This window comes from Ranitomeya imitator, chromosome 2 (genome assembly GCF_032444005.1).
Source record: "Ranitomeya imitator isolate aRanImi1 chromosome 2, aRanImi1.pri, whole genome shotgun sequence".
Classification (NCBI taxonomy): Eukaryota; Metazoa; Chordata; class Amphibia; order Anura; family Dendrobatidae; genus Ranitomeya; species Ranitomeya imitator.
In genome coordinates this window covers 104,791,633-104,935,811 of record NC_091283.1, presented here as the reverse complement: position 1 = coordinate 104,935,811, position 144,179 = coordinate 104,791,633, and the positions used below count along the sequence as shown (strand labels likewise).

At 43.6% G+C, this 144,179-nt stretch overlaps 1 protein-coding gene across 1 annotated transcript; it reads right to left on the bottom strand.

Moving 5' to 3' along the window:
• Positions 1–31,134: 31,134 nt before the first annotated feature.
• Positions 31,135–100,066, bottom strand: AMOT (angiomotin). The gene is made up of 13 exons (XM_069747113.1): positions 99,956–100,066; positions 76,656–76,763; positions 75,585–76,443; positions 69,384–69,828; positions 68,229–68,373; positions 66,005–66,097; positions 58,853–58,998; positions 54,944–55,093; positions 46,727–46,917; positions 40,753–40,875; positions 39,455–39,687; positions 38,865–39,089; positions 31,135–37,380 (listed from the first exon to the last, which is right to left on the bottom strand). The coding sequence occupies exons 3-13, from the start codon at positions 76,403–76,405 to the stop codon at positions 37,283–37,285; spliced, it is 2,670 nt and encodes an 889-aa protein (XP_069603214.1). The 5' UTR covers positions 76,406–76,443; positions 76,656–76,763; positions 99,956–100,066; the 3' UTR covers positions 31,135–37,282.
• Between the last annotated feature and the right edge of the window lie 44,113 nt (positions 100,067–144,179).

The following is a 144,179-nucleotide window of genomic DNA, read 5'->3' as shown; positions in this document are numbered from 1 at the left end:
TTGTTCTATTGTTTTTGGGTTATTGCCATATCACTGTATGTGCGCTGATTACTGCACACTGTGTTGCCTGATAGCACAGCATAACAAACGGTATCTCAAAACGCTAAAGTTTTCAATCTTGCTTCCATTCTACCCTTTAGCGAATGTGCACACATTAAGTATTTTCACCAGAAATTTCTCCACCAAAAATGAGTCTCTTGGCTGGAGAAATGCTGCATAAAGTACTCTCATTTTTGACACATTTTATCCCATTCATTTGAATTGATGAAAAACTGTAAAAATGCTGAAAGAGTTGACACGCTGCAGAATTAAACTTCATATCTGCAGTGAAAGTTTTCAGAAATCTCATTCACTTTGCTGGGACAATAAAATGCTGCATTTTTTGCAGCTAAAACATGCAAGATAAGCGCAGTGTGTGAACAAGCCCTACACTCCTGTTTTCCTCACAAGTTACTGTCAATGAAAGGACTGCTACGATGCACTTAGTTTTCAGTAGACCTGCACTAAACTTCCATGGACTAGTTCTCTTCTGCAGTTCAGTATCTAGAGAACATAATATTCATCACAGACGTCTCACCGTATGCTACAGCTATGTAAACCCCACTTTTTAGCTATGAGGAGGACACAGTTTTAATAATAAAAATGTTGAAGTGATATATATGACGGTGTCTTTTTAAGGGAATGACATTTATGAGCAGCTTATCTAAAGAACAAATCCTATTTGTTCAGGCGACATATTACACAGAACAGCTTTGGTGGAAAAAAAGCAAACAGAATTCTAAAATAAATGATGTTCGGGAGGTATTTTTATTTCGGTAGACAGCAGAGCATATGGCATGATTTATTATGCATAAAGATGTCGAATTATCTGCAGATCTGTAGCCGGATTTGAACATGAAATTCTGCATTTTCACTTAGAACAGCTGAATGGCCATGACTGTTAAGATCACAAAAATGACAACTTTTATATCTCTTGAGTTATGAAGAATTTATCACTTGTATAGTCGGATGGTTATTGGCTCCTAGGTTGGCACAGGTATTTTTACTGATTAATTAAAGCCAACTGTTGGAGGCAAAGACTATACACTTGCACCTCACTAGACTAGGCTTCAGTCACTAGAAAACAAACCATATTTACCATATTTTTCGGACTATAAGATGCACCTGACCATAAGACGCACCCCAAATTTGGGGTGAAAATTGCAGAAAAAATGATTTTTTACAAGATGGGGGTCCGTCTTATTGTCCGAATTTACAGTATCTTACCTGAGTGCTGGCGGTGGCAGAGCAGGGTCACAGGAGGCATGGTGTCGGCAGAGGTGGGGTGATGCGGTACGGCGTGCATCTGAGCAGGGTCCCTTCCTGCTTAGGTGGGCGACGCCATGGCCTGGTGTCCATGGGGGAGTTGCAGCAGTGGTGTGGCGACGACAGAGGTGCGGGGATAATGAGCAGTATGGCCTGAGCAGGGTCCCTTCCTCAGGTGAGGTGACGCAGCAGCCTGGTATCCATTCCAATGTGAGCAGCAGAGCCGGGTTAATTACCGGTTTATCGGTGGCGGCGGCAATCTTCCTGAGGCCGCGCGTGCGCAGATGGAGTGCTCTGCTTCCCAGGGCTTCCGGAAAATGGCTGCGGGAGGCCACGAATGCGTAGATGGAGATCGCAGCGGCCATTTTCCTGAAGCCGAGATCTAAATCTGCGAACTCGGCTTCAGGAAAATGGCCACCGCGATCTCCATCTGCGCATGCACGGCCTCCCACTGCCATTTTCCTGAAGCCCTGGGAAGCAGAGCACTCCATCTGCACATGCGCGGCCTCGGGAAGATGGCCGCCACCACCGATAACGCCATGATTCACCTGGCTCTGCTGCTTACCGGGCTGCTGCATCACCTCACCTGTGGAAGGGACCCCGCTCACACCATACCGCCTCCTCATCCCCGCATCTCTGCCGCCGCCTCACCGCTGCCGGTAAGCCTGTATTCCAACTATAAGACGTACCCACCATTTTCCCCCCTTTTTTGGGGGGAAAAAGTGCGTCTTATAGTCAGGAAAATACGGTATATCTTAGGCTACGGGTACATGCAGACATCCGTGGAAATAGGTTCCAGCATGTACTGCTAATGCAGAGACTGGCCGCAGCTCTCCCGACCCAGGTATGACAGCCTAATAGAAATACAAGAAGCCTTCACACTTCGGTCAGATCTGCGGACAGTCAGTGCATTGCAGTCCGAGATTGTACCGGGATCCACAGATGTCTGCTTGAGCCCTAACTACTATCTATTCCAACGCTGTTATACGCAAGAGCTCTTGGCTTGGCTGAACATACATGTGTGTTCAATGGGGAGAAAGGGGTAAGCTACTATCAGACAGGACTAGTAGTGGCTTGTAGCTGAGGATATAAAGATCGGACGCGTTAATTTCAATTGTACAATCCCAGTTTCCACTCCATCCTAAGTCAGGGAAGAGTTGGGAAGCCTCCATAAATATCAGATGGATGGCCAACCCTGTTAAAATTGGCAAATTCAGCAGACTAAATTAATGTGTATGGGGACCCAAAAAGATGTCAGTGGACATAGAATCATAGAATGTTAGAGTTGGAAGGGACCTCCAGGGTCATCATCATTCACCAAATCATCTCGGACAGATATGTGTCCAGTCTCTGTTTGAAGATTTCCATTGAAGGAGAACTCACCACTAGTGATGAGCGAACATGCTTGTATAAGGTGTTTTCCGAGCATGCCCATGTGCTAACCGAATGTCTTCAGGGTGCTTGTAAAATATGTTTCAGTCTCCTCATGTTTTGTGGCTGTTCAACAGCCGCCATACATGCAGGGATTGCCTAAGAAACAGGCATGCCTTATCTGAGCATGTTTGCTCATCACTACTCACCACATGTTCCACTCATTATTGATCACCCTCACAGTCAAAAAGTTTTTTCTAACATCTAATCTATGTCTCCTCTCCTCCCTTTCAGTTTCATTCCATTGAATGAGAATAAGGATGATCCCTCTACACTGACATCCCTTCAGATATTTGTAGACAGCTACGAGGTCTCCTCTTAGCCTTCTTTTGTCCATGCACTATATCTTCCATAATGTGGCCGTTCAGGCTGAAGTGCTGAGCTTTCCCAGATTCTTATATGTAACTCACTAAAAATTAAAATGATTGTTTCTTGTCTTCGATACCACAGGAAGGAGTTAATGAGGAGCAGTTTGTCTTGTTTTCTAGCCCTGGGTTTATTTAAAGCAAATGTGAAGGAGTTTAGCGGAGATCACGTGCCCCAAACTAAACTACACTTTCTTGAAGCATAACAGCTGGAAATATCTATACTCAGAAACAATTTTTAACTCTTTATCTTACAATCAAACAAGAAAATGGCAGACTGTCCAATTGATTTGGAAGGAACAGCTTTAGAAATGGCATTTAAATAAGTGTGAAATATCATACTTGTCCTATTGTTATTACAACATTTTTCTCGCAAAGCTGCAAACTGTAATATTAGAAGTATGCATAGGGCAAGTATACAACTAAACATACAGCCAGTATACAGCTACACATGCATAAAGAGGGTATACAGATACATTGGCATGTAAAGGTTTGGACAGCCCTGGTCAAAATTACTGTTATTGTGAACCGTTAAGCAAGTTGAAGATGAAATGATCTCTAAAATGGCTAAAGTTAAAGGTGACACATTGGCTTTGCATTTTAGGAAAAAAATATATTTTCATCTTTTAGATTTTAAAAATTATAAAAAGGAAAATGGACTGACTTCAAAAGTTTGGGCTCCCCACAAGGTTAGTAAATAGTAGCACTCCCTTTTCAAAGTATCACAGCTTGTAAACGCTTTTGTAGCCAGCCAAGAGTCTTTCAATTCTTGTTTGAGGAATTTTCAGCCATTCTTCCTTGGAAAATTCTTCCAGTTCTGTGAGATTCCTGGGTCATCTTGCATACACTGCTATTTTGAAATCTAGACACAGATTTTCAAATCAAGGGACTGTGAGGACCATTGTAAAACCTTATCTTGCACCAATAGGTAGTCTATTGTGGATTTTGAAGGGTGTTCAGGATCATTATCAAATTGTAGAAGCCATCCTCTTTTCAACTTCAGCCTTTTTACAGATGGTGTTATGTTTGCATAAAAAATTTGTTTAAATTTCATTGAAATCATTCCTCCCTCTACCTCTGAAATGTTACCCATGCTATTGGCTGCAACATAAACCCAAACCGTGATTAATCCACCGCCATTCTTAACAGTTGATGAGATGTTCTTTTCCTGAAATACTGTGCCCTTTTGTTCTCCACAGATAACTTTGAAGATTGTGGCCAAAGAGTTATATTTTATCCTCATTGGTCCACAGGACTTGATTCCAAAATGCATCAGGCTTGTTTAGATGGTCTTTTGCATACTTCTGACGCTGAATTTATGGTGAAGACGCAGGAGAGTGTTTCTTCTGATGACTCTTCCACAAAGGTTATATTTGAGCAGGTGTCTCTGAACAGTAGAACAATATACCACAAATCCATGGTAAATCTTTCTGAAGGTCTTTTGCCATCAAGCGGGGGTTGTAATTTTCCTGTCTAACCATCCTACAAGCAGTGAACTGAGGAAAAGACAACTTGACAATGCTTGGCTATCTTCTTATAACCTTCTCCTGCTTTGTGAGCCTCCACCACTCCTATTTTCAGAATGCTTGGCAGCTGCTTAGAAGAACCCATGGCTGCTGTTTTTTGGGACAAGTTCAGAGTAGGCTGGTTTTTATAAAGATGGTAAATTTGCATCACTGTCTTTCCAAACGATGATGGTGAACAAGCCTTAACTCTAACAGGCTAATTAAGGTCTGAAATCTTGGACAAAGGTATCTCAGCACACACATCTCCAAGGGTGCCCAAACTTTTGCATTGGCTAATTTTCCTTTTTGCAATTTTTAAAATGTAAAAGACAAAAATATTTTTTTCCTTTCCTAAAATACATAGGAAATGTGTCATGTTTAACTTTAGGCCTTTTAGAGATCATTTCATCTTCAATTTGCTAACCTGTTCACAAGGACAGTAACTTTGCCCTGCTGACCCGTGATCCCAATATTTAACCCCAGGGCTACGCAAGCTCTGGAGGTGTTCACCTTCCTCCCTCAAGATGAAGACAGAGATTAAGGCCTTAAACCAGGCCCAGATAAGAAAATACCAGCTGATTCCTGAGGTGTACCGGAAAAAGTTCCGGGCTCCCCAACGTGGACCTCATGACAGCTACAGTGATGTGGTGGATGGGCTCAGAACCAAAGTCGACCAATGTGTTCATTGACTATTAGTCACCACCTTCTAGAAACTGAAGAACCTGATGTTGAAGGACCAGTTTCTTCATCTTTGCCCTAAAGAGTTGCAACATTTGTTGATGAATCAATGAGTCAATGGAGGCTGCCATGACTGCACAGATTGCCGATACCTATGAGGCCAACCATATACCTGAGGAGCAGAAATGATCTTTCGCCAGCTAGAAAAAGGATAAAGCTGGCATCCACTGCCCCTGCCAGCCAGTTCTCAGGGGGTCTCACACTATTTTCCAGCACCTCCCACCAGTGCTATGCCTGCAACCAAACTGGCCACATCAGCTCCCCTTGCGTGGAGAGGCAGAAGAGGAACCCTACACCCTAGGTCCAGGGGCCAGCTGTTCTTTTTGTGGGTGGGGAGGAAGGGAGGGCACCTGAAAACTTTTAACCGGTTACTGTGGGAAGCACAGTCACTGTGGGGCTCAAGGACAATGGTGGACAACAAACTCTCATCTGCCCTGAGTTTGTGTTCCCTGAAGAATTCATCCCTGGGAAGACCCCTACTGTCTTACTGGGTTTGTCCGCTGACCCTTACCGATGTGGCCAGGGATTTCCTGGATTCAGGTGCTGGGAGTGGGTTAAGGGAAGTGTGGATGCCAGAAAACCTCCTCACAAATGTTTTATTGGGAACTGATCTGGGAAGGTTGGTCACTCAATACATCCCTGACAACCCTCCCAGATCTGGTATGTCATATGATTCAGCTGTCAATAACGTGGATATCAATGTCATGCATAATGATAATGTAATTTGTGGTACAGGAGAACTCAGCCATGTCACACTGCGGGGTAATGTTGCTGAGGATCCCCTAAAAGAAGCAAGCATCAATGCTAAGGGCGATGGGAACAGGCACGGGGAACATGAAGCAGGTCATCACATGCAGCTATTTAGTGTCTAAGCACCTGAACAACAAGGATCCCTAAAAAATAACTTTTATTAAACAATAATTAAAAAATCTCTAATCATGCCGTAGATAATAATGATAAATACAGTAAACAAAATTGTGTACCTATTAGGTCCTAGGGCGTCCCTACACTGGATCCTACCTGTCAGTGGAGGTTGGCACCCTAATTTTCTGTGGTAGGCGCCCCCACTCCGCGTCGACTCGACCCTCACAGCTCCCTAGAATACCCTAAATAAGGAACCCTAGAAAGAACTAACAATATCCCTATGGGAAAAAGACCTGCCTAACAGTGGGGGTAGGCACCCTAATGTGAAACGGTAGGCGCCCCCACTCCTCGTCGACTGACCCTAGAAACCCTACAAAATCCCTAAATAAGGATAGTAATAAAGTAGTGAACCAAAATACTCCCAAACAACCCAAAAGAAATAGAAAAAACACAAAAAACAAAGTCTCAAAAAATATATAACACTAAAAACAGAAGAGATACACCCAAATAATCAAAATATGGGGCGTCCCTATAGTGAAGCATAGATATGTCCTCACTAAAAATATATATACAAGTGTAGATGCAATAATCTCAGTATGGGTGGATGAGATATAGCAATGTCATTACATCTTGTCCATATCACAAAGTACAAAGAAAAGCGCTCCTGTAATATGATGAAGCGGTGCTCAGAGCATGTATATTAAATGAAAAGCATGCTCCTTACTGCATCATGTTGTGCACTAAAGAAAAACCTCCGAACATAGCAATCATAGATAAATACAGCGTCGTCTCAATGGACTAATAAGCAGAAAACTGGAGAAAAAATGACATTTCGAAGTTTATAGCAATCACCATATATTATGCTTAAGCTGTTTAAAGTGCTAAGTGCTATACCAGGTTATCTAAAGTGCATGCAGCAGTAAAATCACAGGCTGAACCCACGAGCCTGGGGCCCTCAGAGAGGTAATGTGCTTTTTGTATAAAAGGACACAATCATCCCTAAACTCAAAAAAAGAAATGTCATAACATCAATACTCATCTGCAGGCTTGTGGGAACCTTTAAGCACCGCTCGGACGCCAATCACATCAAGCGCTAGATAGCCGTCTCCCCAAAACAATGCCCGACGCGTTTCCCCCCCATTTGTATACAGTGGGGGTTCTTCAGGGGTATACAAAAACTGCTAGATGGCTGTACACAAAATAGGAGCTATTTAGTGTCATTACAGACTGTGACATAGCCGGTGGTAGCTGCCCCATGTTTAGCACTGCTCCTGAGTAGTGATGAGCGAGTGTGCTCGTTACTCGAGTTTTCTGAGCATGCGAGTGTGCTCTGAGTATCTTGGGCATGCTTGTAGATTATGTTTGTGTCCCCGCAGCTGCATGATTTGCTGCTGTTAGACAGCCTGAACACACGCAGGGATTGCCTGTTTGTTAGGGAATCCTCACATGTATTCAGGCTATCTAGCAGCCGCAAAACATGCCGCTGCGGGGACTCAAACATAATCTATGAACACACCCATGATACTCGGACACCCGAGCATGCTCGGAAAACTCGAGTAACAAGCACACTAGCTCATCACTACTCCTGAGGTATTAGGTGAAAATGGGGGCAGGCATGGTGATCTGTTATGAAAGGTAATTCAGTACCACAATGGACATAGAGGTCAGCGCACATACAGTGACCTGGCAATAACCAAAAAAAACAAGAACGAGCTCTGAGATGTGCGAACTCTGTTGACCGCAATCCCTAATCCTCTCCAACAACACTAAAGGCAGCCGTGGATTGCGCCTAACGCTCCCTATGCAACTCGGCACGGCCTGAGAAACTAGCTAGCCTGAAGATAGAAAATAAGCCTACCTTGCCTCAGAGAAATACCCCAAAGGAAAAGGCAGCCCCCACATATAATGACTGTGAGTTAAGATGAAAAGACAAACGTAGAGATGAAATAGATTTAGCAAAGTGAGGCCCAACTTTCTGAACAGAGTGAGGATAGGAAAGGTAACTTTGCGGTCAACACAAAACCCTACAAAAACCACGCAAAGGGGGCAAAAAGACCCTCCGTACCGAACTAACGGCACGGAGGTACACCCTCTGCGTCCCAGAGCTTCCAGCAAGCAGGAAAAAACAAATAGACAAGCTGGACAGAAAAAAACAGCAAACAAAATAGCAAAAGTGGAACTTAGCTATGCAGAGCAGCAGGCCATAGGAACGATCCAGGAGGAAACAGGTCCAATACTAGAACATTGACTGGAGGCCAGGATCAAAGCACTAGGTGGAGTTAAATAGAGCAGCACCTAACGACTTCCCCACATCACCTGAGGAAGGAAACTCAGAAGCCGCAGTACCACTTTCCTCCACCAACGGAAGCTCACAGAGAGAATCAGCCGAAGTACCACTTGTGACCACAGGAGGGAGCTCTGCCACAGAATTCACAACAGTACCCCCCCCCTTGAGGAGGAGTCACCGAACCCTCACCAGAGCTCCCAGGACGACCAGGATGAGCCATATGAAAGGCACGAACAAGATCGGGAGCATGGACATCAGAGGCAAAGACCCAGGAATTATGTTCGTGAGCATAACCCTTCCACTTAACCAGATACTGGAGTTTCCGCCTTGAAACACGAGAATCCAAAATCTTCTCCACAATATACTCCAACTCCCCCTCCACCAAAACCGAGACAGGAGGATTAACAGATTGAACCATAGGTGCCACGTATCTCCGCAACAATGACCTATGGAATATGTATGGAAAAAGAATCTGGAAGGGTCAGACGAAAAGACACAGGATTAAGAACCTCAGAAATCCTATACGGACCAATAAAACGAGGTTTAAACTTAGGAGAGGAAACCTTCATAGGAATATGACGAGAAGATAACCGAACCAAGTCCCCAACCCGAAGTCGGGGACCCACACAGCGTCTGCGATTAGCGAAACGTTGAGCCTTCTCCTGGGACAAAGTCAAATTGTCCACTACATGAGTCCAAATCTGCTGCAACCTGTCCACCACAGTATCCACACCAGGACAGTCCGAAGACTCAAGCTGCCCTGAAGAGAAACGAGGATGGAACCCAGAGTTGCAGAAAAACGGTGAAACCAAGGTAGCCGAGCTGGCCCGATTATTAAGGGCGAACTCAGCCAAAGGCAAAAAGGACACCCAGTCATCCTGATCAGCAGAAACAAAGCATCTCAGATATGTTTCCAAGGTCTGATTGGTTCGTTCGGTCTGGCCATTAGTCTGAGGATGGAAAGCCGAGGAAAAAGACAAGTCAATGCCCATCCTACCACAAAAGGCTCGCCAAAACCTCGAAACAAACTGGGAACCTCTGTCAGAAACGATATTTTCTGGAATGCCATGTAAACGAACCACATGCTGGAAAAACAATGGCACCAAATCAGAGGAGGAAGGCAATTTAGACAAGGGTACCAAATGGACCATCTTAGAGAAGCGATTACAGACCACCCAAATGACTGACATCTTTTGAGAGACGGGAAGATCTGATATAAAATCCATAGAGATATGTGTCCAAGGCCTCTTCGGGATCGGCAAGGGCAAAAGCAACCCACTGGCACGAGAACAGCAGGGCTTAGCCCGAGCACAAATCCCACAGGACTGCACAAAAGTACGCACATCCCGCGACAGAGATGGCCACCAAAAGGATCTAGCCACTAACTCTCTGGTACCAAAGATTCCAGGATGACCAGCCAACACCGAACAATGAACCTCAGAGATGACTTTATTCGTCCACCTATCAGGGACAAATAGCTTCTCCGCTGGGCAACGATCAGGTTTATTAGCCTGAAATTTCTGCAGCACCCGCCGCAAATCAGGGGAGATGGCAGACACAATTACTCCCTCTTTGAGGATACCCGCCGGCTCAGATACACCCGGAGAGTCGGGCACAAAACTCCTAGACAGAGCATCCGCCTTCACATTTTTAGAGCCCGGAAGGTATGAAATCACAAAGTCAAAACGGGCAAAAAACAACGACCAACGAGCTTGTCTAGGATTCAACCGCTTGGCGGACTCGAGATAAGTCAAGTTCTTATGATCAGTCAAGACCACCACGCGATGCCTAGCTCCTTCAAGCCAATGATGCCACTCCTCGAATGCCCACTTCATGGCCAGCAACTCTTGATTGCCCACATCATAATTTCGCTCAGCAGGCGAAAACTTCCTGGAAAAGAAGGCGCATGGTTTCATCACCGAGCAATCAGAACTTCTCTGCGACAAAACAGCCCCTGCTCCAATCTCAGAAGCATCAACCTCGACCTGGAACGGAAGAGAAACATCTGGTTGACACAACACAGGGGCAGAAGAAAAACAACGCTTCAACTCTTGAAAAGCTTCCACAGCAGCAGAAGACCAATTGACCACATCAGCACCTTTCTTGGTCAAATCGGTCAATGGTTTAGCAATACTAGAAAAATTGCAGATGAAGCGACGATAAAAATTAGCAAAGCCCAGGAACTTTTGCAGACTTTTCAGAGATGTCGGCTGAGTCCAATTATGGATGGCTTGGACCTTAACAGGGTCCATCTCGATAGTAGAAGGGGAAAAGATGAACCCCAAAAATGAAACCTTCTGAACACCAAAGAGACACTTTGATCCCTTCACAAACAAAGAATTAGCACGCAGGACCTGAAACACCGTTCTGACCTGCTTCACATGAGACTCCCAATCATCCGAGAAGATCAAAATGTCATCTAAGTACACAATCAGGAATTTATCCAGGTACTCTCGGAAGATGTCATGCATAAAGGACTGAAACACTGATGGAGCATTGGCAAGTCCAAATGGCATTACTAGATACGCAAAATGGCCCTCGGGCGTATTAAATGCAGTTTTCCACTCATCGCCTCGCTTAATACGCACAAGATTATACGCACCACGAAGATCTATCTTGGTGAACCAACTAGCCCCCTTAATCCGAGCAAACAAATCAGATAACAATGGCAAGGGGTACTGAAATTTAACCGTGATCTTATTTAGAAGGCGGTAATCTATACAAGGTCTCAGTGAACCATTCTTCTTGGCTACAAAAAAGAACCCTGCTCCCAATGGCGACGATGACGGGCGAATATGCCCTTTCTCCAAAGACTCCTTCACATAACTCCGCATAGCGGCGTGCTCAGGCACAGATAAACTAAACAGTCGACCTTTTGGGAATTTACTACCAGGAATCAAATCGATAGCACAATCACAATCCCTATGCGGAGGTAGGGTATCGGACTTGGGCTCATCAAATAAATCCCGGTAATCAGACAAGAACTCAGGATCCTCAGAAGGGGTGGATGACGAAATAGTCAGAAATGGGACATCACCATGTACCCTGTTGTGAGTTCTGTTTTTGGGCTCCCTCTGGTGGTTACTGATGGTACTGGGTGATTTGTGTTCTGCTGTCTCTGGTGTCCACCTGTTCTATTAGGATTTGGGAGTTTCCTATTTAACCGGGCTTTCTTGTCATTTCCCCGCCGGCTATCAAGGTTATCAGAGTGTTTTGTTACCTCAGCTTCTGGCTTCAGTAATCTTCAGGACAAGCTAAGTTTTTGATTTTCTTGTTCCACGTTTTGATTTATTTTTGTCTGGTCCAGCTTGCATATAATTGTTTCTTTGCTGCTGGTTGCTCTAGCGGGCTGTAATTGCTCCTCATGTTCCATGAGTTGGAACATGAGTTCAAGTAATTACAGGATGGTTTTTTTGAAGGGTTTTTTGCTGACCGCGCAGTTTACTTTTGTATCCTCTGCTATCTAGTTTTAGCGGGCCTCATTTTGCTGAATCTGATTTCATACTGTGTATGTGCCTTCCTCTCATTTCACCGTCATTATATGTGGGGGGCTGCTATTTCTGTGGGGTATTTCTCTGGAGGCAAGAGAGGTCTGTGTTTCTTCTAATAGGCGAAGTTAGATCTTCGGCTGGTGCGAGACGTCTAAGATCAACGTAGGCACGTTCCCCGGCTATTGTTATTTGTGTGTTCAGGTTTAGGGTCGCGGTCAGCTCAGGTTCCATCACCCTAGAGCTCGTTGGTGCTTGTCCTTTTGTGATTCCCTGCCATTGGAATCATGACAGTATAGCCGGCCCAAAATGTTTGGGCTGAAGTAGGAGGAAAAGTAGTTTGAGGAAGTTTTTTTTTTTTTTTTCCCTCCTCTTAATCCTTGAATGGCTCTGACCTTAGCTGTTTATCATGGACGTCCAGAGTTTAGCTTCCAGCTTGAATAATCTTGCTGCTAAGGTTCAAAATATACAAGATTTTGTTGTACATGCTCCTATGTCTGAACCTAGAATTCCTATTCCAGAGTTCTTTGCTGGAGATAGATCTAGTTTTCTGAATTTTAGGAACAATTGCAAGCTGTTCCTTTCTTTGAAATCTCGCTCTTCTGGAGACCCTGCTCAGCAGGTTAAGATTATTATATCTTTCCTGCGGGGTGACCCTCAAAATTGGGCATTTGCATTGGCACCAGGGGATCCTGCGTTGCTTAATGTGGATGCGTTTTTTCTGGCATTGGGTTTGCTCTATGAGGAACCTAACCAAGAGATTCAGGCTGAAAAAGCTTTATTGGCTCTCTCTCAGGGGCAAGATGAAGCAGAAATATATTGTCAAAAATTTCGGAAATGGTCAGTGCTTACTCAGTGGAATGAGTGCGCCCTGGCTGCAAAGTTCAGAGATGGCCTTTCTGAGGCCATTAAAGATGTTATGGTGGGGTTCCCTGCGCCTACGGGTCTGAATGAGTCTATGACTATGGCTATTCAGATTGATCGGCGTTTACGGGAGCGCAAACCTGTGCACCATTTGGCGGTGTCTTCTGAACAGGCACTTGAGACAATGCAATGTGATAGAGTTCAGTCTAGAAGTGAACGGCAAAACTATAGGCGGAAAAATGGGTTATGCTTTTATTGTGGTGATTCAGCTCATGTTATATCAGCATGCTCTAAACGCACAAAAAAGGTTGATAAGTCTGTTGCCATTAGTACGTTACAGTCTAAGTTCATTCTGTCTGTGACTCTGATTTGCTCATTATCATCCATTTCCGTCGATGCCTATGTAGATTCAGGCGCTGCCCTGAGTCTTATGGATTGGTCATTTGCCAAGCGATGTGGGTTTAGTCTTGAGCCTCTGGAAGTCCCTATTCCTTTGAAGGGAATTGACTCTACACCTTTAGCTATGAATAAACCTCAGTACTGGACACAAGTGACCATGCGTATGACTCCCGTTCATCAGGAGGTGATTCGCTTCCTGGTGTTGTATAATTTACATGATGTTCTAGTACTTGGTCTGCCATGGTTACAAACTCATAATCCAGTCCTTGACTGGAAAACGATGTCTGTGTTAAGCTGGGGATGTCAGGGGGTTCATGATGATGCATCTCCGATTTCTATCGCTTCATCTACTCCTTCTGAGGTTCCAGTATTTTTGTCGGATTATCGGGATGTTTTTGAGGAGCCTAAGCTCAGTTCGCTTCCTCCTCACAGGGATTGCGATTGTGCTATAGATTTAATTCCTGGTAGTAAATTTCCTGAAAGGTCGTTTGTTCAATCTGTCAGTGCCAGAGCATACTGCTATGCGGGATTAAGTTAAGGAGTCCTTGGAAAAGGGACATATCCGTCCATCTTCGTCCCCTTTGGGAGCAGGTTTTTTTTTCGTGGCCAAGAAAGATGGGTCCTTGAGACCTTGTATAGATTATCGTCTTTTGAATAAGATTACCGTAAAATATCAGTATCCTTTGCCTTTGTTGACTGATTTGTTTGCTCGCATTAAGGGGGCTAAATGGTTCACTAAGATTGATCTCCGGGGTGCGTATAATCTTATACGAATAAAGCAAGTTGATGAGTGGAAAACCGCATTTAATACGCCTGAGGGCCATTTTGAGTATTTGGTAATGCCTTTCGGACTTTCTAATGCTCCTTCAGTCTTCCAGTCCTTTATGCACGATATTTTCCGTGAATATCTGGATAAATTTATGATTGTGTATTTGGATGATATTTTGGTTTTTTCTGATGACTGGGAGTCTCATGTTCAGCAGGTCAGGAAGGTGTTTCAGGTCCTGCGGGCTAATTCCTTGTTTGTAAAGGGCTCAAAGTGTCTCTTTGGAGTCCAGAAGATTTCTTTCTTGGGGTATATTTTTTCCCCTTCTACTATTGAGATGGATCCCGTCAAGGTTCGGGCTATTTGTGACTGGACGCAGCCTGCATCTCTTAAGAGTTTGCAGAAGTTCTTGGGCTTTGCTAATTTCTATCGTCGTTTTATAACTAATTTTTCTAGTGTTGTTAAGCCTTTGACGGATTTGACTAAGAAGGGTGCTGATGTTGCTGATTGGTCTCCTGCGGCTGTGGAGGCCTTTCAGGAACTTAAACGCCGGTTTTCTTCTGCTCCTGTGTTGCGTCAGCCTGATGTTTCGCTTCCTTTCCAAGTTGAGGTTGATGCTTCCGAGATTGGAGCAGGGGCGGTTTTGTCACAGAGAAGCTCCGATTGCTCGGTGATGAAGCCATGTGCGTTCTTTTCTAGAAAATTTTCGCCCACTGAGCGGAATTATGATGTGGGTAATCGGGAACTTTTGGCCATGAAGTGGGCATTTGAGGAGTGGCGTCATTGGCTGGAGGGTGCTAGACATCGTGTGGTGGTCTTGACTGATCACAAAAATCTGATTTACCTTGAGTCTGCCAGGCGTCTGAATCCTAGACAGGCTCGTTGGTCACTGTTTTTCTCTCGTTTCAATTTTGTGGTTTCATACCTGCCAGGTTCAAAGAATGTGAAGGCGGATGCTCTTTCTAGGAGTTTTGTGCCTGACTCCCCTGGAAATTCTGAGCCCACTGGTATCCTTAGGGATGGGGTGATTTTGTCGGCCGTCTTCCCAGACTTGCGACGTGCTTTGCAGGAGTTTCAGGCGGGTAAACCTGATCGTTGTCCGCCTGAGAGACTGTTTGTTCCGGATAGCTGGACCAGTAGAGTCATCTCTGAGGTCCATTCTTCTGCGTTGGCAGGTCATCCTGGAATATTTGGTACTAGAGACTTGGTGGCCAGGTCTTTTTGGTGGCCTTCCTTGTCTAGGGATGTGCGTTCTTTTGTGCAGTCTTGTGAGGTTTGTGCTCGGGCTAAGCCTTGCTGTTCTCGAGCCAGTGGATTGTTGTCACCTTTGCCTATCCCGAAGAGGCCTTGGACGCACATTTCCATGGACTTTATTTCAGATCTCCCTGTCTCTCAAAAAATGTCCGTCATCTGGGTTGTGTGTGACCGCTTTTCTAAAATGGTTCATCTTGTACCCTTGCCTAAGTTGCCTTCCTCCTCTGAGTTGGTCCCTCTGTTTTTCCAGAACGTGGTTCGTTTGCATGGGATTCCGGAGAACATCGTTTCTGACAGGGGATCCCAGTTTGTGTCTAGATTTTGGCGGACGTTCTGTGCTAAGATGGGCATTGATTTGTCCTTTTCGTCTGCATTCCACCCTCAGACGAATGGCCAGACGGAGCGAACTAATCAGACCTTGGAAACTTATTTGAGGTGTTTTGTTTCTGCTGATCAGGATGACTGGGTTACCTTTTTGCCGCTGGCCGAGTTTGCCCTTAATAATCGGGCTAGTTCTGCTACCTTGGTTTCTCCTTTCTTTTGTAATTCGGGGTTTCATCCTCGTTTTTCCTCTGGTCAGGTGGAGCCTTCTGATTGTCCTGGAGTGGACATGGTGGTGGATAGATTGCATCAGATTTGGAGTCATGTGGTGGACAATTTGAAGTTGTCCCAGGAGAAGGCTCAGCAGTTTGCTAATCGCCGTCGCCGCGTGGGTCCTCGACTTCGTGTTGGGGACTTGGTGTGGTTGTCTTCTCGTTTTGTTCCTATGAAAGTCTCTTCTCCTAAGTTCAAGCCTCGGTTCATCGGTCCTTATAGGATCTTGGACATTCTTAACCCTGTGTCGTTTCGTTTGGATCTCCCGGCATCGTTTGCTATTCATAATGTGTTCCATCGGTCGTTGCGGAGGTATGAGGTACCTGTTGTTCCTTCGCCTGAGCCTCCTGGTCCGATGCTGGTGGAGGGAGAATTGGAGTATGTTGTGGAGAAGATCTTGGATTCTCGTGTTTCCAGACGGAAACTCCAATATTTGGTCAAGTGGAAGGGTTATGGTCAGGAGGATAATTCTTGGGTGGTTGCCTCTGATGTTCATGCTGATGATTTGGTCCGCTCTTTTCATAGGGCTCATCCTGGTCGCCCTGGTGGTTCTCGTGAGGGTTCGGTGACCCCTCCTCAAGGGGGGGGTACTGTTGTGAGTTCTGTTTTTGGGCTCCCTCTGGTGGTTACTGATGGTACTGGGTGATTTGTGTTCTGCTGTCTCTGGTGTCCACCTGTTCTATTAGGATTTGGGAGTTTCCTATTTAACCGGGCTTTCTTGTCATTTCCCCGCCGGCTATCAAGGTTATCAGAGTGTTTTGTTACCTCAGCTTCTGGCTTCAGTAATCTTCAGGACAAGCTAAGTTTTTGATTTTCTTGTTCCACGTTTTGATTTATTTTTGTCTGGTCCAGCTTGCATATAATTGTTTCTTTGCTGCTGGTTGCTCTAGCGGGCTGTAATTGCTCCTCATGTTCCATGAGTTGGAACATGAGTTCAAGTAATTACAGGATGGTTTTTTTGAAGGGTTTTTTGCTGACCGCGCAGTTTACTTTTGTATCCTCTGCTATCTAGTTTTAGCGGGCCTCATTTTGCTGAATCTGATTTCATACTGTGTATGTGCCTTCCTCTCATTTCACCGTCATTATATGTGGGGGGCTGCTATTTCTGTGGGGTATTTCTCTGGAGGCAAGAGAGGTCTGTGTTTCTTCTAATAGGGGAAGTTAGATCTTCGGCTGGTGCGAGACGTCTAGGATCAACGTAGGCACGTTCCCCGGCTATTGTTATTTGTGTGTTCAGGTTTAGGGTCGCGGTCAGCTCAGGTTCCATCACCCTAGAGCTCGTTGGTGCTTGTCCTTTTGTGATTCCCTGCCATTGGAATCATGACAGTACCCCCTGACAACCCCAGCTGGACACAGACATGGATTTCCAATCTAATACTGGATTATGGACTTGTAGCCATGGCAACCCCAACACGACCACATCATGCAGATTATGCAACACCAGAAAGCGAATATCCTCCTGATGTGCAGGAGCCATGCACATGGTCAGCTGGGTCCAATACTGAGGCTTATTCTTGGCCAAAGGCGTAGCATCAATTCCTCTCAATGGAATAGGACACTGCAAGGGCTCCAAGAAAAACCCACGACACCTAGCATACTCCAAGTCCATCAAATTCAGAGCAGCGCCTGAGTCCACAAATGCCATGACAGAATACGATGACAAAGAGCAGATCAAGGTAACGGACAGAAGAAATTTTGACTGTACCGTACCAATGGTGGCAGACCTAGCGAACCGCTTAGTGCACTTAGGACAATCAGAGATAGCATGAGTGGAATCACCACAGTAGAAACACAGCCCATTCAGACGTCTGTGTTCTTGCCGTTCAACTCTGGTCAAAGTCCTATCGCACTGCATAGGCTCAGGTTTAAGCTCAGGTAATACCGCCAAATGGTGCACAGATTTACGCTCGCGCAAGCGTCGACCGATCTGAATGGCCAAAGACATAGACTCATTCAGACCAGCAGGCATAGGAAATCCCACCATGACATCCTTAAGGGCTTCAGAGAGACCTTTTCTGAAAATAGCTGCGAGCGCACCTTCATTCCACTGAGTGAGTACGGACCACTTTCTAAATTTCTGACAATACACCTCTATTTCATCCTGACCCTGACACAGAGCCAGCAAATTCTTCTCCGCCTGATCCACAGAATTAGGCTCATCATACAGCAATCCGAGCGCCAGGAAAAACGCATCAATATTACTTAATGCAGGATCTCCTGACGCAAGAGAAAATGCCCAGTCCTGAGGGTCGCCACGCAAAAAAGAAATAACGATCCTAACTTGTTGAACTGGGTCACCAGAGGAACGAGGTTTCAAAGCCAGAAATAGTTTACAATTATTTTTGAAACTCAGAAATTTAGTTCTATCTCCAAAAAACAAATCAGGAATAGGAATTCTCGGTTCTAACATAGAATTCTGAACCACAAAGTCTTGAATACTTTGTACTCTTGCCGTGAGCTGATCCACACATGAAGACAGACCTTTAATGTCCATTGCTACACCTGTGTCCTGAACCACCCAAATGTCTAGGGGAAAAAAAAGGCAAAACACAGTGCAGAGAAAAAAAAATGGTCTCAGAACTTCTTTTTTCCCTCTATTGAGAATCATTAGTACTTTTGGCCTCCAGTACTGTTATGAAAGGTAATTCAGTACCACAATGGACATAGAGGTCAGCGCACATACAGTGACCTGGCAATAACCCAAAAAAACAAGAACGAGCTCGGAGATGTGGGAACTCTGTAGACCGCAATCCCTAATCCTCTCCAACAACACTAAAGGCAGCCGTGGATTGCGCCTAACGCTCCCTATGCAACTCGGCACGGCCTGAGAAACTAGCTAGCCTGAAGATAGAAAATAAGCCTACCTTGCCTCAGAGAAATACCCCAAAGGAAAAGGCAGCCCCCACATATAATGACTCTGAGTTAAGATGAAAAGACAAACGTAGAGATGAAATAGATTTAGCAAAGTGAGGCCCAACTTTCTGAACAGAGCGAGGATAGGAAAGGTAACTTTGCGGTCAACACAAAACCCTACAAAAACCACGCAAAGGGGGCAAAAAGACCCTCCGTACCGAACTAACGGCACGGAGGTACACCCTCTGCGTCCCAGAGCTTCCAGCAAGCAGGAAAAAAACAAATAGACAAGCTGGACAGAAAAAAACAGCAAACAAAATAGCAAAAGTGGAACTTAGCTATGCAGAGCAGCAGGCCACAGGAACGATCCAGGAGGAAACAGGTCCAATACTAGAACATTGACTGGAGGCCAGGATCAAAGCACTAGGTGGAGTTAAATAGAGCAGCACCTAACGACTTCCCCACATCACCTGAGGAAGGAAACTCAGAAGCCGCAGTACCACTTTCCTCCACCAACGGAAGCTCACAGAGAGAATCAGCCGAAGTACCACTTGTGACCACAGGAGGGAGCTCTGCCACAGAATTCACAACAGTGATCATAAAGAAGGTGGTCACATGCAGCTGACCAGTGTCACGACAGACTGTAACATGGCAGGTGGTAGCTGCACCATGATAAGTAGTGATCCTAAGGTATCAAGAGATATGGAGAGGTTTTATCCACAGCCTGTAAGGATGGTGGAAATGTGTGTCCTATCGCTGGTCAGGGAGATTTAAAAGGGTTACCCACAGCCTGTCAGGATGGTGGGAAAGTGTGTCAGCCAGCCTGGCAAGAGAGTGGAAAGTAGTTGGAGTCTCTGAAGCCTCCCTGCTTGGATGAGCTCAGCTGTGCAGTATTGGCCACTCAACAAAGACGAGTGCTTACACCCTTACCTAAACTTTTCTGAACTCAATGGGATCACGGTCCGGAATCCATATCCTCTCCCTCTCATCCTGAACCTCTTTAATCAGATTGTGGGAGCCAAATGAATTTCTGAGGTGCTTTAAGAATCTCAGGGGGGCTTATAAGACATCCTTCTATACACCTAAGGGACACTAGGAAAACCCTGTTATGCAATTTGGGTTGACTAATGCTCCCGCTAACTTTCAACACTTTGTTAATGCCATTTTTAGTCAATGTTCTACCTTTATGACTTATAAATTTATTCACCTGACCTTGAGTCAGATCAGGTACGTGTCAGGCAGGTCCTTCAGATACTCAGAGACCATAAATTATTTGTCAAAATAGAGAAATGTATGTTCTTGGTTTAGGAGATCCCTTTTCTGGGTTATTTTTTATCATCCACCAGTTTTCGCAAGGATCCAGCAAAAGTCCAGGCAGTACTGGCATGGGATCATCCTGAGGACCTAAAAACCTTACAAAGTATTTGAGGTTTCATGAATTACTACCAAAAATTCATCAAAAATTTTTTTGTAGAGGCCAAACCTGTCAGCTATGACCAGGAAAGGGACGAACTTATCTAAATGGTCCAGTCTGGAAGGCTTTTGATACTTTGAAAAGATGGTTTTCAACTGCGCCAATTCTTATACAGCCTGACATCCCACTGCCACTTATTGTAGAAGTGGATGCGTCCGAAGTAGAGGTCGGGGCTGTATTATCGCAGGGAAAATCTCCTAGAAAATGGCATTCATGTGCATACTTTACTAAGAAACTATCATCTGCTGAGAAAAACTGACATCAGTAACAGGGAACTCTTGGCAATTAAGTGGGCTTTTGAAGAGTAACATCATTTTACGGAAGGGGCAGTTCAACCGGTCATGGTAATCCCTAATCATAAAAATCTGTTATATTTAGAATCCGATAAATGTCTAACACCTAGACAGGCAAGGTGATCTTTATTCTTCACCAGATTCAACTTTTTTGTTATGTAAGAATAAGAATATTAAGGCGGATGCCTTATCACTTTGATTTCCTGGGGGTGGAGAAAATTGTTAACCGGTTCCTATACTACAGAAAGGAGTCGTTTAGTGCCATAAGATCCGACCTTGAGAAAGCAGTTGTAGAGACTCAGTCAGACGCCCTTGATGCTTGTCCTTTAGGTAAACTGTACTTATGAATCTCCATCTTCAAATTATAAGTGAACTTCATGATTTGGTCTTGGCTAGACACCCTGGTAGTAAAGCCACCAATCTCCTTACATGGTGTTTTTGGTGGTACGGGGTGCAGTAGGATGTTTGGGAGTATGTAGCGGCCTGTGTTGTGTGTGCGCATTCTAAGACCCCTCATACTGTCTGGGTCTTTCCCACCATTCTAAAACGTAACATTTAATATGTATACCTCTAAAATTATGTGTACTTTAAAAACAATTTGGTGCTCATGTTTAACCGTGCACTAGACAAGAAAAATGGCATGATCTCACCCAGTTGCTGTCTCTCTTCTTGTTATAGATTCTTGTGCTTATTGAGAGCACGGCGTGGGACAGAGACCAATAAACCTTTTCCAATGGGGGGGAGAAAACAGATATAGGTAGGTGGGGGAAGGGTTTGAAGCTATCTTCCCTGTCGTGCCCCATGTATAAGACTCCCGCCCTAACAAGGGCAGTCCCCAAGTTTGAGCCTACTTAGTGAAGCCCTTTAGTTAGTATAACCACCCTGGATAATGTGTCCTCTTTCTCTTCCCAACGCGTTTCCCTCCCCGTTACGGGGGTTCATCAAGGGAATAAAATGTCCAGGTTAAATGTCCAGGTTAGTGGAGGTATTCTGCAGTGGCAGACATAACCTCATTCAGCGGCGTCCTCCATGTGAGGATAAGGCAGTCCTTAGGGGGACTCCCCCCCATTGGAAAAGGTTTATTGGTCTCTGTCCCACGCCGTGCTCTCAATAAGCACAAGAATCTATAACAAGAAAAGAGACAGCAACTGGGTGAGATCATGCCATTTTTCTTGTCTAGTGCACGGTTAAACATGAGCACCAAATTGTTTTTAAAGTACACATAATTTTAGAGGTATACATATTAAATGTTAAGTTTTAGAGTCTAGTGGCTGGCTATGCTGGGTTGTTAGTTAAAAGTGGTCAGACGTGATTAGGAACGATACGTTCTGGTTTCTTTCTTTTTTCCTGCTGAATTCACATCTTTCCCACCATTGGAGATTCCAAGACTTTGGATTCATTTATTAGTAGATTTCATTACTGATTTACACATAACTGCAGGTAATAGTTATCTTGGTGTTAGTCGACACCAAGGCGCCTCATTTCATTGCGCTAGTCATCTTACCCACTGCCAAGACCTTGGTGCAAATTTTCATCAAAGAAATCGTGAGATTACATGGGATTCCTACCGATATTGTTTCTAACCAGAGGGAGCAACTTATTTCCAAATTTTTTAAAGCGTTTTGGTCTCGGTTGGGGATCATCTGTTTTCCTCAGCACTGAAAGTGTTAACCAGAATCTTCAGACTTATCTTGGTGTTTTGTGTCTGAGAATAAGGAGTTGGGTTACTTACCACTAGACTCATGAAAACGGTTATTCACCGTGAATTTAGCTACAGGTAAGATCTCTTTCTTTGGGGCCTACGGGTTTCAGCCTCAGCTCAGTACTATTAATAGAAATCATTCCTCAGAAATACCTGAAGAGGAATGGTTTTCATCATCTGTTACGTCTGTGTGGCAAGAGCTTCTTAATAATTTGAAGAAGATGGGGCCCAAATATATGAGCATAGCTGATCTTAGATGTTTGGTGGGTCCGGAACTTTCTTTTGGTGATTTGGTGTGGTTGTCCTTGAGGAACACATGTTAGAATCTGTTTAGTCTGTGACTATTCGCCATTTTCTTGTGGAGTTCTGGCTGCTGGTCTTTTTCCTCTAGTGCTGGGTTTGTGTTGGGTCAGGTGTTTGTTTCACTTTTTATTAACCAGCACCTGCCTCCCAGTCCTTGCTGGACAACAGTGTTCATCTGCTTGAGCTCTAGCTTGGTGCTTTGCTTTGTCTTCTGTGTGTGTTATTTGTGCAGTGCTGGTACATCTGGTTCTGCTAGCATTAGTTTCTGTTTTCTATTGGTTTCTGCAGCCTTCTCTTTGTTTTCTATTAGGAGGTGACCCACTTTTGTACCCATTCCTTAGTTCTTTTAGGGACCCCCTTCCCCTTATCAATAGGTCTTCGCTTGAGATTGACCTAGGATCATCGGTGGGTCTATTCACAAGGAATGGGTCGCCCACTCCATTGTAGGATTTCAGCCTAGTCATAGTGCAGGGTCAGATTTCCCCCTTCTACCTTAGTCCTGTGTTACAGATCCGTAACAACACAAAGTTAAAGGTCTAGTCTTGGAAACTGTGTCTTAAGTTCATCGGTCCTTAACCCCTTTCTGACATTAGACATACTATCCCGTCGAGGTGGGGTGGTCCCGTATGCCCGATGGGATAGAACGTCATATGAGAACGGCCGCGCTCACGGGGGAAGCGCCGCCGATCGCGGCCGGGTGTCAGCTGACTATCGCAGCTGACATCCGGCACTATGGGCCAGGAGCGGTCATGGACCGCCCCCGGCACATTAACCCCTGGCACACTGCGATCAAACATGATCGCAGTGTTTCAGCAGTATAGGGAAGCATTGTGCAGGGAGGGGGCTCCCTGCGTGCTTCCCTGAGACCCCCGGAGCAACGCGATGTGATTGCTTTGCTGCGAGGGTCTTACCTCCTCCCTGCAGCAGGCCCGGATCCAAAATGGCCGCGGGGCTGCATCCGGGTCCCGCAGGGAGGTGGCTTACCAGCGCCTGCTCAAAGCAAGCGCTGGTAAGCCTACCTGAGTGCAGGTCAGATCGCTGATCTGACACAGTGCAAAGAAAAGTGTCAGATCAGCGATCTTACACTATAACATGATGCCCCCCGGGGCAATGTTATATTGTAAAAAAAAAAATATTCACATGTGTAAAAAAAAATTCGTAAAAAATAAATATATATAGATATATATATATTGTTCCTATAAATACATTTCTTTATCTAAATAAAAAAAACAATAAAAGTACACATATTTAGTATTGCCGTGTCCGTAACGACCTGACCTATAAAACTGTCCCACTAGTTAACCCCCTCAGTGAACACCGTAAAAAAAAAAGAGGCTAAAAACAACGCTTTATCATACCACCAAACAAAAAGAGGAATAACACGCGATCAAAAAGATGGATATAAATAACCATGGTAACGGTGAAAACGTCATCTTGTCCTGTAAAAAACGAGCCACCATACAGCGTCATCAAAGAAAAAAGAAAAAAGTTATAGTTCTCAGAATAAAGCGATGCAAAAATACTTATTTTTTGTATAAAAGTTTTTATCGTATAAAAGCCCCAAAACATAAAAAAATTATATAAATGAGGTATCGATGTAATCATACTGACCCGAAGAATAAAACTGCTTTATCCATTTTACCAAATGCGGAACGGTATAAACGCCTCCCCCAAAAGAAATTCATGAATAACTAGTTTTTGGTCATTCTGCCTCACAAAAATCGGAATAAAAAGCGATAAAAAAAGTCACATGCCCGAAAATGTTACCAATAAAAACATCAACTCGTCCCGCAAAAAACAAGACCTCACATGACTCTGTGGACCCAAATATGGAAAAATTATAGCTCTCACAATGTAACACAAAAAATATTTTTTGCAATAAAAAGCTTCTTTTAGTGTGTGACAGCTGCCAATCATAAAAATCCGCTAAAAAACCCGCTATAAAAGTAAATCAAACCCCCCTTCATCACCCCCTTAGCTAGGGAAAAATTTTTAAAAAATTAAAAAATGTATTTATTTCCATTTTCCCATTGGGGTTAGGGCTAGGGTTAAAGCTACAGTTAGGGTTGGGGCTAAAGTTAGGGTTTGGATTACATTTACGGTTGGGAATAGGGTTGGGATTAGGGCTAGGGGTGTGTCAGGGTTGGGGGTGTGGTTAGGGTTACCTTTGGGATTAGGGTTAGGGGTGTGTTTGGATTAGGGTTTGTTATAATTGGGGGGTTTACACTGTTTAGGCACATCAGGGGCTCTCCAAACGCGACATGGCGTCCGATTTCAATTCCAGCCAATTCTGCGTTGAAAAAGTAAAACAGTGCTCCTTCCCTTCCGAGCTCTCCCGTGCGCCCAAACAGGGGTTTACCCCAACATATGGGGTATCAGCGTACTCAGGACACATTGGACAAAAACTTTTGTGGTCCAATTTCAACTGTTGCCCTTGGAAAAATACAAAACTGGGGGCTAAAAAATAATTTTTGTGGAAAAAAGATTTTTTTATTTTCACGGCTCTGCGTTATAAACTGTAGTGTAACACTTGGGGGTTCAAAGTTCTCACAACACATCTAGATAAGTTCCTTGGGGGGACTAGTTTCCATTATGGAATCACTTGTGGGGGATTTCTACTGTTTAGGTACATTAAGGGCTCTGCAAACGCAATGTGACGCCTGCAGACCAATCCATCTAAGTCTGCATTCCAAATGACGCTCCTTCCCTTCCGAGCTCTGCCATGCGCTCAAACGGTGGTTCCCTCCCACATATTGGGTATCAGCGTACTGTGGACAAATTGGACAACAACTTTTGGGGTCCAATTTCTCCTGTTACCCTTGGGAAAATACAAAACGTTGGGCTAAAAAATAATTTTTGTGGGAATTTTTTTATTTTATTTTCACGGCTCTGCGTTATAAACTGTAGTGAAACACTTGGGGGTTCAAAGCTCTCACAACACATCTAGATGAGTTCTTTAGGGGGTCTACTTTCCAAAATGGTGTCACTTGTGGGGGGTTCAATGTTTAGGCACATCAGTGGCTCTCCAAACGCAACATGGCGTCCCATCTCAATTCCTGTCAATTTTGCATTGAAAAGTCAAACGGCGCTCCTTCCCTTCCGAGCTCTGTCATGTGCCCAAACAGTGGTTTACCCCCACATATCGGGTATCGGCGTACTCAGGACAAATTGTACAACAACTTTTGCAGTCCATTTTCTCCTGTTGCCCTTGGTAAAATAAAACAAATTTGGAGCTGAAGTAAATTTTTTGTGAAAAAAGTTACATGTTCATTTTTATTTAAACATTCGAAAAATTCCTGTGAAACACCTGAAGGGTTAATAAACTTCTTGAATGTGGTTTTGAGCACCTTGAGGGGTGCAGTTTTTAGAATGGTGTCACACTTGGTTATTTTCTATCATATAGACCCCTCAAAATGACTTCAAATGAGATGTGGTCCCTAAAAAAAAATGGTGTTGTAAAAACGAGAAATTGCTGGTCAACTTTTAACCCTTATAACTCCCTAACATAAAAAAAAATTTGGTTCCAAAATTGTGCTGATGTAAAGTAGTAATGTGGGAAACGTTACTTATTAAGTATTAAGTATCTTTTAACGTCTAGTGTATGTAGAAGTTCTTCCTTTCTATTTCTGGGTTTTGGACAGAAAGAGGGCAGAGAGATTTCCTGAGATCTATGGAAACGTGACACCACTTTGGGAAGATAGGATGGGTCAGTCTAAAGGATTACTCTGTCATCTAGTATCTGGGTTAGAGGTGGGTATGCTGATAGGGCCTGCATATCACCGATTCTGCGTGCTGACGTTAGTGCCACAAGAAGGGAGGTTTTGAGGGATATTACTTGTAAAGAGGCTTGTGACAGAGGCTCGAAGGGTGCTTTAGTCAGTGCAGAGAACTAAATTTAGATCCCAGGCAGGTGTAGTATGGTGGACAACTGGTCTAGATCTACTCGAGGCCTTAATAAATCTCTTTATCCAGCGATCTCCCGCCAAGTCGCAGTTGTAAAGGGCCCCTAGCGCTGCTACTTGGACCTTAAGAGTGCTTGTTACTAAGCCTTTCTCTAGTCCTTTCTGAAGGAACTCTAGTACCTTTTGAATTGGGATTTCCTCAGTTAATCTGGCACCCGAAACAGATAAAAATCTCCTCCAAACCTTTCCATACACTCTAGTAATCACTGGTTTCCTACTTAACAGGAGTGGAAACTAGGTTTAAAGAGAATCCTGTCTTGGTTAGAAGCTCCCTTTCAAATTCCAGGCGGTCATATGCAAGTTCTTTACTTGCGGATGATTTACCGGACCCTGATACAGCAGGTTCAGAATCCCAAGGGTCTGTTATGGACATTATCTGTAGCCACGGAATCCATGCTCTTTTTGGCCAAAAGGGAGCTATCATGACTCTCGCTCCGTCCTCCCGAATCTTCCTCAACACGAAGGGAATTAGTGCTATTGGGGAAAAGCATAGGCCAGATGAAAATATCAGGGAATTGAGAAAGCGTCTAGGGTCACTGGGCTCCCCCACGGGCTGATCGAACAGAAGGCATGAGTCTTCCGGTTTTGGCTGTTTGCAAATAAATCTATTCCTGGGGAGACCCCACAGCTCTACTATGTGGTTGAATACCGCCTGGTTCAATTCCCACTCTCCCTGTTTCAGCTGTGTTTGGCTTAAAAAAAATCTGCAGTTTGATTTTCCGTCCCTTTGATGTGAAGGGCTGACAGTGACACCAGATTGGTCTCTGCTAACAATAAGATGGATTTTGTCACCTCCATCAATGCCCGAGATCTCGTACCCCTCTGGTGATTCAAGTATGCTACCACTACCCTGTTGTCCAAGAGCACCCTCACGTGGTGGGAATGGAGGGAGTGTAGGAAGTGGTTGAGCGCACATTTCACTGCCAATTCTTTCATGTTTGAGGAACCAAGTTTTTCTTCCTCCGACCACGGACCTTGCGCAATCTGATTGTCTAAATGAGCCCCCCAACCCCAAGGACTCACGTCGATAGTCAGTTATAGATGTTGGCCATACCCATGGAACACCCCTGGTCAGGTTGTCTGGATCCACCCACTAAGCTAGGTAACGTATTGTTCTAAATCCCCCTTTAAAGGGACACTGTCACCTGAATTTGGAGGGAACAATCTTCAGCCATGGAGGCGGGGTTTGAGGTTTTTTGATTCACCCTTTCCTTACCCGCTGGCTGCATGCTGGCTGCAATATTGGATTGAAGTTCATTCTCTGTCCTCCGTAGTACATGCCTGCGCAAGGCAATCTTACCTTGCGCAGGCGTGTACTATGGAGGACAGAGAATGAACTTCAATCCAATATTGCAGCCAGCATGCAGCCAGCGGGTAAGGAAAGGGTGAATCAAACACCCAAAAACCCCACCTCCATGGCTGAAGATTGTTCCCTCCAAATTCAGGTGACAGTGTCCCTTTAAGCGAGATTCTGTTTCTAGTATCTCCCACTGGAGTTCTCTGATGTGACTCTGCGCCCATTGGACCGCTGGAAGACAGGCTGTCATTGATCACAGTATGGACATTGTTTTGCGCAGAGTGACAACTGGGGATTGCCTCAATTGTTCTACCAGTTGACTCATGTTTGAAATTTTTTTCCCCTGGAGGCGGCATTCTAAGGCTAGGTTCCCATTGCGTTAGGGCGATCCGTTAAGCGCATAGCGCTAGCGGATTGCGCTAACGCAATGTTTATTTAGGGGTCGCGTTTGCCGTCCCTGCTAGCGCAGATCCCCGATCTGCGATAGCGAGGAACGGACCTCGGACGCTGCAAGCAGCGTCCGAGGCGTGGCACAAAGGAACGGCACATCGCTAGCACGTGCCGAAAATGGCACGCGCTAGCGATGCGTTACAAAAACAAACATTGCTGTCAATAGGCGCGCTAACGGACCCGTTGCACGGCGTTAATTTCGCTGTGCAACGCTGTCCGTTAGCGCTGTCCCATTAACGCAATGGGAACCTAGCCTTACCTGCTTGAGTCTATTATCCCTAAATACTGTTATACTCGGGATGGGATGATTCTGGACTTTGCTAGGTTCAACATCCAACCTAGATTTGTGAGAGATGTCATCACTTTGTCCAACTGCTGACTGCAATGGAGAGGAGATTCGCCAATTACCAGGAGGTCGTCCAGATATGGGACTATTAATGTTTTGCTCTCTTATGTGAGCCATGACTTCTGCCATCAATTTTGTAAATACCCTCGGGGCAATGGCTAGGCCGAAGGGAAGGGCCCTGTATTGGTAACGCTTCAACTCTCCTTGCATTAATACTGCCACTCAGAAATTTTTGGTTATCTGAGTGGATGGGCACATGGTAATATGCGTCTTAAATCGATGACAGTCATAAAACAAGACGGATAAAGCGTTCTCACACATGTTTTTATTGTTTCCATTTTGAAACTTTGAGTCACAAGGCACTTGTTTAGTTTTTTCAAATTTATTATTGTCCTGTAAGTTCCATCCGGTTTCGTTCGGAGAAACAGAGGGGAGTAGAATCCCATGCCCTTCTCTTGGTCCGGGACTTCCTGTAGGACATTCTTTGTTAGGAGACTTTGTATCTCTTTTTGAAGGTCCAGTTGTTCGGCCTTTACTTTCCTTTGTGGTGTCACAACAAAGTGATGAGATGACATTGTATGGAGCTTCAGCTTCAGCCCTGTTTTTATTATGTGCAATATCCATACACTCCCAGATATTTTTTCCCAGGCTGGAAGAAAGTGTGTCAATCTCCCTCCCACCTGCGGCCCACCATCATTGGGGTTGTTTTTGTTATTTGGTTTGTTAAACATGTAACCTTTTCCCTTAAATCTTTTATCCTCCCATCCTTCTTTTTGATTTTTAGGGGGCCTTCTACGCATAAATTTTCTGTTCCGAAAGGGCCGTCTATATGATTGGTTAGGAAACCCCGGAAAGGCTTTTTTCTTGTCACCCGCTTTCTCAAGAATGCCATCTAGGGTAGGCCCAAATAAGAACTCTCCTTCGCAGGGAATGGAGCATAATTTGACTTTCGTTTGTAGGTCCCCTGGCCAACACTTAAGCCATAAAGCTCTCCTTGCTGCGTTTGAAAAGGAAGCAGATCTTGCCGCCAGTCTTAAGGAGTCTATAGAGGAGTCTGCTAGAAACGCAGCTGCTCCTTTCAGTTCCAGAGTAAGCTGTGCTATGCATGAGCAGGTTCAAACTGTTTTTTTCTAGATGGCTTGCCGCCTTTTTTCCCTTGATTCTGATTGGCAGAGATGAAAAAATGTGGGAAAGAATTTGTATATAAAATAACAGCTGTTTCTAAGGGTCAGACTCATTCCATTTCTTCATATCAATATATATTCTTTTAATAGATTATAATGTATTATTTAATTTATTATTACTACCCTCAGTTGTGTATGATAGATCCCATTAATTATACATAGATTAAAAAAAGGGATATTTTGTCTCCTGGGGCAAATAGTAATATGGAAAATGGAGATATATCGACTGAAGCCTATGGTCAGTAATAGGAGGATAGATGAAATTTCACGTGGTAGTCTACGCAGTCCCTTACTAAAAAAGGACTCAAACAAAAATTGGAATTGGTAACAGTTTTCTTACAAATAAAAAAGTCATCAGCTATATAATCTAAGCATGGCTATAGGAAGCAGGCAAACGACAACTGTTCATTTATCCCTTTTGGCTCAAGGGTCTCCATTCTGAATTTCCACTTTCCCTACTCAATATAGCCCTGTCTATATCACCTCCCCTCGGGTTGATATTCACTACCTCAATCACCGTAAATTTAATTTCAGCCACATTTCCTCTATGGAAGGTCTGCATATGTTTACCAATTCCAATATTTGTTTGAGTTTTTTTTTTTTTTTTTAATCTATGTATAATTAATGGGATCTATCATACACAACTGAGGGTAGTAATAATAAATTAAATAATACATTATAATCAGACATTCCAGTCAGGAAGAAAGAAGATCCCACCCTCCCTATTTTCTTTTTTCTTATGCCGCGTAGTTTAATTTGTGGGAAGAAAATCACCCGGTTTTCCAGGTGGATTGGATGTCTTGGTCATATTTCAATTCAGTTGATGGTTTTATTATTTATTATTATATGAATTGATTAATTTATTAAAGGTAACCCAAAATAAAATGCCACGGCATATTCCATAATTAAAGTTGTTGTGTGTTTATTTTGTTTAAGTGGGTCTTGTGTTACCATGAGACAGTCCAGAACTATGTTCTCTGGATCAATGTGGACACCAGCATTGGGACTGCCAAGGATAAGCGAGTTAAAAGTTACCACCTATCATGTGGATAAGCGATAAGTTGCAATTATATTAACCTTTTGAACCACAAAAATGTCCAATTTACACACATTTAGATCCAAATTAACTATTGAGGGCTGCTGTGAAATATAAAGCTTACAGTTTTGTTGTGTTTTACATCTCTAGGTCAACCACGTATCATAATCTAAATGTCAAATACTGATGTGGGGGTCATGTCTGTATTGTGGGTACAGAATGTGTGAATTTAAGAGGCACATAAACTGAATAACTGAGGGAGCGCAGCTCTGACTGACAAACATCAAACATTTCCAGATAACAGTGTTCTAAATGGCTCCCAGCTACAATGAAATAAACAGGTCGCAAACCATACAAATAAAAATATTTAGGCATCTGATGGATTTTGTTTATTTTCCAGTTTAAGAGCATAGCAACAGAGTAGTGCAAAAATAATTCTTTTGTTACAAAACATTGTAAAAACTGTACAAAGAAAAGAAAAAAAAAAAAAACTTTTGCCCAGCAAATCCCTCAACAATGGTCATTCACAAATGACAAGAGTACATTGCTTGCACTACCCTCGCTTCCTCACGCACATTATTACAGATTTGTTTTATTCCCGGTTGATCGTCAGATTGGTAATCAAGTACAGAATCACAGACACAATTGTTTGACATCCGTGTAAAATCTCTCGGCATTAAGATAATAATACATTTTTTAATTTTTAAAGAAAATGTAAAACATTAGAGCCTTATTTAGGAGGTGAAGACGTGCATCCAACAAGAACATGACCAAGAATACGCCACAACTAAGTACTGTGATTCCAAGGAAAATGCACTAAATCCAAGTGACTAATGCAAGTGCTTTATGGAGATATATTTTCTATCTCATATTTTGAACCCCTATTCAAAAGAAAGAAGGATTTTGGTGTTTTCTCTCGTAGGACCGCTAGCCCAGCTTAGAATCTGCTCTGGAATCATTCTTCATGGACAACCAACTACTAATATTTACTGATGAAACATCATTTTATGTGCATTTTGCACCTACTTTGGCCACTTTTTCACAACCACACAGAACCATGGCAGCTACAGGTATTGTCACCATAACGTGAATACTAAAACGTGCCCATATTATGGCCAGGTGAAAGCCGCCATACTATTTCCAACTTGTTGAATACTTCCTAATTTTTCATATACCTGCTTTGCTATATACGGTAGTTTTAATTTCAAACGTGGCTATTTTGTATAAAGTCCTGAAAGTGTGATCTATACTGCATTATTTCCAGTGCAATCATGCACAAAAGTTGTATCTCCTCTCCAACCGGCTGTTCTAGTGCCATTACTACGAACATTCGCCATTTGAGTAATATGCCTGTAAGGGTTAATTCACACGTCCCAAGGGAAAAGGTTTACCCGCAGAAATTTCTACAACAAATATGCAGTGTGTGAATAAACCCAAGAGAAAATCCATCCTGGATAGCCCAATTCTAAATGATGGTTGAAGTATTCCCAAGTCCTCACGGAGATTTCCCATCCTAAGATCGGGCCATATCTTTATGGATTCTCTATGGAGACTTATTTGGTTTTCTTTGGAGCTGATCATAGTAATGACTAAGTAAATCTGCAAAGGGTGACCACAGCCAATTTTGTCTTGGCACTAATGTAACAGAAGTGGGGAAAAAAAAAGTGCTTGGCAGCAGTAAAGGCACGCGTTTCCACATTACAATCTGCAATATTAAGCAGATATGCTTTAAATAAATTTAGGTGGAGAACAGTTGTGAACACATAAGAAATTCCATAGTAAAGACAAAAGCCATTTCCTATGCCCATGTTTGCTAATAGCGCTTCACTTGGAAAAGGAAGTCCTGCACAGGTCCTCACTCAAAAGGCCCCATAGAATCAATATGAGCTGCCGCTATGGTATGTACATCCTACCTGGAGAACCACATAATCTGGGATTAAACAATTGATCTATGAGATCAATGGGGGTCTGACATCCAGCACCCACCTCGATCAGCTGAAATCTGTTTTAGCAGTGATCTGATGTAAGCAATATGCAGGGGGGAACACAACAGCCCAGTACATTGTTTAGTGAAGGGTGCAGTTGGGTACTGCAGTTTATCTCCCACTTGAACGCCCGCCACCGCCGAAGACTCTGGTCTCCCATTCACCTACAGATAAGTCATCAATAGTGATGCACGAACGTGCTCAGATATGGTGTCGGGTGCTAACCTAGTGTCTTCGGTGTGCTCGAAAAATATGTTCGAGTCCCAGCGCCTGCATGTCTCGTGGCCGGTCGACAGCTTGCCTGTTTGTTAGACAATCCCTGCATGTGTTGCGACTAGCGAACAGCCGCGAGACACGCTGCTGCAGGGACTCAAACATATTATTCAAGCACGCTGAAGTCAGTTTGAACGCGAGCATTCTTGGATAACACCTTATCGTAGCACGTTCGCTCATCACTAGTCATCAATAGTTTAGTCCTGTGTAACCCCTTTATAATGAGCAAAGAGACTTCAGGTCTAAACATAGGATCAAACTCAGCCGAAACCACTTATTTTAGCAGGTCTATCTTAGGTGTATATTGATGGCCTCCCAATTCTACCCTGATAGATGAATGTGGCGGTGGGAGGGGGTGTTGAATCGAACATATTGAATTTCTACGCCCAATCCTCACAGGAGGTTGCTGCCAACAGAACTGGCTGCTAGAGACTTCTCTCTACATGCATGGTCTGCTGTATATAGGAGAAGCAAGGAGGGGAAACAGCTGAGAGCCAAACTCAAACACATATGAAGTGTTTACCACCAGAAACAATGGCCTCTTCACATGCGATGTGGACATACCACTGGTGCAACCTGTGCAGCCGCACAGGGGCTCCAGATATAAGGGGGTTACATACACCTCTGAAGCGGGTGGGATTCTGCATCAGGATAAACTATTGGACCCATATATTGTTCTGGCACAGAGACCGTTTTTTGTGACCGCCCCTGATGCAAATCATTCATAAAATATCAAATGGGTTATTTAACCAATGTTAATTCTGAGCCACGAGAATACTTCATGTTTAAACATACTGGGTGCAAATGAAATCTTGCAGGGAGGAACTGAGGAATATTTGTATATTTCAGACCAAATGTATGGGCCCGTAATCCTGCCACAGACGACGCATACAATTAGGTCTTATGGTATTAGTATCCAGGAAGCCGGCAGTTCCTGCTTCCAACCCCTTTCTGTTCTCATCTTAACACACGGTGCTGGCAGCGAGGACAGGAGGGGGACTAGCAGCCAGAACAACAGGATAAAAATGTATTGGCACCGCTACTACATTTTCCTGCTTAAGTCAGTCTTGGCAAGAGCAGCAGCTATACTTCTCTCGTTTTCACATTACTCTGCCTCACAATAACAGCGGAAGACGCAAACAATAAGATGTTGAAAAGACAGGAAAGATGCTCGGGTCTTTAAAAAAAAAAAAAAAAAAGGGAATTAAAAAAAAAAAACCTCTCAAACTGAAATATGTCCTACTGAGGAGTGCTAAAAACAAGTAGGAGATCGTATTGACGGGCATTAGGTATAGCATACCCATGGACTGTAGAGGCGTTCAAATAAAGAAGCATAAAATTCAGACTGAATAAAAGTAACTAAACATATATTAAAAAACAATAATAAAACGGAGTAAATGTTTCTTAAATATTAATACCCAAGTTCTACTTGGCAAAGAAAAAAAAAGAAAATTATGCATTTAATATACAAGTCATTAAATAACCTTTCAGCTACCACAGTGCCCAGCAACATATTGCTCTGCAATACTCACTGGATACCTCCAACAGTCAAAGGAAGGAAATACAAAAGTTGAATTTAATGAAACTATACCTAGAAAAAAAAAAGAAAATTAAGAAATAAAATGACAAAAAAATAAAAATCAGATTAAATGCTCCTATCTGGCAGTGCAAAGTCATCAACGGAACAACGTGCTCAGGAAAAAAAAAAAAAGTCTTGATACTACGCATAATAACCCACAAAACATTCAGCAGGTCAAAAAGTATTTACATCTTCAGCATATGTACATTGTTTTCCATCCCGTAACCGTATCTGCTAAGCAACGATGCTTCAGGCTTCTACTTCTGAATACTGTCTGAATTTAATTAATTTTATAATAATCTCCTTCATTTATGAGAAGAAATCTCAGTCTACATATTTAAAATATATATAGAAAGCATGTCGCCGATCAGCTGAAATTCCAACTACATGGGAAAAAAAATATTTAAAAAAAGTGATTTGTGAATCTGACTGAATGAGATATGGTTAATAAAAAAAAATATTGGTAATTTAAGAAAAAAAAGTTTGCATTTCCACAATGAATGGTAAAAAAAAAAGTCTTGACAGTTATTTGTAACCTAAACAAACGTAACAGTATATTTTGTAGCCTAGACCAGGGTCAATAAATGACAACGCAAAGAAGGTTGTCACAAAGGAAAAGTGCCACAGAGAAGAGATGCCGCAAAGAGGAGGTGCCACAAAGAAAAAGTGCCACAAAAAAAAGTGCCACAAAGAGGAGGTGGATACAGAAGAGGGCAACCATGGAGAACATTATAAGCTTTCATAAAACAAGTATTTGCACCTTTTGAGAACTGTGGTTATTCATTTGTGTCAAACCATACAGGGAAGCAAAAAGTAGCACCCATTATTAGTGTAGCTCTAGAGTATGCAAAATTTTGCCATACACCCTTCACTAACCTATCATTTAGGCCCTATAAAAAAATCATCTGTGGTCTAGCAGTTTGTGGATACTCCTTTGTAATTCAGTACGTACACCTATTTTTCACAGTGATGCCATAATTCAATTTCTTTGTTAATTTCTGGTGACGTAAAGGCGACCAACATGGATTGCTGCATGTGGCGACAACGCTAGGATCATAATGAATCCATGGATCAGTAAACGGATAGCTACAAGAGGTTATTGAAAATTGTCCCCGTCATGACTGAATTTTGTAATGTCCCCCTTCTGGATTTTGTAAGCACTGTAACTGTGCAGGACTTGGTCCAAGAAATGTTCAGACACATAGACTAAATCCTAAATGCCATATCTAGGTTGAGGTCTAGGAGCTGGGATGTCCAACACTTGACAAATGGGTGCTGGCACGTGGGGCTAGGTTATATAAACCAATGAGATCATTTTAAAGTTTGCCAATGAGAAATGCTGGGATTCATTTGTGCAAACAATGGGGTAATCCCAACTTCTAGACTCAAATCAACGTGACCTTCCTATATGTCAGCAAATAGCATTCCAATATAAAGCAATGTGCCATGCAATCACCTTCACAGGGTCAGAGGGCAAAACAACAATGATCCAGTCTATGGCAAACCAGGGCAAGTAAAAGCTTGCAAGTGAAGCCATTGCTATTGGAAACAAAGTTCATTCCCTCGTGTCCCTACTACTTGAGTCCTATTTGCTTTTAAGAACATGCAATATCTTTCTACATGCATCCTTAGCATACATATTCTTCAGTAAACTGCTCTGAATTTATTTGACTCATTTTCTGTGCATATATGTTCAGGCATTGTAGATTACAAAAACACTGCAAATAATTATGCATGAATTACACAATGTAATTAGAACAATGGAATGTTAGATGCAGTTCACAATTCAGGGTGAAAAATGGTCATGCTCCCATGGAGGGTTCGCCATCATGCTCCCATGTGGGTGCTCACCATCGTGCTCACGGGGAGGGTTCGCCATCATGATCACAGGGGGGTAGGGTGCTCGCCATCATGCTCACATAGGGGTGCTCATCATCATGCTCACATAGGGGGTGCTCGTCAACATGCTCACATAGGGGGTGCTCGTCATCATGCTCACATAGAGGTGCTCATCATCATGCTCACATAGGGGGTGCTCATCATCATGCTCACATAGGGGGTGCTCGTCAACATGCTCACATGGGGGGTGCTCGCCATCATGCTCACATGGGGGGTGCTCGTCATCATGCTCAGCTGGAGTCGTCACTTTCTCACCATCATGCTCATTAGTATAAAAGCAATTCTTCTATATTTTAACAAACTAGACCTCTGAGATATATATATATATATCTCATGGGTTGGTCTTTTGTTTTCTTTTACCATCAGTTACATAATGTAAAAACTAGTATGTTTCCATGCTCTGAAAAGTGGGTCGGCAACATAAAGGTATACAGCTGCCAGAAGAACGCTCAATTCTTTCCCCATTCAAATGATCGTCTAAGTATCCCCCAATGCCATCCAAAAAGACCAGGTGCCAAGTCTTCTGCCAGCAGATAGGCCATTTGCTTTAAGCTACAAAGAGAAATTGGTCATAGGCTTTCCATGCCAAGAATTATAGATTACTTTCAACACTTCGGACTCTTTAGTTCTGTACAAAAGGCATTAATGTAATTTACAAATATAAAAAGTCAGCTTGACTGGAAAAAAGAAAAAAAAAATTGGGTATAAATATCTTTGAAGTAGATCTTCCTATAAATACCATAATAGTTCAAGTAAAAAAACAAAAAAGAAGATAGAAATTTCTCATTAGATCAGATATTCCACCAGTTCCCCATCTGTAAGATCTTGGCTCAGGGACGGAATCGGATTTTTTCGATCCAAGGTGTTGGACTGAAAAACTGAATCTGTAGGGAAGAAAAAAACACAATTAATGTTGATAGTAAAATTAACCCCTTAACCACAGGAGCTTTTTTCAGTTTTGCGTTTTGGTTTTTCGCTCCCCTCTTTCCCAGAGCCATAACTTTTTTATTTTTCCGTCAATTTGGCCATGTGAGGGCTTATTTTTTGCAGGACGAGTTGTACTTTTGAACGACCCCATTTGTTTTACCATGTCGTGTACTAGAAAACGGGAAAAAAATTCCATGTGCGGCGAAATTGCAAAAAAAATTGCAATCCCACACTTGTTTTTAGTTTGGCTTTTTTGCTAGGTCCACTAAATGCTAAAACTGAGCTGCCTTTATGACTCTCCAGGTCATTACGAGTTCATAAACACCAAACAAGTCTAAGTTATTTTTTATGTAAATGGTGAAAAAAAATTCCAAACTTTGCTAAAAAAAAAATTTTTTAAATTGTGCAATATTCCAAGACTCGTAGCGTCTCCATTTTATCGGTTCTCGGGTCGGGTGAGGGCTTATTTTTTGTGCGCTGAGCTGACATTTTTAATAATACCATTTTGGTGCTGATATGTTCTTTTGATCGCCCGTTACTGCATTTTAATGCAATGTCGCGGCGACCAAAAAAAAACAATTCTGGCGTTTGGAATTTTTTTTCTCGCTATGGCGTTTAGCGATCAGGTTAATTCTTTTTTTATTATTGATAGATCGGATGATTCTGAACGCGCCGATAACAAATATGTGTAGGTTTGCTTTTTTATTGTTTTATTTTGAATGGGGCGAAAGGGGGGTGATTTGAACTTTCATATATTTTTTTTTTCATATTTTTTTTAAACTTTTGCCATGCTTCAATGGCCTCCATGGGAGACTAGAAGCTGGCACAACTCGATTGGCTCTGCTACATAGGAGTAATGCTCAGATCGCTCCTATGTAGCTGAATTACAGCATTCCTATGAGCGCCGACCACAGGGAGAACAGCAATCTGGCATCAACAACCATAGAGGTCTGCAGGAGACCTCTGGTTGTTATGCCAACGCATCGATGACCCCCGATCACGTGACGGAGGCCACCGCTGCGTGCATTTCCGGCCGAAAGCGCTTATTAAATGCCGCTGTCAGCGTTTGACAGTGGCATTTATTTAGTTAATAGCGGCGGGTGGATCACAATTCCACCCGCCGCTATTGCGGGCACATGTCAGCTGTACAAAACAGCCGACATATCCCGACTTTGATGCGGGCTCATCGTCGGAGCCCGCATCAAAGCAGGGGATCTGACATTGGACGTACTATCCCGTCCGATGGCAGAAAGGGGTTAAAACGTTCTAAGTTATGAAGGCCAAATAATTCAAAACTGGTCTGCTATTATCATGGTACTGAAACCATCTGAGGTATGGAGGAATTCAGATTACTGGATGCAAGAAGCAGAAGACGTGACAATTTAAAAAAGACAAATCGCATAGTCTGTAGACATCGGTCATTGCTGGATTGACAACCAACCTGTTTTCTCAGAGTTGTACATTGGGCTAGGAGTGGCCAGCCTCCCCGGGCCTGGAGATGCACTCGCTGAAGGGGCTTTGCTTTGCTCATTATTTCGATCTGTCTGCGTGCAGCAATCTCTGCTACCAGTCTTTGAATGTCCAGAAAGTTGTGGTGTGGATGGAAGTACAGGAGAAGGAGTGGATGAGATGGACTCCGCTCGATATTCTGTCCCTAGCAGAACACCTAAAAAAGAATAAACACCATATATTTAAGAAATAACTCAACATTATATATATTATACACCCTTTGCTTTTTCTATTATGAATTATAGTTTTGCCTATGTCTATAAAAAAAAAATTCTAGACCTAAAAAAATGAAGTCAATATTTATTTTTATAGAGACGAACCACTAAATATCTTTCTTTAAAAAAAATACTCAAAAATCACCGGAATAAATGTGTGGGCAGGATTACTAACGATGCCATTCATAGAGGAGAGTGAGATGGAAAACAGTATGAAATACACAAAGCATTGGCACAACGTGGAGAAAGCTACGGCTGTACATATGGATTCACATTTATTGATAATGTATATAGTATTGGATCATACCCAAACTGCCTTTCCAGCTTTTGTCCTCTCGCTTTTCCTCCATGATGGGCGTGCTGCTGAGTGTAGAAGAGTGAGAGAGTAGTCCAGAGCTTGCATTGGAGATAGACATTAAGGACTTTGATGGGCGCATGGAAGATGGTTGATCTGTCTTGTTGGGATCTTTTCGAGAACGTTGTTGAAGCACCTTAATCATGGCGTCCTTCTCAATTATCTGAGCATGCAGAGTCTTTATCCTGGCACAGATAAAAGAGAGACATGTTTACATTTAAACTTGGATCAATTAAATCTCGTTAAATCTCAACAGAACTGTGAAGATCTTAATTCTGACACCTGCTGCTTAGAAATGTTGCATGGTGGATTCACCGCAACATCATAACTTCTGCTGTCTTGTCAGTCCACTGTCCGCCAAACAAAGATAAAATTGTGAATTCTCTAGGGAAACTGACAATGAGATGTTCCACCGGTGTACCTGCTTCTGTTTGCCGGTTACTAAAGGTACCTTCACACATAACGATATTGTTAACGATATCGTTGCTATTTGTGACGTAGCAACGATATCGTTAATGAAATCGTTATGTGTGACAGCGACCAACGATCAGGCCCCTGCTGGGAGATCGTTGGTCGCTGAATAAAGTCCAGAACTTTATTTCGTCGCTGGACTCCTGCTGACATCGCTGGATCGGCGTGTGTGACACCGATCCAGCGATGTCTTCACTGGTAACCAGGGTAAACATCGGGTAACTAAGCGCAGGGCCGCGCTTAGTAACCCGATGTTTACCCTGGTTACCATGCTAAAAGTAAAAAAAAAACAAACACTAGATACTTACCTACCGCTGTCTGTCCCCCGGCGCTGTGCTCTGTTCTCCTCCTGTACTGGCTGTGAGCCGGAAAGCAGAGCGGTGACGTCACCGCTCTGCTTTCCGGCTCCCAGCCAGTACAGGAGGAGAGCAGAGAAGCAGAGCGCAGCGCTGGAGGACAGACGGCTGTAGGTAAGTATCTAGTGTTTGTTTTTTTTTTACTTTTAGCATGGTAACCAGACTCATGGCAAAACTCGTCTTATTTTAGAAATCTCCCAATAAATCAGAAGAAAGAAGGTGTTATGCACTAATCTACATTTACAGTATGTGACCCATTTGCTCGGAATAGGCAGGTTCATCATAGATTTATATTTGGAAGCAAATTGGAATGTTAAGAAAACATCAGCTACATCAGTCATCTAGTGGTCTCAGATAATCCAATGTTTCATGAGCATTATGAAACCAAAAAGGTATTCAGAATCATGACACCTTAGATCTCACCTTCCTTCCATATCTACACATCTTCTATTGGCTAAAAGTATCTCTTCTTCTTCCTTCTGGATACGGGCCTCCAGGGTGATATCAAAGCTGGCACTGGGAGAATGGCTTATTGAACTGGTGTCCCTGGAATAAGATATGTAAATGGCATAGAAGTTAGGACACAAGACACAAGCAAAATAAGTCATGGTCAATACGGTGGTATTTCCTGATGAAGGGGGCATGTGACCCCTGAAACGCGTTGAATAAAACCACTGTGAATCAACTACAGGTCCTTCTCAAAAAATTAGCATATAGTGTTAAATTTCATTATTTACCATAATGTAATGATTACAATTAAACTTTCATATATTATAGATTCATTATCCACCAACTGAAATTTGTCAGGTCTTTTATTGTTTTAATACTGATGATTTTGGCATACAACTCCCAAAAAACCTGTCTCAATAAATTAGCATATCAAGAAAAGGTTCTCTAAACGACCTATTACCCTAATCTTCTGAATCAACTAATTAACTCTAAACACATGCAAAAGATACCTGAGGCTTTTATAAACTCCCTGCCTGGTTCATTACTCAAAACCCCCATCATGGATAAGACTAGCGACCTGACAGATGTCAAGAAGGCCATCATTGACACCCTCAAGCAAGAGGGTAAGACCCAGAAAGAAATTTCTCAACAAATAGGCTGTTCCCAGAGTGCTGTATCAAGGCACCTCAATGGTAAGTCTGTTGGAAGGAAACAATGTGGCAGAAAACGCTGTACAACGAGAAGAGGAGACCGGACCCTGAGGAAGATTGTGGAGAAGGACCGATTCCAGACCTTGGGGAACCTGAGGAAGCAGTGGACTGAGTCTGGTGTGGAAACATCCAGAGCCACCGTGCACAGGCGTGTTCAGGAAATGGGCTACAGGTGCCGCATTCCCCAGGTAAAGCCACTTTTGAACCATAAACAGCGGCAGAGGCGCCTGACCTGGGCTACAGAGAAGCAGCACTGGACTGTTGCTAAGTGGTCCCAAGTACTTTTTTCTGATGAAAGCAAATTTTGCATGTCATTCGGAAATCAAGGTGCCAGAGTCTGGAGGAAGACTGGGGAGAAGGAAATGCCAAAATGCCTGAAGTCCAGTGTCAAGTACCCACAGTCAGTGATGGTGTGGGGTGCCATGTCAGCTGCTGGTGTTGGTCCACTGTGTTTCATCAAGGGCAGGGTCAATGCAGCTAGCTATCAGGAGATTTTGGAGCACTTCATGCTTCCATCGGCTGAAATGCTTTATGGAGATGAAGATTTCATTTTTCAGCACGACCTGGCACCTGCTCACAGTGCCAAAACCACTGGTAAATGGTTTACTGACCATGGTATTACTGTGCTCAATTGGCCTGCCAACTCTCCTGACCTGAACCCCATAGAGAATCTGTGGGATATTGTGAAGAGAAAGTTGAGAGACGCAAGACCCAACACTCTGGATGAGCTTAAGGCCGCTATTGAAGCATCCTGGGCCTCCATAACATCTCAGCAGTGTCACAGGCTGATTGCCTCCATGCCACGCCGCATTGAAGCAGTCATTTCTGCCAAAGGATTCCCGACCAAGTATTGAGTGCATAACTGAACATTATTATTTGATGTTTTTTTTGTTTGTTATTAAAAAACACTTTTATTTGATTGGATGGGTGAAATATGCTAATTTATTGAGACAGGTTTTTTGGGTTATCAGGAGTTGTATGCCAAAATTATCAGTATTAAAACAATAAAAGACCTGACAAATTTCAGTTGGTGGATAATAAATCTATAATATATGAAAGTTTAATTGTAATCATTACATTATGGTAAATAATGAAATTTAACACTATATGCTAATTTTTTGAGAAGGACCTGTATACTCTCCTGAAATTCATCTTAGCGGCAGCGCAGAATGTTAACTACAAATCTCCCTTTGAAGACATGGTCAATACAAAGGCATTTCGTAGCACTTATAACACTTAATGTGTAACTGCACTTCCACAAAACATTTGACATATCAGAGACATGTCAGAAGCTGTGATCGGTGGAGGTTTAGCTGCCGAGCTGCAAACGGAGGATCGCTAAAAAAAATTGCGGGAAAAGTCGAGCAATGTTCTCCGCAGACACTGAAGAAAGGCTCAAGAAAATGTACGAGCCAGTCCTTAGTCAGAACAGTGCTCGGTGGATTGATGCTGCTCCCTAGTTTTAGCAGTGGAGAGCTCAGCAACCAAAACTTCTGAAATGTGAAAATGCAGTTATACTTTAAAGGGCTCTCACACGAGTGAATAACTCGAATGAGTGCTATCTAATGTTTTGTTGAATCGCACTCGGACCAATGTTATGCTATGGGGCAGTGAAAATCTCCAATTTTTTCCAATTCAGCATGAGAAAAAACAATGGCAGCATGATGTGAGTGGCTCCACACGTACCCATACAAGACTCTGGGTGCATGTAAAACACTGGACTGCATGCAGATGTCATGGAATGGAAAAAAATGGAGAAATTAAGTTCCCCATGTTCTCTGCACCTGTTATACGATTTTCTCATGCGAGAGAATCTTATCAAGCTCTGATCAGAGTATCATGATCATAATCGATCCTATTCTCGCGGCATGAGCAAGCCCTAAGTGTAAGTGTAGAAATGCCCTTTCCAAAATCGTACATGGATAAAATAATCCATCAGGCTATGGGGGGGTGAAAGGAACCAAAAAGCACTCTAATGAAAGACTATTTTTTTAAGAAGTCATACTCCTATACTTAAAAAGATAAGTTTTTTAAGATCACATGGTTATCACATATTTAACAAAAAGAAATCGGAATAATTATAATGTCGTTTGCTTCCAAGACACAATAAATCAGCATGAACATTCAATTCCATTATGTGAGCGAAAAATTGTAGAGCACGAGAAGGGAAAAGCTATGCAGAACACAACTTAAAAAAGTGTGGTAATGTGGACCAAGGTTGAGCAGGATTTCTAGCCATCACCCAGAAAATACAGCGCTGCATTATACTATCCAAATTACTAAGTTAGTTTTCCAATTTTCTGATTTTAACATTGCTCTCATTCAGTGACAGTGTTGGGAATGTTGTGTCTGTCAGATTTTTTTTCTTAACTTCTAAACCACCATTTTGTGATCACAAACCCACATTCTGAGGCCATATTTATCAGTTATGACATGGAATTTACAGTTACTCTGACTTTCCATGGAAGCTAGGCAAGGGTTAAAGGACTAGTCCTGCCTGCTCACTTCTGCATTGAGAAGTACAAGGGCAGATGATATCAAGGCTCTTGGGTTTCGGGAGGTATCAATAGGTGTGACGTCACCTGCAACACTCACTTGTCAATGAGGAAGAGATGAGAGCAGGTCTAGCCCTTAAAGTTGTAGGTTTTACAGCAGAACGGTAATGAGATTTTCACACAAAATAAATATCAATAAAAAAATCGGACTTGTATTTGCTCAAAATATCCGGTCATACCTGTCTTTTTTTCCCTACGGATTTGCAGTTTAAACTACGACTGGTCTACACAGGGATTAGCCCCACTATCCAGGACAGTTTGGGAAGAATTCACCCCATTAAGAGACATGTCAGTTACTGAGGGGTTTCGGGAAAAAAATAAATTGAGAATTGTGAAAACCGCGACTGTATGTAAAGCAATGTAGCACATCGATTTAAAACAACAGGGCATAATTTGAGCCACCTCCAATTTTCCACTACAAAATCTTTGCGCAAAAACTGTATGAACAGGATACAATATAGCTTGCAAAAAAACACAGAATGTTTCTTATGTAACCTAGTGATTCCCTTCCTGTCTTCATACAGCTTATGCCGTGAAAGTAAAATTCTGGTGATCCTCACTGCTGCTCGATGACACTTACGGAAGATGGATATTTATTGCAGAGAGTGAACTCAATGAGGCAGTTTTGTAAGGTGTGAAAAAGTTTCAAAGTTTTCCCCCTACAAAAAGGTTGGGATGGGCGACAACTAGTGACAGTCACTATATAGAATTGACTAGTATTCGTGAATATTGTGCAAATATCTTGCAGAAAGTTCGGCAAGAGCGCATACAGTTAAGTCATTTGCTTACACCAGCTGGCTCAGAACCCAGATATGCAGTTTTACAACTTTCAGCTCTTCAAACAGCCATGTCCCTGAAATAACTAGTGAATTCCAACACTGAGTCCTGAGAAGAGCACACCAGCAGATAAGATAAGGGCAGAATGCACAGCACACCAAAGAGCCATCTATAGGGTCTAAGCAATTTTTCACTACATCAGCGCATACTTGGATTTGCAGGCTGACCATTAAGTAACCTACACCATGACAATAACAAGCTTCTTTATAGTGAAAAGTGCAGGGTAAAATGTTACCCAAAGAAGGAAAATGCAGCATTGCGCAACGTGTTCAGTTGTGCCCATCTCTAGTTAATACTCAATTTATAATGAAGATATAACCAATCTAACCTTTCCAATGCAACTACCGTATATTAAAAGTTTTCAGCTTCCACATTGAGTTCTTCATTACATCTGAATGTACACCAGCAGAAAAAAGTATGGCTAAGGTTACACAAAAAGGTTAAGGAATAGTGATGAGCGAGCATGCTCAGATAACGGGTTATCGGAGCATGCTCATGTGTTATCCGAGTATCTTTGGGCATGCTCAGATAATGTATTAGTGTCCCTGCGGCTGCATGTTTTGCGGCGATAGAAAGCTGTCAACAGGAGGGGATTGTCTGTTTGTTTGGCAATCCCGCATGTGGTGCAACTGTCTACCGCCGCAAAACATGCATCCACAAGGACCCGAATATATTATCCCAGCACTCCCAAAATACTCAGATGTGATCAGAGTATATTCACTTATCACTATTAAGGAAGTAAGATGATTAACTTAAAGGGGTTGCCCAAGTCTATTTTATTTTTCTTTTTTTTTTTTTACAATGGGTCTAAAAAACTGACAGATAATTGCTATCAGAAGCATCTACCTGTCTGTTCTACCCAGCCCTGGCTCAGAGTAGTCACCATCCGCTCCTGACAGCGATTCAGCTGCTCCATGTCAACACAGTAGCTCTTCCTTTTCCAAGCTGCTATGTCGACAGGGCATGACTGTAGACGTCATGCTGATTGACAGTCCACTTCCCGCAGTTAGGCAGCAGAGCGCTAGCTGTCAATCAAGCATTATCTCAGTAGTCACATCCCATCAACAGAGCAGAACCGAAGATAAGCCGCTACTCCTGAGATGTGACATCAGTGAAAGCTGCTTAATCGCTGGTATGAGCAGTATGGGACTGCTCCATGCTAGCAGAGTTCGGCACCAGGCATGAAGGGCAGGTAGTAAGCAACCACCTGCTTCTAAGCTCTTAGGTCTGTACTAAAAAAAAAAAATAGTCCTGAATAAAAACTTTAATAGGGAACCAGTCATGTTGAAAACTATATTTACATTTACATTTTATAGGGGCAATCTGCAGGTAAATAGTGTTAAATCATGCCTGTGTCTTACTGGAGCAGTGACTTCAAGAAAATGAACTTCTATCCTCCCTGCAGCCACCCGCATCTAGTCCTAGGTGGGTGCAGGGGGCTGTTACAGTGACCATGTACTTTTTGGTGAGCAGCAGCTGTAATCACTCAACCGGCACTTTAATTGACAGCCTACTCTGCACATACTCGCTGTGGAGTGGGCTGTCAATCAATATGCCGAGGAGTGATTACAACCGTCGCTTACCGTGTAGTGAATGGTAACTGTAATAGTCCCCTGCTCTCCCCCTATGACTGATTGCGAGAAGTCGCAGGGAAGATATAGGTTCATTTTTTTCTCTGTAGCTGAACTCCCAGTAAGGCAGGCAGGCAAGATTTGAACGCTATTTGCCTGCAGATTACCCCTATACTTGCAAGTAAATAGAATTTACTGACATGTCAGGTTCCATTTAAAAAAAAAAAAAGGGGGGGGATAATAATTAACAATATGTCCACAAAATATCAGTCACCTCTGAGCAGCCACAGTAGCAGCAGCATCCAGTGCGAATTGTCTCATTACGCTCTCCTCCAAATACTTCTGCTCCCACTTGGTCATGTCTGCTTCCAGAGCCAGTACCCTCTCTTCTTTCTCTCGGAGAAGCTCCATTAGGGCGGCAGCATTATACTCAGAAACACTGGTAGACTGAGTATTTCCTTGGCGCTGTAACAAATATTAACTTGTGTAAGTTTGACTTAATATGGACAACAGGACACTATAGCTTCCATAGTTGTGCAGCATCTTCAGCCATAGAGGCATCAATATTACATAAAGTTACAAAAATTATGCTTCAACCAAAGCCAAATATCTCATATTAAAATGTTTACTGTGTGGTTTCCTCCAACACTCCAAAGACATATTGATAGGGAATGTAGATTGTGAACCCCAATGGTGACAGCGATGATAATGTCTGTAGAGCGCTGCGGAAGTAATGGCGCTATACAAGTGAGTAAAAGTAAATAAAATTCAGCACCGAAGAAGAGGTTCAATTAATCCACAACTTTATTCAGTTAGGTTAAAAATATGTCATAAATGCACTATTCAACAGCAGCCTGACACACTTTGAGAGAGGACACCCCTGGGGACTAGCACACACCTAGACATAATACCCTTAGAATTTTTGACCTGACTGAACAAATTAAACTTCTTGTCCGATTCCAGATTTTACCCTTTGTATTCGAAAAATAATGGAATACCTTAAAGGGGGCTGAAAACCTTCATGTCAGACCCAATTTCTTCTCATTTCTTAGAGTTGCAGCCTTTCTTGTAGCCCCCGTTTTACCCATAACGCCGATGTGTAACAGTAGATACTCATGACTTCCACGATTCACCCACGTGAACCACTACCCCAGCTGCATCCTTTTTTATGTCTGCTCTGAAAGCGTTCGGCGCACAAACAGATAAAGCACCATTATGCTGCCTTTATCTGCACACGAGCTGAACATTTAGTTCCAGCACAGAAAAAGATGAAAAGATTGAATAAATCACATGGAGCCATGAGTGTCTTTTCCTTACACGCTGATGCAATGGAATGCATTGGGGTAAGAAATCGGGGAGTAGGTAAGGGTCTACCATGCCAGTACACACAAGTTTAGGACAACTTTGCAAAATGGTCAACTCCTCTAAATGACCACAAGGTGGGCTCCCAGTTTGGCCAAAGTAACACTTTGACATTACATAGGATGGACACACTAAAATATAAAGCAGCATTGAGTAGACATAATAGTATAATGTTTGGGAAACCAGAACAATGAAGCATTGATAGAGAGAAGAGACTCTCCACATGTTAGCATACAAGACACTGGGAACTCCGCGGACAAGTCCAGTCCTTGAAAGAGCAGCAGGAGAGGAGCAGGATTAGGTTTTCCTTCTGGACACAATACACAAGACGATTGTTGTGCTGGCTCTCTCAGTCTGCAGGAGCTGCTGACCATAGTTCACCCTTGCTAGTTTTTGCAGGACTCTTGGAAGGCTGGGGGTTTGCAATGACCTGACTGTGCAAATAATTTAGTAGTAATGTGCACACACAGCACTTTGCTCCAGCCAAAGAAAGAACTAAATTTATACCGGCTATTTCTGGGGCGTCTGTCGGTCTGCTATATGAAGGCCAATGTATATTTAATGTGCGCGTGGATTATGATAATAACATAAATACAAAGGGGAACATTCAGAAAAGCTGAAAAAACACAAACAATTTAAAAGCTAACCAGTAGCATTCTGAAAACTGGTAACACCGCTCTTATCACAGTTTTACTAAACTTGTACCAAACATAATCCAGACACCCTGCACCACTGAGTTACTGCAAGCCCATCAAAAAATAAGGATATTTACAGTTCTTTTCACTGCACCATACTTGTACAGTACTTGGGAAGTGTGGTTGGGTAACGGATACAGATCATCAGCTAGACCGTTATCTCATTATCATCAGCCTTTTACATGTGCCTTTAAAGCAGAGCAGTTATCCACTACTCCGACACCCTTTCTTATAGGCAATTCTCCCCAATGTAAAATTTAAAAAAATAACGCCAGTGAGATACTCCCCTGATGCATCGGTGCCACTCCAGTAAAGTCATTGCCGGGTTTCCAGTTACTCACTTGACATTGTTATGTGAAGGCTGCAGACAATCAGAGGCCGCTAATGTGCTGCAGTTCTCACACTTCCATTGGACATCAGAGTTTGATCTTGAGGGATGTCTGAGTGATGCAGCCCATTAGAGACCACCGATTGTCTGCAGGCCTCACAGGATCGTGACTCCACTGGTGGCTATTGCGGGCACATGTCAGCTATTCAAAACAGCTAACATGTCCCCGGAAAGATGTAGGCTCACCACCTGAGCCCACATCAAAGGGAGTCCGACATGGGCATAAATGTACGCCCGATATAGGAAATGAGTTAAAATCCGAAATGTTGGCCTACTGAAATGTATGTTCAATAAATGCACTCCATACTTGGTCGGGGCACCTTTTGCATCAATTATTGCATCAATACGATGTGGCATGGAGGCGATCAGCCTGTAGAACTGCTGAGGTGTTATGGAAGCCCAGGTTGCTTTGATAGCAGCCTTCAGCTCGTCTGCATTGTTGAGTCTGTTGACTCATCTTCCTCTTGACAATACCCCATAGATTCTCTATGGGGTTAAGATCAGGCGAGTATGCTGGCCAATCAAGCATAGTGATACTGTTGTTTTTAAACCAGGTATTGGTACTTTTGGCAGTGTGGACAAGTGCCAATTTCTGCTGGAGAATGAAATTTCCATCTCCAATAAGCTTGTTGACAGAGGGAAGCATAAAATGCTCTAAAATTTCCTGCAGACGGCTGTGCTGACTTTGGTCTTGATAAACCACAGAGGACTTACACCAGCAGATGACATGGCTCCCCAAACCATCACGGATTGCGGAAACTTCACAATAGTCCTCAAGCAGCTTGGATTATGTGCCTCTGCACTCTTCCTCCAGACTCTAGGACCTTAATTTCCAAATGAAATGCAAAATTTACTTTCATCTGAAAACAGATCATCACAGTGGGTGCAAGACACAGTGGCTTGTACGCCTCCAGGTCTCTGTGTAACCATTAGATGACCAGATGTTGATCTGGGGGTGCTTCAGCAAGGCTGGAATTGGGCAGCTTAATCTTTGCGAAGGACCTATGATTCAAGGTGCATACAAGGTTAACCTGGAAAAACAGTTGATTCCTTCTGCTCAGAAAAAGTTCCCCAACTCTGAGGACTGTTTTTTCCCAGCAGGACAATGTGCCATGCCACACAGCTAGATCAATCAAGGTGTGGATGAAGGACCACCACATCAAATTCTGACATGGCCAGCCCAATCTCCACACCTGAACCCCATTGAAAACCTCTGGAATGTAATCAAGAAAAAGATGGATAGTCACAAGCCATCAAACAAAGAAGAATTGCTTAAATTTTTGTACCAGGAGTGGCATAAGGTCACCCAAAAGCAGTGTGAAAGACTGGTGGAAAGCATGCCAAGACGCATGAAAGCTATGATTAAAAATCATGGTTCCACAAAATATTGATGTCTGAACTCTTCCCGAGTTAAAATAATAGTATTGTTGTTTCTAAATGATAATAAATTTTTTTTTCAGCATTATTTGAGGTCTGCAATTAATGCATTTTTTGTTATTTTGACCATTTCTCATTTTCAGAAAATAAATACAAAATTTATTGCTTGGAACTTAGGAGACATGTTGTCAGTAGTTTATAGAATAAAAGAACAATTTACATTTTACTGAAAAATATACAGTACAGACCAAAAGTTTGGACACACCTTCTCATTTAAAGATTTTTCTGTATTTTCATGACTATGAAAATTGTACATTAACACTTAAGGCATCAAAACTTTGAATTAACACATGAGGAATTATATACTTTAACACTTTTTTTTAAACTTTTTTAACAACTGAAATTGTGTCTTATATTCTAGGTTCTTCAAAGTAGCTACCTTTTGCTTTGATGACTGCTTTGCACACTCTTGGCATTCTCTTGATGAGCTTCAAGAGGTAGTCACCGGGAATGGTTTTCACTTCACAGGTGTGCCCTGACAGGTTTAATAAGTGGGATTTCTTCCCTTATAAATGGGATTGGGACCATCAGTTGTGTTGTGCAGAAGTCTGCTGGATACACAGCTGATAGTCCTACTGAATAGACTGTTAGAATTTGTATTATGGCAGGAAAAAAGCAGCTAGGTAAAGAAAAACGAGTGGCCATTATTACTTTAAGAAATGAGGGTCAGTCAATCCGAAAAATTGGGAAAACTTTGAAAGTGTCCCCAAGTGCAGTGGCAAAAACCATCAATCGCTACAAAGACACTGGCTCACATGAGGACCGCCCCAGGAAAGGAAGACCAAGAGTCACCTCTGCTTCTGAGGATAAGTTTATCCGAGTCACCAGCCTCAGAAATCGCAGGTTAACAGCAGCTCAGATTAGAGACCAGGTCAATGCCACCCAGAGTTCTAGCAGCAGACACATCTCTACTACAACTGTTCAGAGGAGACTTTGTGCAGCAGGCCTTCATGGTAAAATAGCTGCTAGGAAACCACTGTAAGGACAGGCAACAAGCAGAAGAGACTTGTTTGGGCTAAAGAACACAAGGAATTGACATTAGACCAGTGGAAATTTGTGCTTTGGTCTGAGGAGTCCAAATTTGAGATCTTTGGTTCCAATCACCGTGTATTTGTGCAATGCAGAAAAGGTGAACGGATGGACTCTAAATGCCTGGTTCCCACCGTGAAGCATGGAGGAGGAGGTGTGATGGTGTGGGGGTTCTTTGCTGGTGACACTGTTGGGGATTTATTCAAAACTGAAGGCATCCCGGACCAGCATGGCTACCACAGCATCTTACAGCGGCATGCTATTCCATCCGGTTTGCGTTTAGTTGGACCATCTTTTATTTTTCAACAGGACAATGATCCCAAACACACCTCCAGGATGTGTAAGGGCTATTTGACTAAGAATGAGAGTGATGGGGTGCTACGCCAGATGACCAAGCCTCCACAGTCACCAGACCTGAACCCAATCGAGATGGTTTGGGGTGAGCTGGACCGCAGAGTGAAGGCAAAAGGGCCAACAAGTGCTAAGCATCTTTGGGAACTCCTTCAAGATTGTTGGAAGACCAATCCCGGTGACTACGGTACCTCTTGAAGCTCATCAAGAGAATGCCAAGAGTATGCAAAGCAGTCATCAAAGCAAAAGGTGGCTACTTTGAAGAACCTGGAATATAAGACATAATTTCAGTTGTTTGACATTTTTTTGTTAAGTATATCATTCCACATGTGTTAATTCATAGTTTTGATGCCTTCAGTGTGAATGTACAATTTTCATAGTCATGAAAATACAGAAAAATCTTTAAATGAGAACGTGTCCAAACTTTTGGTCTGTACTGTACCTATAAAGAGGAAAAAATCAGACAAACTGAACATTTTGCAGTGGTCTCTTAATTTTTGCCAGTGCTATATATTATATATATAATATACTCACACACACACACACATTGCCCAGACATAGTAACTAACTGCCATCCCCGCTCCCCACTCACCATCCCGCTCTCTCCCTCCGAAACCCGGCTCTCCACCCGCTGTCCCACATTCTCCCTCAGCAGCCCCGCTCTCCATCCACTGTCCCACTCTCTCCCTCAGCAGCCCCACTTTCGCTCCGCAGCCCCGCTCTCTCCCTTCACAGCCCCGCTCTACTGTTCCCAATGTGTCTCTCTCTGCAGTGGTGGTGAGGTTCCAGGACTCCTTCTGACTGCGGGACCATTTCCCATCAAGCCTTTCGTGCCTCTCATTTTCCCTCTCACGCCTCTCGTTTCCCCCCTCACGCCTCTCATTTCCCCCCTCACGCCTCTCATTTCCCCCCTCACGCCTCTCATTTTCCCCCCTCACACTGCACAACTGTCTGTTCCCGTTGGGTCTCACTCTCCAGCGGCAGAAAGGCTCCAGGACTCCTTCTGACTGCCGGGATCCGGAATCGAGTATAACGGATATCAATGCTGAGCCTGCGCCTGCCGCCAGGGAGGAAAAAGAATGCCGGGGACCACACCGTGGATATCTGCTGAGGAGGTGCGCGGTCAGATGGCCCTGCTATACTGAGACTGGGGAAGCCCACTGGGGTTTCCCCAAACCAAAGAGAACTGGGAGGGAGGAGGAGCTTTATTGAGATGAAACCCCCACCGGGGGAACAATGAGAGAAGATGCAGGGAGAAAGGAGTATGTGAATGCCGCAATATAACTTAAATGACACTGGTGATTATTGTGACCCCAGTGTCTGGGAAGCCTCAAAGGCCTTTGCCAGTTCACCGGGGTCCGGGAGGAGATACCTGCCATATCGCTACTGTTTCCTCACCAGCAGAGGAGGGGACTTTGAGTGTGGCTATGTGGAGTGGGCGTGGCTTGATACATATACACACATACATACACTCAGCTTTATGTATATAGAGTTATATAATTTATTTAATTTTTGAGGTGCATTTAGAAAAAAAAAAAGACATGTGAATAGGTTAAAAGTTAACTATAACCTGTAAATAAGTGGTGTTCACAATAGAAATATAGAAATAATAAGAAGCAGCATAATGAAATGATGAAGAGCAGTAATCAAATGCAAAATTGTTCCTGTTGAACCAGGGAAAAGCGGGACACGAAATACCACAACCTCACTGGTAAATGTCTGCAATGACAACAGTTTGTATTAACTGAACCATTTCCATTTTAATTTATGTATTTAACCCCTATCTGACCTCGGACGGGATAGTACGTCCGAGGTCAGATCCCCTGCTTTGATGCAGGGCTCCGCGGTGAGCCCGCACCAAAGCCGGGACATGTCAGCTGTTTTGAACAGCTGACATGTGCCCGTAATAGGCGCGGGCAGAATCGCGATCTGCCCGCACCTATTAACTAGTTAAATGCCGCTGTCAAACGCAGACAGCGGCATTTAACTACCGCTTCCGGCCGGAAATGACGTCATCGCCGACCCCGTCACATGATCGGGGGTCGGCGATGCGTCTCCATTGTAACCATAGAGGTCCTTGAGACCTAAAGGGTTACTGATCGCCGGTGGCTGTGAGCGCCACCCTGTGGTCGGCGCTCACAGCACACCTCCATTTCTGCTACATAGCAGCGATCAGCAGATCGCTGCTATGTAGCAGAGGCGATCGCGTTGTGCCTGCTTCTAGCCTCCCATGGAGGCTATTGAAGCATGGCAAAAGTTAAAAAAAAAAAAGTTGAAAAAAATGTTAAAAAAATAAAAATAAATATAAAAGTTTAAATCACCCCCCTTTCGCCCCAATCAAAATAAATCAATAAAAAAAATATCAAATCTACACATATTTGGTATCGCCGCGCTCAGAATCGCCCGATCTATCAATTAAAAAAAAGCATTAACCTGATCGGTATACAGCGTAGCGGGAAAAAAATTCGAAACACCAGAATTACGTTTTTTTTTTTGGTCGCCGCGACATTGCTTTAAAATGCAATAACGGGCGATCAAAAGAACATATCTGCACCGAAATGCTATCATTAAAAACGTCATCTCGGCACGCAAAAAATAAGCCCTCAACCGACCCCAGATCACGAAAAATGGAGACGCTACGAGTATCGGAAAATGGCGCAATTTTTTTTTTTTTTTTTTTTTTAGCAAAGTTTGGAATTTTTTTTCACCACTTAGATAAAAAATAATCTAGTCATGTTAGGTGTCTACGAACTCGTACTGACCTGGAGAATCATAATGTCAGGTCAGTTTTAGCATTTAGTGAACCTAGCAAAAAAGCCAAACAAAAAACAAGTGTGGGACTGCACTTTTTTTGCAATTTCACCGCACTTGGAATTTTTTTCCCGTTTTCTAGTACACGACATGCTAAAACCAATGATGTCGTTCAAAAGTACAACTCGTCCCGCAAAAAATAAGCCCTCACATGGCCAAATTGACGGAAAAATAAAAAAGTTATGGCTCTGGGAAGGAGGGGAGTGAAAAACGAACACGGAAAAATGAAAAATCCCATGGTCATGAAGGGGTTAAAAAAAAAAAAGACCTGGATAAGAAAACTTAAGAAAAATAACATAGTAACATAGTTAGCAAGGCCGAAAAAAAGACATTTGTCCATCCAGTTCAGCCTATAATCCGTCAGAATAAATACCCAGATCTACGTCCTTCTAAAGAATGACAACCCCAATAGTGGTACCTGCTGCATTCGTAGAGACTCCAGTTCTCTTTCCAGCCTGGTGCGCAGTCGATGTTCCAGTTGTTCTCGCTTCTCACAGGCAGCCTGGAGCTGAGCCAAGGCCTGCTGCATCTTTTCTACTTTGTCAACATAAACCTGCTTCTTCTTCAACTAGAAATGAGATGAGAAGTGTGGCATTAACAAAAGTCCCTTTGTGAAGTTCAGGTGTCTACATCAATGGCCGTCAGCCAGTGATTTCTTCACCATTAACTACCTGAAGGTACAATTTCTATATACCCCGTTATTTTACAGTTAACACTTACATAAAAAAAAGTCTTTGCCCTTTTATATCAATTCATAAATTAAAAAAGTTACTTTTTCCAAAGGAAATAAACAGATTATTCTCTAGTGTTGGGTAAGTTCTAACCCAGTGATATTTGTTGGAGCACCCATAATGAAGGACAGGATTGGAACAAAAAACAGGAGACTCAAAATCTAGACAAAGTTACTTGTCTCCAGATCTGGACATAACGCTATGAGTAAAGGTGTCCTAAGCGGTCAGGCAAACATTTGTTGGGTCAAAAGCTCTCACGTCTGTCTTCCTATTACACAAACGCTGACTGGACAAGTTTTTGTGGGTTTTCAATGAGAAGAGAGGCAAAAGTTCTTGTTTTAATTTAAACATTATTGTAATTTCAATATCATCTGATAGGAAAGAGTAAAGGCCACAAGCACATTAAACCATCATCGTCCGAACCTGCCTACATTGCTCCTGTGTATGTAGGAGTCAGGAATGATACTTGTTGGTTAGGTACGGGGGCTCAGTGACAACATTTGCTCTCCGGTCTCCTCCCACACTCCAAAGACATAATGATAGGGAGTTTAGATTGTGAGGCCCAATTAGGACAGTGATGATAATGTCTGTAAAGCGCTGTGGGGTATGACAGCACTATGTAAGCAATAATAAATAAAACAAAGCAATCGGCTTAACCAATATTCAGCTTTCTCTTGTGTATCCGGGGCTTTAGGAAGCCCTGAAACACATACACAGTCAGCTGATCCCAATGATATCAGCAAGTTCATCCAATCTTAATTTAATGTATAAATTGAAGACAGTAAACTGTATCCAGCCGCAATCTGCATATATCTGTCTTCTAAAGGAAGTGAAGTCTAAACCCGCTTGTTGGAAAGGTCTTTGGATGACTTGATATTCCACATCCCATAACTGGCAAAACAGGCGAGTGAGAATACCACTTAGGAGACCTGTCCTTACCTGCTCGTATGGGAGGCTGAGCAGCACTATACCAGTTTGGTCACATTTCAAAGAGATGAGAATTTTCCTTAACCACTTTATGCCCATGACGTAACAAAAATCCAAACAGACACTTTTCAGAGTTTAATCACTCTTACAAACAGAGAAGCATATAATTTGAAGGATAAAGAACTATTCCCAGTTCATTTCCATGAATCCGACCTTACATACTGGGCTTAAACTCCTTCACAAGACCCCTCCTAATTTTACTAGGTTGGGCCACAGAATCAGCATTTACACAGCAAAGAGCATGTAAGTGATATTCTGCTTTGCTCTGTGATAATCAGTGTTAGCCTTTGCCATGGAATACAGTATACATATAAGTCCGGACTCCTGAGCCAAGGAAAGAGGAGAATGCACAGAGTCATGCAGGACATAGGCAGCGATGTGCCCACATTATGTTCTCCTGCCTTTTATGGTCCAGTTCTAGTATGTAAAGCATCCAGTATATCCCAAACCCTTGCCAAGCAAAGTCTCTTTTAGTATGCACTTGACAGAACTATGAGAGGAATCCCCTCTGTTTATACTTGTGGCTTAGGATACCTCTTATGGTATAAGGTTGGCCGGAGATGCCGGTCCATCACACAGTCATAATTGTCATCACACTTGAGAAAAACACAGGAGATGGCCAAGAACATGCCACTGAACTACGACTTTTCGCCCTAACACTTAATGATATATTGATGTGCATGATCTGTATCGTGACTCCTTTGTAGGATCTGTGTGATACTAAATCCCACTCACCTTCTGCATACTTCCACTAGCGGGGGTGCCATATACACACTAGAACTGCCAGGCTCTGCACTAAAGCTATTCAGGGTTGCTGACATTGCTTTGTATCATCAACAAAAACGCTGGCCTAATTTGTCCAATTGATTATTAATTTACAGCTACGATATTTATTACTGTGTGCAATATCCTAAATAGCTCAAAATTACGACATGATGCGAAACTGTTCCTTACTTATTATGTAGTCCATATGGGTTACCAATATGGACTAAAGTATTACTGTCACATAGTCTGAATGTATACTTTTTATTCGATTTTTCAATTTTAATTCTACTGAAAAATTATTAGGCATTTGCTTCATGTAGATGCTGACGGCAGGCAGAAGTGTGGGTTGTCCCACCGGTCTTGCAGCCTAATCAACAACGTTCCTCTCCTTTTGGAATGTTACAAAGAGTCTGATGAGTTCCAGACCGTCAAACAAGAAATTTTTCTGAAAAAAATACATCTTCATTTACTAAAAATTCCTTTCTCAAGACACTGCCCAGACTCCCAGCAGAGTAGAAGGCATTTCTAGTCTAGCTTTTTAATGAAGTGGGTAAATGCAGCAGTAAAAGTCAAAGCTGGCAATCTGTGCATCATTATGAGCCGGGAGCTGACAGTCTGGGGGATATTGAGCCACTTACGGAAGCACGAGTGGTAAAACTCTGGTGGAATGTGTGGAGTGAAGAGAAGCAGGGTTTTTATTAATCAGTAACCAACATTTAAAATCTTTATGAAGGTGATTAAAAGGTGGCCAAAACCACATTTCTCAGCTTTGACAACTTTTCTCATCGTTTGAGAAAATAGTGTGATCTCACCTCACAAATTAAGTATATTATCAATTGCTTATGTAAAGGTCATATCATATTTTTGCTCAAAAAAAACACTAACAAGTTTCCCTTAACACGGACTTGTTTGGAAAACTAGACTGAAATGGTTGCACCTCAGACTAAGATTTAACCGATCGTGTGTGTTATAAATTAAAGATGCCTGCTGATCAGCTTCATATGATCGATTGGCCGAATAAAACTCACTTCACTATATCCCCTGCAAACCACGGTCTGGGACTCGTCTATATCCAACAGTCTCCGCTTCTTGATTCCATTCTCAACACACAGGAAATGGTCAGAAATGCCAGATCAGCAAATCAATGGTCGAAATGGGAACTACCTAAAATACTGGTTAGCTAAGCAGGAATTTGCAGTAGTTTCCTGTATGCTGCAGATGGGACCAGGAAGCAGAGACCTGAAATGGATCATGGAGGGTGAAATTATTTTTTTTAAGGTTGGCACACACTTTGTAACCCTTCACACCCAAGATATTTTTTTTCTTTCCATTTTATTTCTTTCTACCCTTCTTCCAAAAACTATATTTTTAAGTCAAGATAGTCATACCAGGGCCTGTTTTTTTGCAGGAAGAGTTGTTGTTTTGAACAACATTATTCAATTCACTATCCATTGTACTGATAAATAGAATTTTTTTATTCAGCAATTCCATCATCGTTGTTTGGGTTTTCTTTTTAAAGTATTAATTGTGCAATGAATTTTAATCAATGTACTTGTGTGTAGGCCGCTATGGCTGCATTGTGTGGGGGTGGGCAAGAGTGAGCTATGGGCATCTAAATGGTTAAAACTGCAGCAAATACTGAGCTTTGATCGCTGCAGTTATACGCAGGTGCAAGCTGTATAACACAGCTAGCACTTGCCAGGTGTGGAGCAGGCTCGGCTCCTGAGCCCGCACCAAACACCTGCACCTGATGTATGAGGCACTGCACTGGAAAGACATTAAGTTATCATAAGAATATAATCTTGGATATTTTTGATTAAACACTATAGCACTTTAAAACTTACTTCTTCCTCCAGCTTCACCACCTTGGCTTGGGCATTGTTTAGGGCTTGGTCTCGGATCTCAATATGCCTCCTTTGGTCCTCAGTCATGGACCGCAAGGAGGATAACTCCATTTCCAGCTTCTCTTTTTCTCTTTGCAGGTCTTTATCTGCAATAAAAAAAGAAAATGTTAAGAGTCTTCTCCAAATTGTACAATAGATACAAAAGTAAATGATATCTGCAGATTGAGGAACGCATGTTTCAGTTTTAAGCATTGCGATAAAAGTAACATTTGTCATATATTTATGAAAATTTGCTAAAACACTATAAACAAAAATTGTTAAATTTCGGAAAGTGATTTTGTCTTGCATTGACGTGACACTTTATGGAGTAACCAGGTAGACGAATCAGAGTTGCGAAATTTATCATATTTTTGCTCATTACTGAATAATATAGTATATCAGACGACAGCCCCTTCTCATGTTATCTGAACATAATGCTGCTCTTTCCCGTCAGAAAGAAGAAGTTGTTCAATCTCCCCAGTGACAGATCTCCGACCTCGAATACATAATACTCATTTTATTCTGCGGAGAGCACGGCAATCTTTAAATGGCCGTCATTGTTCCCGCAGTCGCTCCCTCATTGCTGGTGCCAATCCTTTGACTCATTCAGTTAAAACGTAATTATAAACAACATCACCCACATCCCTCTATTCCCAGCCACGCACAACAAACATCTGGGCGTTGCTGGAGTGATGGGTGTATTTCGGTACAACTCTCTAGGGCATAAATCAATGACAGAAACAAAAGTTGTTAACAGGGTAAAAAGTGGGTGTAGTTTCACCAAGAAAATGCCATCATGATGCACGAATCATCCGAGGAAAAGTTTGGGTGATACTGAGAGAGGACTCTACTACTAGCAAGAATATGATCCGAACAGAAATGAAAAATGATTTTACATTTTTTTTGACAAATCATTTATTGAGCTTGTGAAGCAAACATGATTATATTGCCTTTTTTTTTTTGTTTACACCATCGTTAGATAAAAGTATAAAAGCTAAAATTTAGAAGAAAGAAAAATGTCTCGTTCTATGCCCTAAAATGATGCATAAGTATGCACAAGTATCCACAGGGATGCGGATAGGTCACTTTATTTTATCTTTAATATATTGTTACTACACGTTTCATTTTTTATTGTACCTGATGTACCCTATTCTGGAGAATTTTTATTTTTAAGTGGTGGTCTCATCATTATAAAATGGTTAAAATTACAAAGTGCTTATAAAAATAAGCAACTTTGCAAATTACCGTACTTCTTGCTAGAAATCCTCTCCGTTCACAAAAACAGAGGGATATGTGATGCTTTAGTGCACTGCCTGCTGACCAGGTTACCAGCCAAATCTGCAATCCGCAGTGGCCGGACTCCTAGGCAATGAATGCTGCACAAACTAACTATTCCAAATAGAGCTTGTAAGTGCTGCTCTGAAGCCGGTCAGATTGGCCTCTGAGCTCCTAAATAGCACACACAGTTAAAGCGACTTGTCCAAACGGTCAATCAAAAGTGTCTGCCCCTTTCCTTTGTAAGCAGAAAGCCGTGAGGCGGGATCGGTGGTACAACCCCTTTAAGTGAAGCGTTCATTGGCCAAGTCATAAACGTGCTACAAGCAGAAGAAGCTTCATCTTCCAATTAGATTTTGAAAAGTGTCATGAAGCAAGAAAGTTGCAAAATGCACAAGTATGATATGTCCCCCCAGTTACCATCAGCAATTGTGTGATATTGAAATCTAGAATTATCTGATTATTAGCTATGAGCATTTTGGGCAAGTTTTATTTTGATATAAAAGTAAAATTTGAGGGTCTTTTTTTGCTGGCCAGCGACAAATGTCAGTGCTTTCCCTGCTGAGTCAAGTTTCCGTCCTAAAAGGAGCCAACATGAAATAATTACATCAAATCTATATGAAATCTTACATACGGTAGATGGAATAACTTCATACTTATCAATGTACAATCAAATGACGAAAATTATTTTTGTCACATTTCTTTTAGAACTTTTGGTAGTTATTTCACCGTAGATGCCAAATTTAGAGAATGATTTATGCTTTACAAAAGGACAAATGATGAAGTCATAAAAAAAGGAAGTCATGTAAGTGATCTAGAGGAATTTACAAGGGAAAGTAATAATTTGGAAAGTCCCAGTTTAATGGAAAAGGAACAAATATCAATTCCAACAAATGAGTACAAGAATGTAGCTGATCAGACGAGAGAAAGTCATAGAGGAAGGAATTAAATGGTGGTACTTTTTCCACTATGACAGAACAGGAATGGTGAAATTATAGACATTGCTACACTGCATGAGACTAGTAACAGTAACTAATGACAGTCCCTGCAGCCATTACCACCCAGTCACTGGCCGACCTGTAAAGCTGCATTCCTAAACCAAGGCCGTGGGAGGAAGGTGAATCAGGGCAAAGGTTTGCACGTGAACAAGACTAAAGCAAAGCCTGCCACTTGTAATGAGCTCTTGAAGACGCTTTCATCTTTCTGCATCTACTGAAAGTGTAACACTGACACAACTAATTGCTGTCTTTACCGGCTTACGAGAACAGGCCTAAGAAACCTAGGATAGACTTTTCTCCGCCAGCCAATATAAATGTAAAGGACGGCGCTAAATTAAAAATTACATTTATGCAATAATTTAATAAAGGATAGCAGGCTGATCGTCACGAGTCCAGCTTCTCTAACTATTCCTCTGCATACCACATTGAAAGGAAAATGTAGCACTACAAGGCGGTTTGTTCCAACGAATGCCTGTATATACACCGTATAATGTATGGATAGGCCAGGTCCCCAAAAAATGGGGATCCCTCTCTGATGTTCATGGGATCTAATTCGGGATATAATAAAGGGGATCGTCTTCATGAGACAACCAACCCCCCAAAAATGTTAAAACTATTTTTTGCAGCCATGTGCATATGAAAACAATAGATAGCTAATCTCTTAATGGTGCCCTCCCGACTGATTATGTGGGTAGACATAAGAATTGGGCAGCTGGAATTCAATCGCCAAATCATTTTATTTGATGGAAGACGCTGCCAGATTTTTCTGGTTAGTGGCTCTCTTATAGAAAACGCAGGAAGACTCCGCCAAATTGATAGTTCGGCCAATAGCCATCTAATGTCTAGGTCCAGATTTTGTTCTTGCAACATGTCTCTGTATGATGTTCTTCTATTTCTGCAATTGGCCAACTACTGCTGATCTAGTGAAGAGCGGATGGGTTAGAAAGAAGAGTAACAAGACTCTGTTCAGGCAGGTCGAATTAAAATGTTGTTGCCTGGATGATAAGTCATCATTTTCCACATGTACTGTGACTCGGGGCTATGTATCGTCCATCCCTGACTGTGAGCCATTTCATACAAGCAGACTACGGCCCAGGTACTTTATTTTTACATCATTTACACCAAACCGTCATGGAAGGCCAAGAAATGTGTAAACTTAACATGTGTTCTTGTCTAATTTGATTAGGTGATTTTTAGCTCAAAGAACACAATGGTAATATACTTTAATATACTGTACATTAATGTTGTACTGTTGAAAATATATTCAAAGGGGTTGTTGGGCCACTGAAACTAAATGTCTTAGTATGCTACAAAATAAGTAACAACTTAAGGATCTCCAATTGCTCCCATTCCGACACTTCTTGGGTCTACCAATCGGTTTCTGATCAGTTTGAACACGTGACTACTGTAGCCAATCACTGCCTACAGTTGTGATCAATCATCAGTGTTACAGCCAGTAATTGGCTGCAGCAAGCACATGTCTGTCTGGATGGAAAATGAAGTACATAGACCAGTAGTGAACTTGAAAAGTGCCAAAAAAGAAAGGCAGAAGATCAGAACTTTTGAGTTTCACTTATTGAGTTAATTTAAAGCATTCTGAAAGTTTTCTTCTAAATGGTCAGTGGCCGGATGTCCTTTTTTTTCATACCCTGTTCAGGTCTTTGAAGCGCGAGTTGATAGGCTATCTGTCCAGCAATGCTAGAAAACTAATCTACAATAAACATCTCTCCATTTCCCAGTACTCAAAAGGCGAACAAATATACTAGGTATTAAAAATTTCATTGTAAAAGAAAAATGAGACAACTCCCACAGAAAGTATGGTCTGGCTGGTTAACTCCCACAGAAAATATGTAAACACCTTTAATTTGCACAAACAATTAGTAGTGCTTCTGAACAAGATTGTCTGCTTTACTGTAGCTCAAAATTCTTTTAATTTTTCTAAAGCTTGGCTACATACAAGGAACCACATAATATCACCCCTCCTTCAAAAGGGTGGGAAAATGGAGATGAAAGCCTCAAAGATCAAACACCGGAGGATCCAGATGAAGCAAAGTAGAAAAATACAAAATCAAACCGCAGATTCAGACATCAATACAAGGAGTTTTAAAAGCCTTTGTTTCCACAAATTATTGAAGACAATGACATATAACCCAAATCTTCACTCATTTCATTTACTGGGATGGAGTTGCCTCCCCACGCCCAGCTACTAATCATTAGCTACACTTTTCATTTCATTTGTATTGTTTAAAAAGGAAGGAATCAATTTTCAGCATCAATTGCTCAACACTATAGCAGCTTTCGTTTTACTTCCTTCTTCACATCACTTGGGGACACAAGATCACCAACCACACACACACACGTGCTTTTATGGAGGATCTGCCATAGGGTTTTTCCAAAAATGTCTTTTCTATGACATAAAATGTAAGGAGCTCTTTAAAATCAATCATACTGACTGGCCTTGATCAATGATGTCCCAGAGTGAAAAGCATACACAAGCAGACATTTTCCCCATATATATTAAATTCCTAAAACACATTCAAAAACTGTAGATTTTTTTTTTTTGCTCATCTGGACACCAACAACTACTGCATTTTCACATCCTGAGCCTAAAACAGGCCATAGATACCCACATGACCCTATATAAATTCCCTTTGCCTGAGTTAAATTAGAGGAAGTCCGAGTGTTGTAGCTATAATATGCCCACTATAATGCGGTCTTTATTTGACTGTGGCCTTAATACTTACTCGCCAACTTCAAGTATATAGGCAATGAGAGATAGACAGAACTGGGAGTTACACTTCACTACTGGTTGCATGTTCTTACTCCCTATTAAGAGTATTCAGATGTCATGAAAATAGATATCCCTTTATAAAACAGAGCAATGCGTTATTTAGGAAAGCAGCAGGAAAGGTCCTGGATGGAAGGTATGAGTCAGCGAGACGCATAGCCTTGGTAATGTAAATCCCAGAAAACAAGGCTCCAGCAGCGATATTTTGCTGCAAAGTTGTTGTTTTTTTTAAGAAAAAACGAAAAGGGGACCAGATTTTTGGTTCTGGGTTTTAAGAGCGACCAGAAGAGCTGGGTGGGACTGGCTGCTTCCATAATTCCACTCCCCACTCCTGGTTTTGGTGGGACTATTTAAGAACTCTGTGTTGTCTGTGTGTGGAGGTGGAAAGTCCTTTTTGTATGCTGGTCATTCTCTGCCAGGGGCTGACTAACACTGGAGTGCTTGTTTAATTTTTGGCTTACCTTATTGTTGGAGAAAAGGCTGTTTGTTTTCCTTTTGTGTTGGAGATTTATAGACTATAATAAACCTACCTGTTTGTACCAAGCAACTTGGTGCCTGTGTGGATCTGAGGACTACCAAAGAGCACGTATCCCCAGAGTCATTAACTAGTGGTGAATCTCTCTCTGGCTGAATAGGATCATTCATGCACTACATACACAGCCCTGCAGGCCAAGGGCTCCAATGTATGCAACATTGCACTGAAAAAGTAGCCATTCACCCTTTGATCATGTCTCTAATTAACCCTGCTGTTCTGTTCGGTCTGGGGAGACCTATTTTGAACTTTGGTATTTTTTGGGGTGTTCAAGATGCGGTTCTGAAACTTGTGTTTGATTGACTTAAATGAGGATGGGTCGGTCGGCCACGGGTTTCAGAGCCGCATCTTGAATATTTTAAAGAATATTGAAGTTCAAAGTCGGTCATTTTTGACCAACAGAACAGCAGGGTTAAAGGGAACCTGTCGCCCCCAAAATCGAAGGTGAGCTAAGCCCACCATCATCAGGGGCTTATTTACAGCATTCTGTAATGCTGTAGATAAGCCCCCGATGTATCCTAAAAGATGAGAAAAAGAGGCTGGATTATACTCACCCAGGGGCAGTCCCGGTACGATGGGCGTCGCGGTCCGGTCCGGGGCCTCCCATCTTCTTACGATGACGTCCTCTTCTTGTCTTCACGCTGCGGCTCCGGCGCAGGCGTACTTTGTCTGCCCTGTTGAGGGCAGAGCAAAGAACTGCAGTGCGCAGGCGCCGGGAAAGGTCAGAGAGGCCCAGCACCTGTGCACTGCAGTACTTTGATCTGCCCTCAACAGGGCAGACAAAGTAGGCCTGCGCCGGAACCGCAGTGTGAAGACAAGAAGAGGAAGTCATCTGATGAAGATAGGAGGTGCCGGACCGGACAGCGATACCCATCGGACCGGACCGGGACCGCCCCTGGGTGAGTATAATCTAATCTCTTTTTCTCATCTTTTAGGATACATCGGGGGCTTATCTACAGCATTACAGAATGCTGTAGATAAGCCCCTGATGCTAGTGAGCTTAGCTCACCTTCGATTTTGGGGGCGACAGGTTCCCTTTAAAGAGAGATTCTTCTAAAATGTTTTTTTTCCCAAGATCAATCTTAAACAACTCCTCCCAGCTTCCTGCTTGCCAGGTGCGATGTGCTCCTGAATTCATTGAACTAAGGGGTCTTCGATGCTGCAAGCAGAGGCAGCTTTTTCTCTGCAGCATCCGAGAAATGAGGGGGCAGCTACAGCTGATCCCGGACATCCTCTTCATGTTCAGTGTGTAGAAGGCGGAGACAGTGACGCCAGCACCGATTGGACACTGGCGTCACGTGTCACAACACCGCATCACAGCGCCGGGAGAGCGAGTGCCACCATTACGGGAACGGTGCAGGCACGGGAGGTGAGTATAGGCTTTAATATTTTATCGGGGCCCAAAATTTAGTTTAAGAAGGGGTTGTCCTAGTAGTGGACAACCACCTTAATTCAGTTTGTTTTACTTACACAAATTAATTTAAAGTATTGAGACCAAGTGATCACAGCAGAGAACTCACTCTGTCCTAGTAGTTGCGCTATGGTCTTCCTGTTGTCCTCCGATCCTTCAATCTCCTTTGCTGCCAGTTGCTTATTTGCAGTTTCCATTCGTTCTTAAAAAGAGAAAAGAGTAAAAAAAAAATCATAAATCATGAACTCACCCGACAGGGCATATACACATGAATACGTAGACAATGTGCCATACACGGGTAAGACTTTATTGGGGCATCCAGCACCACGCACCTTTATGAATAGTGGCTCGTCTCGTAAATGATTTGTAGAGAATGGACCTTTCACATCCATTATCTGCAGCTTATTATGCTGCATGCTTTGGATGGCCATTGTGCTTTATAAGACTCGATGAATAGGATGTGCAGATTAAAAGAAAATGACTCCTTATTTTTGCAGGAGTCACAGTGCAATGACGAGTGTCAGGGCCTTTAATACAAGAAACACCCAAACAATTTGAAGAGAGAGAATGCCTAAACTAAATAGTCATGTGAACAAATCCTCCTAATAACCTCACTTCCGAAAAGCAAATCATTCAGTTATCAGCATTCCCACGGCACAGGTAGGGGTACAGATGACTACGAGAAAAGGAAATTTCAGCTCTGGTCTTCAAAGATAAAGCAATCGGAATTATTTACTTCATAAGATTAAAATCCAATATGATGATGAAAAAAACAACAACATGTAAGGTTAAAATAACTATGATACTACACATTTTGAGCCATTTGATATGGCTTGAAATGCGTAGGATCAAAAGGCTATTTTTGCCTACATGGGTACACATGATCTCTAGATCATACTACGTAAGAGGTAAAACAGTAGTGCAAGCTTTCTATAAATCATATATCAGACTTCTTATGGAATACGGTGTTTGCTTGGTTATATATGTGATTGTGTCAATTTATATAATGAACGATAATACACAAAATGGGTCAATTTTAGACCGAGTCATTTTTTATTTTTTAGGTTATAAGGGCTCTCTTTATCTACCATGGTGGGTGGCAAGATCTTAAATGGGAATTGCTAAATTTTGTTCGGTATCCTCCGAAAATAATTCTAGTTGCCTTAAATTGGAATTCTTGATAGAAACAAAACCTGACACATACATGCAGCCTGATCTGTAGACAGCAGGGCATAGAGGAGAAGCTGAGCAGAATGATACAGAAGTGTGTTGGTTAGGATTCAGTATAACTTGACTTTCATTCATTGTAATCCCTGGTGTTTGTTTGGATGACTCCAGTGGGTGGTCCTAAGAGTGATTGATAGCTATATCTGCAAGCACGTATACAGGGAAGATAGGTAATGACTAAATAGGACCACCCACTGGACTCATGAATGCAAACAGTGATATCAACAAAGAAAATCCTAATTTTACTGAAACTTTTGCAACAAACTAGATATCATTCTGATCAGCGCCGCCCGTTTTACAACATCCTTTCTGCAAATCAGATACCATTTTCAACATTACAGGTTCCCTTTAAAGAAAACATTCACAGGGTGTAAACCACCTTGATTCTGCCTGGCACAGAGGCAAAAGAGGTCAGCACCGAGCTGACTGGTCAGCTGTAATAAGACCCGACCTGCGAATGGCCGAGTGTTTCAAGAGCAGAATACAGGGGAGGTGAGCAGTGTGGGGGACTAGAAGTCAACCACTCGGGGTCTTCACCGCAACGTGCGGCATACTCAGCTGTGCATACAGTGCAAAGATAAAGACATCTCTGGATACCAGCAGCACCAGGAGTGTTGGCAGGAAAAACATTGCATCAAATACACACTTTAACATTTTTTCCCAATCATGTAAATCCTTTGATGGTTGTAAATCCATAAAGAAATAATCGGCAATTATTCACTTTGCTGGTATTGAAAATTGCAGCACTTTTTACCCTTGAATAACGTGCGGGGAAAAATGTGGCAAAAACCCAGCATGTGAACAAGCCTTAAAAAAAGAAGTATAATTCTGAGAATTATTATTTTTATGTTTGGATGTAGCAGAAAACACCAAAACAGCGTGAATAAAGAATTAATCATTAGAATTAAGTCCAATCCTAATAAGAGATTTACCGAAGGTAATTTACAGCAATAGAAAATAATAGAAAATCTGTTGGAAAACTTAGGTCTAAATTCCAGAAAGCAAACAATTATGTTGGTGCCTTAACATAGGCATTATTGTGTTGTGCATAAGGAAAAGTCATCTCTGACAGAGCAGTAATACATTTTCTCACTGTTATAATGTACCTCTGAGGTCCCTGTTAAAGTCATGAATCCTTCGGATCTCGCCCTCTAGTTTTGTTCTCATAGCTTTCTCCAAAGTCTCTCTCTTGGATGAAGATTTTACAAGATTTTCATACGCTTCAGAGACTCGCTGGATTTCCATCTCCATCTACAATGTGCCAAGACAACGTCATGAGGAGCATGGCCAACTATACACTCCCTTCGTAATGACACACTGCACCTGTTTCCTCCCTTCCCAAAAGAGACCTCAAACTCAGAACGATAGAAAAGCATATGCTCGACAAAATGCAGTGCAATTTTTTTTCTTTTACGGGAAAAAAAAAGTTAATAAAAGATGGTAAAACAACCAGGGCTGTGGAGTCCGAGTCGGAGACCATTTTGGTGGAGTGGGTGTCATGGAAATTGAGGAGTTGGAGTCGGGGAGTTGGAGTCGGAGGTTTGGCTTACCGACTCCACAGCCCTGGTAGAGCTGTGGAGTCAGAGCACATTTTGGTGGAGTTGGAGTCATGGAAATTGAGGAGTCGGAGGTTTGGCTTAAGGTACCGTCACACTAGACGATATCGCTAGCGATCCGTGACGTTGCAGCGTCCTGGCTAGCGATATCGTCCAGTGTGACACGCAGCAGCGATCAGGCCCCTGCTGTGATATCGCTGGTCGGGGCAGAAAGTCCAGAACTTTGTTTCATCGCTGGCTCTCCCGCTGACATCGCTGAATCGGCGTGTGTGACGCCGATTCAGCGATGTCTTCGCTGGTAACCAAGGTAAACATCGGGTTACTAAGCGCAGGGCCGCGCCTAGTAACCCGATGTTTACCCTGGTTATCATCGTTAAAGTAAAAAAAACAACCACTTCATACTTGCCTTCCGCCTTCTGTCCCCGGCGCTCTGCTTCTCTGCACTCCTCCTGCACTGACTGTGAGCACAGCGGCCGGAAAGCAGAGCGGTGACGTCACTGCTCAGCTTTCCGGCTGCCCGGCGCTCACAGCCAGAGCAGAGAAGCAGAGCGCCGGGGACAGACAGCGGTAGGTAAGTATGTAGTGGTTGTTTTTTTTACTTTAACGATGGTAACCAGGGTAAACATCGGGTTACTAAGCGCGGCAGACCTTATATTGTGATGTTATCACAACAACAAAACTAAAAATACAATGCCATGTAATTACTTTTTGAAATCTTGCCACTTTGTCGTAGCATCCTTCTAGCTCCTGGCGCAGAGACCTGTTCTCTTCAGACAGAACAGCAACCATCTGCTGTGCTCGGGAAACAATGGCAAACGGGTCACCCTGCAGCTGGGAATAAGGAGAGGATATCGGAGGAGGCCTTGCAGGGTCCATTTGTGAAAGCTGCTGATGCTGCTGACCAAGGTATGTCTGAGACATGCGGTAAATATCTCCATGGTGAAATTGACTGGATATTTGATGAGGCCGTGGTGTCCCAGAGAAGAATTCCCCATGGCTCGGGGAGGGAAGTTGTTGTTGAGATGGTGACATGCCGGATGGTAGAGGGGACTGTATGAGGCTCATAGATCCCAGGGATGTAAGAGAAGAGGTGGGACTGTGGTAGTGTGGGGACCTCTGCTGAAAATGTTGCTGCACATCCTGATTTTGCCTGAGGGATGAAAAAAATTCCAAATTATAAAAATATATATATATAGATAGATATATATACATATATACACACAGTATATATAGATATACACATATACACACACACACTGAAGAACCAAAGTGACATGAAATACAGGACGAGAATTATAACTAAAACTACTGAGCATGGCATATGGCGATCAATTTTTGCTCCAATTCACAGCTATGCAGAATTTATATGTGTGTTAAAAGGCATTGTCAAAACAACTCTTTTTTCAGATTAAACTCAAATTGCTGATCAAAGCCTATTCATACCTTATACCTGAAGTATTATATATCATCCATTCAAAAATGATGTTTAGGCATCTAAATGTATCACAGTAGACAAAGTGCACTCAATATTTCAATGCACAACTCTCTTTAGTGCAAACCATAAATCACATAAAAGTATAAGCTTTTCTATGGCTTCATGCCTCTTTTTGTCAACCAAGTCCAATTGGGAGCAAAAGGCAAAGATGATATAGCAGAAGAAAGAAGAAAAACTAAAACCAATAAAATAAAAAAATGCATAAAACAACATTGCAAATATAATAGACAAACAGATCAAGGCACAGTCTAATTTTAATTCGCTAGCATAGCCAATATAGTGTTCATAGAAAGCCAACAATCAAAAAACAAAAAAAGCAACAACATAGGAATAGACTCAAAAACAATGCTATAAAAGCACAAACCAACTACTACAATAGAAAAAAGTAACTGACAAGCAGGAATAACATTTAAGTATACAGAGATCTTACAGCTTTCTCCAGTTTATTTGGTGGTCTCGCCCTTCTTCATCCTCTAGAAGAACCAACTCATTTGTCAACATCAAATCCCTTGGTCTATTCCATCTTCTATGCAGAGGAGTCGGCCAGAGAGCGATGAGGCAAGGATTCTGACAGGAGGCACACCAGCTTTTTAATAAAAAACCTTTACGGAGACGCTTGTGTTCTTCGCAGGACTAGTAAATTATAAACTCTTGAAGGCAGGAAGCCTGTGATGTTCTGGGTGACGGCAGCTGTTAGGACCAGTCAGTAACATCGCTTCTGCCCACATCCAGAAGGTGGATCTATACATGTGTCACTAATAGGAATGTAGGTCACATCCCTCATAACTCTCTATTCAGAGGTGTAATTTATCAGCCATCAAGAATGCACAGGACTGGTTTCCCTACCTCATTTCACTACCTCCTTCTTCCACACGATCCCAGACACATACTTATTAAGAGATTAAGCTCTTGTACAAACTATTTTATAGGCTACGGCAATACGGTGTCACGTCCGACTAGCATCTCTGCAATGCACCTGGACACAACATAAGGGGGAACTTAAATGCAAACATTTTTCCATACACCAATCCATGTACCATCCACATGGATGCCAGGACCTGAGGTTCCCAGCAGAACATTGCCTCCATTGGCTGCTCTTCTCTATCAGGCATTTTGGTTGCACCTCTTTCACTGGTAGGGAACATGCATACGGCCATCCACAATGTCAAAGAAAACGTGATTGATCAGATCAGGCCACCTTCCCCCATCCGTCTATGATCCAGATCTGATGTTCATATGCCCAATATTGATATTGGCAGTGGACTGAGATCAGAAAAGGCACCCCCGACCTGTCAGCAGCAGATGCTACACCGTCATCCAATGTACTGTGTAATCCGACAGCTTTCTAACATTATCCTTTCAGCATTTTGTACTAAACTAGCTCTTCGGTGGGACCAGACCAGAGGATAAGTCATCGCTACCCTCACACATTCAGTAGCATCTGGGTCCTTCGACCCTGACATTAGTTCAATGGCTCTCCTTCTGTGGACAGCCCCACTAGATGCGCTTTCCTTTCCTAACCATTGACTTTAAACGGAACCTGTCACCCCCTCAGGCGTTTGTAACTAAAAGAGCCACCTTGTGCTGCACTAATGCTGCATTCTGACAAGGTAAATAGATACAGAGAAGATAGGCTAACGGAGCGATAGGCAGGCGATCAGGGGAGATGTTGCTTGAGAAAGGTCCGATGCAGCTCCTGACAGGTGCCTCAGGAGAGGAATAAACAGTGAGTTGCAGGACACTCCAGTCACATGGGCCGCCTCCTCTTCCTTGATTAGCGTCCCGGGCACCTGCGCTGTTTTTCGGGCATGCGCAAATGCACAGGCGCCGGGGACGATAATGAAGGAAGAGGAGGCGCGCAGAGGCCATGAGTGATGGCTGTGAGGCGTCTGGATTAGGAGGGAAAGACCTGCCCCCGTGGCGATTTCGAGGTATGAGGGACAAATTTCAAAAACGATTATTGCAGCAGTGCCAGGAACAAGAACTAAAAGAGCCTTTAAGAACTGTTTGGTGCCTAATACATCCCATTCCTGTACCAGTGCTTTTGTAATAAGATAATCGAGGTTATTCACTTGAGGTTATTGCCGATAGTGTATATTCTTCTAAAATTATTTTGTTGACATCACATCCATATACAGTAAATGTCTGCAAATCGAAATTCTGGTTTAGCTTTTATACCGAGTCATGTGGCAAGGCTCGTTAAAGGGTGAATATTGAGTTTTAGGATTGCTCTTTCCAATACGCAATTTTCATATTTATTTTCCCAGGAGGAGCATTGAATTGTTTACAAGGCTCCTTACATTGTCATGTCACAAGGAGAGACGCTACCCCTGAAATTCATATAAAGGATCACTGCAGATTCACATTTGGAGTCAATTAAATAGGAGCATCACCTATATTCTGTAGCAAAGACCGTATGTTGCATGCAGATTTTTAGGTTGATTCACATTTAATCGATAACGAAAATCGATCTTTACATCTGCAGCTTAAGAAAAATTCCACAGCATATGGGTAGATTTCTCATCCACTTACCCACTACTATAATGTGCCATTGACTTCACATGCAAAAACCCACAGGTAAAATCCACACAATTCCACCCCTAATTGTTCTACAATTTCCTCTGCAAAACCAAGCAGCAAAATAGGACCTGTCATCTCTTCTGACAAGTCTGTTCTAATAAATTCCTGCATTACCCATGAATTAACAACTCTGAAGCATCTTCTCTTAGAATTCTGTGTTGTGCTCCTTTTTTGTTATTCCTTCTTAAAATTTATGAAAAAAAACTGACAACTAAGTGTTATCATTCCTCTTGTCAAAAGAGTGTGTTCCTATCAGTGTTAACTAGAGTTGAGCGAATTTGTTCGTATTGTGGACCACACTTGGTGCCTCTCTCCATCTTGTAACGCTGCTCCTCCACCTATGATTGATATACACCGATGGCAGAGAGCCTGTGCCTGTGCAGACGTGAGGCTTAGCTGGTTATGTGAAGTATAAGTCCTCATCCACATCAATCACTGGTGGAGGAGCGGCGTTACAAGGAAGAGAGAGCTGCTAATCACGGTCAGTCCGTAGACACCCATAGGACCTCAAAACAACGTCAAAGCTTTTCTTAAGGTATACAGATGTATTGATGTATTAGAGAATCTGCCAGCAGGTTATTACAATGTAATCTGAGAGCAGCAGGATGTAGGGGCACAGACAATGATTCCAGCGAAGTGTCACCTACTTGTATGCATGCTATCGTTTTTCTACAATCACAGTTTTCTCTGTTGTAGATCTAGCAGTACTCAGAATGCTGTTCTGTGTATAACCCTACCCACACCACTGATTAGCAGCTTTCTGCCTATGTACAGTGTACACAGAAAGCTGCCTATCAGTGGTGAGGGCGGGGTTACACAAAGCAGTGGACTAGGAGGCACCAGACACCTAGTCCTGTAGAGATAATCTCCTGCTGATAAAATAATGATTTTATTGAAACAGCAACACAGTCTACTAAAGGTACCTTCACACTCAGCGACGCTGCAGCGATACCGACAACGATGTCGATCGCTGCAGCGTCGCTGTTTGGTCGCTGGAGAGCTGTCGCACAGACAGCTCTCCAGCGACCAATGATGCCGGTAACCAGGGTAAACATCGGGTTACTAAGCGCGGCCCTGCGCTTAGTAACCCGATGTTTACCCTGGTTACCAGCGTAAAAGTAAAAAAAAAAAACAGTACATACTTACCTTCCGCTGTCTGTCTCCGGCGCTCTGCTTTCCTGCACTGACTGTGAGCACAGCGGCCGGAAAGCACAGCGGTGACGTCACCGCTGTGCTTTCCGGCTGGCCGACGCTGACACAGGATGCAGGAGGAGTGCAGAGAAGCAGAGCGCCAGGGACAGACAGCGGAAGGTAAGTATGTAGTGTTTGTTTTTTTTACTTTTACGATGGTAACCAGGGTAAACATCGGGTTACTAAGCGCGGCCCTGCGCTTAGTAACCCGATGTTTACCCTGGTTACCAGTGAAGACATCGCTGAATCGGCGTCACACACGCCGATTCAGCGATGTCTGCAGGGAGTCCAGCGACGAAATAAAGTGCTGGACTTTCTGCAGCGACCAACGATGGCACAGCAGGGGCCTGATCGCTGCTGCCTGTCAAACACAACGATATCGCTATCCAGGACGCTGCAACGTCACGGATCGCTAGCGATATCGTTGTGAAGTTGTTTAGTGTGAAGGTACCTTTAGTGACATCACTGGACTCAGGCTCTCAGCCCCTACATCATGCTGAAATCAGATTACATTGCAACAAAACTGATGCCAGATTCTCTTTAAAAGGTCGGAGAATGTGGTGGCAATAGCAGACCGGATTATAAATTCCCTACTAAGGGAGTCTGGTACCCCCAAAACTCAAGTTAAACTATTCAGATAGTTACAGTACATAAAAGTCTTAGCCCAATGAAACCATGCCTTTTTTTTTTTACCACAATACAATTTTTATTTATAATGCAAATGAGGGTCTCTCTCTTGTGCCCCCCAGGCATGCCCAAGCTCTCAGTGCACAGTTATGCCTCCGACCCCTATGAAGACTGAGTGACTAGCACAAATCCCTGCTTGCTGTGGCCTCTCACTCGCTGCACTTCTGCAGCAGACAAGAGAGCGCGATGAAGGTGTGCCGCTTGTTGCCTGCACTGACACGGTGAGCGCTCACCTTGGCCACCCCAATTGTGCACCAGCAGGTCTAATTTGCATGATACAGATTGATTAAAATGGAGTTTTGCTAATGACAGCCTCCATTTAACTATGGAGACCCCACCGTCACAATACTATTTTTTTCTAACTTTTCCAACTAACTACTGCGCTACCCGTTGCACCCGTTTGGTACAATTGGTAACTCATACACCTGACTATATTCCTAACCAATTCCTGTGTGCACGAGTACCTAGAAAAATAGGTCTCTGGTCTCGGGTTCCCTGTGTGACTACTACTTTACCATTTGCGGTTTCTTATATTTGGTAATATTCTGTTTCAACATTATTGTGTATTTTTAGACTAGTGGGTGGCGTATGTGTATTATTTTTTGTATTACTATTTTTAATGAGTATCTGCTCTGTATCATTCTCACCACTATTGTGTATTTTTTAATCTCTTGATCATCCACTACCACTACTTGCCCTGTATATTTATGCCTTAATCTGTCGTGATTCCAGGGTGTCTTTCTTAATGATTTATTTAACTTTTACACTATTTATGAATTTAATAAAAGTATTTGATTTTTTTTAATGTTGCCTAGCATCTATGTTTAATATGGTTGGTGCCTATCATGGTGATGCGTTGTTGACGACGTGCCTTGGTATTTGGATTATAGTTATAGGTGTTCTAAACATAAAATGAGTTACATCAAGCTAAGTAACAGGAAAAAGAAGCCTACCTGGATGAGCCATACTCTGGAGGAGGCTGGTAGCGGACCATCGGCCCATCTGAACGGTTCTGTAGGCTGCCTCTAGGATCCCCATAGTGATACCCCATGTCCTTAGCTTTTCCTAAAGTTGGTAGAGTGGAAATAGTTTTGAAGGGGTAATCAGGAGGAGGCCCCCTTTGTTCCATCTTTTGTCCACCACCCAGTGATAAATTCTTGTATACTTCATTTGATCCAGAGGTTTTATAGAAATCTCCCGGCTGTGGGGAAAGAGGAGCACTGGTTACAGGGGCATGGGCTTTTACACCGCTAGTAGCCAGTGAAAGCTGCATGAGTCGTTCACTAAGGGACCGTACATGGCCCTGCTTTAGGTCCTTTAGGCCATCATCCTGATGAACTTTCCCCGTGTTAACTCTTTGAACTGTGGGGCGCCCCTCAGTCCTCATTTTTTGATTGGTCACACCAGTGACATAGAAAGCAGCTCCAACGCTAGCATGAGGTTGTCCACGGAAGTACTGAGACTGAACCTTAGCCTCTTCGTAAGTCGGAAGCTCTTCACTGTTCTGACCTCTCAATGGTATCTGTTTCTCCATCATATTCTCCACTTGGATCTCCTGCCCTTGTGGCTCCTGGCGGGCAGCATGTGGAATTAACTGGGGGTCTTGATGATTCAGTCCTTCGCTCTGCCCGCCACCATAGGGGGGCACGTTCCCTGTAGCTTGATGATGCAAGGCCAGCAAGTTACGGTTGTCATTAGGATTCCCGTAACGTAGCTGCTCCTGCAGCAGTCTTTGCAACACTGTGGTGGCTGCTTGCTCTTCTGAAGTCCTCATCTCCAACAGCGTCACCTCAAAACCGGAATCCAAGGGACCTGCAACAGCAGCAATTGTGCATTAAATTACAAGCACAGTCATAGATAAAAAGTAGACGCCATCCACACTGACCCTAAGCAAATAGAAAATTCTGGTACACAGCCGATCACCCCTAACCAATGCAAAATTACCATTTCCTATTCTTATGAAGGATTTCCCCAATTTGAACCCCAACCTATAAACCCCAGTCTACAAGAAAGTCCATTTTTACCTATTTCTGTCTGGTGAGAGTTGCAGCCCACCAACACTGTAATGTTTTTCTGGTCATGAGGAGGTCTGCCAACCTGTGAGGAATCGTCACTCTGCTGCTTTCTTCAGTCTGAAATCGCAATAAAAAGCAATATTAGACATTACGTGTCTAGATGAAAGAAGACAGCAATTAAGAAATAGAATTCAGAAACAGACATAACATGTTATTCCCAAAATCACATGTTAGCTATCCACTATGCTTGGAATAGGGGATAAGTTGCTAATCACTGGGGTTCCGACTACTGGGACCACCAGTAAGCTCAAGATCGGGGTCTTAGAAAAAGAATCTGAAGAGCGCCCTCTTGAATGAAGTACAGTTGTGCATGCTAGTCCTCTGATCCATTAATTGTCAATGGGTCTGCCAGACATGGCTGATGACAGTGCACAGCTTAGCATAGCAGTCCCAAAAACAATGTATGGAGCGGAGATTGAGCATGCGCAGCGGCGCTCCACTAAAGATAGGGCTCAGCAGACCATATATGGCGGGTCATATAAGACATATGAGCATGCGCAGCGGCGCTCCACTAAAGACGGGGCTCTGCAGAGCATATATGGCGGGTCATATAAGACATATGAGCATGCGCAGCGGCGCTCCACTAAAGATGGGGCTCTGCAGAGCATATATGGCGGGTCATATAAGACATGAGCATTCGCAGCGGCGCTCCACTAAAGACAGGGCTCTGCAGAGCATATATGGCGGGTCATAGACAAATGAGCATGCGCAGCGGCGCTCCACCGAAGACGGGGCTCTGCAGAGCATATATGGCAGGTCATATAAGACATATGAAATCTAGCTACGAGTTATTATCAGATCACTCATGCAGTGTAAGATTACAAGTGAAATTGCCATTTAACCCATTTTTTTCACATATTCATCAACTGCAATGGTAATAATTAAAAACATTGTTGCATGTAGTGCTGGAAGATGATATAATACATTTCCACCTCAGACTGCAGCTACTATTACAATATCGCCTTTCCTTGATTTGTACGTTGGTAAAATAAATAAATAAATACATTTTTTACTCACATTCGCTTGGAGAACGAAATTATATCAATCAAACCATTGCAGCATTTCTATAAAGTAAGGCATAATCAGACACCTTAGGTAGTATAACCTATGAAAGGTGGAGGGTGGATCGTAAAACACAACAGCAAACACCCAGTCCACATTCTTTGTAGATGACAAGCTAGAAAGCTGTAAGGAAGTGACAGACAGGTGAGGAAAATGGCAGCAAGGCCTTCAAGAAGGTAAAATGGCCCATACATGCTATTCCACATGCTCTGCTGAGCAAAGTCTAACCAAAGAACACAAAAAAGCAGAGTCATCACAGGTCCAGTTCTCCATTCTCTAGCCATCCCTACGGTCAGATACTTTGCCGGGATACCCAACAAAGAAAAGTCCAATTAGAAAACAGATGGAGTAAGTGTCCCGGCAGGATTTAATGTTAGAGGTGGCTTGCATTAATGGACAGTAAGTGCTGTCACGCAATGTCACATTGTATAGCAATGCATAGCTCCATAAGGGCAACTAAACGCAAATGGTTTTGTGAGACTTGATCACGGCTCCAAAACAGTCGCGTGGCATTTATACTTAGCAGGAGACAAGTGGTTGCCATGCCCCAGTCTTGCCCACTTTGTTGGAGCTGGGCGAAAATGGCGGAAGAACACCAAATGTCGCAAAATTTTATCCCAGCCTTGAGTTGTGCAAATATTATGCAAAATTTCAAATTTTTTTTCACCAGAATACAGGAGTAAAAGCTTGGATGAATCGCGTTCTATGTGCATTCGTTGGGTATTATCTCCAGGGTGGACTATCCAGAGGCAAGTGGGCATCCCAATACAGTAACAGCAAAGTAGAGCAGAATCAACAAGTCTCATCCACACGTTATGGATATTTCCGGCATGAAAAAAAAACAATAGACTTGTGATACGGTATATGAAATATGCAGCAGGACAATTCTTTTGGAGATTCCATAATAAAATATATGTGTCAGAACCAAACGTAGATCTGTAGAATCTTTTCCTGAAAATGTGTAATAGATTTGCTGCAAACAAATCTGGCAAGTGGCCTGTAGACCGAGCCAAGCAAAAATAACATTGAAGGCTCGTCACTTCTCATGCATAAGCCTAGCTAAACAATGGACGGACATCTATTGTCCAGTTTGACAAAGTATTATAACATTTATAAAACAAAATGCACATTAAATTAGTCATTTTTTTTCTATCAGACTATTAAGAATATAATGCACGTGGTATCTGGTAAGGATTTCCTTAGACGTCCACCACACCTTTCAGTTTGGATAAGTTTTTGCTCCTCATTGACAGATCTCCTGACACTAAACTCCAATCAGAGGACACAGACTGGATCATTTCAAAGCAACACTTCGCCATTTCCTTTACTCAAATTTCACCAGAAAATAGCAAAAACCCCATCAGGTTTAACCTCTCACCCCCAGGTTCACAAGAGGAGGTGCGTTGTTTAATATCACCCGACCTGTCCTTACATTGTAACATAAACCTAATAAATTAGATACTCCCAAAATGACAGGTTCAGGCAGAGATACATGGAGGGCGAGTGCTGCCCTGAGGTGGTATGTTATACTCTACCAGCATATCCCAAACAATGGGCACATACGGCTCAGCCCCCCCGAGACCGCAGCAATGCAGGACACAATGAATAGTCCATTCTGCCGAGACTCGGCGGCTTCCTGAAGCCGTTCATTAATTGTAATATTACACCACAATAACCAATGGGTATTCTCATCTGTCGTCCGTTTCCACCAATAATTAGTAAATCTAGAACCATAAAAAGGTGTCAGTATAGTCATATGTTCTTCAGAAAGAGGTCGAAGAAAGGAAAGTTCTCTACGATGCTGATCTGGACTTACAACACAAATACATGCAATGATCAATCGTTTCCTCCAGGTCTATCAATGATAGCATTTTCTCGTACAGGTCCAAGCCTGCACTGTTTACTGGATACATGCAGCTTTGGCACGTGTAAGTAAGGCACCCTGTCTAATCTAAAAACACAAGGTGTAGTAACATACCTCCGCTCACCACGGCAGAGAGCAGCGTTTCCTCATCACAAAGGTTATTGTGAGGCAATCTGCATCATTAACCAGTCTGGATACAGAGACTCATCCCAATGACCATTGTGCCAATACTGCACCTAGGGAGCTAACAGGTTAATATAACCCAGGACCAAGTGTACCCCATCTATAGAACACCCAAATAAGACAGACAAAGTCAAACATTATCGTCAGACATTTCTGAAAGATTGCAGAATGTCCTTAGTAACATTTGCCTGAATACACAAGATTCTCAGTAGTAAAACGAGAGATTAAAAACTGCAGGAAATCAAACTGGTTTGTGAACTTCCTTCCCTTTGTCAGAGACTGTGAAGGACTAATGGCAGATATTAGCATGGAATTACAGGACTAGGCTTTTATCTATCACTAGATGGTGGCCCGATTCTAACGCATCGGGTATTCTAGAATATACATGTCCACGTAGTATTTTGCCCAGCCACGTACTATATTGCACAGCCCACACAGTATATTGCCCATCCACGTAGTATATTGCCCAGTCACATAGTATATTGCCCAGCCACGTACTATATTTCCCAGCCACGTACTATATTTCCCAGCCACGTACTATATTGCACAGCCCACACAGTATATTGCCCAGCCACGTGGTATATTGCCCAGCCACGTGGTATATTGCCCAGCCACGTGGTATATTGCCCAGCCACGTACTACATTGCCCAGCCACGTACTACATTGCCCAGCCACGTACTACATTGCCCAGCCACGTACTACATTGCCCAGCCACGTACTACATTGCCCAGCCACGTACTACATTGCCCAGCCACGTACTACATTGCCCAGCCACGTACTACATTGCCCAGCCACGTACTACATTGCCCAGCCACGTACTACATTGCCCAGCCACGTACTATATTGCCCAGCCACGTACTATATTGTCCAGCCACATACTATATTGCCCAGTCACGTAGTATATTGGCCAGCCACGTAGAATATTGGCCAGCCACGTAGAATATTGCCCAGTCAAGTAGCATATTGCCCAGCCCGGTAGTATATTGCCCAGTCACGTAGTATATTGCCCAGTCACGTAGTATATTGCACAGCGACGTAGTATACAGCACAGAGCCACGTAATATATTGCCCAGCCACGTATGTAACAGGTTAAAAAATAAAAAAGAAAAATATACTCACCTTCCGAAGAGCCCTTTGTAGTTCCGGTGCACCCGGCAGCTTCCGGTCCCAGGGTTGGTATGAGCGCAGGACCTGTGATGACGTCGCGGTCACATGACCGTGACGTCATGGAAGGTCCTTCTCCCATAGCATCTTTGCTATGACGTAACGTCGGAGGGTGAGAATAAGGGTTTTTTTTATTATTATTATTATCATTTTTAACATGAGATCGTTTTACTATTGATGCTGCATACGCAGCATCAATAGTAAAAAGTTGGTCACACAGGGTTAATAGCTGCATAACCGAAGTGCATTACGCCGCGCTCCGGTAATGCTGGCATTAACCCTGTGTGAGGGCTGACTGGAGGGGAGTACGGAGCGGGCACTGACTGACTGCGGGGAGGAAAGAGCGGCCATATTGCCGCCGGACTGTGCCCATCACTGATTGGTCGTGGCAATGGTCGTGGGTGTTTTGCCACAACCAATCAGCGACTTGGATTCCATGACAGACAGAGGCCGCGACCAATGAATATCTGTGACAGGAAGACAGGCAGACCGACAGAAAGACGGAAGTGACCCTTAGACAATTATATAGTAGATACCTGTAAGACTGACTTGAGTAAATAGGACATTATTTTTCAATATTTTGCTAGCACTTTTTAGACATCTAGATTTTACATATTGATAGTTCTCCAGGCGGCCAGCGCAGACCACCACGGCGCTCCAGGCGGCCAGCGCAGACCACCACTGCGCTCCAGGTGGCCAGCGCAGACCACCACGGCGCTCTAGGCGGCCAGCGCAGACCACCACGGCGCTCCAGGCGGCCAGCGCAGACCATCACGGCGCTCCAGGCAGCCAGCGCAGACCACCACGGCGCTCCTGGCGGCCAGCGCAGACCACCACGGCGCTCCTGGCGGCCAGCGCAGACCACCACGGCGCTCCAGGCGGCCAGCGCCATGTATCTTTAGTGTCTTGGATCCATAAACTATTATTTTTAGTTCAGTAATATAATACACTCAGCATTGTGGATTGAAGGGTTTTTTCAGTTTTTTTCCCCTCAGCCTATGATGAATGCAAAGTTACGGTATATTTATAAAAAAAAAATTAGGTCACATGCATATAACTTGATGTGCTGTCTTATTTACGGTATGTGTAAGAAAATACCAATACTTAATTATTATACCGACAAATCATTTAGGTTCTGCTTCCATATGGCTGCTACAGGATGAGAAATGTGGGACAGGCTATAAACCTTCTGATTACACAAATTATTACGTTTCCATGAATATTGCCCACTTAAGACTCCTTTTCCCCCAGTCTTGTTTTTTAGACACTTTATTTAACATGTGTTCAATTACTTTGGGGCCATTTGGTAGGTTTTGTGCAAAAATAAAGTATTGATGTTTTCTGCCATATACCTAAATATGCAGTCTTGTCTATAAGTATGGGGAACTTTCTTTTTGGTCCTCCATGTCACAGTTGCCACTGGCATAGTCATCGCATATTATATATATATATATATATATATATATATATATATATATATATATATATATATATATATATATATATATATATATATATATATACACACTATATTTATGTATCTACTAATTGTCTAAGGGTCACTTCCATCTGTGTCTGTCCTTCTGTCTGTCACGGATATTCATTGGTCGCGGCTTCTGTCTGTCATGGAATCCAAGTTGCTGATTGGTAGTGGTAAAACGCCCACGACCATTGCCACGACCAATCAGTGACGGCCACAGTCCAGCCGCAATATGGCCGCTCTTTCCTCCCCGCAGTCAGTGCCCGCTCCATACTCCCCTCCAGTCAGCCCTCACACAGGGTTAATGCCAGCGTTACCGGAGCGCGGTGTAACGCACTCCAGTTACGCAGCTATTAAACCTGTGTGACCAACTTTTTACTATTTATGCTGTGTATGCACTTCAGACCATGTGGGGTCATCATAACAGAACCAGACCCCAATCAGAGGATAACAAAACATTCACTCCTAATCTACTAGGAACTTTCCAATATTTATGGACACAACTGTTTATCACGTATCACTCTCCCATAATGACAGTTCTGTGCTATGTTGTGCATAAATATGTGATTCTTCAGAATTTGCTTTAGTCTTTGCCTGATGAAGAGACCTGATTAGTCTGAAAGCTTGTAATTTGTTACCATGTTTTCAGTTAGCCATTAAAAGGTATCAACCACTGAGGACTCAATTCTAAATATTTTTCTATCTACTGGCTAACACGGTACCAAGATATTTATCTTTCCTGCATCATGAATATGGAGAATTACATGCCAGCAGGTTAACTAGTCCCCTAGTGATAAAATCCATGTTTTACCAGCAGGAGATTATCAGAATTATACAGCAGCCTAGTAAAAGACACATTGCTGGAATCAGGGTCTCAGTCCCTACATCATGCTACTCCCATATTAGGTGCACAAAATTTTTGTGACGGATTCCCACCAGCACCTAAATGGCATATATCTCTGCAGTATTATGGAGTTACATTCCCCACGCAAAACGCAAAGTAGTACAAAATGCAATTTAAACAGGTAACGAGGGTAACTCGTGAGGTTCAGTAAACATATTCCAGCGCTGTCCGCATTCTTCTGCAATGTAGGGTGTGGTGAGAAGCAGGTGTATGGATCCTCGCCAGCACTGACTATCCATACCACACAGACTGAGTCACCATGTAGAATCAGGAACAACCCATACATACAGGGTAAAAGAAAATTAAGAAATCATTAAACATTTTCCCAGAGCTAGAAATGAGAATTGTAAATGCTGGACAATGGGAGATACTGTATATATCAAAACTGCTGCAGATGAGAAGTGAAGCAGTTGCTCTTTACAACCCATCAGATTCCAGCTTCCATGTTACTCTGTCCATCAGTCTGGAATTGGTAGGTGATAACTACATAGGTTTATCCCACTGCTGCAACCCCCAGATTGGGGACTTGTATCCCCCCGTGGTCCCCTGGTTGAATGGAGCAGCAGCAGGTTGCACATCTACGGCTGTGTAGATACCTAAAGACCGTGAAGAACATCGGCCACCCTTATAAGTGTCATACACTAGCATGGAGAAGCAGGGCTCGTAAACAACCGGCATGTCCATTTCGTTTTTACACGCCTCTATTTTATGGCCAGGGGGAAGGCAATATTCTAGCAACTGATGGGGGTCCAGGATCCAGTGCCGATCTGATAGGTGATAACTTGTACTGTAAAACCCCAAAAGGCAGATTTATTTTAGACGTAAACATAGTTTGAATCCGGAGTTTTATTTAACATCAAATTAAATTACTATGAATTTTTATATACCGTAAATATTTTTTTTTTTTGGGGGGGGGGCATTGTTTATTTTATAGATTCACTGCAATAAAAAATAAACAAATGTCAACTGCTGTGATCTGTGAATTCTGAAGTGGCGGTATATATTTAAGTGATCTTGAGTAGTGATGAGCGGACGTGCTGGGATAAGGTGTTATCTGAGCATGCTCGGGTGTTAATCGAGTGACTTCAGCGTGCTCTAATAATATGTTCGAGTCCCCACGGTTGCATCTCTCTCGGCTGTTTGACAGCCGCAACACAACAAACAGACAATCCCTACATGTGTTGCTGCTGTGGAACAGCCGTGAGACATTATTATTATTATTCATTTTTATAGCGCCATGTATTTACATTTGAACGGGGCAAATATAGACAAGTACAATAAACATGAGTAAAACAAGGCACACACAAGAACAGGAGGAGAGAGGACCCTGCCCGCGAGGGCTCACAAGAGACATGCAGTTGTGGGGACTCAAACACATTTTTCGAGCATGCCAAAGACACCCAGTTAGCATTCAAGCATGCTCAGATAACACCTTATCCAATCTGCTATATAAGGAAGTTTTCTATGGCCGGCGCTACACAGTGACATTTGTCGCACGACAGCAATTCTTCAAAATTTGTGCAATGAAATATATGTGCAACTTGTCTACAATTTGCTGTCATGTGATAATTTTGAGCTCCGATTTTGCTGCAACAAAACAGTCATGGTGCAAGTGACATGGGACTTGCACTAAAGCCTATGGTGAAGGAGTCTGGCAACAAAAAAAATCCAACTCATTTGGAAACATTTCCGATCTTGTGTAGCAGGAAGTCGCAGTTTGCAATGAGACACGGCAATGTCAATGCTGCTGTGTAGACAGAACCTAATGGCCACTTGATGTTTTCTTTTAAAGAAAATAAATCCCATCTTTACCCGTTGGAGACAAGTCGCATATTTGACCGCCAGCCATATCTATTCTCCAATTACAATGTCATACGGTCTCAGGCCTAAAAAGTCCAATCCTAACATCTGTTTTGTCTTTTAGATATAAATATATAGAATGGCGGATGAGGATTGCATTTCCTCCTGAAATTAGCCAGGCAGCCAGCCCCCTTTGCAACCACCGCTCAGGACATGCCGGCATAGACCCAGCACAGACCAGCAGTGGAGCTGCTTTGACCCAAGAACAATGGAGAACCCAGAACATTAGTGATGTTAGGGAACCACGACTATATTAGGACGTTCTACATATTTATAGAATTAACTATTTTGTTTATTTATATGTAAACTAGACAAACCCCGTTCGGTCGCATGTTCATGGACGAGCATCTACATTACAGCTAGGTATAGGAACCCTGTGAGCTTGGAAATAGTGACAGAAGCGGCACTCATATATACATAGCTTTGTGGGTAAAGAATTCCTATAACTTGTAGAGCATTTACAGTAATTAACTTTCAGGGCTAAGGGGACAACAGGGTTGTCCTAATTAGTGACTGACAGCTATCTCTGTATACACAATGAAGGCTTTCAGTCAGTCGATCATTACGACCAACCGTCTGCCTCCAAACAACAGAATAAAGCATTTAAATGACTTTAATAAGAGGTATTCTAATCTAGATCCACAAACCTATATCATTCAGCCAACCCACTCAACCTCTCCAGCTCCATGAAATGCTGCTGTCGGATTACATTGCCTGGTTCATGTGCCAGTTCTCCTTTAAGAGAAATTGATATTGTGAGATCCACAGGTTTCAAAAAGCTACAGTACTCAAAAGCGTGAACATCTAGAGGGCAACAAGGACCTCAATTTACCAACTGGTCGCAGCAATTCTGAAAAGCAGAAAACCAGACACACAAGCACCAGCTAAAGGCAATGTCGCTGACATTAGAATTATTGCTGCAGGTCCATGATACATTTAGGCTGTAATATATGGAAACAACGGTTTGTTTTTGTGGGGTGGTTACTGCAACAGAATATTGTAAAGGCCAGAATGCAAAAATCGGCAAATAATAATTTGGCCTAAGAGTGAACGCTCTTTATAAAGAGGAAGGGGGCGCAGTTTTCGTCTCCAGGATTATAAACGACAGAGCAAACGTTCATTCTGCCGGTACATGTGCCAAATCCTGTTTTCTGGGGGTGTTCTTGCGTAAACCCCAACAGGACCAATAAACGGGTGCCACAACAAAGTGTGCAAGCGCCCTGACTAATACACACTGGCCTTTCTGTAAGCATCTTAGCCGCCCTACATACTGACACTATACGATCATGGACGCCAGAGCTGGTCCAGGACTCCGCATACATACGCATACCACCGACATATACCAGGGAGGCGACATCAGTGTATTTCACTGCGGATAGAAATCTGTTCGCTGCAGATTCCAGAGGGAAAGAAGAATATAAAACCGCGGAATGCAGAACAAAGGCCAGAACTGGGCGGAAATCTGAGTCATTTCAATCCTCTGCATACACTTAACAAGGGGACACTGATCAAAGGACAACTGATACTTCAGATTTTTCAAGGCCGCAGCAAACCTCCTAGAGGTAAGGCTATTCAGCAGAAAGACAAAAAGGTAGGCTACCTTTGTACTCCCAAGGAGATGTCAGTTAACCCACCTGCTGCCAGAGGCAGAGCACCAAGGACCAGCTGCCAGAAAAGGTATGTGGAAATCTATAAAAGTGGCAAGAAAGGAATGTAGCTCATGTTTTTTTTTAGGCTATACACTGAGCACCCCAAACTATCGTTAAAGGGCAAGTCTACCTTCAAGCAACTTTTCAGAATAAGATGCTATGTGTTCACATGAGGAATAACACTGTCTGGTATACGTCTTGGCTCTTGCATTTTCACCAGGCTTCCCCTCTGCACGCTCTCTCATTTTGCAATGGACTCAGTTAATGGGTCGAGACTAACTTTTGTGATGTGTCATAGCACACAGAGATGGAATCCTGCTCTTATTTCCCTATGTAGCAGACCGAGAGAAACAGAAGATGTATGGAGGATATTATACTGCAGGACTGAGCAGTGTAGATGTGAATCAAGCTCTGGAGTAAGGTAAACGTCTTGTTGAAAAGCTTAGCCTGATCTGCCTTTGCCATTTTCTCACTCAAGGTGTAATTGGACACCTCACTGTTTTGGCAGTCCATATTTGCTGAGCAAGAGGCGGGGGATGGGGGAGGGGAGGAATGGGCTCATAAGTGGGGAAGGAAGCATATTTCTCTGATATGGTATATTGCAAAGTTTATTACATTGTATGCACTATTGATTCATATTTGTTGCCTGTACAATTCCCATTTAAGTAAAGAATTAAATAAAAAAAATTTAAAAAAATGGTGACTACTGAGGAGAGTAGGCTGAGCCAGAAAAAAAAGGAAGGGTTCAATGTTTTTCTGCAGTGTGTGGTGTTCTGCGATACAGAATTTTATAAGGTGTCTAGAAAGATAGAAATCCTCCCATTTCAACAGATCAAACACCAGCTCTGAATCTACTTTAGTCAGACAAAGATAGTAAAACTGGTCAGATCCTATAAATGTGGCTTAAATGTGCTAAAGATCCACATTAACAATCATCTGGCGACTACAAATACAGCTAAAAGGCCTTTCCTCGAATGGTCACTATCGTCTCAACAAACTTTGATCAACTATACAAGCAAATATAATAAACTTTGTAATTTAATCAGAAAAATCTGCTTCTCTCTTAACTTCAAGATATTGCAAAGAGTGGAAAAATGGTAAAAAAAAAAAAGCAGGTACAGGAAATAATAGGGAGAAAACTCCACTCAGGACAGACAACCAATAAATCTAAGAAACCAATATTTATTGAAAATGGTGAGAAAATAGACTCACATATATCAGGTAGGGGGGAAATATAGAGTAACATCTTGGTATGCTTTCTATTATATGGATTATCCAATAAATATGCTGAATCTGAAGTGGATTGGACCTGGGTGCATATACTGAGAGACTATGCGGATACAGGGTCGTCAAGTGTGTTGTTCCTCCTGATATAGGCAAGTCTATTTTCCCACCATTTTCAACCATTCCATCAGTTGCCTATCCTGAGAGCTAATTTCCTCCATATTTTTACTTTTTTTTCCCTGAATATCATATGGACCACATAATCTTGCCTGGAAGGTTAGGAGACGCTTCTGATCCCTAAAAGGGTTTTGTTCTGTGGATGGTGGGTGAGAAGGCGGACATTCTACTTTATATTAGTGCTGGATGTATTTGGTGTGATGTCACTGGACGCCGCACATATGGTGGTACACTACTTTATCCCATTGGCAGCCAGCTATTATAATTTGTGTGCGCCCTCTAGGATACAAGTCACATAGTGGGTGGAAATAGTTATTCCTCAGGCACACACATGACAGCTTATTCTGAAAAGTTTGCCAATATGACAGATACGCTTTAGGCTACTTTCACACTGGCGTTTTTTTTAATACGTCGCAATGCGTCGTTTAGGGGAAAAAACGCATCCTGCAAAGTTGTTTGCAGGATGCGTTTTTGCCCCATAGAGTTACATTACCGACGCATTGCGACGTATTGACACACGTTGCAACCGTCTTGCGACGGTTGCGCCGTGTTGTGGCGGACTGCCGGGAGCAAAAAACGTTAAATGTAACGTTTTTTTGCAGCCGACGGACGGCTTTTTCCGACCGCGCATGCGTGGCCGGAACTCCGCCCCCACCTCCCCGCACCTCACAATGGGGCAGCGGATGCGCCGGAGAAATGCATCCACTGCACCCGTTGTGCGGCGCATCAAACGCTAGCGTCGGAATCTCGGCCCGACGCAATGCGACGGGCCGAATCTGACGCTAGTGTGAAAGTAGCCTTAAGGGTATGTGGACACAAATTTTTCAGGTAGGTATACTCATTAACCTTCCTAAAAAAAAAAAAAAAAAAAAGCACTAAATTTAAAAAAAATCAGTGAGTGCATTGAAATGTAAAAATGACATTGTTCTGATGTTTAGTGTTGAGTTTCTTTTACCGGCATCATGTTTGTAAAGACCCCGAGCGGTTAAAAGTAGTGACTAGTGATGAGCGAACATGTTGGGATAAGATGTTATCTGAGCATGCGCAAGTGCTAATCGAGTGTCTTCTGTGTGCTTAGAGTCCCGCAGTAGCATGTCTCGTGGCTGTTTGACAGCTGCAACACAGCCACGAGACATTCAGCTGTGAAGACCCTAACATATTATTCGAGCATGCTGAAGTCACTCGTTTAACACCTGAGCATACTCAGATAACACCTTATCCCAGCACATTTGCTCATCACTAGTAGTGACCTGCCCATTTCTGCAAGTGGATTCCGTTTGTAAGCCGCTCACTATTTTATACAGGCAACTATGAAAAAAAAAAAAAAACAGCTGCCACGGAATAAAATGAAAAAAAAAAAACCTCAGGAAAAAACCCCTGCCATTTTCTTCAATGGATTCATGAGTGTCTAAAAGGCATCATATGCACATACACAGACAAAGGCCAGCTGAACCTGCCAATTTCAAAAGGTTCGGGTAATGGTCTAATGTTTATGGGGGCACCAGCCAACTGATGGTCAGGAGAGATGTCAATCACGCAAGTCTAAGTTGGATTGCCAATCGCACTGTTCTCCCTAAAAGAAGCCAACCGGCCTACATATCAGTGGGTGGCTTTCTCATAAAGCACACAGGAGCGGTGGGCTGTGCGAGCACTCCACTGTATGGGAGAGTTAAAGCAGCACTCATCCTCCCCCATCTAAGTTTTTGTCCTCATAATATATTGCAGTCATCATACTATACAGCCCCGTGTAATTACAATTGCTCATTTTGTCTTTCTACCCACATAATTGTTCTCTTCCCCCGGATTTTTCTGCTACGTATTGCTGTAACACACATTTGCACATTATGCCGTGGCTGTATGGTGAGGACTAGCATTCCACACCCAACAGTTTCCATGTTCCTACAGCAGTTGTATCGCCCAGTGGAGCCATATCTCCATAATACAGGGCATTATAGAGGCACGATATAGCGGCACACACTCCCTATGGCCCCACAGTGGGCCTCATGTCCTGCATGAGAAGCGCTTAGAGATTCAAAGTCTTATTTTGTTGTTGTTTTCACAATGAACCATAACTATGTAACCAGAGTCAATCGGTAATTACTTCCAAACAGATTTTATACTGATTAAATGCAGACGGGTGTTGGGAAAGTCGTGTTCCTGAAGCAGGGGATAAGGTACGTGAATGCAGAGGGATCTGACTGTACTAGTTTAAAGAACACACAAATAAATAAATGACAAAATACAAGTTGCAGCTCCATCCCCCACTGGGATGCCTCCCCCAACACAATAATAACAGGGATGCTGATGTAAGAGCCTGGGAGCCGCGGCCTCCTCACTGATGAGAATCATGTGAGGCTACAAAACTCAATGCAGAGCGGCTCTGCAGCCAACGCTCTGCAAGTCATTAGCCACAGGGAGAAGTGTCACCTCGCTGCTCCGCAGAATGTGCAGCGCCAGCAAAGGAGCACAATTAATAATAATGTCTCCTTCATTTAAAGATACAGCAAAGTCTCCTCCCAAGACATCTATAAAACGCTGTGTGATTTGCGCTGGTAAGCTGAGAATTGGGAGAGGTTCCATTTCCTCTGTCTGCTCCTCGCATGTCTGATGTCATTGTATTCGGCAAGAATTTTCTAACAATGCCCCCTCCTCCCATTTATTGAGTGGCTGATAAGAGTATTCATGTATGTCATGCTTCAGATTGTTCTGCGTCTCTCTCCACAGCAACTTAAGAAATACCGGTATAATGAGTTGACGTAAAGTTTGCCTTCCGTCCCTCCAGGTAGAGGTGCTAATATTTGTTTTCTTAATATACTACAACAACAAGACTGTTCAATCAATAGCATGGAGATTAGGAGGGAGAAGAGTGATGCAAGAAGAAAATATCTGAAGACAAAATACTGGACTACAGAACTCCTAATCAGCTGCCATTAGGCCATGTTCACACATTCAGTATTTGGTCAGTATTTTACATCAGTATTTCTCAGCCAAAACCAGGAGTGGGTGATAAATACAGAAGTGGTGCATATGTTTCTATTATACTTTTCCTCTAAATTGTTCCACTCCTGGTTTTGGCTTACAAATACTGATGTAAAATACTGACCAAATACTGACCAAATACTGCTAGTGTGCATGTGATATTAGAAAGCAAACAGACCTAAAGCGTTTCAGTGTTTCGGACTCAATCACACAGAATTGTTGCATGCAACGACCTTGTATAGCATAGTTACATAGTTATTAAGGTTGAAGGAAGACTATATGTCCATCTAGTTCAACCCATAGCCTAACCTAACATGTTGATCCAGAGGAAGGCAAAAAAAACCCATGTGCAAAGAGTAAGCTCCACATTGGGGAAAAAAATTCCTTCCCGACTCCACATACGGCAATCAGACTAGTTCCCTGGATCAACGCCCTATCAAGGAATCTAGTGTATATACCCTGTAACATTATACTTTTCCAGAAAGGTATCCAGTCCCCTCTTAAATTTAAGTAATGAATCCCTCATTACAACATCATACGGCAGAGAGTTCCATAGTCTCACTGCTCTTACAGTAAAGAATCCGCGTCTGTTATTATGCTTAAACCTTTTTTCCTCCAACCGCAGAGGATGCCCCCTTGTCCCTGTTTCAGGTCTATGATTAAAAAGATCATCAGAAAGGTCTTTGTACTGTCCCCTCATATATTTATACATTAACATAAGATCACCCCTTAGTCTTCGTTTTTCCAAACTAAATAGCCCCAAGTGTAATAACCTATCTTGGTATTGCAGACCCCCCAGTCCTCTAATAACCTTGGTCGCTCTTCTCTGCACCTGCTCTAGTTCAGCTATGTCTTTCTTACACACCGGAGACCAGAACTGTGCACAGTATTCTAAGTGTGGTCGAACTAGTGACTTGTATAGAGGTAAAATTATGTTATCCTCATGAGCATCTATGCCTCTTTTAATGCATCCCATTATTTTATTTGCCTTTGTAGCAGCTGCCTGACACTGGCCACTGAATTTAAGTTTGTCATCCACCCATACACCCAGGTCTTAACAGAACACTTTAAAAGGATCAGTCACAAAATTACCATAAGAGACCAATTTCTGCTCTAATTTTAATCCCGCTGTTCCCCGAAGTATTCCACTATTTTAATTTCTTTTTTTTTTAAATCCAGAGATAAGGGCCTTTTTATATACCGCTAATTTGATTGATTGCCTTTTACGGGCGTGGCTTGCAGGGTAACAATGCAGAGTGGTGTAAAGACGCGCCCCAGAGGATCCGGTGAGCCATGTCCTCCTGTAAAGACCAGATAAATGGGCGCTAAATATTAAGTCCCGTATCTCTGGAACTGTATAGTAGATTTCAAAAAATGAAAAAAAGTGCAATAATCAGGGGAGAAGCAGGAAAAATAAGCAAAAACTGCACATTTTTGACCTGGTGACATGTTCTCTTTAACCCCTTCACGTCCATATAATAAAACATAAAAGCTCTTTATTTGTTGCATCATGAACTTATATTTTCCATAGAAAGCATTTCTTCTAGGATAGAGCGAGGTATAGAGCGCACCACGCTTGTCCAAACCATGTGAAGGTGGGAATCCTGCATCAATGGGTGCCAAATCAAAACAAAAATAGGAGAATTTTGCGCCACTTCCACCCAATTAAAGAAAAAAAAAAAAAAAACTTTATCATAACTTCATAAAAATGAGCAAATCCACGTGGAGGTGAATTCAAAACGGACGACAGTGTTTAATTCACCTAAGCATGGATTAGTTCGCTTTTTTTAGATTTGTAATAAAAAAAAAAATATTCCCTGGATGGAAGCGGCGCAAAATTCCTCTATTTTAGTTTGGTTTCCAAGAGAGATTCCGTCTTTTTTATGTAAAATAAATACGGTACTTCCTCCAATTGCCACTCTTCCACTGATTCTGGGACAGTTTGTCCTCCTTCTGTGCCCCTTCATTCCAAAGTTATACCCATGGGAATAAAGATGCAAGTTTTCCCTTGAACCAACTGGGCTTGTACTGCAGAGCTTCTATCATGGAGGAGAAAGACAAAGAAGTTCTGGTCTATAGGCCCAGTCGATTGAAGGGCAAATTTGCATCTTTATTACTGGGGAACAGAACTTTGGAACACGAAAAAAAAAATTCGAAATCAATGGAAATAGGAAGAGGTACTGGGTTTAAACAAAAAAAAATTCCAGTGGAAGGTCAGCTTTAAAGCCAGTGTCCAGTCAGAAGCTCAAAAATGGTATGTAAGTCCGTGCCCATGGAGCTAGTTACCTGCTATTTACTTTCTCTAGTACTTGCTGTTTAGCTCCCTTCCATTTGGACAGAGCTGCGATCACTGACTACAGCTTAGCTACAGTGCATACAGGGAGTTTCAGGTAGTCTGAGACACACCCCCATCTCATCATTGGTTCATGGTGCTGCATTATCCCGCCCCCTGCAGCTCTAGCTGCTCAGATTGGCTACTGTATAAATTCACAGGCTCGTTAAAGGGGCCAGAGCTGTTCAGTTATGGGAGGATAGATCTGTATTACAAAAAGGCTAAAATAGTCATGAAATACTGAACCAACAGTAAGTGTTACACTTTCCTATACAAATAACCATGGAAAAAAAAAGATACTTATGGGACACATCACAGCCTCTGCCAAAGGTATAGGTTGGGACAATTTCCAAATTCATACGGCTGAAATAAAGGCTCAGATGAAGTGTGAAATGACCAATTCTGAGTGGTCTCCAATCCTATGTGCTAGAGGCAATGAACGATCGGTTGGTAAACCATAAATGCAATATATTCCATCAGCATTTTTGTGACAGATTACAAAAGTACTTGTCATTCCTTTCATAACACAGCAATGAAAGGGTTATTATTTCTGTAACCAGGAAGCCGGGGAGCCCTCTGCAGCTGAGGCCAATGAAACGGAAACTCTATATTCAGTGGCCAGGGACAGACAAGGAAAGATCAGCAAAAAAAATCCCACTTTGCAGGAAATCCGTCAGCATGTAGGAATCTGTGTGTGCTTTCCCTATAATCACATACACATTAACATCTCCTGGATGCTAGCCTCTGAAGAGACTGTAACTACTGCTAAAAATGGGGCAGAAACTAAGAAAAACAAAGATGTGTGAGAAACTGAGCTACGTATGCAAGTAATCTATATTATACTGAGCTCGTGTACCTGGACACACAGGCAACAACAACAAAACATTTATTAGCACTAAGAAAAGGATGAATATACAAAGAATAAGATTTAACATACACAGATTAATAATAATAAATATTACAAGCTATAAGTAAAACAAGAAGAGAAAGGAAGTTCACACATTACATACGGATTTTGCTGTGGGCATTGTTGCAGATTTGACATAGATTTTCCTAACTTCCCACAATGAGATTTTGATACGTTTGTGACTCCGTATATTTTCTCTGTGCAAAAACAAAACAAAAAAAAAAACAAACACTGCATCTTACAATTTCAGAAAAATGGATTGGATTTTAAATAAATCTCATGCCCACCGTTTTTTTTTTTTTTTTGAACACTGGGTAAACTGACCTGTGTTGCATTTTTTCATACTTGCATCATGGTAATTTCTCTTGCAAGTACAGAGTTTTATGTGCGGATGTTCCCTACAGAATTGCTTTAGATATGGGGAAATCTGCAAATATAATCCGCACAAGACTATCAATAACGTTTTGCCAAAGCAAAATACCAGGAAGTATCAAAAACAAAGAGAAAAATAAAAAAAAATAAAAAAATTATACATACCAAAAACAGACATAAACCACAGCATCAAAAATGTAATAAGAATGCATGAAAAAAATTGCACTTAATAAAGCAATGAAAAACGTAAGTATTAGATAATAGGTGCAGAAATCCTGCAACATCAAAAGATCACCAAATATTCATTGTGGAACATAGCATTCGTATGTGCACACGTCTATCAGACACATTCCATTCTGAAAACTGCCAGAAAAAAGGTCTGTATGGGTAATTCCATAGGTGCAGAAAACTGAAAGCACATTATGGTTTGGGGATTATCCCTTCTCAGGCAGTTTTCACTCTGAAACCCACCTGAAAAAGTGAGGGCTAAACTCTCAAAAGGTTGAGCATATGCATTTCTATGTAAAAACAACTTCCCGTGCATTTGTTCAGTCTTTTTAGCAACGCTTCAGGTCTCCAAAGACGCCAAGCGGTTATAAAAGTGAGCTGACCAATCTTCAGGACTTCCCCTGGATTGCGGATATAAAATCCACACTACATTCCACACAAAAATTGACAGCAGATCCTGCAATCTGCATCAACCTGTGCACAGACCTTGTCAACTAGTAGATTAAATTTATATACGGTAGATCTCATTGATTTAGCTAGTGCATGCAAATCAGCAAGGAAAATCACGTGAAAAATACACTACAGATTTTACCAAAGAATTGCAAACCAACTGAGTTCCGCGGTATTTTCAGATATTACGACAGCCACGATACACAACCTGTATTCGGCTGGACAATGCCAGATATTATACATTTCCCGCACCTTATCACTCCCGCATATAAAACTAGCCATTCTGATAATCCCAGATTTGCAGACTATGCAGATCTCAGATATAATCTTACTGAAGGATTGCAAAATGTGAAACTGACTGATCAGGAAACTAAAAGATAAAAATGTTCTTTGTTTTTCCTTTAAGACCTTATTTCAGGAGTTTTCCTTGTAGATCCCCTGTTCCACAAATGTAACAAGTACCCATTATGGTCTATGTAACAGTTCACACATCGGTGTCTAAAAAATAAAAAATAATGGACACATGACTTTTTTTTTTTTAAATGGATCCAACGTACCCATACAAGTTTATCTCAGGGCATTTTTTAACATAGTAAATGGGTAGGAGATGCTTTGCCATTTTTTATTTCTTACCAGAAAATCAGTGATGGCTGAATGAGTGCTTAGGTAAGTTTAGTAAAGGCTGAGTAACAAACGTAAAACGCGTTGTGCATAGAAAACAAGGGTTAGATTACAATCACTGATTCTCCACAGCTTAATTTTGTCCCAAACAGTAACCCATGTTAGCGAAAATCAATCCACGGGCGTGCAATGTCATCCCAACCTACACGCTAAGCTGCGAGTATCGCCACCATCTGTACGACAAGCTTTCTCCCGTGTAGCAAACTGGAAATGACATACAGCACAACGTGATAAAGCAAACAGCACGGAACGCAGTTTCGATAATAATGAATCAATCTGGAAATTTAAGTGTTTCCATAGGAACTTCATCTCAGCAATGTCCACGATGCCTCCTCCACACTTCTGCAGTTGAAAACGGGAGGTAAAAAAAAAAAAATTCTCAAAGAGGCCTTGGCCAGCGGGGGGGCAAATATTCTCTTTAATCTACAGATTCTTTCACATTTGATAGGCTTTAATCCTCTGACCCGACAACCTCACATTCCTCCGTATCTCTGTCACAAATGGACCATTCACAGGATGAAACTGCAGAACACTGCGCAGCAGCTACTGCACCGCCACAATCCAACAGTTGTTCCTAACGTGCCATGTGTAGTGGTAAATCCATCTATTCATGCTGTCACTTTAATACACTTACACCCCTACTAGAGGACATGGAGCAGGGGGATCAGAGCGCCACATGACCTGGAGATGCCCTGAGCTCTGCCCATTCGGGAGACTTGCTGCATTTACAATCATGGGAGGTCATAATATCAGGCTATGAATGACGTCCAATAATAACAGCATGGAAACATTCCCAGACAGAACCCTCGGCTCTATCACTATATTACACTCTGAACTATAACAAACTTCTATTTGAAGAAGTTATCTCCGTTCACCAAACTTCTGCCCAAGACTCAATTACATGTTAAAAAAAAAAAATGTTTTACTCAACCTCCCCAGGTCCAGCAATGTCTTCACCACTGCCCCAGGCTCTTGTTTGGCCGCAGTGATGATAGCACGTTGTCAGTGCTGCAGCCCATCACCTAAGGCTGCTTTCACACTAGCGTCGGCACGGGGCCGTCGCTATGCGTCAGTCCGACGCGCATTGTGAAAATAATGCCCGACGTGGGCAGCGGAAGCAGTCTTACGACGCTTCTGCTGCCCCATTATAAGGTCCGGGGAGGATGGGGCGGAGTCCGAAAATGGTGGACACGACGCGCAAAAAAAGTTACATGTAACGTTTTTTTGTGCCGACCGTCCGCCAAAACACGACGCAACCGTCGCACGACAGATGCGACATGTGGCCATACGTCGCAATGCGTCGCTAATGTTAGTCTATGGGGAAAAAATGCATCCTGCAGACAACTTTGCAGGATGCGTTTTTTCTCCTAAACGACGCATTGTGACGTACAGCCAAAAACGCTAGTGTGAAAGTAGCCTAACTTAGTAGCTCTACATCTGCAGCTGCTGAGGTTAGTGACTGACTGCAGTGCTATCGATGTGATGCCACCACTGCAGCCAAACAACCCAGAGCCGTCACATCACTGGACCCGGCGAAGGTGTTAAACAACAAACCATGTTTTGTTTTGTTATTTTGTAAACTTAATTGAGGTGTAGAAGGATGAATAAATCTGAAGGCTCGATTCACATTTGCGTCAGAGTCTTTGCAGGTTCTGAGAAAAAACAAGAGGAATGAAATGCTATTTTTCTTGTAAACGTGACGGACATCTCGGCGTTGATTGTGCGAGTCATGTATCAGATTCATTTTTTTTATTTTAAGATATAGGAGAAGTCACAAAAGACCCCATTAAGATTTTTCTGGAAAACTGTGTGACCGATCAGCTTAGGCAATGGTCACGATGAACTCAGTGAATAATGGGTCAAGTGTAAACCCAGCGCTACACATAAAGGAGGTGGCGGGCAGATGGTCGTCCGCTCCGCAGGGCTGCTCCAGGACAAATCATGCATGGCACAGGGACGCCGGCTATTGTGGTCCTGCCAGAATACACCATCGCAGCCCCCCAGTCTGACATCAATACGTCACAGATAAAAACTGCTGAGAGAGACACATACCGTACGTAGAAAACCTGAATTATACGGCGTCTTTCACCAGACTACAGAGTCACAGGTCACAAAAGAGATGTAACCACAGAGTCAGCACAGGACAATAATCAGCGCTCTCCTGGAAAGAGAATATTGTTACAAAACTGCAAAACATAAATAAATAAACAAATGATAGAAAGTTTCCCGGATATAGGAAATAAATGTAGACTCCGCGGTTTGTCCGTATTATTGCTTAGTGACTCGTGAATCGCTCCCTGGACGTTTGTATGGAGGGGGAGGAGAGGATTTTGTGGAGGGAGAATGTGGTACTGCGGTTTCCTGGAGACAGGAATCTCATGCTCCCACCCCAGGTCTCCAGCCACGTAGGAGCCCTCCCTGCCAAACTCCACTCCGCCCTGGAATCCCTGGCCAGAGGTGACTGACAAGAGGAGGAAGGCGAGAGGTGGGACACAAGAGAACAGGTGGCGGATGTCACAGGGAGACAGGTGTTCTCAGCCAAAAAGCATCCTGCCGGGTGAGCGCCCCGTACAACCGGTGATGCCGCACTGCAAGGACGCGGCGGACACCCCAAAGTATTCACATCAGAGACCAAGAGGGAACAGAACGGGCGACCAGGAGGATGAAGAGTGTAGGGACGGGGACATGAGGACGGCTCTGAACGAGAGGAACATCCGTCTCAGGAGACAACTCCATGCTGTACCCCGAAGTGTACGGGCGGGAAACGCGTGGGCACGACGACAGAAACATGGGGGAAACGCGTGGGCACGACGACAGAAACATGGGGGGGAAGCACGTGGGCACAACGACAGAAACATGGGGGGAAACGCGTGGGCATGACGACAGAAACATGGGGGAAACGCGTGGGCACGACGACAAAAACATGGGGGAAACACGTGGGCACGACAATGGACACATGGGGGGAAACACGTGGGCACGACGACAAAAACATGGGGGAAACACGTGGGCACGACGACAGAAACATAGGGGAAACACGTGGGCACGACGACAAACATGGGGAAATGCGTGGGCACGACAATGGACACATGGGGGGGGAAACACGTGGGCACTACAAACATGGGGGAAACGCGTGGGCATGACGACGGACACATGGGGGAAACGTATATAAAGGGGAAGAATGGAGTGCGGGACACTAGGTGAGGAGCGACGTCCCACAATGGACAATTGGAGGGAAAAAAAAATTATATATATATATATATATATATATATATATATATATATATATATATACATACACACACACAAGGGTGAAGTTGAGATCCAATAGTAAATAATTCCAACACGTTTCAGGCAGCGACAACAAACGCGTCAGTCTCATCACAGTGCAGACGCGTTTCGTACAGATGGATTTCTTCACTCCTTTAAAGTATGAAAAATTCAACAGACATTTGTAAAAAAAAAAGTCTGTCCGGCACTGACCGCAGCATGTGAACAGGACATTGGCAGGACCTGCACTTAGTAACGGAGCACAGCGGCAGAAGAGCAGGACCGAGCTCATCCCAATGTAGAGGCGGCACCGGCACTGCCGGCAGGAGGATGCCGGCCACAATGCACGGCTGCCTATGTCGTACACATGTCACACAGCGGTACCGCAGCCACAGAAAATACTGACAAAGGCACAGCAGAGCGCGGCCCGGAGGGCAGGGTCATTACCGACAAGCCTGTTACTGACCATATGGTCGCCGTGGTCCCGGCCGCAGTCCGGACTTGCTCAGCTCCTGTCCCCTCCGCGCAGCCCCAGCTCACTCTACACGACTCACTGGCCGGGAAACGCTCAGCTCACACTTCTGTCCCGCCTCCAAGCTCCCATTGGACGAACGCCACAACACCTGGTCTTCCATTGGATGAGAGCGCTGTCGGTCACGGACACACAGGCGTCTATTGTGCTCCGGAGGTTTATTCAGGGCAAGGTTTAGTAACTCTTCCAGCGCTGAAGAAAATGCAGCAACAGACGCGGCCAGAACACAGCACCTCAATGTGTACGGGCGCGTAACGTCTAGCGGACAGCTAGTGCAGCGGAATACCTCAGCCGCGGCCGCGCAGAGCAGACTATCAAGGCTTTGTACTCTCCGGTCAGCCTTACAAAAAGAAGAATTTCACTATGGCGAGCAGTGAGCCCCATCACTTGTCCTCTGCCTCCCCTTCTCCACCACTTCTCTGCCTCCCCTTCTCCACCACTTCTCTGCCTCCCCTTCTCCACCACTTCTCTGCCTCCCCTTCTCCACCACTTCTCTGCCTCCCCTTCTCCACCACTTCTCTGCCTCCTCTTCTCCACCACTTCTCTGCCTCCCCTTCTCCACCACTTCTCTGCCTCCTCTTCTCCACCACTTCTCTGCCTCCTCTTCTCCACCACTTCTCTGCCTCCCCTTCTCCACCACTTCTCTGCCTCCCCTTCTCCACCACTTCTCTGCCTCCCCTTCTCCACCACTTCTCTGCCTCCCCTTCTCCACCACTTCTCTGCCTCCCCTTCTCCACCACTTCTCTGCCTCCTCTTCTCCACCACTTCTCTACCTCCCCTTCTCCACCACTTCTCTGCCTCCCCTTCTCCACCACTTCTCTGCCTCCCCTTCTCCACCACTTCTCTGCCTCCCCTTCTCCACCACTTCTCTGCCTCCCCTTCTCCACCACTTCTCTGCCTCCCCTTCTCCACCACTTTTCCTCTGCACCACTCTTCTCTACTATTCCGCACCACTTTTCTTCTATACCGTTTCTCTTTCTCTTCTGCACCAGTTTTCTTCAGAACTTCTCCTCTACACCACATTTATTTTGCACTACTTCCCCTCTGCACCACTTCTCTTCTGCACCACTTTCCTGCACCACTCATTTGAATCACTTTTCTTCTGTGACACTTCTCATTTCGCACCAATTTTCTGCAACATTCTCTTCTGCCCCTCTTCTCTGCACATTTTTTCTTCTGCACCACTTTTCCTCTGCTCGGCTTCTCCCTTGTACCACTTTTTCTTTTGCTCCACTTTTCTATAGCACTTTTCTTCTGCATCACTTTTCTTCTACACCATTTTTTTGGCACAGGTTTTCTTGCACCACTTCTTTTCCGCACCACTACTCCTCTGTCACTTTTCTTCTGCATCACTTCTTTGCACCACTTCTCCACTCCACCATTTCTCATCTGCACCACTTCTTCGCTGCACTACATCATCTCTGCACCACTTCTCTTCTGCACCACTTCTCTTCTGCACCAGTTCTTATACAATTTCCTCCAACACGTACAGTGTATGGCCACTTTCGTACTATTTATTCTTACGTCCTATTACCCCCATGTTCTAGCACATTGGACTTCCATTGACTTTCAGAACCCCAGTAACTCATTGAGGCACAGATTGCAATATGTATTGAAGTCGTACTGCAAGAATATTGTCCCATACACAGAAGAAAGCTTCTCATAGTGGCCACACATTAGTCGGATGCACCGACATGCTCTGACCAGCCTGTTCTATGTCATCCCGGGATGTTTAGGCAATGATCTGTGAACTGGGAAAATTCACTGCCATCTTCCTGAAGCCAACCCATGACTACATGTCCCCTTGTGGCACAGGTCATTGGCCTACTGAAAGTCTCCTTCTGCCAGAAGGTAAATACAGTTAAGTCCATATATATTTGGACAGAGACAACATTTTTCTAATTTTGGTTATAGACATTACCACAATGAATTTTAAGCAAAACAATTCAGATGCAGTTGAAGTTCAGACTTTCAGCTTTCATTTGAGAGTATCCACATTAAAATTGGATGAAGGGTTTAGGAGTTTCAGCTCCTTAACATGTGCCACCCTGTTTTTAAAAGAACCAAAAGTAATTGGACAATTGACTCCAAGGGTATTTCATGGATAGGTGTGGGAAATCCCTTCGTTATGTCATTCTCAATTAAGCAGATAAAAGGCCTGGAGTTGATTAGAGGTGTGGTGCTTGCATTTGGAAGGTTTTGTTGTGAAGTAAACATGTAGTCAAAGTAGCTCTCCATGCAGGTGAAACAAGCCATCCTTAAGCTGCAAAAACAGAAAAACCCAACCGAGAAATTGCTACAATATTAGGAGCGGCAAAATCTACAGTTTGGTACATCCTGAGAAAGAAAGAAAGCACGGGTGAACTCATCAATGCAAAAAGACCTGGGCAGCCACGGAAGACAACAGTGGTGGATGATTGCAGAATAATCTCCATGGTGAAGAGAAACCCCTTCACAACAGCCAACCAAGTGAACAACACTCTCCAGGAGGTCGGCGTATCAATATCCAAATCTACCATAAAGAGAAGACGGCATGAAAGTAAATACAGAGGGTTCACTGCACGGTGCAAGCCACTCATAAGCATCAAGAATAAAAAGGTTAGACTGGACTTTGTTAAAAAAAATCTAAAAAAGCCAGCACAGTTCTGGAAGATCATTCTTTGGACAGATGAAACCAAGATCAACCAGGATGATGGAAAGAGAAAAGTATGGTGAAGGCGTGGTACAGCTCATGATCCAAAGCATACCACATCATCTGTAAAACACGGCGGAGGCAGTGTGATGGCTTGGGCATACATGGCTGCCAGTGGCACAGGGTCACTGGTGTTTATTGATGAAGTGACACAGGACAGAAGCAGCCAAATGAATTCTGAGGTATTCAGAGCCGCCATACTGTGTGCTCAGATCCAGCCAAATGCAGCCAAACTGATTGGTCGTCGCTTCATACTACATATGGACAATGATCCAAAACATAAAGCCAAAGCAACCCAGGAGTTTATTAAAGCAAAGAAGTGAACAGAAGGGCCCACAAACAAACAGCAACTGAAAACCACCGCAGTGAAGGCCTGGCAGAGCATTAAAAAGGAGGAAACACAGCGTCTGGTGATGTCCATGAGTTCAAGACTTCAGGCAGTCATTGCCAACAAAGGGTTTTCAACCAAGTACTAAAAATGAACATTTTATTTAAAATTATTGAATCTGTCCAGATAATGAACAGACTACATTATTAACCTGCATGAGAACAATGATCCGTCAGGAGGTTCAGGCGTCCATCTCGAACCTGAATCTTCCTCAGACAGGTCAGACAGAACCGCAAACATCACGGAAAAGACCAAGAGAGTCTAGTCCTTCCGAGGAAGAGGATTCGGAAGAATCAAACCAGGAGGTAGAGACGAATCACTGGGTAGAGGAAAAAGATATTTCTTCTCGGCAGCAGATACAGATGACCTTCTTCATTCAGTTCGTAACACCATGCAGTTACAGGACACGCCAGAGAAAACCTCGATTCAGGATGAAATGTTTGGCAGTTTACATGCCCACGTTACAAAAGTGTTTCCAGTCAACAATCATTCGTTCCATGATTTTGGAAGAATAGCAGGAAGCGGAGAAGAGACTGGTAGTGCCTAGAGACTTCAGACTCCGTTTGCCTTATAATCCGGATGATATTAAAGTTTAGGATGAAGTTCCCAAGATTGATGTTCCATTGGCAAAGGTGGCAAAAAAAGACATCAATCCCATTTGAAGATTCCTTCGCTTTAAAGGATCCAATGGATCGCAAAGCAGATGGACTGCTCAGGAGAACTTGGGACTCTTCGGCGGCAATAATACGGGCAAATATAGCTGCAACATCTGTAGCCCGGTCCAATCACCTATGGGTGGATGATTTGGAAGAGCATCTCAAAGCTAAAACGCCCAGAGATGTTATTCTCAAATCCCTTCCATTACTTAAACTCGCAACAGGATTTATGGTGGATGCTTCAGCAGAGTCTGTACACTTCGCCGCCAGAAGCGAGTCGTTGTCCAACGCGGCCAGAAGAGCTATCTGGCTAAAGACTTGGTCAGGGGATATCCAATCCAAAAATAAATTGTGTGGAATCCCATTCTCAGGGAGTAAAGTATTTGGGCCTATTCTAGATGACATTTTAGAAAAAGCCTCAGATAAAAAGAAAGGGTTCCCTGAGGAGAACACTAAAAAATTCCAGCCCTTTCGTAGGCCCCGACCTAGTTAGTCAGAAGTCATACTACAAAGAGAAGGGGAAGTCGGGGAGGTGGTCTTATCCCAAGGGTGGAAAAGGTAGAGACTCCATCTTTCCAAGGACAGGTGCAGGAAAGCCAAACAAATGACATCAAGGTGGGAAGTCGGTTACGAAGATTGCTAGGGGGTTGGCAGAAAATATCCCCAAATCCTTGGATTCTGCAGGTAATTGCTCAGGGGTACAAACTAGAGTTCTCCAACCGTCCACCAGAAATATTTGTAGTAACCAGACCCTGTTCTCTCTCAAACTCCCCTATGTGGATAAACATCCAGGAGTTGTTGGAGTTAAAGACTATCATCCCAGTACCTGTCTCAGAAAGAGGTAAGGGCCATTATTCTCACCTGTTCTCAATAAAAAAAAACCTTCGGGAGACTCCCGAACGATTATAAATCTAAAACCCCTGAACAGGTGGATCAGATACAAAAGATTCAGGATGGAATCTATAAGGTCCACAACACCTCTCATAGACAAAGACATGGTAATGTGCACCTTAGATCTAAGCAATGCATACTACCATGTCCCAATACACGCTTCCTACCAAAAGTTTCTGAGATTCGACCTGATGAACAAAGGAGTTATGTATCACTTCCAGTTCACGTATCTCCCCTTCGGTCTTGCTTCAGCACCCAGAATTTTTACCAAACTGATGTCAGAGGTGGTAGCCTATCTAAGGAACCAGAATATTGCCATAGTGCCATATCTGGATGACTTTCTGGTAATGGCGAGATCGGAGAAACTTCTCAGAATAGACTGCAGCTTCACACTCTCCATTCTTCAAGATCTAGGGTGGATTGTGAATTGGAAAAAAATCATGCCTAGACCCAAGTTCCAGAATAAAATTTTTGGGGGTCATATTAGACTCAAACGCCAGAACATCTTTTCTATCAGAAGACAGACAAGAGACCTTGATCAGGTGCATACACCAATTCAGGAAAAGTACTCCCTCCATAAGGGAAGCAATGAGGATCCTGGGCTTGATGATGGCATGTATACCCTGTGTGAAATGGAGCCAGTTCCACTCGCGAGGGTTACAAAAGGAGATTTTGAGATCTTGGAACAGGAAGCAGGAATCTCTAGAGAAGAAAATGATTGCTTCCCCGTCAGGAAAGAGATCCCTAACCCGGTGGACCACACCGGAGAACCTAAGGGTGGGAGTTCCATGGGTCCTCGATCCCTGTGTCACCATTACCACAGACACCAGTCAGTTCGGTTGGGGCAGACACATAGGAAGGACATACTACCAGGGGGAGTGGAGTCCTCAGATCTCTGCAAGATCCTCAAATTTCAGGGAACTGTATGCGTTCTGGAAGGTGCTATACCAAGCCCAATCACAGGTCAGAAACAGACACGTAAAAATCCTGTCCGACAATGTGACATCAGTAGCATTTCTAAGGCACCAAGGAGGTCCGAGACATCCACTGCTGCAACACCTAGCAGGCCAGATCTTCAGATGGGTGGAGAGATCTGTCAAATCCATCTTGGCAGTTCACCTGGAAGGCGCCAAAAATCAAGTAGCAGACTTTTTGAGCAGAACGACTGTAGATCCCGGAGAATGGGAATTAAACCCAGAAATATTCAACAGTCTGTGCCAGCAGTGGGGAACACCTCAAATAGATCTGTTTGCCACCAGGTCAAATGCAAAGACCAGAGCATTTTTTTCTCTCAAACCTCTAGATGGAGCCACAGGAGTCGACGCTTTGTCCCAACATTGGGGAGAAGGTCTCCTGTACGCATTTCCACCTCTTCTTCTGATACCGAAGACACTCTGGAAAATACTGGATGAAAGGGCAACAGTAATCCTAGTAGTTCCCTTTTGGCCAAAAAGGAGCTGGTTCTCTCTACTATCCAGAATGTCATCAGTGAAACCAATCTTGCTACCGAAAAGGCAGGACCTTCTTCTACAAGGGCCAGTGTTCCACAGCAATCCAAACTCTCTGCATCTATCAGCTTGGATCCTGAACGGCGAATTCTAAGATCCAGAGGCCTGTCAGAGGATGTCATTACCACACTCCAGGCAGGCAAGCAGGAAGCCAGTAACGTCAGCAATCTATAACAAAATCTGGAAGCGGTATTGTTCGTTCTTAGGGGAAGTTCCTGTAGATACTTTACAACCCGACATTCCCAGAATCCTCGACTTCTTACAACTCGGCTTTGAAAAAGGCCTCCGGCCTAGTACTTTAAAAGTACAGATTGCAGCGCTTAGCGTTTTCTTTGATATGTCACTAGCATCCCATCCTTGGATAGCAAGATTCTCCAGGGCCACACAGAGAATGAGACCACTTATAAGGAGATCAACCCCTCCTTAGGACCTGAACTTGGTCTTTAATGCCCTGTGTAAAACCCCGTATTTGTTATCAGAAGATATGGACATAGCCAATCTCTCCTTTAAAACAGCCTTCCTAATTGCCATTACGTCAGCTAAAAGGCTAGGGGAGATGCAGGCTCTATCCATCCAAAATCCATATCTTCAGATCTTTGACGACAGAATAGTCTTAAGACTCAACCCAGCCTTCCTCCCCAAAGTAGTGTCCTCAACAAATATAAATCAGGAGATAATTCCCCCCTCATTCTGCCAACACCCTAGAAACACGAAGGAAGGGGTCTACCATAACCTTGACGTTAGAGAGACTGTTCTAAAATACCTGGGGGTGACGGAAGGTTGGAGACGGGACACTAACTTGTTCATACAGTACGGGGGTCCAAATAGAGGTTGTAAGGCAGTAAAATCAACCATTGCTAGGTGGATTAAGGCCATGATAAACCTAGCATATACAGACCAAGGGAAAGATCCCCCAGATATCCTTAGAGCCCACTCAACTCAAGCTATTGCTACATCATGGGCAGAGAAGGGGGGAGCCTAAGCAGGGCGGCAACTTGGACCAGTCTTTCTACCTTTGCCAAACACTATAAATTAGATGTCTCTTCAGATCAGTTAGCTTTTGGTAGAAAATTATTACATGCAGTAGTCCCACCCTATTTCTCCATCCTTTGGTATTCCTCCAATGGTGCTGTCAGGTGGTGAACTGGAAAACGGTAATTAGACCTACCGGTGATTGTATTTCCAGGAATCCATCCTGACAGCGCTACTAGTTCCCTCCCACTGCAACGTTGTATTATAGACTAATGTGATGTAACATTGGTGTATGACTGTTAATAAACTCTCTTTTTTGCATCCATCCAGATGTGATACTTAGAAAATCACTGGTGGGTGGAGTGGGAAGGGTCCTTTTAACCGCTTGTTGTTCCTGTCCCACTGAGGGTAAGAAGGACGTCCTCCAATGGTGCTGTCAGGATGGACTCCTGGAAATAAAATTACCGGTAGGTCTATATACCGTTTTTCTATAGGCTAAAGGGACTTTTAGGGCCCCCTAGGCTCCAGGCCCCGGGTGCGATTGCAACCCCTGCACCTGTTGTAGTTATACCCCTGGTTGTGCATGCAGATATGTTAGTTGGAGCCCAATGTTATCCTCAGCTGCAAGATGACTGGATAATTAGTGAACGTAAAAATTGTCCTTAGCACATCCTCACAGGACCAAGTCAGAGCAGCTAAGCACCAGTTTGCTAAAGCATGCATTGTCTGTCTTACCCACTTTGACTGGTTTCACTTGTGCACAGCCCTTCATTTTTCATTTGTTCTCTTAGTGTTGTGACTGTCTCACTCCATCGTTCCCCTCCTCTAGTCTTCCATTAGTACCACTGCCAGCCTGGAGTTGGGTCTTCTAGCTGCCAGGCAGGGTCTTCACTGGAGTGAATGGAGGAGAGCAGGATCGGTACTGATTTGGTGGAGCAATATTTCTGCTGTCCGTTCTGATTGACAGGGAGCCAAACATAGAGAGGGGAGATTGATATAGACTCAGTATTGAAATTGCCACATCAAGAAGAGGCCTTCATGAGAGAACGTCACACCTGATCTACTCCTGGGATTATGATGTGGAGTGGCATACTGGATAGTAGGAGGACTATTGTTGATTCCATTACAGGTACATTAACAGTTCGGCGCTCCCTTGATTTGGTTATGGAACCAGTGGTACAGCCATTTCTCCAAAGTGGAGCAGTTTTTTGACACAACACCAGACTACTTGTTGCTCGTACTACTGTGAGCAGCTTGCCTTGCATAAATGCGCTACCGTGGCCTACAGCATCTCCGTACTTCTCTACTAAGGCTTCTTTCACACTTCCGTCAGTACGTGGCCGTCACGAAGTGTCGGCGCAACGTACCGACAGAAGTGTTTTCTTTCACATTTCCGTCTGCGTTGCCCAGCAGGAAAGATCATGAGAGCGATATTTCCTGCTGGGCATGCGCAGTGCGAAACACTTGGTGTGACGTACGGAAAAACGTTCCCTTGAACATTTTTCTGACACAACGGGCCGCCAAAACCTGACGCATCCAGTGCACGACGGATGCGACGTGTGGCCATATGTCGCGATCCGTCAGCAATACAAGTCTATGGGGAAAAAACACATCCTGCGTGCAAATTTGCAGGATGCGTTTTTTTACCTAAACGATGCATTGTGACGGATCCAAATAAACGGAAATGTGAAAGTAGCCTAACGCCCACATCAGGGACGTCATTTGTCTGCAAAAGGGAGCTGCCAACAGCGGATCTTGAGGATTCTCATGCCCAAGTGACTTTACTATGACAGACCATTCCTCAGACAACCGTTAATAACCTCATCGATAGCACCCAAGGTGTGTAAGTGCTGGGATTTCATACTTGATAGTAAATCAAGATGTTTTGAACATTTTTTCATCATTTGCATATCCTTAGCATGTTACTCCATCCTGTGATTTCCACAACTCCGTGACTGTTTCTTCTTGATGTTGCATTTTTAATGGTGAGGAGTGTATATAGAAGCGTTGCATTTGTAGGTGTATAATTTCTGTCTTGCAATAGTCCTGAAGTACACTTTAAATGCCTCACATGCATTGCCATGGGTAAAATACCGAAAATCTGGAAAATGTCAGCGTGCTCTCACGTTTCTGCTTATTTTTTCCACACATTGTTGCATGCCTTATACTTTAGCTTGTTGCAGATTTTCAGTACAAACCCCAATATAAGTACACCAGTTGTGAACCATAAATTATCTGGCGCGGTTTTTCTGATTATTTGGAATGCTAGAGATCTTCTCACTACTCTGTTGTAAAGTAGAGGTGCAAGTTTCTAGGTCCCATTGTAAAATCAGCTCTATTTGTCATTGAAAGTACTGATATCCTATGTACTAAATGTCCTAACTTAGTCACCAATGACAGGGTGCTACTGCAACCGCTGCACCTACAGTACCTATGGTCCTGGACATGCAAACAGCCTTGTCTCTGCACAAGCATAACAAAATAATAAACATAATAAACTCTCAGTGCATGGATGATAAGCACATTCATTTCAGTGTATAAGTAAAAAAAACTGATGTCACAGAACAGAGATAACTAATTGTGATGTCACAGCACATGTATATGACCAAAGTGATGCATATGTACAAGAATAATATGCACAGTGATGTCATAGGACAGGGTAATAAATAATGTGAAGTATTAGGAAAGGGATACTGAGGGATAATAAACTTAGTGATGTCATGGCTAAAGGGAAAGGACCACAGTGACATCATAGTGGTAATATAATCCTTGCATAAAGATAATGGACACCATGGTGTCACAATGAAGAGATAACGGCACTGATAGTTCATTCCTGTATGTTCCAAGGAACTTCAAGGTCTTAGTAGTTTGCATCCGTCATCCCGAACCGGAGATCTCAGAATATTATTCAGGATCTCTTGTATGCGGAAAATAAGCATCAATGCAGCAGTGTGGGAAAATAGTTCCACATTACTGCTCCGGCTCTACCTCACTTGTAGGAGCCAAGTTGTAATGCATTATTTTATGAATAACATTACAAAACAACAATGTAGAGAAAATCCAGAATGTGCCTGATCTGATTTTCATACTTGCGCTCATATGCCAACTAGAGGTTCAGCCGCTTAGCTATAGTTGGCACGTGATCACAAGAGTGCAAATCACATAGATGGCGTCATGTGACGACCGCTGGAATCGACAAGATGAGCTGAATCCTAACAGTGTGCACATTACGTATTACACACCGTTAGGACTTGGCAAGCTGCAGTGCTTGCTGACTATATACTCAGTTGGACAAACAAATATGTTTGTGCAAAGACTAATGTTAGTTTCAATACCGCAATACAATAGCCAATTAATACTACCCTTCCATAACCAAATACTACCAGCATGTATTGTAGTGCCAATACCACCATACTGATCACTAAGCAAAATCTCTGTACTAAATTTGATATATTACCACAATACAGTGACCATTATAGCAGTAATATCCGGTCTACACCAGTGCTCTGCAGACCCTATATGTGTATACTGTACAGGTTCTCACCAGTGACATTCTTGCTGGTAGTAATCATTCACTTTCCCTTTTATTTTCCATTTGGCCCAGACCACCACGACCACTTCCTTGCAGAATGTAACACCCAGACAATTTAGACTTACTGCTTTCAAGCAACCTCCTCACATACCACAATGTCTACGTAAACCACATATTACTGACTAAGGCAATGGTTACAGCACTAATTGCCCTCGCTGAGCCATGTATAGAAATACAGTGGCTTGTGAAAGTATTCACACTCTTGGCTTTTTACCTACTTTGTTACATTTCAACCTGTGTTTAAATAGTTTTGTTATCCGATTTGTGTGTGAGGCATCAGCACTAAATAGTCTAAATGAAGTGAGAAAAATATAGGCATACATTAAATTTATGGAATTAAATAACTAAAAATTGGCATGTGCATATGTATTCACTCCTTTTCCTATGAAGCCCCTAAAAATTTCTGGTGCAAGCAATTATCCCAGTGGCAAGATGTGGAAATCTCATAGAGACTTATCTAAAGCGACTTGCAACTGTAATTGCAGCAAAAGGAGGCTGTATAAAGTACTGTCTTTAGGGGGTTGAATAGTTATGCACCCTGAAGCTTTCAGTTATTTTGTCCTATTTGTTGTTTGCTTCACAATAAAAAAAACAAAACGTATATTACTTGCCAGTAGTGTGTTTCTACGAAGCCCATGACAGCACCAACGAGAGAAGGGATCTGTTCCACAAGGACAGCGAACTTTTAAGATAAAAAGGCGGCTCCTCTCTCCACAACAGTGCTTTACAGAGCTCAAGAGGACCTCCTGGTTAGTGTACACACACATATATACATTTATACAATTTCATTGACTATATGAACTATTCTTAATTCCATCTTAAGTGGTAACTATATACAACGACCCACCAACCAAAAGGTGAAAGTTTAGTAACGGGGGGGGGGAATACAAGGCTGCTGTCATGGGCTTCGTAAAAACACATTACCGGCAAGTAATATACGTGTTTTCCTAGCACCCATGACAGCACCAATTAGAGAATTACAGAAAATTACTCTATCAGGGAGGGATCACAGCTTGTAGAACCCTTTTCCCAAAAGTTAAATCAGAAGAAGCAGAAAGATCCAGTCTATAGAGACTATAGAAAGTGAAAGGTGATGACCATGTAACCGTCTCACAGATTTGTTCGATAGACACATCGGCCCTTTCTGCCCAAGAAGTTGCCATCGCCCTTGTGGAGTGGGCCCTCAGATCGACCGGGACCGGTCTTCCCACACACATATAGGCCAACTAGATCGCTTCCCTTATCCATCTGGACAAGGAACCCTTCGAGACTTTTATCCCCTTCCTAGAACCCTGGAAGGAGATAAACAAAGCCCTATCCTTCCTACAAGACTTTGTTGCCTGCAAATAGTGAAGCACCTCCTGACATCTAGGGTATGAAATTTCTTTTCCCTATCATTTTTTGGGTCAGGACAAAAGGAAGGTAAGGATATCTCTTGTGATCTATGGAATCTCGATACTACTTTGGGCAAATAGGCTGGATCAGGCTTCAGAACTACTCTATCACTCATTACCACCGTGAAGGGAGGATCTGCTGAAAGGGCCTGTATGTCTCCAATTCTATGTGCTGACGTAAGGGCTACTAGGAGTATGGTCTTAAAAGTAATCAGTTTTATGGACGCATCTTCTAAACGCTCAAATGGGGGTTCAGTCAAGGCATTTAGGATCAAGTTCAAGTCCCATGGAGGGACCCTGGCTATGAGGGCTGGTCTGGATCTAGTGCAGGCCTTAATGATTCTAACCACGCACCGGTTGCCCAGTAAATTGTAATTATAAAGTGCCCCCCAACGCTGATACCTGAACCTTTAGCATGCTTAGCGGCAGACCCTGATCTCGCCCTTTCTGAAGGAATTCCAGAATCTCTTTCATAGGCACTTTCCCTTCCAGAGAACACCCCGTAGATGACAAAAATATTTTCCACATTCTACCATAAATTCTTGTAGTGACCGGTTTCCTACAAGCAAGCAAAGTGGAAATCAGGCTAGCCGAGAATCCCTTACCATCTAGCACCGACCTCTCAAGTTCCAGGCTGTTAAGTGCAGCCCAGTCACCTGAGGATGAAGTACAGGCCCTTGAGCCAGAAGGTCCGGGATCTCCGGAAGGATCAAGGGATCCGAGATTGACATACTCCTCAGCTAGAGGAACCAGGGCCTCTTGGGCCATAAAGGGGCTACAAGCATTACCCTCGCCCTGTCTTGCCTGATCTTCCTGAGGACCGACGGTATGAGACAGACTGGGGGAAAAGCATATGCCAACTTCTATCTGATCCGGAAGGCATCTACTGCATGGGGGTTTTCTCTTGGATTCAAGGAGCAGAATTTCTCTATCTTGGTGTTTTGTCTGGCGGCGAAAAGGTCGATCTCTGGTTCTCCCCACATCTCTACCAGATGTCTGAATACTGCCGTCTTGAGGGACCATTCGCTTTGTAGAAGCGGCCTGCGGTCAGAAAGTCTGCTGTTACATTGTCCCTCCCTTTGATATGGAGGGCCGATAGTGAAAGGATGTTGCTTTCTGCTAGATCGAAAATTCATCTGGATACCTGCATTAGGGTCTGGGACCGCGTACACCCCTGATGATTTAAATATGCCACCATGACTTGGTTGTCCAACAGTATTCTTACATGACGGCCCTGCAGGAATGGCAGAAGGCTCTGCAATGAATTCTTGACTGCCCGAAGTTGTAACATATTCGAGGAGGCTTCCTTCTCTAACAGTAACCATTTCCCTGAACGAGGTGGCTGTCCAGATGTGCCCCACACCTCTGGGGCTGGCATCTGTGGTGATTATCCTGGAGATGTGGGGAAACCACGGGACCCCCTCACGAAGGGATTTTATCCTCAACCATCAGTGGAGAGAATCCACAACTTATTGTGGTAGAGTTAGCGTACTATCTAAATGCCCCTGCAACACGGGCTGGATTTTGAGAACGAAACCCCTGTAAGTCTCTTGAATGGATCTGGGCCCACCTCACTGCTGGGATACACGAAGTTACCCAGGAGTGACATCGCACTTTTGAGAGTCATTACTGGATTTTTTATTGCCCTGGAAATGAGATTGAACTACTTTTCTTTCTTCTGCTCCAGCAGCCGACATTCCTGCTGGTGGGAGTAAAGCAAGAGTCCTAAAAAGACCTGTATCCTCTGCGGCTGCAACCTTGATTTTTCCAGGTTTAAACATCAACCTAAGTTTCTCAAGATGACGACTATATCCTCCACTTGACTGCGGCAGTGAATAAAGAAACGGCCTACTATTAGGAAATCGTCCAAGTATGGAATGACTAATCTGTTCCTCTCCCTCAGGTGGGCCATAACTTCCGCTATTAATTTCCTAAAAACTTGGGGAGCCACTGCCAGGCCAAATGGAAGCGCCCTGTACTGGAGGTTCTTTACAACGCCTTCCACCGATACCGCCACCCTGAGGAATTTTCTGAACGCTGCATGAATTGGCACGTGATAATATGCTTCCTTTAAGTCCAGGACGGCCATATAGCAATCCGGAAAGAGTAGCTGAATCGCCGATCTTATCGATTCCATTTTGAATTTTGGGATTTTTAAATACTTGTTCAGGCCTCTTAAGTTGAAGATGGTTCTGTAAGAACCGTCCGGTTTCTTTATTAGAAACAACGGAGAATAGAACCCTTCCCCTTCTTCCTCCGCTGGTACAAACTGCAGGACATTCTTTCCTAAGAGGCATAGAACTTCCGTCTCTAGAGCTTTTTGCTCTAACATGGATGCCAGCGGGGCCGTAATGGTAAACTTGTTTGGGGGATATCTCCCGAATTCTAGCCTCAACCCTGTCTCCACCAGGTTGAGAATCCAAGGACTGGACAATATTTTTTTCCCATGCTGGAAGGAAGTGAGAGAGCCTTCCTCCCACCTTGGAAAACAAAGTCATTTGTAGGGCGTCCAATCCCTTCGGGAGGAGGAACCGAACAGGAACCCTTTCGATCTTTTATGACCAACATCTTGTCTCCTTTGATCCATGGACCCTCCCCTTCTATCATACCTTTTCCTCTGAAAGGGCTGTTTAAAGTAAGACAAGGGAGGCTTAGGGAATCCCTTTTTCATGTCGGATGCCTTTTCCAAAAGGTCATCCAAAGCTGGGACAAACAAATATTGTCCTTCACAGGGAAGAGAGCATAACCTCCCTTTTGCCTGAATATCGCCGGGGCAGCTCTTCAACCAGACCGTGTTACGGCATGCATTAGATAGCGCTGAAGGAGTGTGCACAGACTGCAAGGTATGATGATTAATGCACGCTACTCTGCTCTCATTGTAGATTATGTAATAAGGGGACAGGTCGTTTCTTCTATCAGAAATACTCAATTTATTTTACATAAAATAGTGCAGGCCCTAAGGTGTATCTACTTACATTTTTATTTATTTTTTAACCCTTCAGTAGTCTTATTCACATGCTATGAAATTAATGCAAATTGAGAAGGGTTTTCCAGGTTAAAGGTCATGATACCCATCTTGCCCGAAGCAAAGGGAGACATGTAGGAAGAGACCTGTCAGCCTAGGGGAGTGGGGTGAGGAGAAACCTGCCTTTAGATGCATTTTTCCCGGCCGGCTTTACACAAATACTGCCCGATTCATCATGCCATTTCCACCAGTATTTTGGTGTGAAGAGTTCTCAATTACTAACTTTTTGATTTGCAATAAATTCATCAAACGATTTTAGCCTTTTTTTCCCAGTTGTCTCATTTCTTAGTTTTCTGAATTTAATGTGTAGGTGGTTTTTTTTTCTAGATGTTTTAGATTCATGAAATGCAACTTTAAAAAAAAAAAAAAAAGTTGCAAAATTTGGTGCAACTTTACTATGAGATTTTACATACATGAATTGAAAAGTCATTTTTTATTTTAGGTGTTTTGCAAAATGTGTGTTAGGAGTCGAGTTTCCTCTGCTGCACAGGGGGAATCTCGATCCCTGTCTGCTGCGGTCTCCCATTCCGTACCGGCCGCAGTGGGGCCTGCTCGGCGGAGGCGTCGCTCCCAGCGTCTTGCTGGGACTGATTCTGTGCAAAGGGTTACTGTTGCCTTTTCTGGCTCTCCTGTTGTACCCTGCACTGATCTGCGGCGAGCGGGCTTCTCTGGGACTAAGTCCTTATTTGCACACACTGAGCATGCCCAGGGCAAGATCTCCCGTTGGAGATCGAGGGTCACATGTGTTATGTTTGCTAATGACAGGTGTTATGAAGGCAATCCAGAAACACAGTGCTTAGCGATCAGAGCGCCCAAAAATACAAGAACGAGCTCTGAGACGTGGAAACTCTGTAGACTGCACACCTGATCCTATCCTAAACACAACTAAAAGCGGCTGTGGATTGCGCCTAACAACTACCTAGGCAACTCGGCACAGCCTAAGAAACTAGCTAGCCTGAAGATAGAAAAATAGGCCTGACTTGCCCCAGAGAAATTCCCCAAAGGAAAAGGCAGCCCCCCACATATAATGACTGTGAGTAAGATGAAAAGACAAAACGTAGGGATGAAATAGATTCAGCAAAGTGGGGCCCGATATTCTAGGACAGAGCGAGGACAGTAAAGCGAACTTTGCAGTCTACAAAAAACCCTAGAGCAAAACCACGCAAAGGGGGCAAAAAAAAACCCACCGTGCCGAACTAACGGCACGGCGGTACACCCTTTGCGTCTCAGAGCTTCCAGCAAAACAAAAGACAAGCTGGACAGAAAAAAAGCAACAAAAAAGCAAAAGGCACTTAGCTATACAGAGCAGCAGGTCACAGGAACAATCAGGAGAAGCTCAGATCCAACACTGAAACATTGACAAGGAGCAAGGATAGCAGCATCAGGCGGAGTTAAGTAATGAAGCAGTTAACGAGCTCACCAGAACACCTGAGGGAGGAAGCTCAGAAGCTGCAGTACCACTTGTGACCACAGGAGTGAATTCAGCCACAGAATTCACAACAGTACCCCCCCCTTGAGGAGGGGTCACCGAACCCTCACCAGAGCCCCCAGGCCGACCAGGATGAGCCGCATGAAAGGCACGAACAAGATCGGAAGCATGAACATCAGAGGCAAAAACCCAGGAATTATCTTCCTGAGCATAACCCTTCCATTTAACCAGATACTGGAGTTTCCGTCTAGAAACACGAGAATCCAAAATCTTCTCCACAATATACTCCAATTCCCCCTCCACCAAAACCGGGGCAGGAGGCTCAACAGATGGAACCATAGGTGCCACGTATCTCCGCAACAACGACCTATGGAATACATTATGTATGGAAAAGGAGTCTGGGAGGGTCAAACGAAAAGACACAGGATTGAGAACCTCAGAAATCCTATACGGACCAATAAAACGAGGTTTAAATTTAGGAGAGGAAACCTTCATAGGAATATGACGAGAAGATAACCAAACCAGATCCCCAACACGAAGTCGGGGACCCACACGGCGTCTGCGATTAGCGAAAAGTTGAGCTTTCTCCTGGGACAAGATCAAATTGTCCACTACCTGAGTCCAGATCTGCTGCAACCTATCCACCACAGAATCCACACCAGGACAGTCCGAAGACTCAACCTGTCCTGAAGAGAAACGAGGATGGAACCCAGAATTGCAAAAAAATGGAGAAACCAAGGTAGCCGAGCTGGCCCGATTATTAAGGGCGAACTCAGCCAACGGCAAAAAGGACACCCAATCATCCTGGTCTGCAGAAACAAAACATCTCAGATATGTTTCCAAGGTCTGATTGGTTCGTTCGGTCTGGCCATTAGTCTGAGGATGGAAAGCCGAGGAAAAGGATAGGTCAATGCCCATCCTACCACAAAAGGCTCGCCAAAACCTTGAAACAAACTGGGAACCTCTGTCAGAAACAATATTCTCAGGAATGCCATGCAACCGAACCACATGCTGAAAGAACAAAGGTACCAAATCAGAGGAGGAAGGCAATTTAGCCAAGGGCACCAGATGGACCATTTTAGAAAAGCGATCACAGACCACCCAAATGACTGACATCTTTTGAGAAACGGGAAGGTCAGAAATGAAATCCATCGAAATATGTGTCCAAGGCCTCTTTGGGACCGGCAAGGGCAAAAGCAACCCACTGGCACGAGAACAGCAGGGCTTAGCCCTAGCACAAATCCCACAGGACTGCACAAAAGTACGTACATCCCGTGACAGAGATGGCCACCAGAAGGATCTAGCCACTAACTCTCTGGTGCCAAAGATTCCAGGATGACCAGCCAACACCGAACAATGAAGTTCAGAGATAAGTTTATTAGTCCACCTATCAGGGACGAACAGTTTCTCTGCTGGACAACGATCAGGTTTATTCGCCTGAAATTTTTGCAGCACCCGCCGCAAATCAGGGGAGATGGCAGACACAATGACTCCTTCCTTGAGGATACCCGCTGGCTCAGATAAACCCGGAGAGTCGGGCACAAAACTCCTAGACAGAGCATCCGCCTTCACATTTTTAGAGCCCGGAAGGTACGAAATCACAAAGTCGAAGCGGGCAAAAAATAACGACCAACGGGCCTGTCTAGGATTCAAGCGCTTGGCAGACTCGAGATAAGTCAAGTTCTTATGATCAGTCAATACCACCACGCGATGCTTAGCTCCTTCAAGCCAATGACGCCACTCCTCGAATGCCCACTTCATGGCCAGCAACTCTCGATTGCCCACATCATAATTACGCTCAGCGGGCGAAAACTTCCTGGAAAAGAAAGCACATGGTTTCATCACTGAGCAATCAGAACCTCTCTGTGACAAAACCGCCCCTGCTCCAATCTCAGAAGCATCAACCTCGACCTGGAACGGAAGAGAAACATCTGGCTGACACAACACAGGGGCAGAACAAAAACGACGCTTCAACTCCTGAAAAGCTTCCACAGCAGCAGAAGACCAATTAACCAAATCAGCACCCTTCTTGGTCGAATCGGTCAATGGTTTGGCAATGCTAGAAAAATTACAGATGAAGCGACGATAAAAATTAGCAAAGCCCAGGAACTTTTGCAGACTTTTCAGAGATGTCGGCTGAATCCAATCCTGGATGGCTTGGACCTTAACTGGATCCATCTCGATAGTAGAAGGGGTAAAGATGAACCCCAAAAATGAAACTTTCTGCACACCGAAGACACACTTTGATCCCTTCACAAACAAAGAGTTAGCACGCAGGACCTGAAAAACCATTCTGACCTGCTTCACATGAGACTCCCAATCATCTGAGAAGATCAAAATGTCATCCAAGTAAACAATCAGGAATTTATCCAGATACTCACCGAAGATGTCATGCATAAAAGACTGAAACACAGATGGAGCATTGGCAAGTCCGAACGGCATCACTAGATACTCAAAATGACCCTCGGGCGTATTGAATGCAGTTTTCCATTCATCTCCTTGCCTGATTCTCACCAGATTATACGCACCACGAAGATCTATCTTAGTGAACCAACTAGCCCCCTTAATCCGAGCAAACAAGTCAGATAACAATGGCAAGGGATACTGAAATTTAACAGTGATCTTATTAAGAAGGCGGTAATCAATACACGGTCTCAGCGAACCATCCTTCTTGGCTACAAAGAAGAACCCTGCTCCCAGTGGTGATGACTATGGGCGAATATGTCCCTTCTCCAGGGATTCCTTCACATAACTGCGCATAGCGGCGTGTTCGGGCACGGATAAATTAAATAATCGACCTTTAGGGAATTTACTACCAGGAATCAAATTGATAGCACAATCACAATCCCTATGCGGAGGTAGGGCATCGGACTTGGGCTCTTCAAATACATCCTGATAATCAGACAAGAACTCTGGGACCTCAGAAGGGGTGGATGACGAAATCGACAAAAATGGAACATCACCATGTACCCCCTGACAACCCCAGCTGGATACCGACATGGAATTCCAATCCAATACTGGATTATGGGTTTGTAGCCATGGCAACCCCAACACGACCACATCATGCAGATTATGCAACACCAGAAAGCGAATAACTTCCTGATGTGCAGGAGCCATGCACATGGTCAGCTGGGCCCAGTATTGAGGTTTATTCTTGGCCAAAGGTGTAGCATCAATTCCTCTCAATGGAATAGGACACCGCAAAGGCTCCAAGAAAAACCCACAACGTTTAGCATAATCCAAATCCATCAGATTCAGGGCAGCGCCCGAATCCACAAACGCCATGACAGAAAACGACGACAAAGAGCATATCAAGGTAATGGACAGAAGGAATTTGGACTGTACAGTACCAATGACGGCAGACCTAGCGGACCGCTTAGTGCGCTTAGGACAATCAGAAATAGCATGAGTGGAATCACCACAGTAGAAACACAGACCATTCAGACGTCTGTATTCCTGCCGTTCAACTCTAGTCATAGTCCTATCGCACTGCATAGGCTCAGGTTTAACCTCAGGCAGTACCGCCAAATGGTGCACAGATTTACGCTCGCGCAAGCGTCGACCGATCTGAATGGCCAAAGACAAAGACTCATTCAAACCAGCAGGCATAGGAAATCCCACCATGACATCCTTAAGAGCCTCAGAGAGACCCTTTCTGAACAAAGCTGCCAGCGCAGATTCATTCCACTGAGTGAGTACTGACCATTTCCTAAATTTCTGACAATATACTTCTATATCATCCTGACCCTGGCACAAAGCCAGCAAATTTTTCTCAGCCTGATCCACTGAATTAGGCTCATCGTACAGCAATCTGAGCGCCAGGAAAAACGCATCGACACTACTCAATGCAGGTTCTCCTGGCGCAAGAGAAAATGCCCAGTCTTGAGGGTCGCCGCGCAAAAAAGAAATAATAATCAAAACCTGTTGAATAGGATTACCAGAAGAATGAGGTTTCAAGGCCAGAAATAGCTTACAATTATTTTTGAAACTTAGAAACTTGGTTCTATCTCCAAAAAACAAATCAGGAATAGGAATTCTTGGTTCTAACATAGATTTCTGATCAATAGTATCTTGAATCTTTTGTACATTTATAACGAGATTATCCATTGAAGAGCACAGACCCTGAATATCCATGTCCACACCTGTGTCCAGAATCACCCAAATGTCTAGGGGAAAAAAAGAAGTGAACACAGAGCAGAAAAAAAATAAAAAATGATGTCAGAACTTTTTCTTTCCCTCTATTGAGAATCATTAGTTTGGCTCCTTGTACTGTTATGTTTGCTAATGACAGGTGTTATGAAGGCAATCCAGAAACACAGTGCTTAGCGATCAGAGCGCACACAGTGATCTGACAAATACCCAAAAATACAAGAACGAGCTCTGAGACGTGGAAACTCTGTAGACTGCACACCTGATCCTATCCTAAACACAACTAAAAGCGGCTGTGGATTGCGCCTAACAACTACCTAGGCAACTCGGCACAGCCTAAGAAACTAGCTAGCCTGAAGATAGAAAAATAGGCCTGACTTGCCCCAGAGAAATTCCCCAAAGGAAAAGGCAGCCCCCCACATATAATGACTGTGAGTAAGATGAAAAGACAAAACGTAGGGATGAAATAGATTCAGCAAAGTGGGGCCCGATATTCTAGGACAGAGCGAGGACAGTAAAGCGAACTTTGCAGTCTACAAAAAACCCTAAAGCAAAACCACGCAAAGGGGGCAAAAAAAAAACCCACCGTGCCGAACTAACGGCACGGCGGTACACCCTTTGCGTCTCAGAGCTTCCAGCAAAACAAAAGACAAGCTGGACAGAAAAAAAGCAACAAAAAAGCAAAAGGCACTTAGCTATACAGAGCAGCAGGTCACAGGAACAATCAGGAGAAGCTCAGATCCAACACTGAAACATTGACAAGGAGCAAGGATAGCAGCATCAGGCGGAGTTAAGTAATGAAGCAGTTAACGAGCTCACCAGAACACCTGAGGGAGGAAGCTCAGAAGCTGCAGTACCACTTGTGACCACAGGAGTGAATTCAGCCACAGAATTCACAACACACATGCTCAGGTACTGCAGCACATTCCATTGGTCCTCCATGAAGGTCCTGAAAGGGCAAAACTTCAGTAGCAGCTTCCTGTGCTGCAACTATATAAACTGCGCATGACCGCACGGCCATGCGCTAGTATTGTCTTGATAATATGTGTGTGTGTTGTGAGTGAAAGTCGCTCTTTAAAATACCCTCCCTATTGGATGACTGTTCGTGGAAGGTGTATGTTTGCTATCTAGCACCCGACTTATCCAACAGCACGTTACACACACAACAGCGTCTAGTTGCTGTGACCGCCTGTACGGCGCCGTGCGCTTCATCTGCGCTTTCCTTACCCAAGCCTGGGTGGTTAGTGGCGTCCGTCAGTGCGGCACTGCCTGCACTCTCGTGCCTTTATATACTTTTTTAATAGTTTCCTTACACACCCAGTTGCGGTGTTGTGCCAGCAAGTGGTCTAATCGGACTTCAATCCTGTGTTGGGGTTGTGTTCGCTGACTTCTTGCTCGCGCTCTATGTGCGGTACTGCGGTCCTGTGACACAACAGGATCGCTTCCTTCACGCAGGGTGAAGTTAACCCGTGCGTGTATACTTATAGTACCGCCATATAGTCCATCTTACTAGCAGCAGGGTTTTTACCTGCATGGTGGACCTCGGACTGCGAACGCACCTAGTTTCATATCATCTATACTTGGTGCGTTCCGCCAGTCCTTAACATAATACTAGCGCCAAGGTCTGGCTAGTAATGACGGACGATCAGCGTTTACAGCGGTACATCCAGCAGCTGGAGGGAAGGTTGGCGGCTCTAGAGCGTTCAACCTCAGCTGTCGATGTTACTGCTGTCGCTGTTCAGGCTGCAAGTGTGGCTGCAGCTACTTTGTCCACTGCCACCCCTGTACCGATGCTATCTCGCCTCCCGCTACCAGAGAAATTTTCTGGTGACAGTAAGTCCTGTAGGGGTTTCGTGAGTCAGTGCTCAATACATCTCGAGCTTCTGGCCTCTCGTTTCCCTACAGAGCGGGCTAAGGTGGGCTTTATCATATCCTTATTGTCGGACAGGGCGTTGCAGTGGGCTACACCGCTGTGGGAGCGTGGCGATCATGTGGATTAGAGTGCTCCGTTATTCCTGAGCACTCTGAAACAGGTCTTTTTAGGACCTCGTGTCACCCATGATACGGCGCTCCAACTGTTGGCATTGACTCAGGGCTCGTCCATGGTCAGCCTTTTTGCCGTCCACTTCCGCACTCTAGCATCTGAGCTGGAGTGGTCAGATAAAGCCCTTATCCCTATATTTTGGAGGGGGCTGGCTGACCACGTTAAGGACGCCCTGGCCACTAGGGAGATTCCCGCCACACTGGAAGAATTAATAACAGTATCTACTCGTATTGACCTCCGTTTTCACGAGCGGAGGTTAGAGCGAGCCCAGTGTAGGCAGAGGTTTCGGCTGGCTCCCACCTTCGCCAAACCTTTGGAATCTCCAGTCCAGGCTCCTGAGCCCCATGAACCTAAGATAGTGTCACGAGCGGGATCTAAGTCCCGGACCGCTCGTGCACCCCAGGTTTGCCATGTATGCCAACAGTCAGGACATCTTGCCACCAGATGTCATCAGCGGTCGAGGAAACGTCAGCGTCTAGTGGTAGTAGGTGGAGGTGCACTAGACACTGCGACGTTTGCCTCCAAATTGTCCTTTAAGGGGACAATTACTTTTGGCTCATCCTCCCATTCGGTAGAGCTCTGCGTGGATTCTGGGGCGGAGGGCAATTTTATGTCTTCTGCTTTCGCCCAACGTCACGCAATACCCCTGGTTATGCTACCTCAACCAGTAATGGTACGAGTGGTGAATGGGTCGACACTCCCCGCACAGATAACACATCAGACCATCCCTTTTACTCTGTCCATGTCACCATCCCATCAGGAGATTATATCCCTGCTCATCATTCCTGAGGGGATTGATGAGGTCCTGTTGGGGATACCTTGGTTACGGTACCACTCTCCTCACATCGAGTGGTCCTCAGGCAGAATTCTGGGATGGGGTGAATCATGTGGGGGTAGGTGTCACCGAGAGTGCGTTCAGGTTGCTACTACAGAGGTACCCGCAGATCTTTCCTCTCTTCCCAAGCAATATTGGTCTTATGCAGACGTGTTCTCCAAAAAGGCGGCGGAGACCGTTCCGCCCCATCGCCCCTATGACTGTCCTATCGATCTCTTGCCAGGTGCGGAGCCTCCCCGGGGTCGAGTTTATCCATTATCTCTCTCGGAGACGGAGGCCATGTCTCAGTACATTCGAGAGAATCTGGCAAGAGGGTTCATCAGGAAGTCAGTGTCACCTGCTGGGGCAGGGTTCTTCTTCGTGCAGAAGAAGAATGGGGAATTACGTCCATGCATAGACTACAGGGGTCTTAACGCTATCACCGTTAAGAACAAGTATCCTTTGCCCTTGATATCCGAGCTCTTCGATAGGCTTCGGGGAGCTAGAGTGTTTACTAAATTAGATCTGCGGGGTGCTTATAACCTGATTCGCATCCGTGAGGGGGACGAATGGAAAACGGCGTTTAACACCAGAGATGGGCACTATGAGTATCTGGTGATGCCCTTCGGGCTCTGTAATGCCCCAGCCGTTTTCCAAGACTTTGTCAACGACATCTTCCGGGATATGCTTTCCACCTCAGTTGTAGTCTATCTGGATGATATTCTCATCTTTTCTCCAGATATTGACTCCCACCGGAGAGATGTTGGCAGAGTCTTCGACCTCCTACGGGCAAACTCTCTTTATGCTCAGTTGGAGAAGTGTATGTTTGAGCAGGAGTCCTTACCTTTCCTGGGCTATATCATCTCCGCCCAGGGATTGGCTATGGATCCTGCCAAACTACAGGCTGTGATGGACTGGCAAGAGCCCCATTCTCTTAAAGCGGTGCAGCGCTTTATGGGGTTCATTAACTATTACCGCCAGTTCATTCCCCACTTCTCAACTCTGGTAGCTCCCTTGGTAACCCTCACCAAGAAGGGAGCGAATCCCAAAATGTGGTCGGAAGAGGTCTCCAAGGCCTTCACTACTATTAAGTCCCACTTTGCTAGCGCTCCCATCTTGCATCGTCCCGATGTGGATAAGCCATTCCTAATGGAGGTGGATGCCTCATCCGTTGGTGCTGGAGCAGTCCTCTATCAAAAGGATGCTCAAGGTCGGAAGCATCCATGCTTCTTCTTCTCTAAGACCTTCTCGCCAGCGGAGAGAAACTACTCCATCGGGGATAGGGAGCTGCTAGCAATGAAATTGGCCTTTTCTGAGTGGAGACATCTTCTGGAAGGTGCACGCTTTCCCTTCCAAGTTTACACGGACCACAAAAATTTGGTCTATTTGCAAACAGCCCAGCGGCTAAATTCTCGTCAGGCCAGATGGTCCTTGTTCTTTTCCCGGTTCCACTTTTCCCTTCATTTTCTCGCCGGGGAGAAGAATATTCGTGCTGACGCTCTCTCTCGCTCCCTTATGTCAACTGAAGAGGAGGAAGAGGAGCCTCGGCTTATTGTCCCTTCCGAGAGCCTGAGAACCGTAGCGCCGGTTTCGCTGGAGTCTGTGCCTCCGGGCAAGACTTTTGTGCCCATTAATTTGCGACCGGAGGTTCTCTCTTGGGCTCATTCGTCCTGGGTGGGTGGACACTTTGGGACAAAGAGGACATCTGAGCTACTGGCGAGGACGTACTGGTGGCCGCATATGGCCCGGGATGTCAAGGATTATATTCTGGCGTGTGTCTCCTGCGCCAAAAATAAATCTCCGCGTCAAAGGCCAGCTGGGTTGCTCTATCCCTTGCCGGTGGCAGATAGGCCCTGGGAGATGGTCGGGATGGACTTTGTTGTGGGTTTACCCAAATCTCGCGGCTGTACCATTATTTGGGTCATCACCGATCATTTCTCAAAAATGGTGCATTTGGTGCCGCTAACACTGTTACCTTCTGCACGGGCCTTGGCAGCGTTGTTCATTAAACACATCTTCTGCGTACATGGTATGCCTGACAAAATTGTCAGTGACCGGGGTCCCCAGTTTGCGTCTCGGTTCTGGAGAGAGCTTTGTCGTCTTCTCAGTATTGAGTTGAATCTCTCTTCCGCTTATCATCCCGAGACGAATGGGTTGGTAGAGAGGGCCAACCAGACCTTGGTCACATACCTGCGACATTTTGTTTCAGCCAGGCAGGATGACTGGGCATCCTTGCTATCATGGGCAGAGTTTACGCTGAACAACGCCGTAGCCGACTCCACTGGACAAACCCCATTCCTCCTCAACTATGGTCAGCATCCACGGGTACCTGTGCCTATGCCCGTGTCTTCCGCAGACTCCAGGGTGGCAGACTGGGCTGTGGAGGCACGGGATATTTGGGACCGCACTCAGGATGCCATTCGGGCCTCTAAGGAGAGAATGAGGTCCTCCGCCGATGCTCATCGGCGCCCCGCTCCGACCTTTGCTCCTGGCGACTTGGTGTGGCTCTCCGCCCGTAACATCAGGCTGCGAGTTGAGTCCACTAAGTTTGCTCCTCGCTACTTGGGTCCCTTCAAAGTGCTCGAACAGGTTAATCCTGTGGTTTATCGCTTGGCTCTTCTGCCACGCCTGGGTATCACCGACACCTTTCATGTGTCCCTCCTGAAACCCGTGTACATGTCCCGGTTTTCCGAGTCATCTGCTGGGACATCGGGTTCGTCTTCAGACGATTATGAGGTGAATGCTATTTTGGGGTGCAAGGTGGTACGTAGCAAAAAAATTTTTTGGGTGGACTGGAAGGGTTATGGTCCTGAGGACAGGTCCTGGGAGCGTGCTGAGCACATTCGGGCTCCACAGCTCATTGCTGCCTTTGAGCGTAGCGAGGCCCAAGGGGGGGGCCTAGGAGGTGGGGTAATGTTAGGAGTCGAGTTTCCTCTGCTGCACAGGGGGAATCTCGATCCCTGTCTGCTGCGGTCTCCCATTCCGTACCGGCCGCAGTGGGGCCTGCTCAGCGGAGGCGTCGCTCCCAGCATCTTGCTGGGACTGATTCTGTGCAAAGGGTTACTGTTGCTTTTTCTGGCTCTCCTGTTGTACCCTGCACTGATCTGCGGCGAGCGGGCATCTCTGGGACTAAGTCCTTATTTGCACACACTGAGCATTCCCAGGGCAAGATCTCCCGTTGGAGATCGAGGGTCACATGCTCAGGTACTGCAGCACATTCCATTGGTCCTCCATGAAGGTCCTGAAAGGGCAAAACTTCAGTAGCAGCTTCCTGTGATGCAACTATATAAACTGCGCATGACCGCACGGCCATGCGCTAGTATTGTCTTGATAATATGTGTGTGTGTTGTGAGTGAAAGTCGCTCTTTAAAATACCCTCCCTATTGGATGACTGTTCGCGGAAGGTGTATGTTTGCTATCTAGCGCCCGACTTATCCAACAGCACGTTACACACACAACAGCGTCTAGTTGCTGTGACCGCCTGTACGGCGCCGTGCGCTTCCTCTGCGCTTTCCTTACCCAAGCCTGGGTGGTTAGTGGCGTCCGTCAGTGCGGCACTGCCTGCACTCTCGTGCCTTTATATACTTTTTTAATAGTTTCCTTACACACCCAGTTGCGGTGTTGTGCCAGCAAGTGGTCTAATCGGACTTCAATCCTGTGTTGGGGTTGTGTTCGCTGACTTCTTGCTCGCGCTCTATGTGCGGTACTGCGGTCCTGTGACACAACAGGATCGCTTCCTTCACGCAGGGTGAAGTTAACCCGTGCGTGTATACTTATAGTACCGCCATATAGTCCGTCTTACTAGCAGCAGGGTTTTTACCTGCACGGTGGACCTCGGACTGCGAACGCACCTAGTTTCATATCATCTATACTTGGTGCGTTCCGCCAGTCCTTAACAATGTGTGATTTTTTTTTTTGCACTAAAAAAAATAATCACAAAAACAGATACAGGCACAAAAAAAGACAATTTTCAACTTTACGCAAATTTATGAATTGCATGCACCGTTCTGATGAATTTGGCGCAAAAAGAAACCAATGAAAACCACAAGTTTTCCCTGAAACACGAGCATTTCAGAGTAAAACACACATGGCTGCAGCCGGTGTCTTATTCATGTTTGGGCAGCATGAATCTCATGACAGGTTTCTTACCTTTATATAAAAATTCTAAACAGGCAGTCAGTGGTGTAAAGCAATTAGTGATGCTCTACTCACCATGATTCTCTACTCACCATGGTGAACCCCTGTAGCTCTAAGGCCGATCACACTTGCGAATGCAATGCGAAAAACACGTGAGAGTCTCTCGCATCAATACCCGGCCGGCACTGCCGCCGACAGTCAGGACCAGAGTGTGCGGCTCCATGTATTTCTATACAGCTGAACGCTCCAGTCCCGAGTGCCGACGGCAGTGCCGGGTATTGATGCACGAGTTTCTCGCATTGCACTCCCAAGTGTGACCCCGGCCTAATTTATCATTGTTGGCCAAACCTGCGAGTTTCGTGAGGACCTGCTGACCACTTAATGTGCATGGGGTCTCAGAGACTTTCTCACACAGCTGATGTTCGGGAAGAGAAGAATCAGTTATGTTCAATGAAGAGGTGTCAGACAGTGGATTATACTCCTTTCCCCATTGAAAAGACACATTGATCCAGGAGTCCACTTGGATAGGTGAGATAGGTGTCAGCCAAGCACATGGTGCAAGTGACATAAGACACCACGATGATGCAGCATGTGTACAGATCATTACTGATACTATTGATTTATATACCAATAGTTTAAAAAACCCACCAAAGAAGCATCATTGTAATATGAGATGGTGGTATAATTAACACAACAAAATTGCTGATGATAAGTTAAGTATGAATAAATAAGTAAAACATATTTATACAAAAGATAAAAAAAGACTACGTATGGATATTCCCAAAGACGTGTTACGACTTGAGAAAGCTGTAAACTCTTATTGCTTGTAATGGTTTCATATTAATTATGATGACACTTCTTTGGCGGGCTATATAGAATATTTAAATCAGTGGTTTCTGTAATGATACACTGATGAGCAAAAGGGGAACAATGTTTTGAACTTATGACTTTCAGGTTCCATATCTCACATCCACTACGGCTTAGGACGCGAGACTGACATTTTATAGACAATTATCTTAGTACTAGATGGTGGCCCGATTCTAACGCATCGGGTATTCTAGAATATGCATGTCCACGTAGTATATTGTCCATCGACGTAGTATATTGCCCAGCGACGTAGTATATTGCCCAGTCACGTAGTATATTGCCCAGCCACGTAGTATATTGCCCAGCCACGTAGTATATTGCCCAGCGACGTAGTATATTGCCCAGTTACGTAGTATATTGCCCAGCCACGTAGTATATTGCCCAGTTACGTAGTATATTGCCCAGTTACGTAGTATATTGCCCAGCCACGTAGTATACAGCACAGAGCCACGTAGTATATTGGCCAGCCACGTAGTATACCGCACAGAGCTACGTAGTATATTGTCCAGCCACGTAGTATACAGCACAGAGCCACGTAGTATATTGCACAGCGACATAGTATATTGGCCAGCCACGTAGTATACAGCACAGAGCCACGTAGTATATTGCCCAGTCACGTAGTACATTGTTCAGCCACGTAGTATATTGCACAGCGACGTAGTATATTGCCCAGCCTTGTAGTATACAGCACAGAGCCACGTAGGATATTGCCCAGTGACGTACTATATTACCGAGCCACGTATGTCACAGGTTAAAAAAATAAAAAATAAACATACTCACCTAACGATCCGAGGGCCCCTTGTAGTTGAACATACTCACCATTCTGGTCGCTGCTCCTCAGCATCCCGTCTCTCCGCTTCCTGGGATCCAACGGCGCTGTGCAGATGGGTGCGCGGCTGCCACTATCTTGCGTTCCCAGGATGCTTCGCGAAATTAACCATATGACTTAGCGGTCTCGCGAGACCGCTAGGTCTTATGGGTAATTTCGCAAAGCGTCGCTGGGAAAGGAAGATGGCGGCAGGCGCGAACGGCTCAGCGGACAACGGAGGGTGAGTATAGCAGGTTTTTTGTTTTTGTACTATTTTTAACATTACTTTCTTTTACTATTGATGCCGCATAGGCAGCATCAATAGTAAAAGGTTGGGGACACACAGGGTTAATAGCGGCGGTAACGGAATGCGTTACCGCCGGCATTAACCCTGTGTTAGCGGTGACCGGAGGGGAGTATGGAGCAGGCGTCGGGGACACCGAGTGCGGGGAGTAAGCAGCGGAGCGCCGGGGACACTGACTGCGGGGAGCGGAGCGCCGGGGACACTGACTGCGGGGAGCGGAGCACCGGGGACACTGACTGCGGGGAGCGGAGCGCCGGGGACACTGACTCCGGGGAGTATAGAGCGGACATTTTCTTCCGGACTGTGCCTGTCGCTGATTGGTCGTGGCTGTTTTGCAGCAACCAATCAGCGACTTGGATTTCCATGAGACAGAGGCCACGACCAATGAATATCCATGACAGAAGGACAGACAGACAGATGGAAGTACCCCTTAGCTAATTATTTATATAGATATGATTAGTTATGCAGATTCTTGTCATGTCACTGCATTGTCACTGTTTTGCTCCTAAAAATCTAAATTTACATTTTTTATTATGTTGTTAGTATTTTGTAAATCCATCTTTGGCTTTCATCACTGCCTGAATCCTGTTGGGCATGCTCTCGATCAGATTCAAGCATTTCTTGACTGGAATCTGACCCCAGGTCTCTTCTACACATTCCTAAAGTTAGTGCATATTGGTCGATTTACTTGAGTATGTATGCAGCATTTTCTTCAACTTTACCCACAAGTGTTTGATTGGGTTGAGGTCTGGAGACTGCGGGGGCCAATCCAGCACCTCTTCTTCATTGTCTTTGAACCATTTCTTCGCCAATCTAGACAATTCCTTCTGGTCTTTGTCCTACTGGAACGATTCTCCTTTCCATACCCATAATACTCGATTGTACGAAGGAACTCGTCTTGTAAGATACTCATACAGCTCAACTGACTTCTCCTACTCCTGCACTGTTTCAAAGCACTTCATCTTCATATTAACCGCTTAATGACCACAATACATCTTTTTATTGACCTGAGATATAAGTGAATAGCATCCCCATACAGGTGACAATCCAGCAGCTGTCGGCCGTGCATTATAGCTGACAACTTGCTGTATCAGCCACGATCAATCAGTGTTGGAACCGTCCATATCTGTTTATCCCCTTAGATGCTGCAGTCAATATTGACTATATCATATAAATGGTTAACAGAGTGTGGGGGCTTCTGCTTTATCCCCATCGGCACCGTGAGATCATGATTGCATGGTGCTGATGTTTGCCATGGCAATTCACAACCAAATAGTGGCTTTCGAGTCTGCGGGCTATAGTAACATTACAGAAGTTTACAATATGTAAGGGGGTGCAGTTTTTAAAATGTATCATCTTTGGAGGTTTTCCAATATATAGGACCCCCAAAGTCACTTCAAACCTGGATAGGTCCCAAAAAAAAATAAATTGTAAATTTCCTTGAAAAAAATGAAAAATTACTGCTACATTTTTAAACCTTCTAAAATGCTAACCAAATAAAATAACATTTTACAAATGGTGCTGAATGCTGATGTAAATCTGACATGTGGGAAATGTTATTTATTAATGCTTTTCTGTGGTATGACTATTTGGATTAAAGGAATAATCATTCAAAGTTTGAAAATTGCACTTTTTTTTTTACATTTGTCAAATTTCAGGGTTTTTTTTTATAAATAAACACAAATCACTGGGATTTGTTGAAGCATTCCAAAGTTATTAACACAAAGTAACATTAGTCAGATTGAAAAAAAAATTGGCCAGGGATTAAACAATGCAGGTTTATTTTTAGCAGGGCAGGGGTTAATATGCTCAGTTGAGCGCTCCTGGAAGCTTTCCTGCATTAAGGCTCTCAGCTGTTCACTGTTGGTCTCTCTCCTCTCCTATATATTCTGGGCCCTGGCAAGCACTCTGCCAGAGCTGTTTCAAAAGGCGTTTGGTGGATTTATCTAAAACTGTTGCTAGGTTTTGGTTGTGTACTAATTTCCTTCCTTCTACTTTGATTTTAGCCCATCCTCCACTCCCTGGTGTTTATCTCTGTTATTTGTGTGAGGATATTTGTATGATTGGTATTTCCTTTATCCCGGTTTGTATTACCTTGTCAGTCTGGTTGGTGTATTACGGTACACTACTACTCCCCTCTTCCCTCGGTGGCGGAAGGGTATAGACTGAGGGCGGATTCAGGAGTTAAGGCAAGGTATGTGGCCCCAGCATCTTCACCATCAGAAATTACCTGGGGAACAGAGCGAGCTAGGGTGCCCCTAACATTAGGGACAGGGAAGGAGCCCATTGTCCCGGGACACCCGACAACAGAATTATGACATCAACATTGAGACCACCATCAATCTTGGCCAAGTATCTAACGCCTTTGACTGTGAAACATCCCATATCATGAGGCTTCCCCCACTGAACTTGACAGTTCCTTCAATTTCTTGATCCATTAGCCCCTTTTCCTTTGTTTCTTCCAGACCCATTTGCACATATCAGAGCCTAGTCTACTGACTTTACTCTCATCACTCTAAATCACCCATATCCAATCTTCTATCGTCCATTTTTTTACTTTTTTGTAAACTCGAAATGACTCTTCTTAGGGCGATATTGAAGCTGACGCTTCTTCCCCTTTTTTGGGGCCACCATTCCAGACTTGTGTAACATGTGGCACACGGTGCTTCCATGGATGTCTGTGATCTCTCTATTATGAAACATACAAGCCACCTCCACTGCCATGTTTGTCACACCAGAACTGATAGACCTTGTGATGAGCCAACTTGTTGACTCCTTTTGGCTTTTGAATAGATGGATGGACTTCATTTTGTATTCTTCCAACTGTCATGGTGCTCACATGATGCAGTTTGGCAATTTTCTTGGCCAAGAGACCGATATCGATGAGCTGGATGATCCAGTTTCTCTTTTCTTGGAAAATCATCTTCATGGCTGCTCCTCAATTGGAGTCAGTGACCTTTCACTTGGGAATCAACCTAATAACACACTGAGCTATTAGGAATGTGAAAACAGGTTATAAAAGGTAAATTGGACATCATTTCACACAAAAAAAAACAAATGGTCCAGACAAAATTGTTGGCACATTTCCGAAATTGTGGGTAAAGAATTTTGTTTCAAGCATGTGATGCTCGTTCAAACTCACCTGTGGCAAGTAACACGTGTGGACAATATGAAAATCACACCTGAAATCAGATAAAAAGGGGAGAAGTTGACTCAATCTTTGCATTGTGTGTCTGTGTGTGCCTGTTATGATCAGGTGACCTTGGAGCAGCATGAAAACTTTCACTGGAATAGGTGGTAACTATACTGATCGCAAACCCTGATCTTATCACCGCAACTAGAAGTAGCCGTGGGGTGTACCTAACAAAACCTAGACACCTCGACACAGCCGGAGGACTAAATACCCCTATAGATGGAAATAGGAATTTCTACCTTGCCTCAGAGAAGAACCCCAAAGGATAGGCAGCCCCCCACAAATATTGACTGTGAGTAGTAGAGGAAAAGACACACGTAGGCAGAAAACAGGATTTAGCAAATGAGGCACACACTAGCTAAATAGGAAAGGATAGGACAGAATACTAAGCGGTCAGTATTAAAAATCCTTCCAAAAATATCCACAGCAGAAAATACAAAAACTCCACCATCTAACTAAAGATGTGGAGCGTATATCTGCATCTCCAGAGAATCCAACAAGACCGAAAAAACACTGCCACAGTCTAAGCTGGACAAGAGAAAAACAAATGAATAGCACAGAATATAAGCACACTGCATGTGTGCCACAGGAACAAAAACCAGACACTTATCTTTGCTGAATTGACAGCTGAGCAGGAGAAGCCAGAAAGTGATTCAACACTTCAGAAGAAACATTGACAACTGGAAAGGGCTAATGAATCCTGCAAACTTAAATATCCCAGTCAGAACAGCAATCAGCAGATACACCTGGCCAGGACTGTGACTCAGAGACAACTGAATTCCCACCTACAACCACTGGAGGGAAGCCAAGAGCAGAATTCACAACAGTACCCCCCCCCCTTGAGGAGGGGTCACCGAACCCTCACCAGGGCCTCCAGGACGATCAGGATGAGCCAGATGAAAGGCACGGACCAAATCAGCAGCATGGACATCAGAGGCAAAAACCCAAGAATTATCCTCCTGGCCATAACCCTTCCATTTGACAAGGTACTGAAGCCTCCGCCTCGAAAAACGAGAATCCAAAATCTCCTCAACCACATACTCCAACTCACCATCAACCAACACAGGGGCCGGAGGATCAACAGAGGGAACAACGGGCACCACATATTTCCGCAATAAAGATCTATGGAAGACATTATGGATAGCAATAGAGGCCGGAAGAGCCAAATGAAAAGACACTGGATTAGTAATCTCAGAAATCTTATAAGGACCAATAAACCGAGGCTTAAACTTAGGGGAAGAAACCTTCATAGGAACATGACGGGAAGACAACCAGACCAGATCCCCAACCCGAAGCCAGGAACCAACACACCGACGACGGTTAGCAAAACGTTGAACCTCCTCCTGAGACAACACCAAATTGTCCACCACATGAGCCCAAATCTGCTGCAACCTGTCAACCACAGAATCCACACCAGGACAGTCAGAAGGCTCAACCTGCCCAGAAGAAAAATGAGGATGAAAACCAAAATTACAAAAGAAAGGCGAAACCAAAGTAGCCGAACTAGCCCGATTATTAAGGGCAAACTCGGCCAATGGCAAGAAGGCCACCCAATCATCCTGATCAGCAGACACAAAGCATCTCAAATAAGTTTCCAAAGTCAGATTAGTTCGCTCGGTCTGGCCATTTGTCTGAGGATGAAATGCAGAAGAAAAAGACAAATCAATGCCCAGCCTAGCACAAAAGGTCTGCCAAAACCTAGAAACAAACTGGGAACCTCTGTCGGACACAATATTCTCCGGAATCCCATGCAAACGAACCACATGCTGAAAAAACAACGGAACCAAATCTGAAGAGGAAGGCAATTTAGGCAAAGGCACCAAATGAACCATCTTGGAGAACCGGTCACAAACAACCCAGATAACAGACATTTTCTGGGAGACCGGAAGATCAGAAATATGCGTCCGGGGCCTCTCAGGGACTGGCAATGGCAAAAGCAACCCACTAGCATGGGAACAACAAGGTTTGGCCCGTGCACAAGTCCCACAGGACTGCACAAAAGAACGCACATCACGCGACAAAGAAGGCCACCAAAAAGACCTACCAACCAAGTCTCTGGTACCAAAAATGCCAGGATGACCAGCCAACACGGAACAGTGAACCTCAGAAATCACTCTACTAGTCCATCTGTCAGGAACAAACAGTTTCCCCACAGGACAGCGGTCAGTTTTGTCAGCCTGAAATTCCTGAAGAACCCGTCGTAAATCAGGGAAAAAGGCAAAAAAGGACCACCCCTTCTTTCAGAATACCGACCGGTTCTAAGACCTCAGGAGAATCAGGCAAAAAACTCCTAGAGAGGGCATCAGCCTTAATATTCTTAGAACCCGGAAGGTACGAGACCACGAAATCAAAACGGGAAAAAAACAAGGACCATCGAGCTTGTCTAGGATTCAGCCGTTTGGCAGACTCGAGGTAAATCAGATTCTTATGATCGGTCAAGACCACAATACGGTGCTTAGCTCCATCAAACCAATGTCGCCACTCCTCAAACGCCCACTTCATAGCCAACAACTCCCGATTGCCAACATCATAATTGCGTTCAGCAGGCGAAAACTTACGGGAAAAGGAGGCACACGGTTTCATCAAGGAACCAACAGGATCCCTCTGTGACAAAACGGCCCCTGCCCCAATCTCAAAAGCGTCAACCTCAACCTGAAATGGAAGAGAAACATCCGGTTGGCGCAACACCGGAGCAGAAGTAAATCGACGTTTAAGCTCCTGAAAGGCAGAGACAGCCGCAGAGGACCAATTCGCCACATCAGCGCCTTTCTTCGTCAAATCGGTCAAGGGTTTAACCACGCTGGAAAAATTAGCAAAGAAACGGCGATAAAAATTTTCAAAACCCAAAAATTTCTGAAGGTTCTTCACGGAGGTGGGCTGAATCCAATCATGAATGGCCTGAACCTTAACCGGATCCATCTCTATAGACGAGGGAGAAAAAATAAGGCCCAAAAAACAAACCTTCTGCACCCCAAAAAGACACTTAGACCCTTTCACAAACAAAGCATTGTCACGAAGGATCTGAAATACCATCCTGACCTGTTGCACATGAGACTCCTAATCATCTAAAAAAATCAAAATATCGTCCAAATATACAATCAAGAATTTATCAAGATAAGTCCGGAAGATATCATGCATGAAGGACTGAAAAACAGATGGAGCATTAAAGAGTCCGAATGGCATCACAAGGTATTCAAAATGGACTTCAGGCGTGTTAAACGCAGTTTTCCATTCATCACCCTGCTTAATACGAACAAGATTATATGCCCCCCGAAGGTCAATCTTAGTAAACCAACTAGCTCCCTTAATCCTAGCAAACAAATCGGAAAGCAAAGGTAAAGGGTATTGAAACTTGACCGTGATCTTATTCAAGAGGCGATAATCAATACAGGGTCTCAAGGAGCCAACTTTTTTAGCAACAATAAAGAACCCCGCTCCCAACGGTGAAGAAGATGGCCGAATATGCCCTTTCTCCAAAGACTCCTTAATATAGCTCCGCATGGCGGTATGTTCAGGCACAGACAGGTTGAAAAGTCGACCCTTAGGAAACTTGCAGCCTGGAATCAAGTCAATAGCACAATCGCAGTCCCTGTGCGGTGGAAGGAAACTGGACTTGGGCTCATCGAATACATCCTGAAAATCAGACAAAAACTCTGGAATTTCAGAAGAGGAAGAAGAGGAGATTGACATCAAAGGAACATCATTATGAACCCCCTGACAACCCCAACTAGTCACAGACATGGACTTCCAATCCAACACAGGATTGTGTACCTGCAACCACGTAAAACCCAGCACGATAGCATCATGCAAATTATGCAACACCAGAAATCGACAATCTTCCTGATGGACCATGCGCATGGTAACCTGTGTCCAAAACTGGGGTTTATTTTAGCCAAGGGTGTAGCATCAATGCCCCTTAAAGGAATAGGGTTCTGCAAAGGCTGCAAGTGAAAACCACAACGCTTGGCAAACTCGAAGTCCATTAAGTTGAAGGCAGCGCCTGAATCCACAAACGCCATGACAGAAAATGATGACAATGAGCAGATCAAGGACACAGATAATAAAAATTTAGGTTGTACAGTACTGATGGTAATTGAACTGGCGATCCTCTGTCCGCTTAGGACAGACAGAAATGACATGAGAAGCGTCGCCACAATAATAACACAACCTATTCTGACGTCTGAAACCTTGTTGTTCCGTTCTAGACAGAATCCTATCACACTGCATTGGCTCAGGAATTTGCTCTGAGGATAACGCCACAGCGCACACAGTTCTGCGCTCCCGCAAGCGCCAGTCAATCTGAATGGCCAAAGACATAGAATCACTCAGACCGGAAGGCGTGGGAAACCCCACCATAACATCTTTAACAGATTCAGAAAGACCCTTTCTGAAAATTGCCACCAAAGCATCATTATTCCATTTTGTCAACACCGACCATTTTCTGAATTTCTGACAATACAATTTTGCCGCCTCTTGACCCTGAGACAGGGCCAACAAGGTCTTTTCAGCTTGATCCACAGAATTAGGTTCATCATATAACAATCTCAAGGCCTGAAAAAAGGAGTCAACATCAAGCAAAGCCGGATTCCCAGATTCCAGGGAAAATGCCCAATCCTGCGGGTCGCCACGCAGCAGGGAAATGACAATTTTTACTTGCTGAATGGAATCACCGGAGGATCGAGGTCTCAGGTCAAAAAACAGTTTACAGTTGTTTTTAAAACTCAAAAATTTGGACCTGTCACCAAAAACAAATCAGGAGTAGGAATCTTCGGTTCTAAAACAGGAGTCTGAACAATATAATCAGACATGGTGGGGGGGGGGTGGGGGCGGCTTGCTCTCACTCACCTATTTCAGCCGGCGTCACTTCCCCTGATACCAGACCCGTAGAAGCGCTTGGATCAGCGCGAAACGGCCGTCGTCATTCCCTGCTCACCTCCCCTCCATCTGCACTCCCTCGGGTCGTGAAGCTGTTATTTTTCATGTCTTAATAAAGAACTGGACCACACAAAGCTGGGTGAGTGCTGCCGCATATTTTTCTTCATTTTCATGACATGTGCATCTGGTTTCCATGCGAGCACATCCAACGCTGAAGTCAGACTGTTTTCATTCACCGCTATTGAATCGCTGAAAGGAGTGAGGCTGTGCAGCACCACTTTTTTTCTTTGTTTGAACAATATAATCAGAAATACCCTATACCCGAGCAGCAAGCTGGTCTACACGAGAAGCTAATTCCTGAACATTCATGCTAGCACAAGGCTCTTCAGCCACCCAGAGATAAAGAGGGAGGAGAAGACAAAGTAGACTGAAGAAAAAAAAATGGCTCAAGACCTTTCTTCCCTTCTTCTGAGATGCATTTAACTCATTATTGGCCAGTTGTACTGTTATGATCAGGTGACCTTGGAGCAGCATGAAAACTTTCACTGGAATAGGTGGTAACTATACTGACCGCAAACCCTGATCTTATCACCGCAACTAGAAGTAGCCGTGGGGTGTACCTAACAAAACCTAGACACCTCGACACAGCCAGAGGACTAAATACCCCTATAGATGGAAATAGGAATTTCTACCTTGCCTCAGAGCAGAACCTCAAAGGATAGGCAGCCCCCCACAAATATTGACTGTGAGTAGTAGAGGAAAAGACACACGTAGGCAGAAAACAGGATTTAGCAAATGAGGCACACACTAGCTAAATAGGAAAGGATAGGACAGGATACTAAGCGGTCAGCATTAAAAATCCTTCCAAAAATATCCACAGCAGAAAATACAAAAACTCCACCATCTAACTAAAGATGTGGAGCGTATATCTGCGTCTCCAGAGAATCCAACAAGACCGAGAAAACACTGACACAGTCTAAGCTGGACAAGAGAAAAGCAAATGAATAGCACAGAATATAAGCACACTGCATGTGCCACAGGAACAAAAACCAGACACTTATCTTTGCTGAATTGACAGCTGAGCAGGAGAAGCCAGAAAGTGATCCAACACTTCAGAAGAAACATTGACAACTGGCAAGGGCTAATGAATCCTGCACACTTAAATATCCCAGTCAGAACAGCAATCAGCAGATACACCTGGCCAGGACTGTGACTCAGAGACAACTGCATTCCCACCTACAACCACTGGAGAAAACCCAAGAGCAGAATTCACAACAGTGCCACACTAAGCATGGAGAACAGAAAGGGGAGAAGAGAACGGCCTGCATTCTGCAGCCTATGTACACACACAAATTAAAAAGAAAGCCCAGACAGCCCCTCTAAGGTTCACATATTGCGGCCACGGTGCATTACCGCAGCCAAAGGGCTCATGCATTTGTCCATAAAACTCGCTCCGAGTACGGACCGTAATGCATGGATTGTCCGCAGGTTTCCTGACCCAAGCCCTTCAGCCTCATAAACCTTTAAGAGGCTGTTGAGTTTGGCTTGGGAGACCCACAGAAGTCCCTGCATAAATCATACACAAGATAGTGTAGAGAAAATCTATCATATTTATTGGAAAAAACTCATTTGTTAATAAGTGAGTCAGTCAACAAAACTGGCGACACACGCAGCAGGATATAGAGAGCAATAGAAGTATCTAATCTAGTGTAGGATAAGGAACAACCACTTTAGCCAAGACTTGCTGCATGCAAAACTGCAGTGTGTGAATTCAACCCAACACACATTTTTATGGCTTTTATTTCATTGGATAAACGCTGTCCAGAGCTGCTCTAATTATCCCATATCTCGTCAATAATCTTGATGCATCTGGCCGGCATTAGGTGGTATGTTAGTGTTGTGTACACATTTATTTAGCTTTTTCTGAGTTTGTATAAACTGAACAAAAGGGCTGATCCTTCTACATAACTATGACATCAATCAGCAACATGTTTAGCTACTTTAAGAGAGTCTTTCATCAGCTGTATGCATCTTGGTGTAATTGCTGTACGGAGAGATGATGAGAGTGAGCGCTGGAGAATGTTTACTAGAGGAAATGGTTTTCAGGTTATCAGAACCTATTACATTCCAGGTTCCATCATTTCTCACAGCTTTCTTTTAATGCATAACATACTCCGTCATCCTGAAGAGTTATGTAAGTTTAATTGTCTGGAATTCCACAAGTTTTGCTATAATAAACATTAGTAACATAGTAACATAGTTAGTAAGGCCGAAAAAAGACATTTGTCCATCCAGTTCAGCCTATATTCCATCATAATAAATACCCAGATCTACGTCCTTCTACAGAACCTAATAATTGTATGATACAATATTGTTCTGCTCCAGGAAGACATCCAGGCCTCTCTTGAACCCCTCGACTGAGTTCGCCATCACCACCTCCTCAGGCAAGCAATTCCAGATTCTCACTGCCCTAACAGTAAAGAATCCTCTTCTATGTTGGTGGAAAAACCTTCTCTCCTCCAGACGCAAAGAATGCCCCCTTGTGCCCGTCACCTTCCTTGGTATAAACAGATCCTCAGCGAGATATTTGTATTGTCCCCTTATATACTTATACATGGTTATTAGATCGCCCCTCAGTCGTCTTTTTTCTAGACTAAATAATCCTAATTTCGCTAATCTATCTGGGTATTGTAGTTCTCCCATCCCCTTTATTAATTTTGTTGCCCTTCTTTGTACTCTCTCTAGTTCCATTATATCCTTCCTGAGCACCGGTGCCCAAAACTGGACACAGTACTCCATGTGCGGTCTAACTAGGGATTTGTACAGAGGCAGTATAATGCTCTCATCATGTGTATCCAGACCTCTTTTAATGCACCCCATGATCCTGTTTGCCTTGGCAGCTGCTGCCTGGCACTGGCTGCTCCAGGTAAGTTTATCATTAACTAGGATCCCCAAGTCCTTCTCCATGTCAGATTTACCCAGTGGTTTCCCGTTCAGTGTGTAATGGTGATATTGATTCCCTCTTCCCATGTGTATAACCTTACATTTATCATTGTTAAACCTCATCTGCCACCTTTCAGCCCAAGTTTCCAACTTATCCAGATCCATCTGTAGCAGAATACTATCTTCTCTTGTATTAACTGCTTTACATAGTTTTGTATCATCTGCAAATATCGATATTTTACTGTGTAAACCTTCTACCAGATCATTAATGAATATGTTGAAGAGAACAGGTCCCAATACTGACCCCTGCGGTACCCCACTGGTCACAGCGACCCAGTTAGAGACTATACCATTTATAACCACCCTCTGCTTTCTATCACTAAGCCAGTTACTAACCCATTTACACACATGTTCCCCCAGACCAAGCATTCTCATTTTGTGTACCAACTTCTTGTGCGGCACGGTATCAAATGCTTTGGAAAAATCGAGATATACCACGTCCAATGACTCACCGTGGTCCAGCCTATAGCTTACCTCTTCATAAAAACTGATTAGATTGGTTTGACAGGAGCGATTTCTCATAAACCCATGCTGATATGGAGTTAAACAGTTATTCTCATTGAGATAATCCAGAATAACATCCCTCAGAAACCCTTCAAATATTTTACCAACAATAGAGGTTAGACTTACTGGCCTATAATTTCCAGGTTCACTTTTAGAGCCCTTTTTGAATATTGGCACCACATTTGCTATGCGCCAATCCTGCGGAACAGACCCTGTCGGCTGTCGCTATAGAGTCACTAAAAATAAGAAATAATGGTTTATCTATTACATTACTTAGTTCTCTTAGTACTCGTGAGTGTATGCCATCCGGACCCGGAGATTTATCTATTTTAATCTTATTTAGCCGGTTTCGCACCTCTTCTTGGGTTAGATTGGTGACCCTTAATATAGGGTTTTCATTGTTTCTTGGGATTTCACCTAGCATTTCATTTTCCACTGTGAATACCGTGGAGAAGAAGGTGTTTAATATGTTAGCTTTTTCCTCGTCATCTACAACCATTCTTTCCTCACTATTTTTTAAGGGGCCTACATTTTCAGTTTTTATTCTTTTACTATTGATATAGTTGAAGAACAGTTTGGGATTAGTTTTACTCTCCTTAGCAATGTGCTTCTCTGTTTCCTTTTTGGCAGCTTTAATTAGTTTTTTAGATAAAGTATTTTTCTCCCTATAGTTTTTTAGAGCTTCAATGGTGCCATCCTGCTTTAGTAGTGCAAATGCTTTCTTTTTACTGTTAATTGCCTGTCTTACTTCTTTGTTTAGCCACATTGGGTTTTTCCTATTTCTAGTCCTTTTGTTCCCACAAGGTATAAACCGCTTACACTGCCTATTTAGGATGTTCTTAAACATTTCCCATTTATTATCTGTATTCTTATTTCTGAGGATATTGTCCCAGTCTACCAGATTAAGGGCATCTCTAAGCTGTTCAAACTTTGCCTTCCTAAAGTTCAGTGTTTTTGTGACTCCCTGACAAGTCCCCCTAGTGAAAGACAGGTGAAACTGCACAATATTGTGGTCGCTATTTCCTAAATGCCCGACCACCTGCAGATTTGTTATTCTGTCAGGTCTATTAGATAGTATTAGGTCTAAAAGTGCTGCTCCTCTGGTTGGATTCTGCACCAATTGTGAAAGATAATTTTTCTTGGTTATTAGCAGAAACCTGTTGCCTTTATGGGTTTCACAGGTTTCTGTTTCCCAGTTAATATCCGGGTAGTTAAAGTCCCCCATAACCAGGACCTCATTATGGGTTGCAGCTTCATCTATCTGCTTTAGAAGTAGACTTTCCATGCTTTCTGTTATATTTGGGGGTTTGTAACAGACCCCAATGAGAATTTTGTTACCATTTTTCCCTCCATGAATTTCAACCCATATGGACTCGACATCCTCATTCCCTTCGCTAATATCCTCCCTTAAAGTGGACTTTAGACAAGACTTTACATAGAGACAAACCCCTCCTCCTCTCCGATTTTTACGATCCTTTCTAAACAGACTGTAACCCTGTAAGTTGACTGCCCAGTCATAGCTTTCATCTAACCATGTCTCGGTTATTCCCACTATGTCAAAGTTACCTGTAGATATTTCTGCTTCTAGTTCTTCCATCTTGTTTGTCAGGCTTCTGGCGTTTGCGAGCATGCAGTTTAGAGGATTTTGTTTTGTTCCAATCTCCTCACTGTGGATTGTTTTAGAAATGTTCTTACCTCCCTTCAGAGTATGTTTTCCTGGGTCGTCTTTGTTCGAGTCTAATGTTTTTCTTCCCGTCCCCTCTTTGTATATTGTATACAACATTGTATACAATCATATGTGAAAACTAAAAAGTGATTAAAATTAGATCAAAGGATCACTTGTCTAAGATCACTTTGCAACGGGGTGTAAATAATGGACCCATCCTGCAGCTGCTTCACCCTACATGTCCCTCATGCCAGGAAGGAGGGTCTCTTCCAGAAAAGAACTCAGTTTTCCATTACACTTTTTTTTTTATTAAACACCACCTTGTGAAATGATTATAAAAGAAAACAGAAGGTTATAGAGGATGCCCACTTTACCAATGGTCGCATGGCTTTTGAAAGGAACAATACTTTTTTATTCCAGCAACAGATTTTTCCAAGTACTTTGGCTCGTCCTCACGGCACTTCCAGCCTATTCTAGAGTTTGCTCCATTGGCACATCTGGTTTAACATTTTATTTAGGGACCCATTATGTAGACAGTATTACAGGCATTAAAGCTGTTCTCTGGGGCAATGGCTACTTGTGAAACGGGTCCTTTGACAATCTGGCACCACTAGCGATCAGCTCGTTTGGGTGCAAACGCCTTGCAGTTATCTTTGCTTTTTCTTGCAATGCCACCGAAGCAGAAAAAGATAGTAACAATGTCTTGAAATAATGAACATTCTATGTAAAGCATCAAGGAGAGATCCTAATTTGGGAGATAGAATGGTTAGAAAAAGTCAATCTCTTACAGGTACCTCAACAACACGTTTTTGCAAAACTGAACTTTACATAATTGTTTATTGTTAAAATGGTAATCTTCTCTCTCACATCCTATCCCAACATGTAGTAGATAAAATAATAATATCAGCAAATACCTACAATTAGAAATGCAGCATAGTTCTTCTGATTCGCTATGTAATTTAACCTATGTGTCGGGCAAACCAATGGCTTAGATGTATATGGTTATGGACACTCACAAAGTGACAGTTAGAGGTCATAACCATGGATACCTTGGCTTCTGTAATGTCCTGCACATGGGGTAAAAATGACATAGCAAATCAGAAGAACTATACATTTCTAATTGGAGGTATTTGCTAATATTACTACAGGGTGGGCCATTTATAAAGTTGGATCCAAAATGGCTGACTACAAAATGTCCGCCATGGTCACCACCCATCTTGAAAAGTTTTCCCCCTCCCATTTTCTAA

Coding starts and splice junctions, on each gene's coding strand:
- AMOT (XM_069747113.1), bottom strand. CDS start 76,405: ATGAGGACTTCAGAAGAGCAAGCAGCCACCACAGTGTTGCAAAGACTG. Junction 66,098..68,228: donor CTTTAACAGGGACCTCAGAG/GTACATTATAAC, acceptor TCTCTTTTTAAG/AACGAATGGAAACTGCAAAT. Junction 46,918..54,943: donor AGTCTCTACGAATGCAGCAG/GTACCACTATTG, acceptor TATTTGTTACAG/CGCCAAGGAAATACTCAGTC.